The following is a 112,630-nucleotide window of genomic DNA, read 5'->3' as shown; positions in this document are numbered from 1 at the left end:
TAACTCACCACATCTATCACAGGTATCCTCTAGATTAAACCCCTTTTTCTTCAAAAATTCCCTAGAGGGGATTCTACCCCTTAAAAGAAGGAGAAATTTTTCAGTTTAGGGGGGCAGCATAGATTCCAAACTTTCTAATTAAATGAATCACTGATGTTTCTATTTTCTATAATTTTGGATATGTAAGCTGACTGGATGGAAAAATTACCTTTTGGTTCCAATCTCCAAATAAGTTCATCATCCCTATTCAACGAGGGAATAAAGATGGATCTAATTTTATGCTAGGAAGAAGTAGAAACCATTTCTCTAACTTTTTCCTCTCTCTACACTTTCCTTTGTTCATCAATACATTCACTAACCATTAACTCCAGATTTTCAATGATTCCACTATTATTTTCTTCTGGAAGGGATGAATTTCCCATCCAATTTTCGTTCCAGAAATGTATTGATGTATCATTCCCCAACTTCCATCCTATTCCCTTTTTCATTTACCCATTGAAGTTTTTTCAGCCCCATACTACCCCATCTTTTTAGGGAGCAAACATTTTCCCATCTCATAAGGTGCAACGGCTTTTTCCCATTGGACTTACTCCATAAAAACTTTTTTTTTTGGATTTTGTTTATATCTTCAATAACATTCACTGGGACTTTGGGACTTTGAAATTTCTCATTATGAATTGGGGCATCATGGAAATCACAGAGTCAATAAGAACAACCCTACCGGCCATAGAGACAAAATTGCTCTTCCAACCTGCTAACTTTGAATTTATTTTCTCCCTAATGTAGTCGAAAGTATTTTTTGTGACTCTTCCCTGTATCATCGGAGCTCCTAAACAAAATTTTGATCACTTATCTATGGGGACTTTTAATACCTTTGCTAGGGTTTTTTGGAATTTATGGGGAATATTTCTAGGGAAACTAACTGCTGATTTGGAGAAATTTGGGCATTGGCCAGAGGCCTTGGCAAACTTATCAATATCTCTTTCATCTTCAAACAAGTCGGGAAAGTAGCCCTTGCAAAGATGAGACGCTCATCTGCAAATTAAAGAATAGGGATTTTGGGCCCATTTTTTGAGGCCCTACCACCACTTGGGTTTTCATGACCATGTGATTATTTTTCAAAATTTTTTGCAAGGGCTTCCGCACACAAAACAAAAATGTAAGGAGAGAGAGGGTCACCCTGTCTTAAACCTCTAGAAGGTATAATAACTCTGCTGGGAGAGCTGTTTAACAGGATATGATATGAGACAAACCTAATACACTCCACACCCACCCAATCCATTTCTCATGGAAACCAAACTTTTTTAAACCTTCTCAATGAAGTTCCATTCCAACCTATCATAGGCCTTTTCCATGTCAACTTTGCAGGCCAACATTCCTACTTCTCTTTTTTTCCTCATGGTATGCATTATTTTGTGAGCAATAAGAATATTGTCAATGATTTGCCTGTTAGGAATAAAAGCACTCTAGAAATGGGACATGATACTATCAAGAAACGACTTGATTCTATTAACCATAACTTTTGAGATAATTTTGTAGATTACATTACACAAGTTGATTGGTCTAAAACTATTAACAAATTCAAGGTTCTTACTTTTTGGGATAAGGGCAATAAAAGTTTTATTTAAAACCCTAGGCATTTTCCCAAAGTGGAAGAAAGCTCTTACAAACAAACATCTTCTTTTATAATTTCTCAATATTTTTAAAAAATAAGGCATTTAAACCATCCAGGTCAGGGGCTTTTAGGTCCTTTATGGACATGAATGCTTCCCAAATTTCTTGGTATGACACCTCCTGCTGATAATTTCATTATGTTCCATAGAAATTTGGTTATTTAAAACATAATAAATTCATTGATTCCTTTAGTTTCTTCATATTTGAATCACTGATCAAAGGATTTATAAAAAAAATATTGAATGGAATTAGGGTCATCAACCCAAATACCCCCTTCATTTTTTATTCCAAAAACTATGTTTTTTTATCTTTTCCTTGTGCCCATAATGTGAAAAATTTTTGAATTTCTATCACCCAATTTTAGCCAATCAATCTGGGCTTTTTGGGCCTAGTAGGTTTTCTCGTATTCCATAATTTTTTCAAGTTGAGTTTGCAAGGCCCTCTCGAGATTTGTTAGGCTTTTATTCTCTGGATCATCAGCCAATTGTACATGTGCTTTGGGTCTAACCCTAGCAGCTGAGACAAACTGCCCCAACTTCTTTGGCAGCACATTAGTATCAGCCTTGACAGGATAAACTTTCCAAGTCTATCCAACGACTGAGAACATTCTAAACTAACAATTATGTACTTTTATTCATTTACAATAAATGTATCTGTACATCAATCAGATTGGAACTAAGGGCATATACTGCCTAACAACTCTCACTTGCACTTAGGTCCAATCTAGTACAAGCTTTAGTCTCATACTATCCACGTGTTTCTCAAACACTTTCTGTGTTAGTGGCCTAGTCAATTGGTCTGCCACATTCTCCTCTAATGCTACCTTATGAATCTGGATGTCCAACAATCTCCCATAGTATGTGATACTTCCTCTCGATGTGCTTGGACTTCAAGTGGGCTCTTGGTTTCTTAGCTTGAGCAATGGCTCCAGTGTTGTCACACAACAGTAGAATGGGTGATGTGCTGGATGGAACAAGTCCTAATTCATGGATGAACTTCTTTACCCAAACTACTTCCTTCGCAGCTTCACTTGCGGAAATGTACTCAACCTTGGTCCTGGAATCTGCTATGGACCCTTGTTTGTTGCTTTTCCAATTAACTGCACAGGATCTCATTGTGAAGATGTAACCAAATGTAGACTTTCTATCATATGGGTCAAATTGGAATTCGGCATCAATATATTCAACCATTTGTAGTAAACTACAATTGAAGACAAGACAATATTCTTTAGTCCTCTACAGGTATTTGAGTATGTTTTTCACAGCGGTCCAATGCTCCTATCCTGGGTTTGACTGCTTTCTACTTACCACACTCATAGTTTGGGCAATGTCTGGCCGAGTGCATAACATGGCATACATAATGCTCCCTACGGCTGAGTCATAGGGAACCTCTTTTATGCCCTCAATCTCCTCAGAGGTCTTAGGTGACATACCCTTAAAGAGAGTGACTCAATGCCTAAAATGAACGAATCCCTTCTTGGAGTTCCCCATGTTGTACCTGTTGACGGTCTTGTCAATGTAAGTAGATTAGGATAATCCTATTATCATTTTCGGTTTATCTCTATAGAGTCAAAGTCCCAGGATATAGGAAGTTTCTTCAAGATCTTTCATGGAGAATTGTTATGACAGTCATGCCTTCACCGTAGTCAGCATTCCTACATCATTCCCAATAAGTAGAATGTCGTCTACAAACAGAATTAAGAACATAACATTTTCTCCCGTTATTTTTTTGTAAACACAGTGTTCATCTAGATTATGCTCAAAGTCAAACTATTTGACCATAGAGTCAAATTGGATGTTCAACTTCTAGAAGCTTTCTTCAACCCATAAATGGACATGTTCAGTTTACATACCATATGCTCCTCACCATATGCAACAAAGCCTTATGGCTGGTGCATATAGATATCTTCAGAAAGATCTCCATTCAGAAGTGCAGTTTGGCCATAGGCAAAAAAATTTCCTCATAATCGACTCCTTTTTTAGTGTACTCTTTCACCACAAGATGACATTTATAGGTTTCAACCTTTTCATTAGTAGGGGTGAGCATTTGGTTAAAAACTGAACCAAATAAACCGAAACTTTTAAAACCGAAATTAAAAATGAATACTGAATTAAAATAAAATCAAAATAACCGAACCAAAATTTTTGGTTCGATTTTTGGATTTTTTTGTTAAAACCAAATTTAATTAATATATACATAATATTATATATTATAACATATAATATGTAATATTATAATATATATTATGAAATTTAATTTCATTATAATACATTATATATAATATATTAATATATAAATATATAACATATTATATATTGTATAATAAAGTTTAGTTAATTTGGCTTTTTTGGTTAACCGAATTTCTAAATTTGAAAATCGAAACCGAAAACCGAATTACCCAAAAACCGAATTAACTAAACCAAATTAACCAAAAACCAAAAAAACCAAAATTTTTGGTTCAATAATCCGGTTTTAATCGAATAATGTTCACCCCTATCCATCAAGGCCCTTCTTCCTCTTGTATATCCATTTGCAACTAATTGCTTTCTCCCCAAGGGGTGGGTCTACTCCATTGGTTTTCATTGAGTCCATCTCGACTTTCATGGCATCTACCCACTTCAAAGAATCTATGTCCAAGCTTTCTTCATTAAGAACAATTTCCTAACGATGATCGTTCAAATTGTACTCTTCTTCCAAAAAGTAGGCATTATGACTAACAAACACCTTTTGTTTTCTTAGGTCAGAAAAAAGCTACCCTACAGAGCCCTTGGGGTAGCTTACAAATAGGCAATGGCTGGTTTTATATTCTAATTTGTCTGCACTTATTCTTTTAACATGTGCTGAACAACCCCAAATCTTCAAGTGCCTCACAACTGGTTTCTTTCCGATTCATAGCTCATAAGGAATCTTAGGAACCGATTTAATTGGAACCCGATTCAGCACGTATATTGTAGTCTCAAATACATGTTCCCAAAAGGATATAGGTAGTTCTAAATGGAAAATGAGTGATCAAACCATATATAATAGAGTCTGGTTTCTTCTCTCTAACACACCATTTAACTATAGTGTGGCAGGAGGAGACAATTGTGATATAATCTCATTGTCCTTTAAGTAGTCCCTGAATTTGTTGGAGAGATATTCACCTCATCGATCTGATAGAAGAGCTTTGATGTATCTCTCCAATTGTTTCTCGATTTCTTGTCTAAACTCTTTGAACTTTTCAAAGGATTCAAACTTATGTCTCATTAGGTACACAACCATACCGAGAATAATCATCGGTGGAAGTCATGAAATAACACATGTCCTAACATTCATGGGATTACAAACATCAGTATGTATCAGGTCAAGTGTGCTTGTAGATCTTTTAGGCTTACCTGTAAATGGTCATTTTGTCATCTTACCTTGGAGGCAAGGCTCACAAGTTGGTAGATCTTCTACAGTTAGAAAATCTATAGAACCATCCTTTACTAATCTTGTGATATTCTCTATATTGATATGGCAAAGTCGGTAATGCCACAAGCACGTGGGATTAATTGTATCATGTGTTCTTTTCTTAGGGATATGTTCCGACGTTGTTTCAATTATATTTGTTTCCAAAAAAGAATAGAGTATATAGAGACCATTCTCAAGTTCTCCATAAAGAATTTGTTATTCAATTTAATTGTAATCTTATCAGTGAATAAAATAGAATAACTATCCTTACACAACAACTATTGCAAAAGTCCCCAGGTAAAGCAATTTGACCCATATAGCAGTCCATGCTGAAATGGGTTGATTTTGCTTTAACCTAACACAAATGGGTTTTTCAAGTGAGGGTCGAATTGGTCCATGTAATGGGCCATCAAACCCCAGGCCCAAAACCAATATTTACCATAAAAAATGTGACCAAAGGGGTTGTGACCAGACCCCATTGAACCATAGGTTCGGTCCATTAGTTTGGACCAAACTAGGTCAAATCGGCCTAGGATTTGGTGTCCAAAACATGCAACAATTCACAAGAATATGATCTGAAAATTTCAGTCAAGATTCACAATCAAGATAGTAGATAATAAGAAAATAACAAGCTAGGGCTGAAAGTGTGATGGTTTGAATCTGATCCGGATGAACTGCAACCCTACAAAAAAACTATAAATTGCATATTGCATTCTTTCTACAAAATCTCTCTTCTCTACATGATCCAGCAATTCTTCTGAGGTAGAAAAATAGAAAAAAAAATCTAATTTCCATTACTTACATCAGAAAAATCCTAATATAATTTTTCTAAAAAGAAAAAATTATTACAGACCAAATAATCAAATAATAATTTTTCCGAGTACACAGATCTTGGCACCACAAAGAATTCGATCTCCATCACACAATCAGCCCAAGAACAAAAGAAATCATAGTAGAAAAATTCTAAATTATATCAAAATATAATCATAAAATTTTCATATCAATTCACCCAAAAACTAAGAATCGATTTCTTAGAAAATTGCAAACTGCTCAAATCAACTAGACTAGTTCTGGCCAATTTGAGTCTTGGTTCAAATCTGATCTTTTTCAGTTCAAGATTGAACCTTTGGCTCTGATACCAATGAAGGAAGGTGCAATCCATCATATGGATGGCCGAACCATGCTAGATGGTTGGGTGAAATTTCAAAAATTTTCTTTCAAACTTTCGGGAATCGTATTCCCAATTTTAGAAAAACTACATTTTTCTAGGATCGATCTTGCACTAAAATTGGATTGAATTTGAAACTAAACAAGAGGGAGATGTATACCTAATGCGGAATCCACAAATGTAGCTCCCAAATTGGTAGTTCATGCCCAAATCAAATTTGAAAATCAGTTTCCATTAAAGATGGCATAGCTTCGAGTGAAGCCGATTCAGCAACGCAGTTTTCAGCAAAACTGCAATCCAACTCTTTGGATCGAACAAAGGAGGTGAGCATGGCTTTTCTCCATATTTTTCTTGCAAAAAATTAGAGATATAACCGATTAGGGATGTCAATTTCATAGGAATTTCCGAGTATCCAACCTGCCCCAACCCTAATAGGACCCATTTATCAAAACCTTATAGGGTTTGGAACAGGTTTGGGATTTTAGATTAAAACCCTATAAGTTTGGGATGGGTTTGGGTTTTGACTTTGAGTATCCGATACCTGATACCTGGGATGCATAAATATGAACCTATTATATTATATATCATGCACAAATTTATAAGTTTTAAGTACTAAGATAATTATTCTATTATTAATCTTTTATTTGTATAAATTTCTTGGGATTAAAATCATCATTTAATGTAAATTTGGATTTGATAGATTGTTTATTTCATTTAGTTATAAAATGCTAATTTTAAATATTATTTCTTTTAATTTTTAGTTGGAATTGTTAATCATATACATGAATTGATTGTTTTGATGAACACAAAAGTTAATAAAATCTATTTTATTTCACTAAATAACACAAAAGGCAAGATGGCTTAGTGGTTTAAAGTAGTGTTAAGAGATTTGGCGCTATCATTAATTGATTCGAGTTCTAGTCACACTATAAGCATTAAGAAACAGTTTTTAGTAGAAAACGTTTGGTTAAGGGGTTTAACGGGTGGGACAGGTCGGGACGGGTTTAACGGGTTTGGGAAATTTGGGACGGGTTTGGAATTAAAGATTCCCTACCCGTTGCCATTCCTAGAACTGATCAAGATCAGTCCCCAAAATCAAAGATTCGACCTCTCCTTCTCTTAATCCTCAAGCAACACCACTCCTAATTGAATTAGGAGGTTCGATCCAAATCTTTATTTGGATTTTGACTTTATTAGTAGATAGGTCTTATCCTCTTGTGAGAATGGGTGCTCCAAACCCATATTCTACCATGTCACATGGCAGCTTAAGAAGTCATGTGACATCTTGACTAATCATATTAATCATGGGCTTTAGGCCCATTAACTAATTGGATCATGTCCCAAGAGTGTTGCTAGCCCATTTATGTTTAATTTGTATGGCGTGGGACCCCAACAATGACCTCACATAAGCCCACGTGGGTTCGGCCCAGCCTCTATGAAAAGGCCTGGCCGAATTCATTGCCAAATGCAATGAAACCTTAAGCTAATCACTATGGGCTCAAAATGGGCCCAACATTTACAGTTAAATGATCCCTGAGTTTAGCCGTCCTATGAAGGCCCAAGGATAATGGACTTAAGTAAGATATAACCCATCAGGTAATCAGCCCTTAATGGTCTCTTACACTTAACATCTCAGCCAACAATGATCAAACACTACCCAATAGAGAAGGACCTCTCCCCAAACTGCAAGATGTTGTGTCACACTCTCTACTCGGATGGGTCCTATGAATTAAAACCTTTTTGCAAACACTTTTTTTAAACATAATATATATATATATATATATATATATATATATATATATATATATAGATTAAAATCCATTGCTAGCAATTTTGGTTTCCATCAGAGAGAGTGTAGTCCCGATGATTCACTTTGTCTGACAAAGGGGTCGATTCTATCACTATGATCACCCACTAAAGTGAATTCTCAGATTGGCCCAATATAACCAGGTTTTGACCCCCAAAGGATCTTACTAATTGGCATATCAAAGATAGTTCGATCCGACACCAAGGCATAATTGGAAAATGGTATGAGTTCAGTGCTTCAAACAAACACACACTACATATGCTTTGGGTCTAACCCTAACAGCTGAGACAAGTTGCCCCAACTTCTTTGGCAGCACAATAGTTTCAGCCTTGGCAGGATAAACTCCCCAAGTATATCCAGCGACTGAGAACATTCTAAACTAACATAAGTTTCATAAGTGTCCAGTTTAAGGGCATACACTGTCTAACAACTCTCACTTGCACTTAGGTCCAATTTAGTACAAGCCCCACTCTCATACTGTCCACGTGTTTCTCAAACACTTTCTGTGTCAATGGTTTAGTCAATTGGTCTGCCACATTCTCCTCTAATGCTAACTTATGAATCTAGATGTCCCCTCTACCAACAATTTCTCGTAGTATGTAATACTTCCTCTCGATGTGTTTGGATTTCGAGCGGGCTCTTGATTCTTTCGCTTGAGCAATGGCACAAGTGTTGTCACATAACAGTGAAATGGGTGATGTGCTGGATGGAACGAGTCCTAATTCATGGATGAACTTCTTTATCCAAACTACTTCTTTGGCAGTTTCACTTGCGACAATGTAATCAGCCTTGGTCGTGGAATCTGCTATGGACCCTTGTTTGTTGCTTTTCCAGTTAACTGCACAGGACCCCATCATGAAGATGTAACCAGATGTAGACTTTCTATCATCTGTGTCAGATTGGAAGTCGGCATCAGTATACTCGACCATCTGTAGTGAACTACTTGAAGACAAGACAATATTCTTTAGTCCTTTGTAGGTATTTGAGTATATTTTTTATAGCGGTCCAATGCTCCTGTCTTGGGTTTGACTGGTATCTACTTACCACACTCACAACCTGGGCAATGTCTGCCGAATGCACAACATGGCATGCATGATGCTCCCTACGGCTGAGGCATAGGGAACTTCTCTCATGCCCTCAATTTCCTCAGGGGTCTTAGGTGACATGCCTTTGCAGAAAGTGACTCCATGTCTAAAAGGAACAAATCCATTCTTGGAATCCCCCATGTGGTACCTAGTGACGATCTTGTCAATGTAAGTAGATTGGGGTGTAGTCAATGTTGGATCAGTTCAATGTCGGGTCCTAGAGGAATAGGATGGTGTCAATGTTGTCAAGCTTGACTCCATTAAAGAACCATTTTGATAACTGCATCATGGGTTGGACAGTCAAACCGTCCGATTAAGATAACCATTCAACTTATTTTAATTAAAAAAAAAAAGTGAAAATAAAAAAATTGGAAAAGCAATAACACTGAGAAACTTTTCAGAAATATGGCTTTGTTGGGTTGTGAATTTTCCTCTGGCACCATATCACAACCACAACCTGGGCTCGTGAATTTTCCTCCGTGAGCAGAAATTTGGAGACGCTAAATCATGAAAAAGGAGCAATTGGGTTCCCGATCTGGAAATTTGCTGAACTGTGGCGCTCATTTTTCTAATGTATTAAGCAGATATGGAAAAAGAGCGAGTGTGTTCCCGATCAAGAAGTTCTCTGAACTGACGCTCATTTTCTTCTAATGTATTAAGCAGAAGGTCTTTGAGCTTCAACGACAACAATGCACAGATCTTAATGAATGCAGGGGAAGATCAACAGCGATGGAGGCATAAGTCTTGGGAAGATCACGTTCATCTCTAAGGAAGCCAAAGATGTCTCTGAATAGAGCCTTAGAAACAGTACCTCGAGAGGTGTTCACTGAAACAATCGTTTGTAGTTCAAGAAGAAGAGAGGTTTCGCTCTTTATGTCTCTGAAACAGAGCCTTGGAAATAGTGCCTTGAGAGATGTCCTCTTAAACAACCGCTTGTCATTCAAGAAGAAGAGAGGTTTCGCTCTTCATCATTATCTATATTTTTTCCTTTAATTTTCAACCTCATCAACTATTACAAAGAGATTATTTTGTCAGTAGTTCTTTCTGTTAATTTTACGTTTTTAACATTGTAAGCTTGGGTTGCACCGGCTTCTTCGTCCGATCTTGAATAATTACAACTTTCTAGCTTTGCATTTTGTTTGTTTAATACATTAGAAAAAAAAAATGAACGCCACAAACCAGAGAACTTTCAAATCGGGAACGCAATCATAATTGGGAACTTTCAGATGAGATGGAGATGGAGTCGGAGTTGGAGATGGACACAGAATCAGAGACAGTGATAGGGTCGGAGTTGGAGATGGACACAGAATCAGAATCAGAGACAGTGATAGGGTCGGAGTTGGAGTCGAGTAGGAAATGGAGATGGACAAGGAGTCAAAGTCAAAGATGGAGACAGTGACAGGTATGGAATAGAAGCGGGTTTTGAGTGTTACATTTTTATTGTCAGAAAACTTAGGGATATAAGACAAAATGTAAACAATAAGGGTATAGTAGGAATAATTTAAGAAAATTGTCTTTATTATTATTATCTTATTATTAATTTAATATTATGATTTAGGGGACTTTTTGTCATGAATTCTTTACTTGTTGATAGACTCTGGTGTGGGAATCCTTTTCCCTAGGGGAGGGCCGGAAATGGCTATTCCCTATACCGGGGATTCCCCCAATAATGAAAATCGGAATCCCATTTCTGTCAAATAAATGATAAGAATTGGAGTGGACCATTCTGATTCTAATTTTAGGCATGTATTCCTAAAATACAAATGGATTGAATGTTTTGATCCAGGGGTGATTCAAATTCAATATGAAATACAAATGGATTGAATGTTTTGATCTTGATTTGATTTAATAAAACCAGTAAGTATGATTCAAACTAAGATAAAATTGAATTGCATTCAAATTCGAACCGAATCAAAATTTGATCCATTTGCACCATTGGTGAAGTATAAGTGGTTGGTCATGCGCCCACTTTAAATGTATTTGCGCTAGTGATCTGATCAGCTCAGCCATGTGTATCATCTAATGGTCTTGATTCTACACATGGCACCTGGCCTCCGAACAACGTGCCTCCACCAGGATGCTTATGTGTCACCTCAATTAATCGAATAGACACATGTTGTGAACCTCACACCAACCTTACAGCCCTATCCCACCGTATATTGAAAACATATCCCTATGAACAACAATACAAAGTATAAAGTATAGGAGATGTTCCCAATATGAGGCTGGGAGGCATTGTGAGGTTGGTATAAGGAGCAGCGGCGGAGCTAAGGGTGGCAGAGGGGAGCCATGGCCCCCCTATGCCTTCATAATTCCCATAAAATCTAGGAAAATGACCGTTCAGCCCAGTGTTAGAATCATAGGCCTAAAGTGCAGTTGAAATAGGTGCCAGATCGGAATTGATGTCAATTCACAGGCAAGTATGAATGCATAGAATGGATTTTGACCTTTTGAATATTTATAGATTTGCAGGGAAATTCAGAAATCTACATTAGGCCTATCCATACTTTTCCATAAAATTTATTTAACATCACTTCTCTTCCATCAATAGGACTATAGGAGCACTTCAATCTCGATATAGCATTGAATTGAGAAGGAACACTTCTAAAGTAAAGAAACAAACATCATACTGCGCCTTTGAATGTTAACTTGAACCCAGTCCTAGCACCCAAAGAGGAAGCTAAGAAACTGTTTACTCAGGCTCAATGCTTTTGAAAATTAACATTTCAGCATTCAGAAGCAATCTCAAATCTCGCGTACCGGACAACTAGCGATTTATTCATCATAAAGTGATCACGCCGACCACTATCGAAACCATATACCAAGTGTGGTTTGTTTTAAGTGACCAATAACTTTCACAAACAAATGAACAACTATATCCTGAATTTTGGAGTAGTGTCAAGTTAGTATCCGAACTTTCAAATGTCACTGAAGTACCTAAATTTTTAAAAAGTGTCAACCTGGTTTCTATCATTAATTGATCTCAGTTATTTATTGAAAATGTCAAAATTACCTTTCAAAAGAAGACACCGTTCATTGTCTTCTACCTTAGACTAAACCAATTATATTATCTTTAAAAAAAAGAAGAAAAAACATGAAATATGATTAAAAAAAAAACAATAACAAAGTAAAGAATTAATTAAACAAGAATGTGTTTCAGATCTAAAGGTAGAAGACAATGACTTCAGGGCCACTTAAGTCTTTTTTAAAAGATTTTTTAAAAACTCTAACAATCAAAAGACGATGTAAGCTTTTGCATTAAAATCTTAATGTTTTAAAGACGATTTGGGTAAGGCACATCTTTCAATGCAAACAGAAAAACCAAAATGCAAGCTATCGAACTTCTAAAAAACGACAGTCCACACAAAAAGATGCTGCATCAAACAAGGCCTTCATTAGTGTAGAATCTCAAACACCTCAACCAGTTCAATCTCAAGGTAGAGGACAATGAACAATGTTTCCTTTTGAAAAGTAGTTTTAACTCAACAAATAACTAACGGTCAGTTAACGGCAAGAACCAATTTGATACTTTTTGAAAGTTTAGGTACTACAATGACACATTTGAAAATTCGCATACTAACTTGATAATGTTCAGGATAATAAAGTGAAGTGTTCCCTTATTATAATACTTGCTGATAAACCAAAGGGTTTTGCACTCCATGGCACAACTTACATTTCATCCTTAAAATGTCCGAATGATCTTGCTTTCTTTCATTACCAGGTTTTTACAACTCTTTAATTAGATAGCCGATAGGGTAGAAAGCACTAGACCACCTTTCACTGTGCTTCCACATTATATTATTTTCTGTTCATTACAAATTACATCGGTTTTGCACCAGGTAAAAAACATCTAAAATAATATTCCCACTATAGCCATCTTTTAGTAGCCATTCTCCAACATTGTCTTTCTACCATTCTACACTTCCAGACAGGCAAACATCATATAAATCATTGTCAACAAATTAGAATTGTGACCGAAACAAACATACACTCAACATTGTCATGGAACCTAAATCCCTGACTATAAAAGGAGGTAATCTAATTTGTTTAAAAGAAAAAAGGGAACTGATCAAAAATATATAAAAAAAAAAAAAAGAAAGGAAAAAAGGAACTTGGTGGGGTGGGGTGGGGTGGGGGGGGGAAAATCTCTAGAAAGAGAAAAACAAGACTCATGAGATCATCTCAACAACATACCCTTATAGAGAAGGGTAAGAAGTGGCAAATTGGCTCATCACTTGAAACATTTAGCATCCAGCAGAGCTTCTCCCTCAAAAGGCTCTGCATCTTCAATCATTTGATTAACACGCTCCTTCTGGGCTTCGTCATTGATGTCCACCTTTCTCCAGTCATAGAGCTCCATGTCATAGCACTCATTAAGTATAAATTGAGGAATCTCTTGCCCACGGAAGAGCCACAATCCCTTGACCTTGTATGGTGGCTCTGAACCAATAACTAAGATCTTGCCAAAAGCATACTTACGAGCCAGATCCATCCGTTGCAGGAAACCACTGACCTTGTTTAACGTGACAAATGAAACAGTATTCTCATCGTTGTATTTGTAATCACAAAACCAGAGAGAATATCCATCAGGATCATACATGTCCCAAAATCCTACAACCAAAAGTAAAATGCTGAATAAATTGTTGTATCTGAAAACTCTGAAGGCAAAAGGAATGCATATTCCTAGAATACCCATATAACAATAATTCGACATACAGGAAATAAAACACAGGCTATAGAAGAAAATAACAAGACCACAATAGCATTTACCATTTAAAATATCAAAACATTACTTGCATAAATGAAACCTCAAAGTTAAAATGAGAGTTTCTAAGCAAAAAAGATGACGCATCTCTGCTTTCTAGGAATTAGATCATAGTGGGAAATGAAATTTCAAACCAAACCATTTAATTATTTTATCCACTAAAAGACAAACCAAAAAGATCTAAAAACAATGGTAGAGCTATTGAAAAACCTGCTGAAGGGTGCTGCAACTCGGGTTGGCCTGAGTTAGCATTTTACTTGCTACCCACAGCCCTACCACCCACAGGATATTACAGCTGCGCATTGGAAATATCTCCCTTGTCTTTCACGGGGAGATGTTCACAATACACGGTGGTGGTATTATGCAGGCAGGGATGTGGGAATTGTTTGTGGGTAGCAGATCTGGAGTGAACCCAAGTTGCACCATAGTTGACCCTTAGCCGAGAGATGAAGCACCTCCCTGATCAAGGGCTTCAAGTTACTGAAAACAGGCCCAAAGACCGAAGTGATGGTATGATTCAGATAATTGTGTTTCTTCTTTTGTTTATTTGGGGAAATAGAAAAATGCAGTTTAAACAGATAAAAAAGCTACCACATATAATGTTGTAAAAACTAAAAAAGATAATAGCAGTGTAAGATACTGCTACAATTACAATTGTGACAAGAAGCATGCAACAATAATTTGCAATCAAAAATGAACCTAGAAGTTTGAGAGCTAGTAAGTCACCACAGCAGTTTGTCAGTTCGTCACAAGGTTCGAAGTATCGATACACCTCTGCTTATCGGTACTTAAAACCTTGCGCTTTTTATGTTTTCTTTAGTTTTTTTTCAAAATTTAGTTTTTTATATATATTTTTCATTAAAAAAAAATGGGATCCCAAAGACACCTGTAAACAGGTGTTTCGAGAACCAAAAGATAAGATACAATACACCCTATATGGAGCTTATCGTATCAATACTTGGAACCTTGGTTTGGTCATTACATCTGAAGGCCCAACTTGTATCGTCCAAACACTACTCATTTTCTAAAGCTGAATGCAATGAAAAAAACAACAAACTCATTAAAGTGCCATATATATGCAAGTGCAGAATGAAAAAACTATAACAGTCCAGGCTGACCCAACCGTAGAATGATTTTCCACAGTTTTCAAGCTTCTGGCCAGCCCACACGGTACACTTGCCAAAACTAATCAGTCTGCATCAATTATTTATATTCGATGACGTTGGTATTTATAAATGTACCACATATTTGAAATATCTAAACAAGAGAATAGTATTTGAAAACAAGGAATAAAGCAGACATGAAAAGATGAATCCCTGTTGCAGTATTACCAGTACATGCAAAGCATGTAGTATCCTAACACCATAGGTAGCACAAGAACATGAACATATAACAATCAAGAATATTTAAGTATTAAATCATAATAATATAACACTGAGAATAATAACATTCAATGAAAATAGAAAAAATAAATTAAATAACAAATGGCAAGAAAACCATAGAAACCATTCTAGATTACATTAGCCTATCAACAGAGCAAGCTTATCAGTGACATTAACAATTTATGACTTTCAACAATAAGGTTTATAGAAAGAAAGACAAGTGGACAAAATGAAATATCCTCGACCAAAACTCCAACCAACAAATAAAACCCGACTCACAAAACCTTTGCAGTGCTTAAGGGAGGTCATAGAGTTATCCAATGAACCACGTCCTTGAAAAAATGATGCCTCAGATGCCTTTGTGATAGGCATCGAAGTTCTGGAGAGGGAGGGAGACTCCCTGTCCCTGAGAGTAGAAGTGCTGGCAGTAGTGGAAGGCATTCAAAGGGCAAAGCTAATGAACATTCACAAGCTATTTGTGGAGGGAGACCATAAATTGGTGATTAGCTAGTTACAAGACGGGGGGATGAAAATGTGACTCTTTTAATAATGAGAGGAAGAAAATAGGGTCGCTAACCAGAGAAATGGATATAAATGTTGAGTACGTTAAGAGAAGTGCTAATTATGTCACAGATGCTTTAGACAAACAGGGGTGGGGAGAGATTCTCTGTTCTGGACACAAATTGTAAGGGAATTGGATTTGTTGGAGGAGAGATGAGAGATTTTATCTCTCACAATCTTTATCTGTATTTAATGTGTTGTACATTTTCTTCCTACTTTAATTAGTAAAATGCTTGAGTTATTGATAAAAAATAGATTACAAAGTCGTCGTCATCTACCTTCATTATAGTTTATAAATATAATGGGGAAACTAACTCCAGTAGGTCTTGTCTTGCTTAGATTATTAGAAGAAAAGAAGGTACCTTTAATGGCAACCTCGCGGAAGTTGGATTTTGTATTTGAGTAGAGCCTCTTCCACTCATCCAATATCATCTTACTTGGGGGAAAAAGATCAAGAGGATTTTTCAGCTTGGGTTTGGGTGCCTCCTCCTCTTCAGCAGACTCTTCTACTTTAGGCTTTGCAGGTTCTTTCTTGGTTTCCTTTTTCGGTTCATCCTTTGCCTTATGCTTTGCAGGTTCTTTAGACTGAGAAGGCTTCTTTGCTGACTGAACAGGTGGAACAGATTCTACCTGCTTTACTTCCCCCAATATCTTCTTGAAGTTTGGTTGATTAACCATGGTCCAAAAGTATCTCTCAACATGAGGAAACTCCGAAGTAAAGCTTTTGCTCATGACACGACTGAATCCCAAAGACAAGTTACATGTCATTACAATGTCAGCAAGAGTAAGAGAGTGTCCAACAAGGAAAGTGTTTGAAGCAAGGTGTTTATTCAGGGCATCCAGGGCTCTCTTCAATGCAGAAATGGCAGCTTCCTCAGCCTTTATGCAACCAAAAACATGGCAGCAGGTCACATTAGAGATAAACAAGTACTACATTGAACTGATGCACTTAAGTGCCTGCATTGCGGATATATCCTAAATGCATCAAATGAAAGAATTTGAATTTTAAAAAAAGCAATGATGAATTGATGTGTAACTAACCGGAGGAAGGTACACTGCAAACCCAGCTCGGGGAATGAACCACTTCAAAATATTAGCGTCAATCTCCAATGAAGCAAAGTCAATCCACTGCTCAATACGAGCCTGGAAAAAGAAAATACCCAAATCAATAAAAAGAAAAAAAACGCCCCCCCCCCAACATCCGGTTGAAAGAAGATCATGATAAGCTTGAAACCCATCCCGTAGAAGGAAACACAATAATGTTTACTAAAGAAATATGCCAATAAGAAATCATATCTTACAAATTCAATCAGGGAAGAGCCATAAAGAGGAGTGTCGCCCTTCAAACGTGCAACTGCATTTAGTAACATCAATTAGAAAACCAAGTCTCAGTCCAGCCTTCAGGGATTAAAACATATAAAATGAAATATTGACTCACCATAGCGTGCAATAGCATTGCTCTCAAATATGGGGCCATCAGGCGTCTCCAATACAGGAACCTGCACAAACAGAAACCATTTTCAAGACATAAAAGTAAAGCTCTGTCAAAACAATTAACCACCCAAGAAAGCTTCTTGGGCGATAACAGCTTACCTTTCCAATTGGGTTCATCTTAAGAAATTGGGGAGTTTTATTCGTGACACCCATCTCAAAATTCGGGACCAATTTGACTGTAACCCCATTGTACTCTGCAGCAATTAGTGCCTTAAAGGCATTCTTGTTAGTGTTCCCCGCATGCAAGACCTGTAAAACATATCAAATATATAAATCACTTCAGATCAATAACAACGTTGTTTTAACGTTAAATCCCATGCGCCTAGATCTGTTAGGCATGGAACGGAGAAAACAATAACTAATGGCTATCGCTCTAAGTTTTGCAGATCAGCAGATCTTCAAGACTGTAACCAACAGAATTGGCACCACAGCACTCTGAAACTAATGAAGTTTATTTAAATTAAAATATCAAACAAACAGGAATATATATGAAAAACTGACCAGAGCCATGGCTTGAAGCAAGACGATTTCTTCGATATCTGATCTGATTAAGAAAAGAGAATATGAATGTTACTCAGCTAGAAGCCTTCACAAAACCACAATCAAGCTAAGGGAAGTAAAGGGGGGTGACAATAAATCAAAAGTTCCACTAAAGAAGCTTGCCTGCACTGCACTGGGGGAGTCCTGGTCCCAGGTTTGCTGATTGATGGGAGAGAAAGGCCTTTTATTGGAAAGAAGTTGAAGTGTTAAACCCTCTAGGGTTTCTGGAGCTCCAGTAAAAATTAGGGTTTGTTTCAAAAGTGGAAAACTCGGTTGTCGCCCAGTCATCCGACTCTGAACGTGGCTGAGGTCGAAACCAATTTATCATCGAAGAAAAGGAATATTCACTAATACTGTTTTTTTGTTAGGCTGCGTTTGTTTATGGTGTAAAATCCGGCTTCGTATCGGTCAGTTTTGTATGCGTTTAGATGGGATGTAAAACAAGAATGATTATCGATGTAAATGAATATTTAAAGATACTTTTATATCGAAAGATGTAAAAATTACATAAAAAAATTAATGTAAAAGTAGTGTCCCTCTTCCTCCATTGGTGTAAAAGTAATGCTTTTCTTCCTCCTCCAGTAAACTACTTCGTCGCCATCGAGATTTCAATCTTCGTCGTGCCCTCCTATTTTTATCATGGTTTCAAACTCCATGTGATCTTCTTCTTCTTCTTTTTTTTCTTTTGATAAATTCTTCTTCTTCTTTTTCTTTTGATAAATTCTTCTTCTTATTCTTCTCTTATACTCTTTCTCTCTCTGGTCTCCTTGTACCAAGTTCGAACGGGGGAAGATGGATAGAAGTACAGGCGAACAAATTTTCGGCTAGAGATTAGAGCAACAACATTGTTAGGCAACACCACAGTTGATCACTCTTTAATGGGAAAAATGGGAAGATTTCACTAAAACCCACTCTTGAATGGGAAAACCCACAGAGATAAGGTGGGAATGGGGAAAATTCACTAAAACCTGCTCTTTGATCAAGTGGAAATGGGAAAAACCTGCTCTAAACAAAGAAAGATCCCACTCAATGGTTTTTAAAAAATCAATAGATCAAAAGAGAAGAAGATTTCACTGAAACCCACTTGGTTTTACACTGTTTTGCCAAACGAACAAGAGTGTAAAACATGCATTTGATCAGTTCGCTTTTTACACTGATGCATCTTATGGTTCTTTATTTCCATCAATGGATTTTTGTATTATATTGGTTCCAAACACAGCCTTAGAGTTGTTTAATTGTGTAAAAATCAACTTTTCCCTATTAGTATCATGTACTTTGAGTCTAGTGCAACTTTAGTCTCCAAACTTTAAAATGTGACACTTCAATATCCGAAATTTTAAAACGTGTCGACTTAGTACCTTTCATTAACCAGTCGTCAATTATGTGTATTATGTGACATCATGTATAACTTAAAACTTTTCAAAATATCAAAATTACCCTTAAAAATAAAACATTATTCATCATCTTCTTCCTCGAGAAGATGAAACGAATGTATAGTCCCATCTAATTTCCTGCCCAAATTTTTTCTCGAACGCATCTCAAATCCTCAAACATGTTCTTGGTTGTTTAGTTCAACAGATTTCAACTATGTTGGTTTGAACGACTCTATTTCCAGGCGACCATGCTACCTCACCATCTAAAAGTGTCCGATTATGTTGCCCGAAATACATGATACCTGAAAAAAACTTACAACCACTTCATTCATAGAATCTCCCTCGATGCAAATATCCAAAAACAATGACTACAATTAAGAACTTAGAAACAACTACTTTCCTTGCTATCTTTTGCTTCACCACTAAATCCCAATGAAGATGCTTCTGCTGCTAACATTCACCAACACCCTAGAATGAAATTTAAATGGGCTTCATTTCTGAGGTAGTTTTGGCCGTACAGAATCAAGTAACAAAGATCATTCACTAATTTGTTTTGTGGTTGTGGTCTCACAATCTGCCCATGACTTTGATCTCTTATCATTTTTGGCCTCCCCATTGCCTTCTACAAGCTAAAAGCTTTTCGAAATTCTCCCAACACCCAACCTAACTCATTTAATTGTATAAGTAAATCATTGATTAAATCACTTTTCTTTCTATGGTTTATGGTAAACATAATTAATATTAACAATATGATGCCCCTAACCTTCCTAGACGCAAGCAAGATCCTCCACCAAAAGGGTTTTTTCTAAACAATAACTTTAAGAGATCATGGATTAGTTTTTTTTCCTTTTTTTTACTCAAATAACTCATAATGCATGGAAAAATAATTACACCAATTGTTCGAATACTAGTTATTATTCTAAAAAATAATTACTTTAATAAGTAAATTATTTAAAGCTTTTTGTAATATTATTTAAATAATTACTAGTACAATTATTAGTGTAGTTTGAATTTTCTTTAATATTATTAAATAATTATTAGTGTAAATGTGTAATTAGGTCAAGCTAAATCAAATCCACCCCAATTTTTTTTTTTTTTGGATACAGGAGGGAAAAGGATCTAACATAAGCAAAGGGTAAGCAACCCCAATGATCAAGGGCAAAGCTAGGGAAACTTAGGGGAACCCTAGTCCCCACTTATACTACCCTTCTTCCCCCACCCACACCCAACGATTAGCCCCCAAAACCTCATCCATGTTTATTCTCTCATTCCTATCCATTTAATTAGGTTTTGGCCATTGTAGAAAAAATTTTGGCTCCTCCCCTACCAAAGATCATGAGCTTAGCTATGCTGAAAATTCTCTATGGATGAGTGAAGTGTTCTTTGTGAACGAGTGGTTATCGAAGGTGAAACCCAAAATCTTCTCCCCGTTACTCTTGTAGGAGGTTACCAACCATAATACTCTAGAAGCAAGAAAGATGGCTGATCAAGAGGATCAAAATGGAAAAGTGAAAATGAATGAGAAGCGCAGGAGTTTGTTTAGTAAGGTAATTTCAGATAGAACTCTAAAATGCACAAGGTATCTTGGAGCTAGTGCAAAATATGTGGGCACGGAGTTTGGAGTTTAAGATACGAAGTTGAGTGGTTGTATGGAGATATTCTGTAGATTGTTTTCAGAAAGGAGGTAGACCTAGAGTGGGTTTTGGAAAAGGAATTGCAAATAGTGAGAGACTACCCTATCTTATTCAAACTATGGGGACCCAATGTCATCCCACACAACTTATCCTTCAAGTTCCTAAACATATGGGTGAGGATCCTAGATGTTCTAGTGAAGAAAATGATAAAAGCTTGGGTAAGAAAGTTGGCTGTGAATGCAGACGAATTATTGGAAAAAGAGGTGGACCAGGATGCTGATGAGGACAACCCATGCTAGGGACGATTTCTGAGAGTTAGAGTTCAAGTGGATACTTCTAAACCTCTGGCCCTACGCATTTAGGACAAAGAAAGGAATGGGTCTTGGTGGTTTCCCTACCAATAAGAATGCCTCTTTTGTTCTATAGATGTAGCTATATTGGACATGATGAAAGACTTTGCAACTTAGTCTCTGAAGAGGCTAACATGATTATCCTTGTAGAAAGGTTTGCCATCCAGGAGTTCAAGGGAGAAAATCAAAATCCAACTTATGGTCTATGGATGAGAACTGCAATGGAATCAAGAGAGTTTAAAGTTATTAATAGAGAAGGTAATAAAAGAGGTAAAGGGACACTCACACCTTCACTCTAGCTCTGATGAAAATAAAATCTCCAATAAGAAATGTGGATTCTCCTTTCAATGTGAAAAAAAAAAAAGAATGGGCATGATGATAGATGTAAGTGGTGTGTAAGGTTGAGTATGGTGGTCTCCTTGAAGAACGAAGAAAGGCTAGAGGTATCGGGTACATAGCAGAGGTAGGTAGGGATCTTTAATTAATGGAATCGTATGTTTGTTACGGTTTACACCCCTTTTTATAAGGGCAAATCCCAAGGCCCTGAAGGGAAGGAGCCAAAAGGGGGTTTGATTCCTATTTGGAAAGGGATCTTCAATTTGATGTCAGTTGTCAAGAGGACATTGCTAGGGGTTCCCCACTTGTCACGCAAAATCTTTCCATGATGAAGTTTCCTTTCATCCAAGGATTCTCATAGTGCACGTGCACTACTTCCCTTTGTGGGTCTCCTAAATCGACGTCATGTGGGTGACATTGGAGCTAGTCTGACGTGTTCGCTTAGTCTGCTAAGTGTCCTGCTATGAGTGACTTTGGCTCATTGTAGTCGTGCGATGGTCCTTTTGTCCATCATAAGTTCACGATTGCTTCAAGCTCATTGCGAGTGTATGACGAGTTATGGGTTGATTGCAAGTTTGTGATGGCCTCCGTGATGGCTGCGGGTCCATCGTAGGGCTAGTTTGATGCCTTTATTGTGGTCACCATTGTAGGGAAACATATGTACTTACTATTAGCCCCTTGCTTATTGGTAAGAGTATTCATATCAATAAGCATTTCTATGATTAGTGTGATTTCTTTGCTCTCTTTATCATATGTTGCTTCTTTCATCGCACATTTTGGTATTTGTTAGATTATTATGGTTGGCATGTGGGGGAAGTTGACTTTGAGCTCATTTTCATCTGATCATTGGTTATCTCTTGGATTTGGTATTTCATGCGTGCTTCTGGTAACTATATTTGTTGAGGGGATCGTAAAATTTTAAACATGTCTTAGAAAATGATGTTATTGTTGGGTGCATGATTCAGAGTTTTCCGTTGTTAGGATTGATTGATTTTTGTATGGTTATTATTACCCCCCCCCCCCCTTTATTTCTCAATAGGAAGCATTTTGTCAAGAGACAACTTTGGTTACATTTGGATTTTCAACCCCCCCTGTATCTTGACAAAGTGCTTTCTATCGGGAAACACCTTGAGTTTCTATGTGTCTAGGGGTGGTAATTTCAACTCCCCTATACCTTGGTGAGGTGTATTCTACTTCCAATGACTCATGTGTGTATTCTTTGTCTTGGGGAGGTCTGTTGAAGGGTGATTCTCTTCCCCGCTTTTTGTCATACAATATTTTATTGAAGAGGTGTTAGGTCTAGTTCTAGATACCCCGTTGTCAACACCCAGTTTTTGCTTGGTCCACCGCCTAAACCCCAAACTCACCCCAAATGCTTAGTCAGACCTTTCCAATCTCTTTTAAACACCCAAAATTCCAAAAAGCCCAAATTTCACCCCGAAAGCCTTTAGATTCACCGTTAAGCTTATCCGATACCAATCTGATGGCCCCGATCAACACCCATTTACACCTCAACCATTAGATAAAACACAACCATCAGATCCAAGACCACCCAAAACACCTACCCATAAAAATTCAACTCAAGATTCCCTCGTTTACCCCCTCATCAAATGAAGATTCCATTTCAACCTCTCATTACCCTAAAACACTCAAAACCTAGATTACCTTGCTCTTGACACATCCGAACCGATCTAACCACACCTTTAGACTACAAACATACCATAACACTTGCTCATAAAATTTCACCCCCAGATTTTCTCAACTTGCCCTTCTACCAAACCAAATACCTAAATTCTCATGATTTGACCCCCCCCCCAGGCTCATCATCAGATCCCAGACACCCCCAAATACCCATCTGTGAAATATCAGCCCAAAATTCCTTCATTTACCCTTCCATCATACAAGATTCCATTTTGATGTCCAAATTGACAGGATTATAAATCTTCCCGATCTGGGCCCATTTGGCTCAGTCTATACCAATCACCTCAAACTCCTAAAAATCCTACCCTGTGAAATTTCATCAAAAACAGACCTTGTTTGCCCCTCGATCACACAAAGATTTTGTTTTAAGTCTATAGATTAACCGAATCAAGCCCCTTCCAGATCTGCCCAATTCAGGCCTAGTTGGGCCAATCGGATCCCACCAATCAACTCGGAATGTCTAAAAATCCACCTATGAAATTTTAGCCATGAATACCTTTATTTACCCTTTCATCTAAAAAGATTCTGTTTCGGCCAATCTTGCTAGCCTACTTACACAAAACCCTTCTCATCACTCAAACCCATCTCAACCTTCCACTTTTTGACCTGAAACCACCCATCATTGAACCAAGACTCCAATTTGATCCTTTTCCCCAAAATTAGCAAAATGCCCCTGGATTTCCCCAAAATTAGGAAACTATCCTTATCCCTACCTATAAATAAATGCCTAAATCTTTCATTCAGGGGAATTCACTATTTACCCTCTTCCCCCTCTCGACCGAACAGAGCAGCAGCAAGAAAGAGAAGAGGTAGATCTGAACCCATCTCTGACTTCTACTAACTCTCACTCTTTCTCTCTCTTGGTTTTCTTCTCATCCTTCTCTCTTCTTCTTCTATTGAATCCATTCTCAGAAACTGACTGCACTGTTCATCTCCTTCTTCATCCGAACCCAAAAGTACAATGGCAGTAGTAAGGAAAACCTCCCCTACCACCAAATCTTCCTTCTCCCTCTTCCTTCATTTATATTTGTGTCGAGAATACTATCCATCATCGTAGTCCATTGTCTTTTGGCGAACAGCAACGGTGAACGAACCCCCCTCCAATTGCCCCTTCTCACTCTATAAAACTATCTCTCCCCTCTCCTCTACTATCTCATTTTTCCTTCTCAGAGCCCCCAATCGAACATAGATAATTTGCATTCTCTCATCCCTTCACCACCATCATCAATCAAATAGAGCTAGTTTACAACTTAGCATCTCATCAGCAAATCTGCAAACAATCAAGACCTACCCTAGCATCGAAATCAAATTTGTAGCTCGGCTTATCATCTCCGCCCATTTCTCAACTCTAAAGTGGCTTACGCCTCGAACATTCGATCGTGTTTCCTAATCCATGAGAATCATCTCCATCCCAGTTAACTGATTCCTATTACAGCAGACTCTAGTCTCCCTTGTTCCAACAAGCAAACTAATGTCAAAATCCTGACTCAGCACCGGCAGAGTTCATGCCAAAATCCCATATTAGAGTTCGATTCTTCAGCCTTCATCGTCGAGGACGATTAATCTGAAGTCAAAGCTCATTTGAAATTCCTTGTGCGACACTGATTGAACCAAGGCAGAAGTCCTAGCCTAAAATTTTCATCTGTTCGTACACATACAGAAGCATCGTGCCACCAGCGAGGACAACTCAGGTAATTTGAACCGGACCTTTTACTAGGCTTGCTTTGACAAGGAGGATTTAAGGTTAGGGAGTAGATCGATGGAGTAAGTTCCATCGGATTCACTTTGATAGATCTTATCCCCAACCCAATCCAATCTTTGTTTTAGTCTTAGTTGTTAACAGTTAGATTTTAATATGAACCTAAACCTGCTAGTCTCAAGGAATCATCTCTCTTTTACTTATTTTCCTCTAACAATATTGCCTATGAATATTGCCAGATGCTCATCATAGTGATACATGTTTGCATCAAGGGTCATTTGGGTAGTCTATAAATGGGAAATGGGTAGACAATTGCTTTATTAGTTGCTTTTTTTTCATGATGTTACTTGTTTAGAATTCTAATGTGGGTCCCACCTATTGAACCCGAGAGAGGGGTGCCTAATCCCATCCCTCTCCCATCTGAGTCTTACCCAAATTGGTTGGACTAGTGCCTTAGTTTTTGGAGTCACTATTAAAACAAAGCATTTTGAAAATCACTCTCGAATGTCCCATCACCTCCATTTCCTAATCTGATGGGTGGCGATTCCATTCCCAGCCCAAGTGGCAAGTGAGCCATTTTCCCAACGCTCACAGATTGGTGACTCTACTGAGTTCTTGGACCATAGGTGGGGCCTATATGGGGCCCATTTGGCTTGATAGCCTTTTCTTGTATATATGCATGCTTCTATGTTGTTTTTCTTTTATTAGAATAATATCTGCTTATTCCTTATTGATTATTAGATAGTTGCTATTGCTTTATTTCTTTTATTCCTCATCTACTCACTCACTACACACACCATTTGCATTAGTTCTTGCATCCTATGTCCCATTAGGAAAGGGGTTAGTAGGTAGTCAAGACACAGTGGACCTCGCTCCCCGTAGTCGCACCCAAAGCCCCCAGACCAGCCACCAATCAGAGAAGCCCGTTTGTCCGACGAGTGAAGGTTTGAAGGCTAGCTACCTTATTAGAGCCTTGAGTCTAGGTGTCAAACCTTCCCCTCATGCATCACATTTCACATAGTACACATGTGTCAGCCTAGTCAGTTAGGATGTTAGCCACCTAGCTTGTTTTGCTTGCGTACCCCTTATGGGGCCCACATCAAATAAAAAGAATATAAAAATATAAAAATAAAACAAAAAATAGATAAAATTTTCAAGAGTCCAATAAAACTAAAATAGAAATAGAACAATAGGACAAAATTTATGTAGATAAAAAACTGAAAAAATAATAAAATCAAAAATTAAAAAAAGAAAAATAAATCATAAAAAGAAAAATAAAAAAGGGTAGGAAGTTTAGGCACGAATACACTTAGAAGAATATCAAAGAAAATAAAAAATTAAAATAATTACAAATAATCCAAAAATAATAATTAATTAAAATAAAATGAAAAGTCAAAAAATAATATATAATCATAAATAAAAAACAAAAAAAAAAGAAGGAAAAGATAAAAGAGAGATAAAAAAGAAAAGAATTTTGAGAAAAAGAGAGAGAGAGAGAAGGCTTGATTTAAATGCATGGGTCCTGAAAATAAACAAGGCTGCTTCTTATTATTAGCTCATGTTTTGCCTAGGCCAAGTTGAGTTATGAGATGTTCTCCCCTCAGTCTTCAAAAGTGCAGGGTACCAAAGGTTACAAGATTTGATTGTTTTCGACGATTTCATTCCTGGAAATTCATAGAGTTTGGATGAGTTAAATCTCCAGATTTGGGTAGTAACAACTTGCTTGGAGTTATACCATCTCCAACTTGGAAATGCTCAGAGGATTTGTGTTTGATGACTGTAGCTTTTCTGGGAGTTTACCCTCTATCATTGGTGACTAAGAGATTTGACTGAGCTGTGATCATTCATAGAACTTCTTTTTGTGGTTTTCCCCCAACAGAACTTAGAAAATATTAAGAGCTTGGAATCATTGCACTTGGGAGATTAGGAATCAATCCTACATGTGAGGGGCTAGAATTAGTTTACTCAAGCCCATTTGCTTCAAGCTATTCGTTATGATGAATTTCTGACTGAAACATAACGATTTCAGTAACATTAAGTGAGATGCTCTAGAATAAGACTTCGCCGTAATCAAGACTTCAATCCTTGCCAGTGTACTATGTGTTGCCAACCATACCTTCAACAGAAACCCTTACATGAAGCAATCAATGACATTTCCTTGATGACACTGTTGCTGTATGAGAATGAGTTCATTGACACTTTGCTAGTATTGAGAACACCTTCAAGGGGTATGCTTGGAGAAAGGGGTTAGTTTATGAAGTTGTTGATGGTTATAACTTCTTCCCTCATTTCTAGAATTCTTACTCCTCTCCCTTTAGATGTTGTCGCAAAAGTAGAGAAGTTGTCATTGTCAAATGGGCAATTTAGTGATAATTTGTTGAGTTGAGAGATTTTGGGTTTTAAAGTCACTTATGCCTGCAGGTGTGTTGCTTCTCTATTGATGCTCTGGCTATTGTTCATTTTTCAGTTAATAGTCATGGTAATTCTTTCTTACATGAATTTTTCTTACCACAAGTAGTCCAAAGAGGGTTATTCTTTGCACCTTGACCTCAAGCCAAAATGATGCACCTTACCTGCCTAACCTGTCTGAGATGAGAAGCAATTTTTCAGGTATTCCAGAATCTTCAGATGATGGACAACTTTTGAGTGACCATCAGGAATATCCCTATTTAATTCTAATTCTATGCAACATATTGACACGAGTTATGGTGGAAAATCTGATTTTCTTGACGGGTTGAGCCATATTCAGTGGATGGGAAATGTGTTGCTGGTGTCAGACTTACACAAACAACATTGCCACTAAATTCTAGTAAGTTGGGGGAGCATTTTTTAGCTATGTTTGGTAGTTCTTTATTCTATGCCTCACTTGGGAGGATCAAATGGATGGGTAATGTGTTCACTCACAGGGAGCAACTGTAGAAATCTATGCAGACATCTAGGCTGTTAAGGAGTTGAGAATTGACCAAGTTAATTCATTTATTAATAGCATTGGATTGTTGTCAAGTGCAGTTGAAAAGTCTGATTATATCCAAAGAAAGAGTTGATGACTAGCATTGTAGATAGGATTTTCCTGTCCCAAATTTCTAATGACCCATAATATGCGTTGAAATTCAGTGGCTTGCATAAGTTTCCAACTGCAGAAGAAATTGTAGTCTCTTCCACAGCTCCATCCCCTTACACAAATCTACTATTTCCATTTCTCCTTCGCTTCCTCCTCTTGCAGTCTTGTTCTATTTTATTTCTTGCCCACTTTTAAAAGAATACTCATGCAAGTAATTTGAAGGTTACAGACAACCAGGAAAATGGTGTAGGTCTGTTGTATTGGAGCTGAATATGTCGGTGGATCTACCATGGTTGTAATAGCACGCAAGTACCCTTCAATTGAAGCAGTTGTTGTGGACGTCCCTGTACCTTGTACCAATGCCTGAAACAGTGACCAACTCCCCATCAACGAGCTATGTCTAAAAGGTGTGGTGAAGCAGTTTAAAGAAGACAATATTTGCTTCAGCATTGATGCAGAAAAAAATGCAACCAAAGCAAATTTCATTTTTGGTTTCAGTCAGCACTCCAACCAAGACAAGATTGTGGTTGAAAGGTCAACAGCTCCCATCAAAACTGAAGAGGCAATCAGAAAGATTCTGACTCACTACAGTAAGAGCATCAACTTCTAATTCTCTCATACCCAGAGTTCCTTGCCGAGTGTCTATAGGAGGTATGGAAGCCCCATAAGGGCAAAAAGCAATTCAGGTGTTGAAGGATGTCTATGCCACCCCTAATGGGGGCTGAAGATCGACTCATATCAACCAGCCCGCGGCCTGTTGAACTTTCCAAGCTTGCTTCCACTGCCTTTCTGGCCCAAAGGATCTCATCTGTCAATGCCATGTCAGCACTCTATGTGGCAATTGGTGCTGATGTTTCCCAAGTGTCCCATGCTATTGGTAAGGAGTAAGGACTCTAGGATTGGGTCCAAGTTCCTTAATGCCAATGTTGACTTTGGTGGGTCCAACTTTCTTGACATATTCAACCAGATCTACGTCTATGAATGCAATGGCTTCCTTATGGTAGAAAACTATTGGAAACAGGTCATCAAGGATCGTTGGCCAAAAACCATTTTTGTCAACTGAGTTGTCTTTTCCATTTTCATCAGTCTCATGAAAGAAGATTATTGTTCTCGGTTTGCCTTCAAGAAAGATACAGGTTACACAGGGGAGACCAGTCATCAATGTGTGCAAAATCATTTACAACCAGGTTATTAAGGATCATGTCTAGAGGGACCTTCTAGTGGACAAGTTCGACCAGAATTACCCACGACCCCCATCTCTGCGAAGAAAGTGTACGTTGTTGGGATGCATACAACACAACAAAGGATGCCCATAGCATTCGAACTTTGACAGAGTGGGATGGATCCAGGACACTTGTTTATCAGAGGATATATAATAGCATACAGAAACCTACATTTGTGTTAGATGGGCAGAGTATAGTGAATGGGCACAGGCTTGGGGAGATGGGTTTTATCAGTTATTTGATTGGCAAACCCCTTGATAAATGGCTCAAGGACATAGTTTGCTATGATGCAAGAGAAACATAAACAAGGGTATCATTTGAGTGCTGCGGCATTTAGTATTGGAATTTGGGAGAAGCTATTTGATTCTTCAAAACTCAAGGTAGAGAACTAAAAAAAGAAAAAAAAAAGGTGTTTTGTCTTTTGGTTACATCCAATCGGTGGATTCCTATGCTTCATTCTTCAGCCAAATAAAGTCGATTATCATGTCATCATAGTTGGGTGTAGTCAGCTTTGTAAAAAATAAGAAAATAAATAACAAATAAAAAAAAAGTCAATTAAATCAATCAAGGATCATAAATCCAAAATCCAAAAAACAAAATATATGTATATATAAAAACAAAGAACAAAAAACAAATAAAAAAAATCAAAGAAATAAAACAAAGATCAAAAGAAAAAAAAATCAGATCAAGTCAATCAAGAATTAAAAATAAAAAAAGAGATAATAAATAGTAAAAAATCATAAATAAAAAATCCAAAAATAATAAAAAATACAAAATAAATGAAGGAAAACAAAGAGAAACAAGAAGAAGAAGAAGAAGAAGAAGAAGAAGAAGAAGAAGAAGAAGAAGAAGAGAGGGGAAATATAAAGGAATAAAAATTAAAATTAAAAAAAATTAAAAATTTCAAAAAATAAAAATAAAAAATTCAAAGAGAAGGAATGAGTTATAGCAAAATAAAGAAAGAAGCAGTTGCTAACTAGGTTATGTGGAAAGGAGAACACCATTGGGAATCTTAAATCTCCAACTCATCATGTAGTAACCCGATTGGTTTCCCAAGCCATGGCAAAAGACTTTGTCAAGAATGATCCTACAACCACCTCATCATCTATAGGTTTGTCCGTTTCAGTTGACCCAAACATACTGGCCTTGGTTTCATACACCAAATACCTCAAACTTCGGGAGCAGCTAGAGCATGTAATAGCCCAGTTCATGACCTTTCACGAAGAACATGTCAGATCAGAACCATCTCTTCCTTCCTCAACAAATAAAAGCACTCGTTCATTAGCATCGGGAACCTTTCCTGCCTTCACACCTCTGAATACATCAACAACTTTCCCACCTTTCACATCATCTCCATTCCCAACATCCGCCACACACAATACTACCTTTACACCACCCCTTTTGTGTTCACTGTTTCGTCACACCAGCCTCCACCCCAACTAGCCTCTACATTTGCAAAATAGTCCTACTGCCAGCCTCCACCCCAATCAACCTTTACCTTTGCTAAATAATCCGACTGTCAACCCCCACATTAGCCAACCTTCAGCTTTCTAAGGCAATCCTATACTCGGCCCTCTCCACCCCTTTCCAAAGAAGATAATCCCAAGTTCACTATACCACCTCCCCTATTTCAAAGCCCCATAAATGATGATGTGGAGAGATTGAAAGAAGAGATGAGGCAAGTGAAGGGAGTGCATAATTTGGGAATCACGGATTTTAAGGAGTTATGCGTATACTTGTAGGCCAAGCTGCCTGAGAAGTTCAAGATGCCTGATTTTGAGAAATACAATGGAAAAGGTTGTCCGTAGACTCACTTAAAAGTCTTTTGTGGGGATATGTTTCAATATGGTTCTAATGAGAAGCTCTTGATCCAAATGTTTCAGAAGAGCCTAACTAGGAGTGCTAAGATGTGGTTTACCAATTTTGAAAAAGAGAAAAAGAAATCATGGAAACGAGTATCTAAAGTGTTCTTATACCACTTTTCCTACAACATGGAACTAGTGCCAGATCGAGCAAATCTTGAGTCCATGACTCAGAATCCTAGAGAATCTTTCCTAGATTATGCTTATAGGTGGCGTGAAATGGCATCCAAACTGTGTCACCCCATGCCCAAGGAAGAAATGGTTAGGCTTTTTGTCAAGACTTTGAAAGATCCATACCATACTTTGTTGGATTCACAACCGCTCAAGGACTTCAACAAAGTGCTAAAAAGGAGCTGTCAGGATTGAAGAATCTCTTAGGCATGGGCGGATTAACCCACTAATGATTGGAGTAGGGGCAACCACCTCTAAGCCAAAGACGTCTGGAACCAAGTATCAAGGAGAGAATGAAGTACAATTCATATATGGCCATCCATCTAGCCTTGCAGCCACAAATCCATCTAATCTTTCTTTCAAGATGCCTACTCCAGTGCGCCCACAATCACGTCAATAGCAGCATTGAAGGAATGTGTAATCCATCACATGAATGGCCGAACCATGCTGGATGGTTGGGCGAATTTTCAAAAAATTTCTTTCACCTTCCGGGATTTGAATTCCTAGTTTTAGAAAAAACTAAAATTTTCAAGGATTGTTCTTGCACCGAAATTATATCAGATTTGAAACCAAAAGAAGGGAGAAGAATATCTAATACAGAATCCATAGATGTAGTTCCCAAGCTGGTAGTTCACGCCCAAATTCAATCCCAAAACCAGCCTCCATTAAAGATGGCGCAACTTGGAGTGAAGCCAGTTCAGCAACATAGTTTTTAACAAAATTGCAATCCAACTACATGGATTGAACAAGGGAGTTGAACACAAAATTTCTCTGATTTTTCTTGCAAATTTCAGAGGTGAAACTTATCAAGATCAGTCCAAGAAACTGGATATCAAACTAGGGTTTCTAGGCGACAAGAGCAGAGAGAGAGAGAGAACTGAAAGCATAGAATGATCTGGAGTAGTTCACCTCCTCCCCTTTTATAAGCCTTAAGGAGCACCACTCCTAATCGAATTAGGAGGTTTGTAATCCAAATCTTTATTTGGATCTAGACTCTATCAATAGATAAGTTTTATCATCTTACGAGAACGGGTGCTCCAAACCCATATTCACCCATGTCACATGACTGTTTAAGCTGTCATAATCAATTAATCCAACACCTAATGCAGTACCATAATCAATCCAACACCTTGGTGAATAACTAACTGTTGATCCTGCCTCATCCTAAGCTGTGTCATATTCAGTGGAATGAGGATTTGGTACACTTTTTGGGCGTGAACACCTACGTTTGGAGGAGCATTCTTGCATGGATTCCGTATCAGGTATATCCCTCCCTTGATTTGGTTTCATATTTGATTTGGTTTGGTTACAAGAACGAACCTTGAAAATATAGTTTTCTAAATTAGGAATAGGATTCTCAAATGGGAGTAAAGAAATTTTTGAAATTTTGCCCAACATTCCCGTAGGGTTTAGGACATATATGAATCTGTGCAAATGGGTAGAAAGCATTCTACCCGATTTGCACAATTAGCATTTTTTCTTGGATTTGGTTCCCAGATTATGAGAAAATGGTCTAGAAAATAAATCTTTATTATTCTCTGAAATTTATAGAATTATTCTGTGAATTTTCTTGAATTTTTGGGTTGCACATGTGATGGAGATTGAATCTTTATGGTGCCAAGATTGGCACACCCTTCAATGGTATCAGAGCCATCCATATGATGGATCTTCCACCCCTTCAGTGGTATCAGAGCCAGATTCAAGTCTTGAACCAAATTAGGACAGATCTGAATCTACACAAATGGGCAGAAAGTGTTCTACCCCATTGGCGCAATTAGTGTTTTTTCTTGGATTTGGTTCCCAGATTATGGGCAGATGATCTGGAAAATAAATCTTTATTCTCTGAAATTTATAGAATTTTTCTATGAATTTTTCTTGAATTTTTGGGCTACACATGTGATGGAGATTGAATCTTTATGGTGCCAAGATTGGCACACCCTGCGATTTCTATCTATTCAATTCTGGTCTGTAAATAATTTTTTTTGACAAATTTATAGGAATTTGATGTGATGTAATAATAGAAAAATTAGGTTTTTCTATTTTATTTCCATCTGGAGATCGCTGGAGCGCACAACTGAGGACAAGAAATTTTCGCAAAAACAAGTTCTGTGATTTGCGATTTTGCAGATATCGATTCCGCAATCTACGATTAATTGTTCTTTGCAGGTTTGCAGGATATCCAAGAAAATCACAGTGCATACCTCTGATATTAATATCTTGATAATTTGATTATCTTGAATTAATTTATTTTCATATCATTATTCTTGAATTAAATCTTGAACTGGACGCCAAAACTTGGGCCAATTTAGACCAGATTTGGTCCAAAGTGGTTGGACCGAATTGTTGCTTCGATGGGGTTGGTTTTTCTAACCCTAATTCAATTTAGGACAAAGAGTTGATGACCCACTTCAATCTTTAATTCGACCAATCTCTGTAAAACCTAATTTTAATATGATAATAACTGAATCAACCCTAAATTAGCTGCATGTGCCGAACTGCTTTTTGCAGTACAACCAATGTACCTAGATAATGTTATATGATAACATTATAGGATCTGTTGGGTTGATACTTATTTAATCTAATTAATGAAAGTTTCTATAGATATTCTAATCGATTAGATCAATTTATTCCATGCATGTGATGTATGAATGTGTGATATGCTACGTACATGGACCATAAGTACTTGGCCCATGATTATTTTGATAGTGGCTCTTACGCACACTATGGCTGAATGCACATCATTGCCATGGTGTTCATAAGATCATTTGATGATCTCCCCATTTGGTGGGCCCCACATCAGCTTCCTTCCTAAAGAAGAACCGTGCGGAATCCTAACCGTTTAGGACCCATTTAAATCTGGCTTTGAGAAATTCAGTGGGAGCCACTTTGATTTGACATAAATAAAACTAGGGCATAATATTTCGTTCCCTCCACTGAAATATGAGTGCATGTGATAGAGAGATTCATATGATGAACTCTCTAAAGACCTTCCATCATTAACATGAAGATGGGTCCTTCAGTAATGAGGAAATGCACCATAAAATTGGGCTATCCATTTGCCGTTGGATCTGTTGGATTATTTCATAAGATGATAGGGGTGTCATAGATCGATGTAGGAGGGGCCTATCCTAAAATGGAAGACTCTCTCACAGTACCTTGGCATTCACAAATATGATGGATAAGCACTCACCGGACAGAAAGGTTTAACCTAAAATGGCAATAAACCTTGTCTGACAGTAGCCAAAGGGAAAGCTCATGAGATGAGTGGATGTGATCCTTCATCGAAGGTGGTGGGGTTATGCAGTTGAAACAATTGGCTCCATGCACCCTATGTAGTTTCCCACATTTTCAGAGACATAGTTTGTAGTCTCCGTCACTAAGATAGGAGGGAAATCTTAGAGACTAACAAATAAAAATGTAACATAAATTAAAAACCATATCTATGTAGATAACATGAATCAAATCAGTTTGTGGAGTAATATTTGTTTTGCCTTTTATCAGAAATGGTAAACGGACAATTCTCCAAACTGTTGGACGACAATAAGCTTAAGGGCCCAAATTACGTTGGCTGGTATCATAACCTTATGTTGGTCCTAATGTCCAAGAAATTGGATAAGGTTACTAAGAACCCTGCTTTGGATCATCTGGGTGATAGGGCTTCTGAGGCCCACAGGAGGGAATATCAAGAATGGAAAGAGAAAAACTCTCTTGCCCGGTGTTATATCATAGCCTCCTTAGACAATCAGATACAATGACAATTCAATCAGATCTAAGTGTCCAAAGATATCTTGGATAGTATAAGGACAATGTATGAGGATTAGAATCGTTCTACTCATCAGAAAGTCCTAAAATAGTTTATGACCACACAGATGTCTAAGAACCAACAAGTTCATGACCATTGTCTTAAGATGATGGGATACATCAATGAACTGGAAGCTCTTGAATTCGGGCTAGATCATATCACCAAAGTTAATGCCATTTTGAACTCTTTGCCTCATTCCTTCAATCAATTCATAATGAATTACAATATGAACAAACTAAATGTTAGCCTCCAAGAACTCAACAATATGTTGCTGAGGGCCGAGAAACTAATAAAGAATGATAAGCCCATTTTCATGCTTGTTGAAGGTGGCAAATCGGGCAAGAAGAAGAGGAAGGCAAAGAAGAAACCTCAGAAGAAAACTAGCAAACCTAAAAAGCAGAGGAAGGACAAGGCATCAGATACTTGTCTTTTCTGCAAACAGATTGGCCATTGGAAGATGAACTGTCCTCAGTACCTAGAGACTAAGAAACAAAGTAATTTCGAATCCTTTGTCATAAAAACCAATATGTTGGTGACTTCTACTTTTTGGTGTATTGACTCTGGGGCTTCTACTCATGCATGTAACACATTGTAAGGGTTCAGAAAGCAAAAGATTGAGTGACGGTGAAGTAATTCTTTACTTGGGGACTTCTACAAGTGTGCAACTACAGCCATAGGAACTGTAGAAATGTATTTCAGAGAATGAACAATTACATTAAAAGATTCTCTTTATGTACCCAATTTGAGAAAAATTTTGATTTCTGTTTCAAAACTATATGCAGATGGATATTCTGTTCTCTTTAGTAATGTGATTATTATCAAAATAAATAACAAATTCCTTGCATATAGAGAACCTTAGAATGGTCTCTATGTTCTCCATCATTCTCTAGAAACAAATATAACCAAAATACATTGGATAATAACCCCAATAAAAGAACTCGTGATACAGTTAATTCCACGTGCATATAGCATTACCGATTTGGCCACACTAACATAGATCGTGTCACAAGGTTGGTAAATGATGGTCATTTGATTTTCTAATTGTAGAAGATATTCCAACCTGTGAACCTTGCTTTGAGGGTAAGATGACGAAATGACCATTTAACGGTAAGCCTGAAAGATCAGCAGGTACACTTGACCTTATACATACTGATGTATGTGGACCCCTGAATGTTAGGACATGTAACCAGCACATTTATTTTATAACATTCACCGAAGATCACTCTCGGTATGGTTACGTGTACTTAATGAAACACAAGTCTGAATCTTTTGAAAAGTTCAAAGAGTTCAGGCAAGAGGTCGAGAAACAGTTGGGGAGATACATTAAGGCCCTTCGATTAGATCGAGAGGCAAATATCTCTCTGACGATTCTATGGACTACTAAAAGGAAAATGGGATAGTATCACAACTAGCTCCTCCTACTACACCACAATTAAATGGTATGTCAAAAAGGAGGAACCGAACTTTATTGGATATGGTCTAATCACTTCTCGTACACTCGGAATTACCCACATCCTTTTGGGGTTACGCATTAGAGACTGCAATATACGTGTTGAACCAGGTTCCAACTAAATATGTTCCGACGATTCCCTATGAGCTTTGGACTAGTAAGAAACCAAGTGTTAGACACTTGAAGATTTGAGGTTGTCCGGCACATGTTAAAAGAACAAGTGCTGACAAATTGGAATCTAAGACCAGTCGTTGCCTATTTATAGGTTACCTAAAAGGCTCTATAGAGTATTTATTCTATGATCCAAGAGAACAAAAGGTGTTTTGTAGTCGAAATGCCCATTTCTTGGAGGAAGATTCATCTTGAACAATCATCGTCAAGAAGTTGTTCTTAATGAGGAGAGCTCAGGGATAGTGGGAGATGTCCCATAAGCTCCAGTTAATAACCAACCTAGGAGATCTACCCGGGCATCCAAGCCTCCAGTTCACTACAGTCATGACCAAGAAAGTTACTTAGTGGAAGCCACGACCAGTGAGGAGGATCCCGTGACTTATACAGAAGGTATGTTGGACATAGATTCCTTGAAGTGGGTAGATGCCATGAGAGATGCGATGTACTCAATGAAGATCAATGGAGTCTGGACTCTAGTAGATCTGCCCCTTGGGGTAAAAGCAATTGGTAGCAAATGGATCTATAAGAGGAAGAAGGGCCCCAATGGTAAGGTTGAGACCTATAAGGCTCATCTTGTGGCGAAAGGGTACACTAAAAAAGAATGAATCAATTATGAGGAAACCTTTTCGCCCATGGCCATGCTTAAATTCATTAGGATCCTGTTAGCTATAGTAGCATACCATGACTACGAGATTTGGCAAATGGATGTGAAAATTGCGTTCCTGAATGGTGATCTTATTGAAGATATCTATATGCAGCAACCGCAAGGTTTTATAGCTGTAGGTCAGGAAGACATGGTATTTAAACCTAATCAATCCATATATGGACTTAAGCAAACTTCTATGAGCTTGAACATCCGGTTTGACTCTACTGTCAAATAGTTTAACTTTGAACAGAATTCGGATGAGCCCTGTGTTTATAGGAATACCAATGGGGATAAGGTTACATTCTTGGTTCTGTATGTAAATGACATTCTACTCATTGAAAATGATGTAAAAATGTTGACTACGGTGAAAGTATGGCTTTCACAGTAATTCTCCATGAAAAATCTTAGAGAAGCCTCTTATAGCTTGTGACTTCGATTCTATAGAGTTAGATCGAAGAAGATAATAGGATTATCCCAATCTACTTGCATTGACAAGATAGTCAAAATTTACAGTAGGCATAGAGTCACTCTCTCTAAGGGTATGTCTCCCAAGACACTTGAGGAGATTGAGGGCATGAAGAAAATTCCCTATGCCTCTATCGTAGGGAGCATCATTTATGCCATTCTGTGCACTTAGCCAAACATTGCTCAAGTCGTGAGTGTGGTAAGCAGATACCAATCTAACGTAGGACAAGATCATTGGACCACTGTGAAAAACATACTGAAATATCTTCGAATGACAAAAGAGTTTTGTCTACTATTCAGTGGTAGTTCATTACAGATCCATGGGTATACCGATACCAATTTCTAGTCAGACCTAGATGATAGAAGTCTACATCTAGATACATCTTTACGGTGGGGTCCTATGTGGTTAGCTGGAAAAATAACAAACATGGGTCTACTACAAATTTCACAACCGAAACCGAGTACATTGCCGCAAATGAAGCTGCCAAAGATGTCGTATGAATGAAAAAGTTCATTCAAGAGTTAAGAGTAGTTCCATCCAACACATCACCCATTCCATTGTTGGGTGACAACATTGGAGTCATTGCTCAAGCTAAGGAGCCACGAACTCACTTGAAGTCAAAACACATCGAGAGGAAGTACCATGTACTACGGGAGATAGTTGGAAGAGGGGACATTCTGATTCAGAAGGTAGCATCAAAGGAAAATGTAGCAGACCCATTGACTAAGCCGCTGATATAGAAAGTGTTTGAAAAACACGTAGAAAGTATGGAACTATGGCTTATACCTTATTGGATCTAAGTGCAAGTGGGAGCTTTTAGACAGTGTATGCCCTTAGCTCCAATCAGCATGATGTACATTATGAGGAGCTACATGTTGATTCTGCCTCATCTTAAGCTGTGTCATTTTCAGTGGAGGGAGGATTTGGTACACTTTTTGGGCGTGAACACCTACATTGGGAGGAGCATTGTTGCATGGATTCCGTATCAAGTATATCCCTCCCTTGATTTGGTTTCATATTTGGTCCGATTTGGTTACAAGAACGAACCTTGAAAATACAGTTTTCTAAATTGGGAATAGGATTCCCAGATGGGAATAAAGAAATTTTTGAAATTTCGCCCAACCATCCTACAGGGTTCATTCATCCATATGATGGATCTCCCATCCCTTCAAACATATCAATATCTACATGAAACAGTAATGTATTTTTATTCATTTACAATAAATGTATTTGTACATTAATCTGATTAGAGCTAAGGGCATATATTGTCTAATAGGTCTCACTTGCACTTAGATCCAATCGGGTACAAGCCCAGTCCTATACTGTCCATGTGAATCTCAAACACTTTCAATGTTAGTGGCTCAACCAATGGGTCTACCACATTCTCCGCTAGTTTTACATTCTAATTTAGATTTCTCCTCTACTAACAATCCCCTGTAGATCCGGTGTTGTCAGACAATAGTGGAATGGGTGATATGGTAGGATTCCAAATTCCAAGATGAATTTCTTCATCCATACTATTTATTAAGTAGCCTCACTTACAACAATGTGCTTGGCCTTGGTCGTGGACTGATTTTCTTACTACATAAAGTCCCAAAATATCCAGATATAGAATTTCTATCATTTGGGTCAGGCTGGAAGTCGACATCAGTGTAACCGATCATCTGTAGTGAACCACCACTGAAGATAAGACAATAGTCTTTAGTCCTCCGTAGGTATTTTAGTATGTTTTTCACAGCAGTCTAATGCTCTTGTCCTTGGTATGATTTGAATCTATTTACAACACTAATAATTTGGGCAATGTCTAGCCGAGTACACAACATAGCATACATGATGCTTCTTACGGCTAAGGCATAGGGAACCTCTCTCATGTCCTCAATCTCCTCAGGAGTCTTAGGTAACATTCCTTTGGAGAGAGTGATTCCATGCTTGAAAGAAACGAATTCTTTTGCAACATATTATTGCAATTTTCTTAATTAGTTCTTCAGCTCCTTGCAACATATTGTTGAGCTCTTGCAATCTAACTTTTAACTTGTTCATGTTGTAGTACATGACAAATTGATTAAAGGATGAGGGTAAAGAGTTTAGGATGATATCAGTCTTGTTGTCATCGTCAAGTTGGGAGCCAAGAGCCTTCAATTCATTTATATAATCTATCATATGCAAGATGTGATCATGAACTAGTTAGCTCTCGATCATCCTCGTGATATCAATAGTTTGTGGACCTTTTGTCTTGTAGAACGATTTTATTCCTCATACATGATTTTAAACTATCCAGGATATCTTTGCAAATATCAATTTTGTCAAACTGTCTCTAGATAGTATTATCCAAGGAGACTATGACATAACACCAAGCAAGATAATTTTTCTCTTCCCGCTCTTGATATTCCTTCCTTCTTGCCTGAGAAACCCTATCATCCAAATGTTTCGGTGCCAAGTTTTAGGCAACCTTGTCCAATTTCTCGGATGTGAACACCAGGTTTAGGTTACGAAACCAGTTTGCATAGTTGGGTCCTTTAAACTTATTGTCATCTAACAATTTAGCAAACTATCTATGTGCCATTTCTGGTAAAATGTACAATTAATTAGTCCACAAACTTAATATTATTTCATGTTCTCTTTAATATAATAGAACTTTATCTATGTTCCACCTCCATTTTTTCATTTCTAAGATTTTCCTCCTATCTTAGTGACGAGAACATAGTTCATGTCCTTGAAAATGTGGGAAATCACATAAGTACATGGAGCCAACTGTTTTATTTGCATAACCGCACCACTTTCAGTGAAAATCACATATCCATCTATCCAATGAGCTTTCCCTTTGGCCTCCATCAAACAATGTTCACTGTCATTTTAGGTTAAATCTTTTAATTGTTAAGTGCAGCCCCATCATATCGGGAGCCCCAAGGTATCGTAGAAGAGTCTTCCATTTTAGGATAGGCCCCTCCCTCTAGACTATGATGCCCCTATCATCTCATGAAGCAATCCCACTAACTATCTCAGTGAAATGGATAATCCAGTTTTATGGTGCATCTCCACCCACCAATTCAGCCCATTTTTATGCTAAGGATGAAAGACATTTAGAGATATCATCTTATGATATTTCTTATCTCATTGCACTTATATTAATCATGAGGGAACACGTATATCAGTTCATAGGTCAGATTTAGGTCATACCATAGGATTCCCATGAGGTTCCTCTTAAAGAGGAAGCTATTGAGGGGCACATTAGAAAAGATCATGCAATGATCGATGGGCATCATGGAAATGATGTGCATTCAACCTTGATGTTTGTGGAGACCCACATATGTGAATACATGGGCCAAGCACTTATGGCCCATGGATGAATCACATCCATTCAACACATCTCATTGTTAGACAGTGTATGCTCTTAGCTCCAATCAAATTGATGTACTTTTGACATTTATTGTAAATGAATAATAGTACCTAATTGACTCATGTTATATATGGTGTGTTTTTGTGTAATACCCTTAAACTGGACACTTATGAGACTCGTGTTAGCTTAGAATCTTCACAATCGTTGGATAGACATGGAGATGTTTATCTTGCCAAGGCTGACACTAATATGCTGCCAAATCGTTGGGGTGGCTTGTCTCAGTTGCTAGGGTGAGACCTGAAACACATGTAGTGTGGGTTTGTTTGAAACTCTGAAATGGACCATTTTCCAGTTATGCCCGGGACCTTGGAGATAGATGGGAAAAACTGAAAAATTACACCTAACCCCTAGACTCGATTATGGTATTACACTAGGCGTTGAATTGGGCTGTCTTTGATATGCCAATCAGTGAGATCCTTAGCAAGGGTCAAAACCTGGGTATGCTGGGGTAGTATAAGAATTCACCTAAGTGGGTGATCGTAGTGATAGAATAAGCCCCTTTGTCGAACAAAGTGAATGATCAGGGAATGCACTCTCTCTGATAGAAACTTAAACTACCAATAGCTGATTTCAAACTTGTTGGAATTTGTTTTGCATAATATATTTATATAGAGATATACATATTTATTATGGTTCCACAAAATGTTTGCAAAAGGTTGTAGTTCCCGAGATCCATGTGAGCAGAGAGTGCAACATTGTACCTTGCAGCGGAGGGAGAGATCATCTCTTGTCGGACAGTGTTTGATCATTATGGATTGAGAGGTTAAGTGTAAGACCATTTAGGGCTTTTACCTAATGAGCTAATCTCACTAAAGTCCATAGTCCTTGGGCCTTCATAAGATGGCTGGACCCAATGAACCATTTTCTGATAGGATTATGAAGCTGACCTAGAGAGGTTATAAATAGAGGGTGAAATCCTTCTATTAAACACTTTTTGCAAATCCCAAATCTTCTCTTTGTTCTTGCTTCCCTACCCAATTCGATCTCAATTGTCTTGGACTGATTAAGAATAGTTCTTGATTCAGATTCTTATTGGAAGAATCATATATGAAGTTGTGCTCACATCCCCTACGTGATCCTTGTTGAAGGATTGCAATTCTTACTGAAAAATTGTTTTGCTAATCCTACCTCATCCTAAGCTATGTCATCTTCAGTGGATGTGGGATTTGGTGACTTCTTTGGGTGTGAACACCTACGTTAAAGGCTACTTGCATGGATTCCATATCAGGTATATCCCTCCCTTAATCTTGGTTTCAAATTTGGTTTGGTTTGTTTCAAGAACAAACATTGAAAAATACAGTTTTTCTAAATTAGGAAATATGATTCCTATAAGGGAGAACAATTTTTTTTGAAATTTCGCCCAGCCGCCCTGCATGGTTTGGCCATCCATATGATGGATATCCCTTCCCTTCACTCTTACACACACATAATTGATCCATATCAATTCAACACTTGTAAAACCCATATCCATTTCGATTAACACAGGATTCAGCCCATCAATGGACCAAATTATCCAATAATTTTATCTTGCCATATGGGCTAAACTGAAAAAAAAAAAGTTCGGCCCATATAGCAGTCCATACTGAAATGGGCTAGTCTTGCTTTAATCTAACATAAAAAGGGTTTTTCAAGTATGGGCCATATTGGTCCATGTAATGGGCCATCAAATCCCTGGCCTAAAATTGATTTTGGGTCACTTAAACAATGATCCAAGGGTCTGTGAATAGACCACAAAGAACCATAGGTTTGGCTCAATAAGATTGGATCAAAACTAGGTCAAATCAGCCAGGGGTTTAGTGTTCAAAACATGCATCAATTCACATAGGTAATGATATGAAATTTCAGTTATGATTCACAATCAAATCAAAAAATAAATAGAAGATAATCATAATAAATGGTTAGGGTTGATAGTGTGATGGTTTGAATCCAATCTGGACAAAAACTGCATCCCTGCGAAACTATAATCTACAGATCGATCTCCATCTACGATGTTTGTCTTCTCAACATGGTTCGGCAATTTCTCCAATGTATAAAAATAGAAAGACCCTAATTTCTATTGCTTACATTAGAAAAACATAATACATTATTTCTAGAAAAGAAAAATAATTAATTATAGACAAAATACTCAAATTAATAAGTCTAGTGTGTACAGATCTTGTCACCATCAAGATTTCGATCACCATCACACTTTCAGCCCAAGAATTCAAGAATTCATGATAAAAAATTATATAATATAATAGACCTGAGAACCAAATTCTTAGAGATTTTTGTTAACTACTTAAATCGGCTAGACTAGTTCTTACCGATTTGAGTTTTGTCTTAAATCTAGTTTAGTTCAATCCAAGGGCTGAAACCTAGTGCTTTGATACCACTATTGGAAGGGTTATGATCCATCGTATGGATGGCCAAACCATGCTATATGGTTGGGCGAATTTTCAAAAAATTTCTTAATCTTTATAGGAATCAAATTTCCTATGTTTTGAAAAACTGCAATTTTCAAGATTAGTCTTGCACTAAATTGGACTAAATTTGAAACCAAACAAAGAATGAGAGTTATACTTGATACAATTACCACAAACATAGATCCCAAGGTGGAAGTTCACGCCCAAATCAGTCCTAAAACTAGCCTCCATTAAAGATGACATAGTGTATATGTGAAGCTAATTCAGTAACACAATTTTTAGCAAAACTACAAACCAATTGCTTGGATCGAACTGGGAAAGGTGAGCCTGAAATTCCTCTAAATTTTACTTGCAAAAATTAGAAGAAAACTGATCTCTATGAGTCTTTGAAAGCCTAGATCGTGATAGGGTTTCTTGAAAGTCAAAAGAAAAGAAAAGAGAATAAGAGAGAGTCGTCTTCTAGTTTGGTTCGCCCTTTTCTTCTTTTATCTCCTTATGAATCACTCTCATGATCAAATTAGAAGATTATCCAAACTAATTTGGATCTTGACTCTCTTAAGAGATAAGCCTTATACTCTTAAGAGAATGAATGTTCCATACTCATTTCCAAACCCATATTTGACCTAGAGCACATGACAATTAAGTTGTCATGTGACAAGTTACTTAATCTTATTAATTATGGGCCTTTGGCCCATTTCTTTCAAAGGCTCACGACCCAAGATGTTGCATGGCCAACTTAGGCCTAATTTGTATGGCGTGGAACCCACAATGACCTCGCATAAGTCCACATGGATTCAACCCAGTCTCTATGAAAAGGCTTAGCTGAATTTATTGATAAATGCAATGAACCCCTGAGCGCATCACTATGGGCTCAATATGGGCCCAACACTTACACCTAAATTATCATTGAATTCAACCATTCTATGAAGACCCAAGGATAATGGACTTAAGTAAGATAAAGTCCACTAGGTAATCAACCCTGTAATGGTCTCTTACACTTAATCTCTAGGCCCACAATGATTCCAACACTACCTAACAAGGAAAGATCTCTCCCCTGGCTGCAAGGTATAGTGTCACACTCTTTGCTCGGTTGGATCCCGTGAATTAAAATGCAAACATTTTTCATAAAACATTAATATAAATATCGTATAAATATGTTTTGCAAAACCAAAATCTCAAACACGGTTGAAATCCATTACTGGCAGTTTAGGGTTCCATTAGAGAGTATAAGTCCTATCATTCACTTTATCTGACAAAGGGATCAATCCTATCATTATGATCACCCACTCAGATGAATTTTTAGATTGCCCCAACATACCCAGGTTTTGACCCTTGATGGATCTCACTGATTGGCATATCAAAGACAACCCAACCCATCAATTTCTAAGGTCCAAGGCATAACTAGAAAATGGTTGGGTTCGGTGTTTCATCTAAACATACATTGCATGTGCTTTGGGTCTCACCCTAACATTAAAGGCAATTTGCCCCAACTTCTTTGGCAGCACATCAATGTTAGCCTTGGTAGGATAAACTCCCCAAGTTTATCCAATGGCTGAGAACATTTTAAGCTAACACGAATTTCATAAGTGTCTAATTTAAGAGGTAATTACACAAAAACATACCAATATCAACATGCAACTATAATGTACTTTTATTCATTTACAATAAATGTATTTGTATATATCTATCTAATTGAAGCTAAGGGCATACACTATCTAACAATGTCTACTGTTATGAGTGAACGTCACTTTATATATTGTTGGTTATTCTAACCTCTTCTGTTGCTCTAGGTTTCTTTTGCTTATACTCCCTCCAATGTTGTTGTATTGCCTATCATCAAGCAATTGGTAGAGGAGTTGGATGCTCTGTACCTTGCAACTATAGAGGAGAAACTGCCATCATCCGAAACTAGTGCTACTGGTGCTTCTAATGACATGGTTTCTTCTATAGGAGACCACCTGGGAGGTGATGGTGCCTTTGGAGGGAGTGCAACTGTTGAAGATCTTGTGTTCTAGAAGACCTTGTTATCGGGAGCGACCAAGTAGAGTCGTCTGCCTCACTAACTTAAGGCAAGAGCAGGCATCAATTTGTTGGGGAACATTCAGTAGTTAATGGTGGCAGCGAGGAGCCAAGGGTCATTGCAGACATTTAGTCGATAGTGATGGACATAAAGGGTGATTCTATTGGTGATGTAGAGCTTTCGACAGAGCTTGCAGTGGTGTAGCACAAATTGATAAAGCACTATGCGAGGGAGGAGATGGTGCTGCTCGAGTTTGTAGTGTCAGACCCTATTGTTGTACAAGGTATTCATAGGCGGAAGCAATTCATAGTTTCCCAAAGTGTTGCAAACACAGTATCATTGATTATTTAGAAGGGATGGTTGCTAGTTGTCGAGTTTCCTCCCATGGTCATGAGCGCTTCGTTGAACACTATGCCAAGCTGATGAACTCTATCATGTCATAGTCTATGGAATCACTCTCATGGTCTCTTTTTGCCCGATGGTTAAAGACTTGTGCTTCCTTCGTTGTAATGGGTTTCAATATGAATCATATCCAAGAGTGAATAATCCGCATGGCCCATGTTTTTTGGAAGGCCGATTATAGAGATTGTAATCCGATGTCTTCCAGAGACCGAGATAATCTTCAAAAGTGGTTGAAGTTTATAGATGCTTGCATTGAGAAGAGTGAGGATGCGATAGCAATCCTTCTTGAGGAAGTTGCTTGTAAGTAGAAAAGGTTGTCACAGCTACGGGAGGAGCATGAGGAAATTGTTGAGGCCTAGGAGCAGATGGTGAAGCTGGAAGTGATCTCTAGGATGAGTGACGAGTGGTTCAGGCTCAATTGAATAGATGTTCTGTTTCGATTTCTTGTATTGTTTTGGCTTGTAAATGTAAATCTTATTCATTTTGCTTAATGAAAAACTTTGGTTTCCTATGTGGGCCATTTTCTTCATGCCTGTTACTTTGTATTTTGGTATTCCCCTTGGTCTGGAAAGGCATGTATCTTATTATTGTTAGGATCATAATGAAACTCCATAGTAATGACAATGTGAAGGGGGCCCTTGCCGTTGAGAATGGAATGGTCATAACTGAGTGAGACAATGAGCAATGTTTAATGAGTTAAAAGTGGCTAAGGCACCTACGTAGCGTCATGGTAGTAGATTATTAGAGTGATGCAAAGTGTGTGTGCTTGTGATGAGCATGAAATATTGTCTAATTCCCGTGATGGGTGTTTAGTGATATCTCAAGTCCATGATGGACCTTGTGTGTTATTGGTTTGTTGTAGTGGTTTCCTATCTATTTTGAGTATTTGTTGTTTCTTGAGGTAGTCAAGTCATGATCTTGTGGTGTGGTTTGATCCCCCCTGGTCGAGTTATAATCTGTTACCACTCTTTTGATTGGGTGAGACCTCACGGGCTCCGTGCTTGTATTTGTTTGTGATGATTGTCTTGGCATAATAGAATTTTTTGCTTATTGTATCATGCATATGATTTGTATTTATTGCCTAGATGTCTGATGTCGTAGGAGGTAGATGGCCACTTGCAGTCACTGTGCCTCATGTGAACTTCAAGACTAGGGTTACCAGAGCCTTCCTGGTGTTTCCAAGGGATGTAACCTTGGTCCTAGGGTTGTTGGGGGATGTGACTTTGCGCTAGGGGGTTTCCAGAGCCTTCCTAGGGTTGCCAGAGGATGCAAACTTGCGCCTAAGGTTGCCAAGGCCTTCCTAAGGTTGCTAAGGGATGTGAACTTGCATCAGGGGTTGTCAGAGCCTTCCTAGGGTTGTCAAGGAATATGAGATCGCACCTGGGGTTGCTAGGGAATATGAAATTGCACCTAGGGTTGCTAGTGCCTTCCTGGGGTTACCAAGGGATATGAAATCACGCCCAGGGTTGCCAAGGAATATGAGATCATGCCTTGGGGTTGCTAGGGAATGTGAGATTGTGCCTGGGATTGTCAGGGAATTGACATTGTGTCTGGGGTTGCTAGGGCCTTCCAGGGGTTGCTAGGGAATATGAGATGTTCGTCGATTCAAGCATATTAAATAGTTAGTGAGAAAAGAGAATTATTATGAATCTTGTAATGTTCCAATTAACATAGATTTGTAGCAAGCAAATGATGATGTGATATACACCTAAAGGAAGTAAAATTTCATTAATAGTCCTATAATGATTCGATACACAGATTTGAGAAAGGGAAATTTTCATTAACAGGTGTATAATGATTCAGTATACATAGATCAGGACATATGGAAGGAGCAACACTATTCATTATACAATTTGAGCCAATGGTCATTCATCATTTCATCCTATTCGTTTGTGTGGGGGTCCCATAGTACATAGTACCTAGTTAGGTGTGCTTTCTTGATAATGTATGGTCAGACCCAATTAGGTGCGAACTTTCCAGATGACTTGCTTTGTTGCACATGTAGGACTGCACTTTGTCCCTTAAACTTTCGGGGTTTGGCCAACTTGTTGAAATTTGATCCCATGAGTTGTTTGTATTTAATTTGTCTTTGGAGAGACTTTTCTTTATCCTCATTTACGAATTCTAATATATCAAAGAGTGTTTGGTTCATATCTTAAAATCCTATTTGATTATTCCCAATCGCCAAAATTAGTTAGGGTTTTTAGTTATTCCATTTTGATTTTGAGTTTTCTCATTTCTGTGATTCGTTTTAAGTTGTAACAATAAAAAAAATTGCAACTCCAATGAAAAATTTGAAAAATTGATACAAGAGATGAAAGATCAAACACTAATCTTATATAAAAATATGAGATACACCAATGAATCAAATGATTTGGGATTTGAGAGAGATGTAAGAAGAGGGCAATTAGTGTTGTAGTGACGGTTGAACCGCTGACTTGAAAACCGGAAGCCAAAGTGGTTTTGTTTTTTGGTCGGTTTTTAAAATATTGATTTTAGTCAAAAGAAAGTTTCACAATCTTATTTATATTTTTAATAGTAGTGTAAATATAGAATTGTAGATGTGTTCAGTTTTTCTATAAAAAATAATTATGATATGTCACACTTACTATTTGTTTAATATGATAATTAATTAATATTATACATGTGCCTAAATGTTTTTTTTTTGCAGCATTTATGCATTTTTTAAAATTTTAAATTTTTATATTTTATTTATGACATTAAGTGTTAATACATTTGACCCAAAAGTTGAACTATTGATCATTGCTAAATAGTAAAATAATTTCATTTTTGGTCGGTTCTAAGGTATATATTTCATTTTCATTTTCAATAAAATAATTATTTTTATTACACTTATTTTTTTTTAATTTGATTAATAGAAGTATCATAAATGTGTGTAATTTTTTCTATATTTTGTAATTTTCTATATTTATTTCTATTTAAAATTTTTTATTACCTAACTATGACTTCATAGGTTTATCAATTTGTTTCGAATGGTTGAATTGCTTAGCCATCACATGGATAAATAATGTTTTATTTTTAGCCAATTTTAAAATATATGGGTTTATATTGTTAAAAATAGTGACATAGATCTAATTAATATCATTTATTGGTGAAGAATAACTTAAATATAGGATTTAATAAGAGAATATGTGAATTAATACCTAATGGTCCCGTTTGCTTTTTGGTAAGTTACTTAGGTAAATGCACTTACCCAGGTAAGTGTTTCCTATGCATTTACCCATGTAAATAAGACAATGACCATTTTAGCCATAAAAATCTATTATTGAAAGAGACATTTTTGTCCCATTCAAGTATTGGCAACTTTTCCCCCAGGTGGAAAAGTTATTTACCCACATAGGAGATGAATACCACTTACCTGGGTAAGTAATACGCAGGAAAATAAATTTTCCATGGTCTCCACATAAATCTGAAAAAAAGAATATAAGATTCTTGGTAACTTCCCCCCTCTCAAAATCTTGAAAAAGAACGCCCCCTTAAGTATAAGACTTAATGAAAAGTGATTAAATGAGGTGGAAAGTAAGAATTGAAATTACATTTTCAACTCTTATAATTAGAGATGGTTAAATACACAAATAGGATCATTATGGTAGTCATTAAAACTGACATTAAAATTATTATCAAATGGCTTTTATACCCTTTATCAAATAAAAAAATAAGTGATAATGTTATTTAAAAAATTTTTTACACTACATTCACACTTATATATAGTAGTAAGTATAAAAGGGCAAAATAAGATTAAAAAAATAAATGAATTCATATGTGAAGTTTCAATTATGGGACGGTATGTTTAAGTAGAGTCAACCCACAAGCTATACAAGTCTATTTCAAATACTCAAATACAATTAAGTCAATTTCTGAAAACTAAAGGATATAGTTGTCTTTTTGGAAACAAAGGGCAGGGAAGACCCAACGGGCAACTTGAATGGTCAAAGTGTTTGGGGCAGGGCTACCCCAAGTCCCCAACGGAAGCCCTCCTCCATGTCTTCTTACCAAACGCCTCCGTAACGTTGACAGCCACGCTGACCCTTCCCGATTCAACAACAATATTCCAATCTTACGGATGAGTAGAAGTATTGATGAGTCCACTGAGAGTGGGAGAGTGCCTACCAGTCCAACACGGATCACGAATCCAATGCGTAATAAACCAATCACGGCCTGCCACGTTATAAATCTTTAACTCTCTGGTAGACGTGCTGTCCATCTGAAACAAACTAGAGGTCAGATGATGAGTCGTGAAGTCATGAAATCGGCACGACACGAGACGAAAAAGACGTCTTCTATCTTCTTTTCTGATCTTCTCCTTTTCCTAAATATATGAATAGGTAGGAGATCGTTCATCTTTGGGAGGCAGCTCAGTTCTGAAGCAAGGCTCTCCCTTTTCTTCCAACAAAATTCCCACCTGTCAACAACCAAACCCTAAAAGGGAAAGGAAAAAAAGACTCTAAGAAGAATTTTCTGAAGCTTTTGTTTCAGTAAAAGTTTTCAATCATGAGTAACGAATAGTAAGATTTCGCTTCCCTCCTCCTTTGTATTCCTCCATTTTTTTTTTTATAATTTTGTCTTATTTTTCTTGGTTTTCTGTTTCTTTTACAGTGATTATCTGTTTAAGCTTCTGTTGATTGGGGACTCCTCCGTTGGAAAATCATGTCTTCTTCTCAGATTTGCAGTAAGTAGTTGGTTTTCTGAATTGTTTTAGTAGTGCTTGTGTCAGAATGGTTTTCAGTTAGGTTTCTCATCAGATCTCGCAGAAGGATTGAGTGAGACAGTGAATGCCTTATTAGGAGGGAAAATTTCAAGTTAATTTTTTTTTGTTTTTAATTTTTTAGGATGATTCGTATGTGGATAGCTACATCAGTACCATTGGAGTCGATTTCGTGAGTCTTTGTTACCTTTATATTCCATTTCGCTTTGTTGTTTCTTTGTTTAGTTGATGATATTTATTTGTGTAAATTTCCGTTTTGCTTCTCAGAAAATTAGGACTGTGGAGCTGGATGGAAAGACAATCAAGCTGCAAATTGTGAGTTATCTGATGAGATTCTTTGAGTTTCAAACAGCGTTTGTTGGAGTAACAGAGTATACGTCTTGCAAGGTGCCAACAAGCTGGTTGGTAAGGTCTCTGCTGGTCGTAGCGGAGACTTGGGATCGAATCCCTCCTGCACCTAGGTTGGGGGGGTTATGGGTTGGGGAATGGGCTACCCTCTGTTGTGTAGCCCTTAAAAAAAATAAAAAACAGAGCATACGTCTTTGTTACGATACTTGGATTATTGGATTTGCGTGTATGTTGTTAAGCTTTCCCTCTGTTATAATTTATAATCGGTGGGGTTCATTTGGTAATTTTAGATGCTGAATCAAATTTTAGTAAATATTATTTTGGTAAGTAAGATGGTTCAGGTGGATCCTACATGACATTTGATGAACAAGATTTACGGTTGGTATATTAGCAACTGCTATTAAGCAGGCGTGAAAAAGCTTTCACTTTGGCTTGGAGTTCATGAAGAATTTGAACTCTTTCTGGATAAGGTTTGGTCTTTTAGAGATCCTTTGAGTCCGTATGAACATGAAACCTCTCAAGTGCCATGGTTTGAGGCTAGGGATTGCCTGATGCAGCATATAGATTCTACGTGATAATAATTTCCCCCTGATATTTGCCTTGGATGCCATTGGATGATGATGATTTGCCTTGGAATGCCATGGTCATCCTGGAGGGCATCCCTCACGACCCCAGAGGGGGAAAAACAACACTCCAATTAACAACAGGTGCCATCATTGTTAAGGTGAAACCCAGTTCATTGGGTGGAGTTAAAAAGTGCCAGATAAGAGCTTCCTAATTCAGATTACTTAAATTTTAAATGCAAACTGTTGCTAGAATATATTTTCTTCTTGGATGGAGATGCTAACATAAGTATGAGAAGTACCCATTTTTCACACTTAGAGAATTTGACTTAACCTTGTTTTAATTGGTAAACATTCTGTTGTCAAAACAAAAGGTATTAATATATATATATATATATATAAATAAATATATATATATATATAGCTTCTTTGTCCTTAATGTGGTTAACGAACTAGGTCATTCAGAAGAGATATTAAAAAAAAAATAAAAAAACTCTTGTTCTTAGTGGTAAGTGGTGGTCCTAATTTTTATCAGTAATTCATGTGGTTCATTTGGATATATAAATCTCAGTATTATGTATATAGGATAATCACTTTTATGATTGTAATTTGACAAGAAAAGGGTAGTATCCAGAATATTGTTATGTAAGTCATCTGCTAACAATAAAATCGTTCCTTATTTTAAGATTCTAGTCAAGCTTATTTAACCTTTGCTGCTGCTTATTGTTTGTTTGTTTAGTGGGATACTGCAGGACAGGAGCGGTTTAGGACTATAACCAGCAGTTATTACCGAGGAGCACATGGAATCATTGTATGAAAGTCTTCCTGATCACTTTCGTCTGTCAGCCATTTCTCTTCTTTTATCTAATTGATCTTAGTGTCTTGTTGAACTTGTTTATTTTTTATAGTTTTATCAAAGTACTGTCTAGTTGATGTCTTGATGACTAGTTGATTAACCGTATCAACTGCATCATCAACAAGTGCATTGATAACCATATATGGTTGTCTAGGATGTCTAAGCATCAAATAGGCCAACCTTCTCAACTAGGTCAAATATACTTTACATTTTCCTAAAAAAGGACCATTTTCCCTAGTTGACCTAGTTAACCTAGAAGTTGATTTTATTTGTTCATGTTGATCTTCAACTGTTTAAAATAATATTGGATATCCTCTATTTTATTTATTTGTTATTATCTTTAACAAAATAATGTTACATATGCCTTTATTTTGTGATATTCTTGCTAATTGCTTTAAAATTTTAGAATTATATAATATATGGTTGGGTTAGGGTATATAAAACCATGGTTTAAATGCTTGCTTTGAGGTTGAGCCAACATAGCATCACACTAATGGCCTTAACCGATTTGGAAGAGGCTTGGGCTTCAAATTGTATGTCACTTAAGCCTTTTTTTTTATCAGTAAGCTTTAGATTCAATTAAGATCCTAAACAATAGGATTTGGATCGAATCCACCTAGGTTTAAGTTTAATTTTATTCATATTGTGGTTGCACTATAATTGGATTCAGATATAAGTTTAAATTTCCTTTTTAATTATAATAAAAAAAAGGATTTAGGTATTGCATTTCCTTTTTAATTCTATTCATATTGTGTTTACAATTAAGATTGTAAACAAATATTGCATTTTATTAATTAAGTAAACTAAAAATGGATTAGATATTATATGTTACTAATAAAATTAATTAAAAATAACTTTCATGTGACTTGAACCTATAGCTCATTAGTAAAATTTAAACCTTGTTAAACATAAGTTTATTTTATGTAGATATATAAGCAAAGTTACAATATTAAATTGGGGATGCTTGCCTACAAGATGGTTATAGAAGTTGCTACCATTCTAACATGAGATATTGATGGATCAATACCTGTTGAGCAGGTTGAACTTTATAACTTGCACCGTTTTGTGTCATTTCAATTATGCCTGCACAATAGTTTACAAGGGTCCTGATGCCATGTGTTACATATTGTGATGATAGAAAATCCTACAACTACCTCCAGTTGTAGCCTTGTAGGCTTAGCATTTTCCTATTGCATTAGGGACCAATGTTTTTTATGGTGTTTCAGGAATATGCCTTAGATGCATGGTGCATGCATCTCAAGCACCTTACGCATGAGGCGTATGCCTCTGGTATGCCTCATGCACCTCATGGAGGAGGAGAAGGCTGATGGGTTTTTTTAGTATAATTTTGCAGAGATGTCTAGAATGTTATTGTCTTGGGCAATTTAATTTGAAGGCAACATAGGAAACTTTTTCACAGATGAGCAAAAAAATTCCTTTGGAAAAGAACTGCCAAATTTCTGAAATAGGATTTAGATGGAGTTTTGGGTTGAAATCTGATAGGATGAAGGGTGATGAAAACTTATGGAAGAAACTTGATATTGATAGCATTTGGAAATGAGTTTTAATGTAAACTAAAAACATACTTGGATCAATTTCAATCCTTTAGAGATGTTGAATGAATTGCTTTGTTTATGAATTTTTATGCTATTGATGGCTGTGATGGCTGCTTGTAGCATTAGAGAGAAGATAGAGGAAGAAAGAAAACTTAATGTCACTTACCAAAGGTTGGGGAAGTAATAGTGTTGTCTTCAAAGACTTGAGTTTCTTTCCCTCCAAATGGTCCATGTTACAGTTGTGGTGGGGATTATGTGCCAGACCAGCTTCTCTCTTTTGACAAGCCGAATAATATACCAATGCCTAAGAGCTTCCCTTAAGGGACCTTGCAATACACCAGTTAATTTTCAGCAATTGATGAAAGAAGGACCAGATCCTGTACCCCGCCCTACAATGCATCAAAAGATGATCATCTGTCTCAGTTATACACTGCCATGTGGAACACTCAGAGGATTGGATAGTCATCCCTCATGAAATTAACTTAACCCTTGTCAGACATTTATCCAGAATTGCTGTCCAGAGCATGAAGTTAAACTTCGATGATACAATGGATTCCAAATGCATTTCTCTTGCCACCTCCAAACCTGTACAACAGCTAAAATTTCAGCTCTCATTATTTATCAAAAAGAAAATTTCAGCTCTCATTGAGTTCTCATAACCGATAGGTCTTGGATACGTTGCTATTATAGAGTATAAACTCTATAGTCTATACTGAGTTCCATTCCTCACTGATACCCTGCCAAGAAAATTGTGATAACTATCCCATTTTACATAGGATATGCAACATCTTAGTTTCATTAGGTAAGTGCTAACTCAGAAAGCTCTCCAAAGACAATAAAACAAAGCAAAATAGGTGAGTTTGATATTTTAAAAACGACTCTTTAGAGTTGCATAATTTCAAGTTAAGGTTCAAGAAAATTTTATGTATCCTACAGGGCACTTATCAACTCAAGCTAAATCTTCTAGCCATCCTAAAACACCTTTGCAGGCTTGCTGATACCTACTAAAAAATTAAAATTCAAAATTCTCTTCAAATTTAGAAGCTACAAGTTATAAAAACATCCCCCTTTTAAACTACTTTTTTTTTATAAGTCAAAGGCATTTTCTTCAAATTTAGAAACCATAGAACCATCCCTCCATGCCCAAAAATGTAGGAAATTAGATACCTTTTAAACGACCAATTCTTCTTCTTTTTCATACACAACATAATCAATAAAATTCAGCAAAATTAGCAAGGCATTTAAAATCATGAATTCATATAGTAAAAACCCCAACAAAATGACAAATAAGTGAAGAAACAAGTCAATAGCATAGTTATTCCAAACAAATGAGTATTAGAATAAACTGAGTCCATGAAATGGAGTATTGTATTGTAGCAAAAATCCTAGTAAATTAAGCAATGAACTATACATTATGCTATTATATCTTATATGATCTTATTATCATATAGCATAAACAAATTGCAACATTTTATACAACATATAATAAGGCGCCTGTCTTGCCCTTTTTGTTGTCTAAGAGGGTGTCTAAATGCATGCAAATATAATGTGCTACAGAAGTGTCCCCAGAAAATGCCTCATTGCCTAGACACCCTCCTATGCATTATCCTGGTAATTGTATCTTCATAGGGACAATAATTGTGCTAATGTGTTCTGAAAGGGGCTATATACCCCATATGTGACACATTTGTGTATTAAATTTATGATTGACATTTCTTACTTCAGTTATTTGATTTGACAACACATGTGCCAATTCTTACTGATGTAATTCACTGCCAACAGATTGTTTATGATGTGACTGAGATGGAAAGCTTCAACAATGTCAAGCAGTGGTTGAATGAGATTGATAGATATGCTAATGATAGTGTATGCAAGCTTCTTGTAGGAAATAAATGTGACTTGGTTGAGAACAGGGTTGTGGACACACAAACTGCAAAGGTAATTTTCACCTGGCATCACTAGAGGGAGACCAATCTGTTACCTTCTTGTGTGAGAGTGTGAGAATTAAACTTTTTTTTTGATAAATGGTGAGAATTAAATTAAATTGCCTGTCTGAATTATTTATTTCCGCCTTTCTGTTTAGGAAGGATAAAGATCTTTTAAGAATTCCTTTGTTGGGCATACACCTCTGCATGGAACTTATAAAAAATATGCCTCTGCATGGAAACTGCTAACTGATTTTTCAGAGACAAATTTTAGATTATCGGTTTTATTTCATTTTTCATGAAAATTAAAAGTATACATGTGCCATATTTGAATGGTGGGTGCCCTTAGGAGAATATGTTTACTAGGATAAATGTACACTTGTCTGGATTCTGTTTGTAAGATTTGGGAGAAAAAAGTAAAACATGGCCTCCAAATTGGAGAAAATGAAGACAGCTTATCCTTTGCCATATTGAGTCTCAATATACATGGTCTTTAAGTATATGCTAAATTGATAATCTTTATTCCAGAAGTAATTCACTGTTGATAGTTGCCTTTTTATACAATATAACTTCATATAGTCACCCTCTACTACAATATTTTGCAAAATCAACCTTTTGCATATCTTTAAACCTTTTAGGACATCATGCAGTTTGGCCTGTGTGGAGTGTCCTTTGCCTATTGGACCTGAATAGAGAGTATTAAAATAACCTGAACTATTCCTTATGACTACCCTTGTGTCCAATGGTCCTAGATTACTGCAGCTGCCAAAATTGAGTTTCACTTCGTTCAATGTGGATGGGATACTAGAAAAGAAAAGAAATAAGAAAGACTTAAGAAAGAAAAGAAAAAGGGGTTTCTTGAGAGTAGAAGAAGAGAAGAAGATGGGAGAAGAGAAAGAGAAGGCCAAAAACTAATTAGGCCGCTCCTCCTACTATTTTTATATTAAAAGAATAAAAAGTGTACAATCACCAATATTGCCCTTAATAGGGAAACTATTTAGACAACAAAGGAACTCAACTTAAAAAAGAAACATTAAAAGAATCTCCATGCTACCTTTGATTTTTGTTTTCAATGAAAGATAAGTTGTGGCATTTCATGTTAGAATGCAGAGGAGAAATTGCCAGAATCTTTGTGGACCACTTTAAATCCTTTTACAGGAGACCTCTGGAGGATAGATTGAGTTTAGAAGGATTGGAGTGGCCTTTACTAGAGGAGAAGGCAGCAAATTGGCTGGAAAGAGATTTTGAGGAAGAAGAAATTAGAAAGGCAATGTTCTCCACGAATAGGTCTAAAGCACTAGGCTCAGATGGGTTCACAAGGGCTTTCTATTAGGATTGTTGGGAAGTGTTGAAAGACAATTTATTTGAAGTCTTTAAGGAATTTTCAAATACACATTGTTAGCCCTGAAGTTAATGCAACTTTCTTGGCCTTGATTCCAAAAAAAGGTGATGCTAGCCATCCAAAAGATTTCTGACCCATTAGTCTAGTGACCAGTGTCTACAAGATAGTTGCTAAAGTCCTATCGTTGAGGATCAAAGTAATTCTCCCCTCTCTCATCAGTCAATATCAAGGAGTTTTTGTTCAAGGGAGACAAATAGTTGATCAAATTCTGATAGTCAATGAATGTGTAGAGGAAATGAAGAGATCTAGGAAGGAAGGTTTTATGTGTAATTTTTTTTTGAGAGAGAAGTAAAGTATCGTTGTATTAATTTGGACTTTATCTTGCTGTAAGGTTTTGTGTGCAAATTGGACTTAGAAAATGCTTATGACATGGTGGATTGGGGATTTTTGAAAGAAGTTTTGTAACAATGGGGTTTGGGGAGAGATGGTGCAATTGGATGCTTGGGTGTGTATGATCATGTCATTTTTCTATCCTTGTTAATGGAGTGGTAAAAGACTTCTTCCTAGCTTGAAGAGGGTTAAGGCTAGGTGATCCCCTCTCACCCTTCCTTTTTACTTTAATGGCGGATCTCTTTAGTAGACTCCTCTCTGAGGTAGACAGGGAAGATGATTTTAGGAGTTGGAGAGTGGGTATGGATAACGTTCCAATTACTCATCTCCAATTTGTAGACGATATCAATATTTTTTGTGAAGGGGGAGATATCAGGAGAGTTAGGAGATTGAAAGATCTAATCAAAAAGTTTGAAAAAGTGTCAAATCTGAAAATCAATTTGGACAAGAGTTGCATAACAAGGATTAACATGGAGGGGAATGTCCTACGTAGGATAGTGGAATGCTTAGAATGTCATATCACCACTTGGCCTTTGACCTACCTAGGGCTTCCTCTATGTGCAAACCCTAAGTAAAGCAATTTTTTGAACCTAGTTATAGAAAGACGTAAAAAGAGATTGGCTGCTTGAAAGAGAAGCTATATCTCTTTGGGAGGTAGGATCACTATGATAAAATCAACTTTGACTAACCTACCTATCATAGCTAGGCGACGCCTAGGCGATGGAATCTATAAATATATTAATTTATGGATTTCTATACTTCCTAAAGGACCTAAACTATTTTATAAGATATATTTGCTAACTAGCTACACATTACACTAAGCATAATCAATAAAATCTTTCATATAAGTATAATTTTCATGTGAAAATATAAAAATTAAACTAGTAAAGTTTGAGAAAAAGTCTACTAACATGGCAAGTTCCAAGCTGGCAATACTAAAAAAGTAAACTAGTAGATATAATTAATTAATCAATCAATAAGAAATCAACCTTATCAATCTATCATTAACAAATGGAAGAAGCACTACAACAAAAATAAAAATATTCATAAGAATTTAATACATACCTTGGTTGATGATTGGTACTTTAAGAAATAATATGTTTAAACTATGAAACTTGGAAGTCATGAAACCATTAAAAAATAAAAAGCATAATAGCATATAATGAATAAGTATAAAACTAAACTATAAGTCATCATTCATCTCCAGTTCCCCACAAGTCCATAAAGAAAATGCTCTATTCCTAATTAATTAGAGTGTCTAATAAGTAAGAACCACTAACACCTCCATTGAATGCACCAACATCATTAGCACCATAATCAACATCTTCATGCTCATCATCACTAATATCTTCTTGATCTTCATTATCTTCCTATCATTGTCCCATATTTGCTCTTCTTCTTCTTCTTGAACAACTATTTTGCCTTTATCTTGTCTTCCAAACTCACCTTTCCCACGACCACCTCTACCTCTATCTCTACCTTTGCCTTTACTTGGACCTCTACTTGCATTTCCACGCCCATGTCCACTTCTCCTTGGCCTATTTGACCCTTCAAGGATTTCAGATGCCCCTGATGCTTCATCAACTTGAGTCCATGTAAGATCACACCCTTCATGGACCAAGTCATTTGAGGGGTCTTTCCCAGTCAACCACTCACTGGTTTCATCTACATCATCAAAGCAAATAGGGTCAAATTGCTTTGCATTTGCATGCCTTGTTGTAAATCTCTCTCGAAGGCGTTGGTTGTATTGAACAAATACAAGATCATTTAGCCTCTTTTGATCAAGCCTATTCCTCTTTTTTTGTATGAATCTACATTCACAACAAAATAAGAAAAATTATAAAAATAAGCATCTTAAATTCTTAACTTTCATAAATAATTTTATCACAAAACCAAACATTAGGTCCATTACTTAGAACTTACATGCTTCATGGACCAAGTAAGATCACACCCTTCATGGACCAAGTCATTTGAGGGGTCTTTCCCAGTCAACCACTCACTGGTTTCATCTACATCATCAAAGCAAATAGGGTCAAATTGCTTTGCATTTGCATGCCTTGTTGTAAATCTCTCTCGAAGGCGTTGGTTGTATTGAACAAATACAAGATCATTTAGCCTCTTTTGATCTAGCCTATTCCTCTTTTTTGTATGAATCTACATTCACAACAAAATAAGAAAAATTATAAAAATAAGCATCTTAAATTCTTAACTTTCATAAATAATTTTATCACAAAACCAAACATTAGGTCCATTACTTAGAACTTACATGCTCAAAAGTGCTCCAATTGCGCTTACAAGCAAAAGAAGTGCATGTAAGACCTAATATGCGTAATGCAATACGCCTAAGGTCTGGGGTGCAATGTCCATAGCTATGCCACTGATTAGCTACAAAATAGAAAAAATGAATTAAAACAATATAAATTTAAAATAACGGGAATAAAATATAAATATAAGTTTCAAGAAAAGAGAGCTTATATTACTTGGTTGCTTCGTTTCACGTTGCCTAATTGCCAATTCTTTAGAGAAAGCACCACGAGCGTGCTTATACTCTTCTAACTGATGAGAGATCTTGTCTTGAATTTCAATATCACCGACTATTCTCTCAATGCAATCTAGATGAGAGATCTTGTCTTGAATTTCAATATCACTGACTATTCTCTCAATGCAATCTAGAAGGCCCATTTCAAACTTTCCAACCGATGCTTCATCTTGTGCTTTAGCCTTGTAATAAAGGGTTGGATTAAGAAAGAAACCAATAAGGTGCAACGGATGTTGCATCATATTAGTCCAACGCCTATAAAAAATGTCTAAAATGGGCTTATACTCCCTTTCTTTCCCACTAAAGTTTTCTTTTATTTTTTCTCTTGCTTGCTCCATTGCATAGTAAAAATAACCATTGCGGGTTTCTCATCACCATCAACCAATTGTAAAACCTTCACAATCAGTTGAGCAGCCAAAAGAGCAACTCTTACATTTTTCCAAGACCCAACAGAAAGCATAATATCACCGACTATTCTCTCAATGCAATCTAGAAGGCCCATTTCAAACTTTCCAACCGATGCTTCATCTTGTGCTTTAGCCTTGTAATAAAGGGCTGGATTAAGAAAGAAACCAATAAGGTGCAACGGATGTTGCATCATATTAGTCCAACGCCTATAAAAAATGTCTAAAGTGGGCTTATACTCCCTTTCTTTCCCACTAAAGTTTTCTTTTATTTTTTCTCTTGCTTGCTCCATTGCATAGTAAAAATAACCATTGCGGGTTTCTCATCACCATCAACCAATTGTAAAACCTTCACAATCAGTTGAGCAGCCAAAAGAGCAACTCTTACATTTTTCCAAGACCCAACAGAAAGCATAGTGCTTAATGCTCTTAGTCCATCTGATTTGTTAGCCCATTTACTGTTGTTCCACACATCACCAACAAATAAAGCACGCAAGGGCTCCTTGAAAGTATACAAACTTTGTAAAGTTAGAAAAGAGGTAGCAAACTTTGGAGTTCTCCATGCTGTATCTTTTGACTATCTTGTCAATATAAGCAGATTGAGATAATCCTATTATCCTCTTCGATCTATCTCTATAGAGTCGAAGACCTAGTATATAGGAGGCTTCTTCAAGATCTTTCATGGAGAATTGCTGTGAAAGCCACACTTACACCGTAGTCAACATTCCTACATCATTCCCAATGAGTAGAATGTCGTCTACATACAGAACCAGAAACGTAATCTTATCACCACTGGATTTTCTGTAAACGCAGGGCTCATCCGGGTTCTTCTCAAAGTCAAACTTTTTGATAGTAGAGTCAAACTGGATGTTCCAACTCCTAAAAGCTTGCTTAAGTCCATATATGGATCTATTTAATTTACATACCATGTGTTTCTGACCCGCAACTATGAAACCTTGCGGTTGCTGCATATAGATATCTTTAGTGAAATCTCCATTCAGGAACGCAATTTTGACATCCATTTGCCAAATCTCGTAATCATGGTATGCTGCTACAGCTAGCAGGATCCTAATGGATTTAAGCATGGCCACCAACGAAAAGGTTTCCTCATAATCGATACCCTCTTTCTGAGTATATCCTTTCGCCACTAGACAAGCCTTATAAGTTTCAACCTTGCCATTGGGGCCCTTCTTCCTCTTATAGATTCATTTGCAACCAATTGCTTTTACCCCAGGTGGCGGATCTACTAGATTTCAGACTCCGTTGGTCTCCATCGAATCCATCTCAGCTCTCATGACATCTACCCACTTCAAGGAATCTATGTCCAACATAGCTTTCGTACAAGTCACAGGATCCTTCTCACTAGTCGTAGCTTCCACCAGGTAACTATCCTGGTCATAGCCGAGATGAACCGGAGGCTTGGAAACTTGGGTAGATCTACTAGGTTGGTCATTACCTAGAACTTGTGGGATACCTCCCACTGACCCTGGGCTCTCCTCATCAAGAACAACTTCCTGACGATGATTGTTTAGGATATACTCATCTTCCAAGAATGGGCATTTCGACTACGATGATTGTCCGCACTCGTTCTTTTAACATGTGCCGGACAACCCCAAATCTTCAAGTGTCTCACACTTGGTTTCTTTCTGGTCCAAAGCTCATAGGGAGTCTTCGGAACTGATTTGGTTGGAACCCGGTTCAGCATGTATATCACAGTCTCTAATGCGAAACCCCAAAAGGATGTGGGCAACTCTGAGTGTACAGAAGTGACCAGACCATATCTAATAAGGTCCTATTCATCCTCTCTAAAACATCGTTTACTGTGGTGTAGCAGAAGCTAACTGTGATACTATCCCGTTGATCTTCAAGTAGTCCCTGATTTTGTCAGAGAGATACTCGCCACCTCGTTCCGATCGAAGGGTCTTAATTTCTCTCCCTAACTGTTTCTCGACCTCATGTCTGAACTCTTTGAACTTTTCAAATGATTCAGACATGTGTCTCATTAGGTACACGTAACCATATCGAGAATAATCATTGGTGAATGTAATAAAATACATGTGTTGGTTACGAGTCCTAACACTCATGGGACCACATACATCAGTATGTATAAGGTCAAGCGTGCCTGTACATCTTTTAGGCTTACCGTTAAATGGTCGTTTCGTCAACTTACCCTGAAGGCAAGGTTCACAAATCGGAAGAATGGAGAACATAGAGACCATTCTCAAGTTCTCCGTATGCGATGAATTTGTTATTTCTTTTAATAGTAATCGTATTACCAAAAAAGAATAGAATATCCATCCGCACACAATTTTGAAACAGAAATCAAAATTTTTCTCAAATTCTGTACATAAAGACAATCTTTTAGTACAATAGATCATTCTCTGAAAATAACTCTACGGTTCTTATGGCCATAGCTGCAACACTTGCAGAAGTCTCCAAGTAAAGAGTTACTTCTCCGTCACTCAGTCTTCTGGTTATCCTGAACCCTTACAGTGAGTTACACGCATGAGTCGAAACCCCAAAGTCAATACACTAGGAAGCAGAAGTTACCACAACAAATTGGTTTCTATGACACAAGATTCAAAATTACCTTGTTTTTTGGATTCCAGGTACTGAGGACAGTTCCTCTTCCAGTGGCCGGTCTGCTTGCAGAAGTGACAAGCATCTGATGCTCTATCATTCTTCTGCCTCTTAGACTTGGCAGCCTTCTTCTAGGGCTTTCTCTTAGCCTTCCTCTTCTTTTTACCCGATTTGCCAGCTTCAACAAGCATGGCTATGGGCTCATCCTTCTTAATCAGTTCTTCAACCCTCTACAACATATTGCTGAATTCTTGGATGCTGGCATTCAGCTTGTTCATGTTATAGTTCATGATGAACTGATTGAAGGAGGCGGAGAATTCAGGATGGCGTCTACCTTCGTGACATGGTCAAGCCCGGATCCAAGAGCCTCAAGTTCATTAATGTAACCCATCATCCGAAGACAATGGTCATGAACCTGTTGGTTCTTGGACATCTGCGCGGTCATGAACTGTTTCTGGACCTTCTGACGAGTAGAACGATTCTACTCTTCATTCATCGTCCTTAGACTATCTAATATGTCCTTGGACAATTCGATTTGATCGAACCGTCTCTGTATCGGATTATCCAAGGAGGCAATGATGTAGCAACGGGCTAGGGAATTCTTCTCTTCCCATTCCTGGTAATTTCTCCTTCGGGCCTCAGAAGCCCCATCACTCGGACGCTTCGGGGCAGAATTCTTAGCTACTTTGTCTAATTTTTCAGACGTTAGGACCATCATAAGATTACGGTACTAGTCAGCATAGTTAGGTCCCTTAAGTTTGTTGTCGTCCAACAACTTAGCAAATTGTCCATTTACCATTTCTGATAAAAATCAAACATTAGTCCACAACCTAATTTTATTCATGTTATCTACATAGATATGATTTTTAATCTATGTTTCATTCCCATTTGTTCATCTCTGAGATTTCCCTCCTATCTCAATGACGGAGACTACGAATTATGCCTCTAGAAATGTGAGAAATCACATAGGGTGCATGGAGCCAACTGTTTCAGCTGCATAACCCCACCACCTTTCTGTGAAGGATCATATCCACTCATCGTATGAGCTTTCCCTTTGGCCTCTGTCTGACAAAGTTCATTGCCATTTTAGGTTAAACCTTTCTGTCCAATGAGTGCTCACCCATCATATTCGTGAACGCCAAGGTACCGTGAGAGAGTCTTCCATTTTAGGATAGGCCCTTCCCACATCGGTTTATGACGCCTCTATCATCTTATGACACATTCCAACAGATCCAACAACAAATGGATAACCCAATTTTATGGTGCGTTTCCTCATTACTGAATGACCCATTTTCATGCTAATGATGGAAGGCCTTTGGAGAGTTCATCATATGAATCTCCCTATCACATGCACCCATATTTCAGGAGGGAACAAAAGTTACGCCCTAGTTTAATTTAGGTCAAACCAAAGTGACTCCCACTGACTTTCATAAAGCCAGATTTCTGTGGGCCTTAAATGACTAAGGTTCCGCACGGTTCCTCTTTAGGGGAGGTGTGGGGCCCACCACGAAGGGGGGATCATCCAATGATCTTAAGGACACCATGGCAATGATGTGCATTTAGCCATGGTGTGCGCAGATGTGCGAACAGCCCTAGTACTGATTCTTGATTGTCTTTAATCAATAATTTAATTTCAGATCAATTCTTAAATTAATTCTTGGATTAAAGATCAAACCCTAGACCCATTTGAACCAGATTGGACCAAACTGGTTGGACTGAATCTGTGGTTCGATGGGGGTTGTTCTCAGCCCTAATTTCCCACTCTTGGGTCAAGAGAGGGAATATAAGCCACATAACCCTATATTACATTGTATTTATATATTTTATATTATTATAATATATTATATTTATAGTAATCAAATTCTAATATTGATCGAATCGAATTAGTGTAGATTTGAATTCGACTTAATATATCAATCGGTATTAAAATTTAATTCAAATTTGACCATTAAATTAATTGAATTATCCGAATTTGATTCATTTATGTTGGATATTGAATTCGAAAGCGGATACTAGGATATTGTTTACACCCCTAGGTGGCTCATTGGGTGAAAACCCTCAATTTCTTCAAGAAATATATAGTGGATAATATTATTGGGGGTTTGGTCCGTGGTGGCATTTTCTTCCACTTGGAGGTCCACTGTACTTGAGTGGACTCCTCCAGGGCTCAACAGACTTAAACTGAACTTTGATGATAGTTCTAGTTGCAAGCCACTTCTCTCTGGAACTGGTGGAGCATAAGGCAGATTGGTAGCTTTGCTCTTAGGACCAATTGGTCATGGATACTCTTTACAACTCCCTGTTAGTTGTAAATAAGATGTGCATGGACAGCTTAAGTGTGTGGAGTTCAGATTAGCTATGAGAGAAGTGAGGTTCCTAGCAAGGGATTTGGGTGTCAGCTTTAGATGGATTAGAAGATCGGCAAATAGACTGGATGATACCCTCACTAAACAGGGGATAGGTAGGGTTGAATTGTTTTGAGCTTCCTTGTGATGCTCCTTAGTCACTAAGAGCTGTCTTAATATTGTTTTGAGCTGATAAAATTTTTTTACTTACCAAAAAAAGTGGAAATTGTTATTCCACTAGGATTGGAGATCAATCAATATGACCTCTTTCGACTCTCATTAACTTGTTTCAGAATCCACAACAAGAGAGAGATTAAGGAGGAAGATGCCCATAGAATTAGAGTGGGATGGGTAAAATGAGAGGTGCATCAAGAATTCTATGATATGAGATGGTTTTAAGGCCATTAATGTTGCAGGGATCAGAGTGTTAGGCAGTGCAGAAACATATCCAAAAATGAGTATAGCAGAAATGTGAATGCTGATGCAAATGAGTGGGAAACCATAGGGCTGTGTTTGGCTGCAATTTGCACTAGTACAAATGCATGGGAGTGCAAATGTAAAAAATGCAAATTCTTGTTTAATTTTGTTTTGGATCTCACTTTATTCTGTTTCATGTCTTAATTTGCTTCATTTGTACTGCAATCAAACAAAATAAGCTAAGATTTGAAACAAAAATAGGTCAAAATTTACACTCAAATCATTTGCATTGCCATGGTTTTGCATCAGTGCAAATTTATTTGCATTGCAACCAAACACAGCCTAAAGGATAGGGTTACAACATATTCGTGGGAACCTAGGGGTAGCCCCAATAGGTGACAAGATGAGGGAAAATAGACTAAAGATGATTTGGTCGTGTGCAGAGAAGACCATTTACATGATTACATCCTTCTGAAAAGTAACAAGTTGGAGGCTCTATAAGAGCCAGAGGTAGGCCAAAAGAACATGGTAATGAAAAATGGTTTGAAGGCTCCTAATTAAACAATGAATATGGCAGTGAACAGTGTGGAATAGCAGAACAAGACCCATATAGGACAAGCTTTGATGGGTTAATGACCATAGTCAAGGTGCCTGGGCAATTCTGGGTGACAGTGCGGTGCTTAGTCCTATGCAGGTGAAATTCTCTCTCAAAACATGACAATAGTATTTCAATTATATCGATTTCATACTTCAAAAAGTGACTAATATAATTATTTAATAGAGCAATTTCATATCACATTAGCAACTAAAGATGGTTATAATTTTATGACAAAATTTAAGACAGTAAATAAAAGAGAAAAAGAACATGGGTGGATCTTCTGTTTTATTTAGCAACTATTATTTTTTCTTTTTCTCTTCTTGAAACCTTTGGATCTTTTATACTTCAATAGTAGAACTTTAAAACAAAGCATAAATTATAATTATAAAAAAACAAAGCACAAATTATGTATATAGTATATAATAGAATGTATTAACATATATGTTAGTAAGCAATATGGATGATACTATAATAAGCCGCACACCTTGTCATTTTAGTTGCCTAGATGGGCACCTAGTATATACAAGGCGTTGAGGTGAGGTACCCAACCAAAGGTTCCTAGTCATCTAGAGGCCTTGTAGGCCTCGACAACTAAGGATGATGCTGAGCCAAGTCCTTGAGGAAAGAGGAAAAAGTCATACTAATTATTATAAACAAGTAGCAAGAATGAGAACATACATAAACTGGAAAGGGGAGAAAGTCATCAATTATTATAAACAAGTAGCAAGAATGAGAACACACATAAACTGGGAAGAGGAAAAGTATGTGGTCAGTTTTGTTACAAATTATTTAGTAGGTGGCCTTTTCCATTTCAAAATACTTTGGCTTCTGCCAATCTTTTGGAAGTGGCTTCACTCCAACTAAACCAAATGAATTGCAGGCATTTGCAGATGAGCTGGGGATCCCTTTCCTTGAGACAAGTGCTAAAGATTCGATTAATGTAGAGCAAGCTTTTTTGACAATGGCTGGTGAGATCAAGAAAAGGTAAATATGTTACTCTTGGTGTTCTAATTAGAAAATTCCTGATCATTCACATTTTTCTTTGACTGTATATCAGGTGCAATCTTTTATAATTTCTTTTGAGCTTTGTGTGCCCATATTTCAGGATCCTACTAATTTTAGAAGGCATTGTCTTTTTCCAAGGAAAACTGCTATCAGTAGTTTATCTGCAATGGCCTTTAAAATCCATTTTCCTGAATATGGACAATAGACCGCTTATTTGAGTTTCAAAACTTAAAATTGGAATTGTGCAACTTCAGCACTATTTGTATCCTACATGCAGAATCTCTTAGATGTAACCTTTGAGTGGATCAAAATTCATTTCATTCTGTTAACCGTTTTGCCTCGAATTATTATGCAAATTTACTGCCAAAAAAGAAGGGAGACGGCATTTATTTATCTTGTTTCTTTTTTCTCATTATTCTGCAGAATTGGAACCCAACCCAATGCAAACAAGAAACCAGCGAATACAGTTCAAATGAAAGGGCAACCAATTCAGCAGAAAAGCAACTGTTGTGGCTAGCTGTTTTTTATGTACTTTACATTAATGTTTAATATCAAGTTCATTTAAGCTAGTTGGTAAATATGTGATCATTTGTGGCCAACCTGTTTGAATCTTTCCCAACTTAAACTTGAATCTTGTTCACATAAGCTCTTCTTCTGTGGATCACCTAGTTGTTAAAAAATACTATGGTAGTAAAATCTCTAGTTACTCAACAGTTTATCTAGTCAAACATCATTAGATATGACAATGGGGCCCATTTTCTGTTTTCCTTTTCTAGCTGACTTCTCAGTTTGATCCATGTTGGATGCCTGTAATTAGAAGTTGAAGGGGGATAATGAATTATTTGGCTGTACACATTAGTTCTGACTTCTGATCCGTTGGTCTTAATAACGCTTGACATTGATTTAACAGTTGGTTCAAGGATGGAAAATTTTTTACCCAATTCATTTTTTTCTTTAATTTTTAAAGAAAGTTTTTAGTGTTCAAAATCAATTTTTGTAAAATATGAAGCAGTCTGGTTAAGGCCTAGGGTTGATCCTCTTGATGGTGAGGAATGCCATGACGTTAAGGTGATGGATTCTACTTCATAACGAGTCCAGATCTGCTGCGTCTTTTAAGCTGTGGACAGGTGCCCCGCAATCAGATACTCGCACTTGTTCAGCTTTCCCATGTGCAATTAAGTGTGGCTATGGATTAATGCGTCATAAAGAATGGTGTTATTTTATGCTGTGGCACATTTTGGGCTGAGTTACAATGTGTTCTAGAACATATTGCGATGTTCTTATCAGACAAATCTTGTGTTCTACAACTCATCACACCGTGGAACATACCACATGACTACGAGCATTTGGTAATTCATGATTTTTTATGATTTATTCTAAAATACACCATTTCAAATTGACCATGGTGGGGTCATAGTGGTTACGTACAACGTTTTCCTTTTTACCCCTTTAGCCCCTAAACATTTGACTTTTATTTCATTTTTGTTATTACCGAAAATTAATCCCCCATCACCTTCGTTTTCCGCAGAACTTGTGTCGTTTCTTATGGTTGGCGAGCCAATCAATCATATCTAACGGTCCATGACCACTTATAAATACCCATACACATCATCGCATTTCTCAGTCATGGTTCATTATCCCTACTTTCTCCCCTATGGCTATGAGTAGTGCGAGCCACTAGTCTATAGTTCGAGGAGACTCCAAGTCCAACCGTACCATCTGGATGAGTCCGGGTTCGGGTTAAGGCCCACCCCAATTGCATCTCTATCCGGTCTAAGTGAGATCAAAGAATAATTTCACGGAGATACATCATCAATTCATTATTTATCACCCTTATTTAAAAAATAAATTATTTGTCACCCTGATTTACCCTTCTACTCTGACCTTGTTTTAGATATTTCAAGACTCAGTTGATGTGTAAATCAGGCCGTGCTGGGCTGGCATGACATGGCCCGCATGTGGCCTATGCAAAGAAAGGGCTGTGTTTTGTCTATGGGTTGAGTTGGGTTGTACTTCCCTCCCTTGTGATAATTTGGGGATCAGCCCAGCATGGTTCATGGCCCGATCCCATGTGATGCTGTGCCATGTCGTGCTGCTGATCTGGGTTGGGCAGGCTGTAAGCTGTGCTGAGCAGAGCTATAGGTTGGACCTTGTGCCTGGGCTGAACCGGGTCAGAAAAACCTAGAATGTTTTTTTTTTGTTGTTTTTTTGACATTTTGATTTTTTTAATTATTTTTGCTAAGTAAAATAAAATACTTAACTTTCCTTTGGGAATACATTGAAAAATAAAAATAAAAATCTAACAAAGAAATAAAAAATACTTACCACAATACAAAATGGACAACAAATTGGAAAAAAAATAGGACTTTTATTTCATTTAAAATATAAAAAATTACAAATTAAAAAAATTACATTGTTGTAAAAATAACAAATAATTTAAATAAAATTGAAAAAATTACTCCATATCCTTGACTTTAATCATCTGGTTCATCAGGTGTAGTAGTGTCATGCACTCCTTTGTCTTGTAATTTATTTTCATCATCCAGCAAATTGGGCTAGTGAACTTAATGTAGGGGAATTGGTTTTAGGAGGAAGAATCAACCATTTTTTTAATTCAGTAAAGTAAAAATTAATTTAATTGCACTTACCCAGATGATTGGGTTACTGATTCAGAATCACAACTTGACTTCAATGGTTAAAGCCTCAAAGACTACTCCTAAATTGCTAAGTGTATGACAATATGTGACTATATGAGATGAAAGACTAAGAGAGTATGAGAAATGAGAAGAGAATTGTTGAATTAGTGCAATGAGAATGGTGGATGATATGACTACTTATAAGAACTGAAAATAATTTAATTGCCTAAAATACCTTAAAAACTAGCCATGGAGTTGTTGGGAGGGTATTTTAATAATTTTAAAGTCATTTATCACTTTACCCAAATGTCCCAAAAGTCCTAAACTAGCTATTATATAGGATATAGCTATTGGAGGGACATTGTTATCTTTTTCTTCTCCCAAAGTCAAAATACATAAATACCCCCCCTATATAGTTGTTTATAGGCTTATAACTATTGATTGAGGGGGGACTTTTGTAAAAACTCCCTAAAAAAAGTTGAAACTAGTCATTGGTGGGGGGGGGGGGTGTCCCCCAAGGACCCCAATTGCTAGTACTTTCTCGAACGGGCTGCACTCAGCCCATTGCAGGCCCGCGTGTCATGCTAGCACGTGGACCTGAAACCCCCAGCCCTGCATAGCCTACATGATCATGCCATGCACCCATGCCTGGCATAGCCTGCATGTCATCATGCCGGGCTGTGGGCATCACAACCCGTTTTACACCTCTACTCAAGACTTATCATATCTAAAAGTTCATTTTGCCCAAATAAATTCACAAAAGAATACAATCAAACACTGCATCATCTATATGCTTTTTCCTTGCTTGTTCCACCCCCATTCGGTTCAATCCAACTTTTCCAAATAAAAGGTAGAAAAAAATAAAAAAAAATGGCATTTTACAACAAAATAATCATAAAACAATAAAATATTAATACATGTAATTGAAGTATGTTTCTCTGGGCTGGAATTTCCTGCCCATAGTTCACAGCCTTATGCCACGTCAAAACTATTGAGGGTGGCTCTGTCTTCGTTAATTTAATTTTTGTTTTTCTTAAACCAAATTTTAGGGGAAATCATCTGTCGTCTCTCTTTCATCGTCTCTTGCGTCTTCCCTCACCGACTGGCGACCTATTTCCTTACTCATTATTCCATTGGTTTTAGTTTGAGATAATATATGTTTTTTCCATTGGTTTCAGTTTGAGATAATATATGTTTTCCTTTAAAAATCCAAGGAAATCATGATATATCATTGGTGGTTCTTTTAACGCATTGGATTTTGAATTCCTGCGTATAATACATTGAATCCTAATTTTTCAACAACATATTTTAAATGGTTGCATATACGATTACAGTAGCAGATGTATTGGCCATATGTCAGCTTTCAATTAATCAAAAGCTTCTTTCAATGTATCTTTCAACAGATCGTCTATGAATGAAACTCTTAGCCCTCAAAAATTTGTTCAATCATTAGCGGAGTTAATGCATTGGATTTAGAATAATCATAATTGCAATTGTTTAGAATAATAATGTTCTCTTACCAATCCATCATGTTCAATTACATTTCATCTTGCTCATACGGTAATGATCCCTTACCTAAAGTACTTTGCATCTATTTTTGAATAATTGTATCTTATCCTAAAAAAATCATAATAACTACTACTGATAATTATGAATGGCAAACAACAAACGAAATCGGAAAAACAACACGGAAAATGACTATCCACACCTACCCACATGACATTACAGTTATACATTGGGAACATCTTCCGGTAAATGATTACATATAAATAGGGAAGATGCTCTCAATGTACAGCTATAGTGTCCTGTGGGTAGATGTGGGTAGGAGATCCAAGCTCGGGTGCATGGTGAGTAGATGTGGCATAAAGTTGTGCATTCTGGGCACGAATTCCTACCAACGTTCTCGTCAAGAGATATCTCATGTTCTTTTTACTTTGCAAAGTATGAAAGTATCAACACACATCATAAAGTACCAAACATATCAATTTTTAGGGCCATGTACTAATACCGTAACTTAAGTTGAGGGATTTTAATCGTTTCAATTTTCAAATGTCAATAATTGATGTAGGATGGCAATTTCTACCCTACTTGGTGAGTACCCACCCTGATGGGTTGGTTTTTTCTTTTTTTATTTTTTGTTTGAAGGACAGTTTTGGGGTGGGGACAGGTTTTGTAATTCTATAACCTGTACGGATATGGTATTAAGCTAAACCCTATCCTCCTCGATCTGCATATAGACTTTATATATTAGGTTTTGAATTTAATAATTTTTAAATTTTACGTGAATGATAATTGATAGTTGTATTTTTTTTACATGTTTTAATCAAATAATTGAAAATTTTGTTGTTTTTTTGTGTTATTTCACTTATTTATTGCTTATATAGAACAAGAAATAATAGGAAATAAGATGCAGTTTTGAAATCCAAGTATCCAATCCACCATACCCTTGAATGTAGGGAGGGTAGGGTCAGAGAGGGTTTTGCATTTTTATGTTTAGGGGTTTGGATTCTAAAAATATAGCCTGCTACAGTTTTTGAGAGGGCATGGGTTAAGAGGTTTAGGAAGACGGGTAGGGTCTAGAATTTACAAAACCCTCCCCGAACTTTCCCCATTGTCATCCCTAAATTGATGTGGCATGCCCATCATCAAATTACCAAATCTAAAATGTTTAAAAAGAGCTCCAACAAATTGATATACAAATTTTATATATCAAGAATATTGATACTTCAAACGTTGCTCCATGAAGGTTCTTGAACTATATAATACAAATATTTGCCTTAGTTTCTATATAGGACATTAAAGTTAAAAGGAAATTTAGAGTTCAATCCATCTGTTTTTGCGTTTAATTTACCAACAACTCCACCTATAATCTACCCCCCTTGAATTTTGATTCGGTTGCCCATCTGTTAGTATTCCAACCGTAGGTGGACTGAACAATAAAAACCCTAAAGCTAACCCTTAATATCTTTATATAACACTGGGCATATGACCTTAGTCTTACACTAGTAAAATAAATGATACTGATGGCAAATAGGTACAATTGTGATTAATTTTGGCATGCTATCAAGGTTTTTAAAACTGGAGCGGACAGTGAACTGGGGACCGGTTCCTGGGTCAAACAATCTGACCGTCTGGTCCAAAAGGATGGTTCATTCTGACAAAATTTAAAAATAATAAAAAATAAAATTGACCAAAAACCACTGTCCAGGTTGACGGTTCAACTGCCCGAGTCATCAATTCACCGACTAAATCAACGTTTTTGGCCAAAAGCAGTTTTGGGGTGAAATGAAATCAATCAGGTGACCAGTTCCTGGTTTTCCAAGTCCAACCATCCGGTCCAGTCCAGTCCAGTTTTGAAAACATTGCATGTTATTAAAAGTTTCAAAACTAGTAAAACGTTATACTTCAACCCAAGGTTCAAAATATCAGTATACCCGATACACCGGTATGGACATCGGACGAATCAATACTCCTTTCGGTGGTTTTTTTTTTTTCTGCCAACTAGTTCAGGAGAGCCGGTTTAAATCTTCGCTACACCCTGAACCAGTCAGACCACCAATACACCCACTGTGGGGTGCATCAGTGGGGTGCCAGAACGATAATATCGGCCGATACGGGCCGATGCGTGTATACCTTGAACCTTGCTTCAACCCAGTTAAACTTGTAAATCATTATACTTCAACCTAGTTTATAGGATCTTTTGCGTTGTTTTAAATTCTGTGCTTTTAAGGGAGTGTTTACCAATATGTATATGATTTTGCTTTAAATCTTCATGCATCTCAAATCAATATGAGCCGCCTTATGTGCTGGACAACTAAAAATATCCGCAAGTTGTCCTGCCACGTCTGCAACAAACATGTAATATATTACCAACGAAAAAAACAGCAAATAACTTGTTAAGCTGTTATTATGGAAGGAATATGGAAGGAGACAAGCCCTATACATCCTAACCCATAAAATCCTATAGATAAAAAGAGTCATTCACAACGTAAATGAGTCAAAAATTAATCAAGGAAATCAATAAAACTAGCCCAAATAAACAACATGAAGATGAAATGATTGATTAGTAATACACACTTGGGAGCTGCTGCTTCAAAGAGGGGTTAGAACTTAGAACAAAGGGAAAACACACTACAGATGGTACATCAATCAAGGATGAGAAGCATCAACAACAATAGCCACTAGGTACACCAAAAAATTTTCGGAGAATCTGGAGAGATGTCACGTGGACTTGGTTATAAAATACAAATGCCAGAGCAAGCTTGGCTCCCATATACCTATGTTTCATTCTCTGCATTCCCAGGTCTCTGACATCGGTCTAAACAGCCTTATATTTTCTCTCATTTGGCCAATGTCTATACTCAAGTTGCAGTGTCCTTGGATGGTAGGGTAGAATCCAGCTGATCTGTCAATGCGTGGACGGAGTCTACCTTACCTTCTGTTGGTGGGGAAGAATTTGTATGATCAACAGCGTTTGTGTGATCTACAAAAGTTTCAATGCTTTCGTATTCAGATAGGAGGTCCATGAACTCGTTAAGTAATCGTTGCACCTTTCTATTTGATGCCATGGCTGGAAGTATATCTTCTCTTAGGAGTTTATGTTTTTTCATACCCTGCAGAGAACAAATTGTTGATTTATAACATGAACTTGGTAACTCGAAACCTTGAAATTGACAAGATAAAGACATATTGGTATTAAAAAAGAAAATACATGAAAATGGTTGACACTTCAATTAGCTAACGGTATTAAAAAAGAAGATACATGAAAATGGTTGACACTTCAATTAGTTAACACATATTGGTCTCCAGATATAAAGACCAATATGTTGGTCACACCTAATCTTTTGGAATTTTCTTTACACAAAGTGACTGCTCTCAGACTCTGAACCTTCATTCTCAATTTCTCATGCTTTTCAGCCCGAGATTTTCCATTATTCCAATCAGAAGCCCCTAGATGGTGGTGATAATATTCCAACAACAAAAGTTTGGAATTCCCAATAGAAATAGAAAGAGGACACATCTGGAGGTAGCAGTGTTTTAAAAGAGCAACACCTTCTAGTGCCTGAGGCTAAAGGTCCAAGGTGAGATGTGCACATTTTCAAAGCAAGGTGTAAATTTTTAAGGAAAATTCAAGAAATAAAAATAACAGTAACACATAAAAAATGAGAAACTGTATTCTGATAGAAATTAAAAGTTCTCAAAAACCTATTGGCTCAAATTAAAATACACAAGCATAATACATAAAACATATTCTAAGTGAAAAAGTGAACGTGAAAATAAACATGTGGATCATACCCAACTGCTTCAATCAACAATTCAAGCATGTGAAACTTTTAATGTGTTAATTTATCTCCTAGTTGCACTACTTCAAGTAGCTAGTGTGATGTTAGATGTCTTACATTCATAACATTAGGAAGGTTGGGGCCTTTACATTGTTATCTCTTCAAGGCCACACACACACACAAGCATTTGATTTATGATTTTAATCACAGAATCACAGTTCATTTTATTTTAGGCTAAGGTAGGGATTTAGTTGTTGCCAACTTGCCATAGTTGTCAAGGCGATGCCTAGGCAACAAGGCATCCATGGATGGCCACCTCACTTAATCACCTTACCGATTTTGTACATTCAGCTATAAAAAATTTTTATATTCTTAGTTCTTTGATAATTATAATAATAATAATTAAAAAGATATTAAGCTAAACCAGTCATTTTGTGGGTTTATATACTACATTCATTTTATTATTTTCTTATTAGGTTCAATCAACACACGTGCTGGCATATGCTGTCTTGAACCCTCAAAGACTTCAAAACCTGAACCAATAAGCAAATAAGAATTTAAAATTCTGTCCAATCAACACATTCTTTATCATCACCATCTTCTTCTTCTTCTTCTCCTTGCACCACCTTTTTTCTTCTTTTTCCTAGACAAAAATAGGTGCTCAGCCCCTATATTTTTCTGAATTTTCTTTCTTTATTTTTTTCTTCTCATAAATATGTTATTTTCTATGTTTTAATATGAAGCTTATAACTTTTCTGAAGTTTATAGATAATTACAAATGAAAGATAGTAGCTGGTTTCTATGTAACATAAGGAATTATCCTAGGATTCATGGTTTCTATGTAAAAGATTCCATCACCTAGGCGATTTCTAGGTGCCCCCCTACCACCTAGCTTCTTCACTTAGCAACTTGAAAACTATGGCTATTGCTTCTTTATTGGAAAATTTACTATTTGAGATCCTATTTGCAAGAACTAAGGCTTCAAGTATTTAACTTAAAAGGTTTTTGTTTTGTTTATTTTAAATGTTAATAGTCCATTACTAGTCTACAAGTACAAAAAGCAATAGCATGTAATTTAAAAATTGATAGACCAATCAATACAAAAAGCAATAGCATGTAATTTAAAAATTGATAGACCAATCAATACAAAAGTGTAAAACAAATACCAAAGAACTAAAATAAAGAACGACACAAGTAGAAAAGACATGCTCTCAGGCTAAGGCGCAAGTGCACCAGGTGTGTCTCTTTTGAAAAGGATTGCGCCTGAGTTAAAGCAAGGCACCTGCCTTTAAATGCGCCCTACTTGTACACTTAGGCACAGCTTTTAAAACATCAGAGGGTACAGTTTCAAATGATCTAAATTTCAGAATCGATTTTTTTCTACAGCACAAAAACTATGTGATAATCAAGAAAAATACTATATCTGTTTTAGGATGCATTAAGACATTAGAAAAGAGATTTCAAAGCCTCACAAGCACACAAGGATCCCAGGCTGGATTCTTGAGATCTGATGATGTTGATTCAGCCATTCCTGTTGGGGGCCCAAGAAAGCTCTCACAGACTTCTCGTAGACGGGACTCATCTGCCTCTCTGCAAGAAAATAATAGAAAGATTATTTATTTTGTTGACTACAACAGCCAAATGGAGTCACGTTAAAATAACACTCACTTTTCACTTGAGGATCAATCAAAGACTAAATTAAGGAACAGACAAGAACCAGCAGTACTTGTGCATTCAGATCTTATCATGCCATGACTTAGCTATTTACTTTTTTTTAGGAAAGGTAAAGTAATTTAGTTCCCAACAGGGTTGCTAATGTATCAAGGGAACACATCTTGGACCTTGTGCTAAGGCTGTTGTCTAGGCTTTTAAATTTTGGCAGCACTGAAAAGAACAGAATAGCAAAACAGGATTCATGTAGCCGATCCCATATAGTTGGGACAAGCTTAGATGATGATAAACTTTTGGGACAATTATTTGCTTAAGCAGAACAAATATTTATTTATATAGTTCCTATCTAGGGTTTTAAATAATTATAAATCTTATCATGTTATGACGTGTTTCATGTAGGGTTAGTGCATTCAGTTGATACTTTTGGACCTTGTGTTAAGCTAATTATCCAGGCCAAGGATTAACTTTCTTAGGACAAATTACTTGTTGATCAGTTGATCTGTGTTAAATGTAACTGGATAGATAACACCTTATATTACTTGGAACAGTATTTCCCAGCCTGGCTTGATCAAATATTCACAGGTTAAAATTGCCGAACATCATAAAAGCAACAAAAAATTATTAAAAGCAACATTGTATTGTCCAGCCTCTGCTTCTTTCTCGAGCCTAGATATCCTAACAATTTAAGCAAACTGCAAACCATGAACACCCAGAAGATTGGACCAACTTCCCGCTGTACCAATGGACCCAATTGTTAAGCAAAACTGACTTCCAAATCGAATGCTTAGGATCCCGCGCAAGGCTCTTATTTAAGAAGGTACCAAACAATCTTTCTCTTGCCTGAGCAGCACCTTTAACAGCCAGATTAATGACATGGTTGAGAATCACATTTCAGGAGTACATGAGATTGAAAGGTACCAAACAATCAAAGGCCTCACTTTTAGTGATTAGAAATATATAGGAACTAGTATATAAACAAATGTAATGTAAAATAGGCAGCAACATCAACAATGAGAAAAGGAAGTGATATTCATCTGTCATTACTCATAGTAAGATGAACTACATAGTACATAAAACTTATGAATTACCTATTCCTTGATTTTGTAATTTTATTTTCTTGTGAATAAATGCCAATAATATGACTTGAGAACAAGAAACAACAAACCAATATAGATATGAGAGCCATGCTGTAAATATAAGGTGGATATATCAACAAATTGCATTATATCATCATCATCATCATCATCATCATCATCCATGTCTTATCCCAACTATATGGGGTTGGCTACATGAATCCTCTTTTGTCAATCCATTCTATTAAAGCTATATCCACTGTTATTAGTGCTAAATCATTTCTTACTACTTCTATGGTTCTACCCATCTCTGTTCTTTTTGGTCTACCCCTGGCACTTCTAGCCCCTTCAACTTATAACAAATCATTTCTTCTAACCGGGGCTGTTGGTGGTCATCTATGGACAATACCAAACCATCTTAGTCTACTCACTCATTTTAGCACCTATTGGAGTTACTCCTAGGTTCCTGCGGATGACTTCCTTCCTGATCCTATATAGTTCTTCCATTCATTTTCAAATTGCATGATATACAATGGAAAACTATTCCTAAAACTTCAATCCAGTGATCCAGAATGGTATGCCCTCCTTCCTTTATATTTACTCTAGGCTCTAGCGCATTCATAAGGTCCAATGGACTATCTTATTGATTAAAGTGATAAATAAAGCATAGCTCAATTTGATACAATGGCACTAGAAGCAAGAATCAATATCCTTCAAAAGTCTCAAGCACATGAAACAGCTCACCCCTTTTACCCCTCCTCTTGTATCTTTTTCTCTTAATATCTCTTAATGAAAGTTTCTGTTAATTATCAAAAAAAATATATACCCTAAAGTTTCAAAACCTAATATATACCTTGCTGACCTTCCTCTCTTCACCACAGCTGCAAACACCACCAAGAGAATACAGTGGTGTCTCAGGGCTGTAATGGACGTTTCTTTCCCTTCCTTTCTTCTCTGCTGTTGCAAACACCACTCAATCAAAGTGCTCTTTGTTTGCCCTGTTTGGCCCTTGTAAAAATTCCTACGTTTTTTCTGTTATCTAGTTTTGGTGTGCCCCTTGCAAAAATTAATCAAAATTGATCCCCATTTCGTTTTCACGAACAAACAGTCAAACTAGCTGGGAGCAAAAGAGGAAAAGATGAGAGGAAAAAGGAGGGAGAGAGAGAGAGAGAGAGGAGAAACTAGTGGGTGGGGAAGAAAGGAAGAAGGATATATATATATACACAGAGAGAGAGAGAGAGAGAGAGAATAGCAAAGTAGAAGATATAACATATATATATATATACACACACACACACAGAGAATAGCAAAGTAGAATACTTTGTTGAGCGTGGATGTCCAACCCTGTTTTGGAAAGCTGTTAATTCAGCCAAAAGGTTGAGAGCATTTGTTAGACTTGATGAAGGAGATGTAAGTTTTGGTTTTTTGAGGATAAGATTGAGTGATTTGGGGGGAGAAGTAAGACAGGGAAGGGGAGGAAGTTCAGGATTCTCAGTTGGAACAGTAGCAGTCTCTGAGGGTCGAGGGCTGAGGAAGGTGGAATGGACGAGGGCAGGTTCAGAGTAGTAGGAAGGTGGAGGTCCGAAGTGTCGATCAAAGCCAAGACTTTCAAGTTCGAAGAGGAAAGGTTCAAAGGTGAGGATGTTGTGAAAATCAGAGAGAATAACAGGGCGACTGTGTTGGTGTCAAAGGAGGTCTTAGTCTGGTTGAAAGGTTTCATAGATGGGGCTATCAACTCTGGTAAGGTGATTGGATGGACAAATTCTTTGGCTGTACCAGGTAAGAAATATGTAACAGAATTGAAAAGAAACAGAAAGGGTTGGTTTATCTCTGTGGTGGAGTTTTTTGGAACAAGTGGAAAGCAACTACTGTGTGTGCCAGAAGGGAGGCTACAGAAAGGGTGGATGGATTTTGTGAAGGTGCTACAGTCTTTTCTTGTAGCCTTGGAAGTGAAGAGAGCAGAGGGGGTGAAGAGAACTGGTCAAATTTCCAAAGACCAAGGTAAAAAAGCTCAGGAAGGGGCAGTTTCGTTTAGTTCCTCTGGGAGCATAGAAGTGCAAGGCACTCCGACTGAAGTGGTGGTTGCTTGCACGTCTAGTCCTTGAAGATTATTGGTAGGAGCAGGGAAGGATGAGTGGAAGAAAAGAAGGGTTTTAGTGGCCGATAGAGGAGTGACAGACTGGAGAAGGGTTCTGTGTACAGTGGCAGGGGAGTTAGGATCTGGGAGTGAAGCTTTGTTGTTCCCTTTTGCAGAGACGAAAGCTGTGCTTGATGTAGGCGACCAGGAGCTAAGTTTTAAAGCAGTAGTGGTGGATGGAGTTCTGATACAGGTTCAGAACTGGAATCCATTTTGCAATGAAGTCGAAGTCCAAGATGGTTGTGTCCGGCTGAAGCTTGTAGGCCTTCCTTTTCACCTCTGGCAGAACTCTGTTCTTGAACACATTGTGCATTGTCTGGGAGGCATCTTGATGAAAGCTGATAAACAATTTCTGGGTGCCGTGGAGTTACAGGTTGCTGGTGTAAGGCATGAGAACTTGTCGAGGGTCATTGAAATATGCTCGGATGATGCCTGGTACAAGGTGTGGGTGGCCTCTGAAGTTGAATGGTCGTGGTGGGGAGGTGTTCCTAAGGTAGAAGATGATGAGCTGGCGGGGTGGTGGACACGTGGAGGGCGTTTGTTGGAAGTCAAAAAGGTGGAGCAGACGCAAGGTTTTTTTGGGGTTACTGAGCCGTTGGGGAAAACCAAATGACAAGAAATCCCATTAAGGAAAATTTTTCAAATAGGTTTGAATTAAGCAACTTAATGGCGGGATTCTCTTCCTCTGCTGACGTGGCGAAAGGGCAGGGTGGGTTGGGGAATCGAAAGGGTTGGTCTGAGACGTTGAAGGTGGCAGGTGGGCCGGGTAGGGTGAAGGTTGAGCCAGGACAGAATTGGAAGGGCCCATGTGACAACTTAAAAGGTCACGCGGCCGGGTCGGGTGGGCGTAACACCGAAAGGGGGATCCGGTTGAAGGACCCACGTGATAACTTAAGTCGTCACGTGGGTCGGAGCAAAGGGGCTTCTCTTGGGGCGCTGATAGACAGTGCTAATGGTCTATCATCGTCCCAAATCGTGACAAAAGGGGAGGGTGGCTTGTGCGCAGCGGCGGAAGCTGGAGAAGAAACCGGTGCTACAGTGGGTTTCCCGGCGATGTTTGGAGGAGCATAGCCAATTGCGACGCTGCTCAGAAAGGCCGAATCCAAGATTCGATAGGGGAAAGAACTGGAGAGAGGGAAGAGAAGGATGAAGGATGGGCGTAGTGCAGTGAAGGAGATGAAGAAGCAGAGGACCTTTTTGCTGATAGTACTAGCATGGGCAGTGTAAACGACAAAGGTAGTTGTGCTGGTGGTGACGTGGATGGGTGGAATATTGCTAGCTTATTTCAGGGTGTAGGTTACAAAAGTGGGATCAGGGGAGAGGAAGAACGGGCAGATGGGCAGTGATGGAGGGGTTTCTGTAGGAAGGGTAGGGGTGGAGGACTCGGTGAGAGAAGACTTGCTAGCTGAATTTATAGAGAAATTGGGCTGTAGGTTGGAAGATTTGAATGTGTTGAAAGAAAGATTATAGAAAAGGAAGAAGGAGATCAAAACAAAGAAGAGGAGATTGAGTGAAGTAGAGAGATTGAAGAGAGATATAGGAGACAACAATCTTGGGGTAAAAGGAGATAGGAGGAAAGGGGGAAAGTAGTGGAAGGTGGCAAGGGGTTTAAATAAGAAGTGGAATGAAGATCCTTAGTTGGAATGTGAGGGGAATTGGGAGTGCAAGGAAGAGAGCAACAATAAAAGAGGTAATAAAACGGTTTGACCCAGACATTGTGCTGTTGCAAGAGTCTAAGAGAATGGAGTTTAATAACAATTAGGCACAGAGTGTTTGGAAAGCCAGGGGAGTCAGTTGGGTGGCTGCTCCCTCTTGGGGTGCATCCGAGGGGATTGTAACAACGTGGAAGAGGGATGTGGCTGAAGGCCTAGGGGAGTTGATCGGAAAGTTCTCGGTTTCTGTGAAGTTTAAGCAGCTTGAGGGTGATTTTATGTGGGTTCTCACAAATGTTTACGGACCGAATGACTACAGAAAGAGAAAGGAGTTGTGGGAGGAATTGGCGGATGTTAGAGGGTTGTGGGATGGGCCCTGGTGCATGGGTGGGGACTTCAATGTGATTAGATTCTCGGAGGAATCCAATAAGGTTAACCAGAGAGTGACAAAAAGCATGAGGAAGTTTAACAGCTTTGTGGATGACTTTGAGCTTAAAGAGATCCCCCTAGCTCATAAGACATTTACTTGGTCAAATCTCTAATCTAGACCCATTTGCTCGAAATTGGATAGATTCCTGCTCTCTCTGGATTGGGAAGTCCATTGGGGAACCTTGGCTTCTAGAGCTCTTCCAAGGGTGACCTCCGATCATTGGCCCATAGTGTTATGTAAGGAGGAAAGAAGGCTTGGAGGTCCTACTCCCTTTAGATTTGAAAATATGTGGTTACTCCACCCAGGGTTTAACAACAAAGTGAGGGAGTGGTGGTTTGAGTGTAACCCATTGGTGGAATGGGAGGGGATGAAATTCCATAAGAAACTTCAATTTTTGAAAGCAAAAATGAAGGAGTGGAATTTGGTGGAGTTTGAGAGGATAGAAAAAAGAAAGGGAGATTTGTTGGATAAGATTGAAAGCTTTGACTCTAAAGAAGAAAAGGGAGAACTTGGAGAGGAAGACATTGAGTTCGGGAGAGATTTAAGAAGACAGTTAGAGGATTGCCTGCACAAGGAGGAAATTAGCTGGAGGAAAAAATCTCGGTGTAAATGGGTGCAAGAGGGGGACAGAAACACTAGGTTTTTCCACTCTCTAACAAAAGGCTGGAGAAGGAAGAACCTGATCTCCAAATTGGTAGTAGATGGAGTTGAGCTAGTGCATCAAGAGGAGATTGTCGGGGCTTGTGTTGAGCACTTCAAATCTATCCTAAGAAGGCTCATGTGTAGAAGGGTGTGGGTAGAAAGTTTGGATTGGCCAGATGTAGGGGTGGAGAACAGGAGAAGGTTGGAGAGAAGCTTTAGTTTAGAAGAGATCAAGGAGGTTGTATTTTCTATGGATATAACAAAAGCCCCAGGGCCGGATGGGTTCACAATGGGTTTTTATCAGGACTATTGGGACATTTTGAAAGATGATCTTTTGTAGGTATTTGAGGAGTTTTACAGGAGAGGAATTGTCAATCCGGGTGTGAATTCCACATTTATAGCCTTAATTCCAAAAAAGAAAGATGCTTCCCACCCGAAGGATTTTAGGCCAATTAGCTTGGTTAATAGCTTGTATAAGATCATTGCAAAAGTGTTGTCTTTGAGGCTGAAGAAGGTTTTGCCAGATATCATTGCACACTACCAATGAGCTTTTGTGAATGAAAGACAAATTACTGATCAGATTTTAATTGCTAATGAGAGTGTGGAGAACTTTAAGAGGGATAAGAAGAAGGGAGTGGTTTGTAAGTTGGACTTGGAAAAGGCTTATGACTTGGTGGACTGGGAATTTTTTAGGAAAGTTTTGACTAAATTTGGGTTCAGGGCTAGATGGTGTAGGTGGATCATGGGTTGTGTTTGGAATTGTCATTACTCAATGCTAGTGAATGGGACAGTGGTAGACTTCTTTCCAGCCAGTAGGGGTATAAGACAAGGATTCACAGAGCAGATTCTAGGGGGCTCATTAGAGGCTGGAGAGTTGGGAGGGCGGAAACCCCTCTTGCTCACTTGCAGTTTGCTGACGACACGATTTTGTTTTGTGAAGGCGGTAATGTGAGCTTTATTAAGAATTTGAAGTCGGTGATACAACTGTTTGAGCAAATATCCAACTTGAAAGTTAACTTTGGGAAAAATTGTGTTGTGGGGGTGAATGTGGAGGAGGGAGAGTGCTGGAGTATTGGGGTGTGAAGTCTCGGGTTGGCCTTTGAACTACTTAGGGTTGCCTTTAGGGGATAATCCCATGAGAGAGAGCTTTTGGAACCCGGTGGTGGAAAGGTTCGAAAAAAGACTAGTGTCATGGAAAAAGAACTACCTCTCTCTTGGTGGGAGAATTACTCTTATTAAGGCCACACTTGCTAATTTACCTATCTTTTTCCTGTCAGTGTTTAAAATCCCAGTGAAGGTTGCTAATAGATTGGAGAAGTTAATGAGATTTCCTGTGGGAACCGGGAGAGGAAAAGAGGGATCATAGAGTGAGCTGGGAGATAAATTGTAGGAGTAAGACGTGGTGGCTTGGGGCTTGGGAATGTAAGGAGAAGGAATATGACTCTGTTGGGAAAGTGGTTGTGGAGATTCCCCTTTGAGAAGGAGAAGCTTTGGGCTAGAATAGTGGCAAGTATTCATGGACTGGAGCATAACGGATGGGACACTGGAATCAGAGCTAGGACCACAAGCAATTCTCCTTGGAAAGCCATTCATGACCTACTACCAGTTTTCTCCCCTAATATCAGGTATGATTTGAATTCCGGTAACTCCATAAAATTTTGGGAACAAACCTGGGTGGGGAGTGCCCCTCTAAAGGATCAATTTCCTTCTTTGTTTGCTCTTTATGATTTGAAAAATGAGCCAATCTCGTCTTTTACCACCCCGTCCTCTTCCATTTCTGGGATTGGGTGGAACTTGGGTCTAAGAAGGGATTTGAGGGACTCAGACTTTGACATTATTTTGAGCCTTATTGCAATTCTTGATGACGTTGTCTTAGACCCCACTAGGGCGGACTCTAAAATTTGGACACATTCTCCCAATGGCATTTTTACTTGTGCTTCTTTCTTCAAATTCTTAAGTCAGTCCACCAATCCTACCTTCCCTCCTTTTCCTGTTGATGAGGTTTGGTGCAGAGCAATACCTCCTAGGGTTGGTAGTTTTTGTTGGGAAGCCTATCTGGAAAGAATCAACACTGGTGATTTACTCCAAAAGAAGAGACCCAATACTTGTTTGTCACCTCAGTGGTGTGTTCTTTGTAAAGCAGATGGGGAGACTAGTTTTCACCTACTGGTGTCTTGCCCTTTTGCGAGGTCAATTTGGGAATGGGCTTTGTCCCTATTTGGTTGTTGTTGGAACCCCCCCCCTCCCATCAAACTTGCAAGGCCTTTTTTCCCCTTCTTTTTTCAGGTGGCGGATAAAAAGGGGAAGGACAATGTGGAGAGGACTAAGGGCTGCAGTATGTTGGACACTTTGGGAAGAAAGAAACTCCAGAATATTCTCAGAAGCTCAGAGAGGAGCAGCAGATCTGAGGGCTATCATTCATATTAGGGCGGTACAGTGGCTGAAATTTTTGGAGCTTTTCACAGATTACACCGTGGATGACATGTTGAGGAAGTGGGGTGAAATTGCAAGTTGCACACAAACTAAGTCAGTAATGAGTGTGGCTTGGACCCCTCCACCTAGTGGATTCGTGAAACTAAACTTTGATGGGTGTAGCAGGGGAAATCCGGGACAATCGGGGATTGGGGGTGTTTTTAGGGATGAAAATGGGGTCATTTCTGCCATGTTCTCAGGCCCAATTGGAGTGGGTGACTCCCTTAGAGCTGAGATCTTTGCAGTTATGGAAGGAGTCCAAAAAGCTAAGGAGTTGAACATCAGGAAACTCTTAATTGAAGGGGATTCAAAGGTGGTGATAGGGGCTAAGGAGTTGAACATCAGGAAACTCTTAATTGAAGGGGATTCAAAGGTGGTGATAGGGTGGCTGCTTAAAGATCACAATGGCTTATGGAAGTACAATAATGAGAGGAGGAAATTCAAGTGGCTGGTGCGGGAGATGGAAGTTAAGATACGTTGGGTTAAAAGATCGGCTAATTCCCTAGTTGACGGTTTAGCTAAACAAGGGGGGCAGAAAGGGATTCACTTTTTTGGGCCAAGCTGTAACTTTAGTGTGTTTTCTTTCTTTTTTCCTTTTCTTGAGGTTCTGTGTTGCTCGTGGAAGATAAGCGTGTTTGTCTTCCTTTTGTAAATCTTCTATTGATGAATTAATGAAAGTGTTGTTGATCAAAATATATATATATATACACAGAGAGAGAGAGCCGACAAGGAAGAATATGGAACAGGAAAAAAAAACAGAGAGGAAGAGAGAAGAATATGAGAGTAAAATGGGATTATAAAAAAAATAATAAGCATATGCAATGGTCCTAAATGTTCTTCTAACAAATGGTCTATTTGTGTCATGTGGGACCATCTTACAAGGTAAACACATAAGTAGGTTTTGAAACTACAGGGTATATACAACTATTTATCCCAAAAAGTATTCATATAACTCAATCAAATCATTTCACCCTTCTAAGCAGTTACATTTCAGCTACTCATAAAGAAATACTATTGCCGCCTCCAAGACTAAAATAAGTTGATTGAACTGATAAGGACAAATAGATTCAGCTGCCTGGTGCCAGAAGGCATATCACAACTTAGTGGCACCAAAAAAATATGAAGATTATCACAGCATAAAGGAGTGCCAGAAGAGAGATACAGATTTAGCATAAGGTACTAAAACTAGAAAAAAAAAGGAACCCCACTAAATGGAATCAAGTCAACCAACAAAAAGAAGAAAAATTCACTAGCTAAAATACTCAACAAGAAAACTTGAAATGCACAAACCTTGCTAAAAAACGTATGTATGACAGAAGGCACTGGCGGTACTCATTAGGGGACTTTAATGCCAGTGAAGATGCCAACTGAGCCTCCAAATGTGCACGTGTCTGCACCCCATCATCAGTCACCCTGTACCAACACACAAGTTCAAGTTAAATTGCAGTTACAGATACATTGTCAGTAGTGCATGCAACATATTAAACATCAAAACTAGAAAAGTTATCCTTCTCTACCTGCTCCAACTTGGCTTTCTTGCTAAAAACTTCCCAATGTCCACCTGCAAAGCAGCTAGTTCACCACTCTGAGTTGAACTAAGATTCCAGGAAGTTGCAAAGTTGGATGCAGGGAAGCAATCATCTGCAATCCTCAGCCAACACATCATGCTCATATCAAAAAGGAAGGCATGTCGGGTGGCCAAAATGACAAGAGGTGAACCAGATTTCGAGAACCTTGCAGATATAACTTTAATTATACCTGCAAATACAGTAACAGTAAACATCACAACCATCTAATTTAAAGGTTCAAGATGTTAGGTAACCACAACTACATTCAAAATCCGCAAAGACAAGAAGCAATAAACTAATAGCCAACAAAATAAAGAAAATATGGCCTAATTATCCAAATGAAATTTGATCTTCAAAATGACACCTGCATCTTTGCCAGATGAATTTGGACTAGAAGTAATCAAAGAAGCTAGTGAATCATGCAGCAGACAGGTCCTGTTAAACAAATCCCACACATATAGTGATCCCTTCCTTGTGACTAACAACAATTTCCAGCACTCATCACAATCTATGAATATCGCTGAAGACCCCATCATCATGGTTGGCATGGCTCTTCTTCCACACTTTGTGTAAACCTTCTCAAGAACAAAAAAGTAAAACAATAAGATCTTGCTTTATATCCCTAAACTGATAAGAGGAGCACGTCTATGCAATACACACATAAACATGTTACTTTTATGATCTTAATAGGAACTCTGAGCACCAATTTTAGATACTTGAGTATAAAATACCCAAACGTAGACATAAATTTAATAGCCATTAATGATGTATTATGTTTCTACATATGTATGCATGTATGTCTTTGTGCATATCTACATTCTTAAGATCTCAAGGTCAATTAAGAGAAGCACAGGAAGATCTTTTTTTTTTTTTTGATAGTTGAAAATGAGTTCATTAATCAGTCAGAATAAAACTTTACAAGCATCCCTGGGGAGGCATGAGATGCAGCCTCCACTAATCATTATAAGTGCTCAAAGAAAAAAGATTACAAAGCTGCCCAAAATAACTGGTATCCAATAGACCCTTGTTTTGCAAGATAATCAGCCAAGGTATTTGCCTCCGTACCCACCCACTGGTATCTACACAAAATGTGCCTCGTTAAAACTTTTTTGATGTGATCCTTATAACTCCAAGCAACTGAGTCAGGATTTCACAGCCAACTCACAATCACCTTAGAGTTTCCTTCAATTAATAGGTTCTCCACTCCTAGTTGATTAGCAATCTGAATTCCTTGTACTGCAGCCAACAACTCAGCTCTTGTGGAATCTCCTATTCCTACCAGGCTAGAGAATAAAGATATATTATTGCCATTCTCATTCCTCAAGACTCCTCCTATTCCAGATGGTCTTGGGTTACCTTGACTGCTTCCATCAAAATTTAGTTTAATAATCCCTTCTTGAGGAGTTACCCAAACTGTTGCAGCCCTAGTTTTCCTAACCAGAGTGTGTGACTACAGCCCAATTCCTCCAAATGTCATCAAAGGAGAAAGAGTTGAACAAAGCCAAGGATTTCAGCTAGTGAATAGCTCTGGTTAAAACACATTCCTTAACTCCTGTAAAGGATCTCTCCTTATCTTGGAAGATTCTAGCGTTTCTTTCTTCCTAAACTGTCCATAGGGTGGCCTCTCTGAAACATCTCCACATATTGCTACCTCTTTTTTTTGGGCAAGCAAAGGTAGACGGAGAAAACAAGAACTTTACCTCTGTTGGCTGATTCCCCATATATCCAAACCAAACAGATATCCAATCCCAGACAGCTGCAGCAAAAGAACAAGAAATCGGTAAGTGGTAACAGTCCTCACTATGAGATTTGCACAAAGCACACCAGTTTGGGGATAAACACAGAAAAGGCTTTTTCTTTTGTAAATTCTCTAAAGTATTGATCTTACCAAGGTACACCTCCCAGCAATAAACAGCAATTTTGGGAGGAACAGGCTTAGACCAAACTTCTTTTACAGGGAAAGGCTCAAGGGAGGTACACAGAGGGATTTGAAGGATGCACAAGTGAAGGAACCTTTTGGAATAGGGGTCCACACTCTTCTATTAGGAGAAGGGGGTCCACACAAACACCGTCTAAGATGGAAAGAAGTTCAGTAACACAAACAAACTCAGCCTCCCTTAATCCCCTACAAAAAACAAAGTCCCAGTTCAAGGATAAAGGTAATACCGGAGAGGGGAGAAAGACAAAACTAACCTCCTTTTTATAAAGGGAAAGAGAATAAAGGGAAGGAAAAAGATCTTTTAGGGGTTGATTGCCCACCCAAGTGTCTTCCCAAAAAAGAATTAAACTCCCAGAGCAAGTGTCATACCTCACAAGTTGAAGGAATTTGGGAAGAATGCCATGTACTACCTTCCAAGGTGTTGTTTGGGTAGCCCGATGAGATACTCCGACATCCCAACCAGAGGCAGTACAGCCATGAATACTAACCACCATCCTGTGCCACAAACTTTCTCTTTCCAGAGGCCATTTCCACAGCCACTTCCCCAATAAAGCTTCATCTTTAAGGAACAAATTCCCTAATCCCAAAACCACCTGCCCCTCTTTACTCCGGCACATTGTCTCCCAATCAACTAAGTGATCCTTTTTCTCTTCCCTTGGTACCCAAAGAAAATCTCTCATCAATTTTTCTAATTTCCTAGCTTCCCTACGGGGGATCCTAAACACTGAAAGGAAGTAGACTGGTAGATTGGCAAGCATAGGAAGATCATTGAAAACATTTCCTATCCACGTTTAGTTCATTCCCCAAATCCTCCTAGTCTATAGCTATCAAAACATTTTTTGGTAATAAAATAAAAAAATATTATTAAAAAAGAAGAAAGAGATACAAGGATGGTGAGCGATAAGAAGCTCCTACCAAACACCCACCGAACAGCATAAACAACAGACCCCAAATACTCTACTTTTTATTAGAAAGAAAAAGAACCTGAAAGCACCCTAACCACAACAGACCCACTCGGAACCCAACCCACCTTAGATTGCAACTCCAAGCTAGCTGAACAGAAAGGAACAGAAAAAACCAGCCCAAGAGAAAAAACCAAAATTACAAGATGAGAGAGAATAAACCAATACAATGGATTTCTACCTCTTTTTCAAGACTTTCTTTGATTTCATCATCTTCTTGTTTGGCCCAATCCAAAAAGACCCCCTTTTAATCTAGCAACACTTTGGAGACCAAAATGTTTCTATCTTTTCTCTGGTTTCTAAATCTTCTTTTGTTTTGAAAATGAAAAAAAAAATCATTAAAAGAAAAAAAGAGAATACAAAAGGATACAGCACACTCAAATCGTCTAAAACAAAGAACCGAAAAAAGAAAAATCCCCATCACAAACTCCCTAGTCCATCCACTCAAAACAAAGAACAGAAAAAAGAAAGAAAACAACGCACTTCAAATCATCCAAGCAAAACCACCAAATCCAACAAGCCACTCCTCCTACCCATCTAAAACAAAGTTTAAAAAAAAAAACTCCATATCCTCTATCTCATTACCACAGCCTTTTACTCCCTTTCTTTTGTCTAATCTTTTGTACTTGTTGGTAGGACGACTCCTACAAGACCATCTTTAAGATGTGAGAACACCTTTGTAACATAGACAAGTTGAGATTTATTCGTGCTATTTGACTTCTTCAAAGGCACAACCAGTGTATTAAAAGCACAAGGCACAAAAAAAAAAAAAAAAGCTTAAGGGGCAATTTGCACCCGAGGCACAAGGCGCAAGGCACGCCTTTTGAAGCAAGGGGCATAAATACAAAAAATGCCAAAAAAAATAAAAAATAAAATAAAAGCAATTAAAAAATACTAATCATAACATAAATAAAAATATAAACTTTAATTTCAAAATAAATATTTTAAAAAACCTATTATCTAAAATCAAAATACATAAACATAACATGTAAAGCGTATTCAAATGAAAATTTAAAAATAAAATCAAACATATAAAACATTTTCTTTTTTTTTCTGATAGATAACATATAAAACATTTTCAAGCATGTAAAACCTACAACGTTTTTTCCTCAATTGCATCACTTTAAATAGCTAATGTGATGTAAAACATCTTGCATTCTTGATTTATGAGCCGCCTTTGTACCAAGCCCCTTGAGGCAAGCCCAAACAAATCAATGTTAGGATCTTAAATTCTTAATCCTAGTTGTAATGTGTAGAGACCTAGAAGGGACATTTCTATCTTTTCCCATTGTATTTGTTATAAGTTGTCGCCCTAAATATATAAGGCGCCGCCAGCCAATGATTTGAATAGATTTTCCTTTCTCCTCTCTCTTTCTCCTTTCTTCCTTCTCTTCCTTCTCTCTTCTTGTTCTATCAAACTACATGGTATTAGAGCACTGATCTAGGCACAACCTTCTCAGATCGTGTTTTCTTTCCTTTTTCGAAAATCTTCCTTTTGATTGAAGACACCATCGTGTTCTTCATCTGGGCGCAACCTTCAGCCCTCATTTTTCCCTTCTTCTCTCTTGGTCGTTGTACCAAGAAGAAAGGTGTGGTGGCAGTAGAATGCAATAAAGGTTCTCTCTAGATTTGTGGTGGAAACCAAATACAGTAAGGTGTTTTTTCTGGGTTTGTGGCGACAATCGAATGCATTAAGGCTTTGTTTTCTGAGGTTTCTCTATGTACTGTAGGTCGTGGAAGCCAGGTATGTACTGTTACATTCATACATAAATATTTGACCACTATGAATGTCACAGTTTTGAGGTTGTAGGGGCTGGTTGTCTCCTCTTATAAACTGAAGTGTTTCGGCTAAGAGTTATTGACCTACAGTCCTGTTGAACCTATTTCTGGAGCCTTCTTATTTTTTAGAAGAAAAAACCCTCTATCTTAGATTGGTTTTTTGAAAAAAAAAAAAAAAAAAAAAACAGCAATAAATTTTTTGTGGAAATGGCTACTGAGGATTCAACAACCTCTTGTATTACTTCCTAGCAAGGAAACCTAAATGGGGGAATGGACAGCATGAATTTCTCTATGTACATTGCCCCCTTTGATGGCTTGAATTATCTGGAATGGTCCAAAGGCATCAAACTTTATATCACAGCTAGGGGAAAGGCTGGTTATATAAGTGGAAAAATAAAAGAACCAAAGTCTGGTACTGCTGAACATGATCAATGGGATCAAGAAAACAGCATGGTTATGTCATGGATGTTAGGCTCCATGTTGCCTCATGTAAAGAAAAATTTCATATGGGCTGACACAGCTTGTGAAATTTGGGAACAAGCCAAAGCAACCTATTCTGAACAAAGGCACTTTGCCAAGATTTATCAGCTTCAAGTAGAACCATCTACTTGTAAGCAAGGGACCGTAGCCTATCTACATATTATTCAGCCCTTACATCTGTCTGGAAGGAACTGGACTATTATCAAACTATTGACTAGAAGAATGATGACTATGCACAAGCTTACACAAAACTTGTCTCCCAACAGTGGGTTCTTGCTTTCTTGCATGGTCTGAATCCAGCTTATGAGCCTCTTCGGGTGCAAATTTTGGGAAATAGGGAACTTCCTTCAATTCAGGAAGTATATGCCCTAGTCCAATTTGAAGAGAGCAGGAAAAATCTCATGAATGTTTATGAGGGGGAGCAACCTATTGCCCTGGCTACAAGAGGGGGTAACATAGGAATGAAAAAGGGAGAATCAAGGAAAGGTGAAGACAAGGACAAACTGTGGTGTACTCACTGCCAGAAGCCTAGACACACTCGAGAAACCTGTTGGGAGTAAGTGAGAAAGCCCAAGTGAGCAACCGAAAATCAAGACACTTCAAAGAAGCCTCCTCAAAAGAAATTTACTTCTGCACATCTGGCCACACAAGATTATCAGCAAAATAATCTTCTCAAGAGCATCCTAGTGGTTCTGATCCCAAGGAAGACATCATCAACTCCTTTAGAAATCATTTGGAATTGTATGGTAGGACACTTGGGCAGATGGATAGGTTGGTTCCTACCCCTTATACCTCATTCACTTCTATATCAGGTAAAGGTGTTGTACATTTCATGTGTGTACCTCTGCTCCTGAGTCACCTCGGATCATTGACTCAAGGGCATCGAACCATATGATTGGTAAGTCAAATCTCTTTCAAACCTACAATCCTCTTTGGAAGGGATAAAGTGAGACTTGCTGATGGGTCTTTATCCACCATTGCTTGCCAGGGATTTGTATCCCTTCCTGATGGCCTTGTCTTATCCCATACCCTTCATGTTCCCAAACTTCCTATTAATTTGTTATCTATAAGCAGTATTACTCAGTCCTTAAACTGTTGTGTAACCTTTTTTTCCTCATTCTTGCGTTTTCTAGGATTTAACCTCAGGAAGGATGATTGCTAAAGGAAATATGGTTGATGGCCACTACATCTTGGAGAATAAAGCTAGTCCTACAACATTGGCCTCTGTGAGTCTTATGAGTCAGCCTATGAGTCAGTCTACAAACAGTCAACTGTGGTTGTGGCATAACTGTCTTGGTCATTTGTCCTTTGAGTCTTTGAAAGTTATGTTCCTTGAATTGTTCAATTCAGTGTCTATTACTAGTTTACATTGTCAAAGGTTCCACTTAGACTTTCCATGTTGTCTTTTATGATGTTTGGGGCCTTATAAACATACTTACTGAGGGTGGGTACAGGTACTTTATCAGCTTTACTGATGACTATTCGAGATACACTTGGCTATATCCTATGCTTTTGAGAGAAGTACCCAAGATTGTGCAAGATTTCCACCGCATGGTTTTCACTCAATTTCATGTTAAAGTCCAATTTTCCAATCGGATAATGCGAAGAAGTATTTCCATCATGACTTAGTTGAGTTTTTCTCCTCTCATGTATCTCTTCATAGAAGCTCATATGCTAGAACACCACAACAGAATGGCATTGTTGAAAGGAAGAACCGACATATCCTTGAAGTTGCCCGTAGTATGATGCTTCACATGCATGTGAAGCCTTACCTATACCTGAATAGACATTGCTCCCTCATTTTGTGCCTTTTTTACTGCCATTGATTGTGTCTCCATTCCCAAAAGTGTTGCAGAAGCCTTACCTATACCTGAAAGGACAAAGGCAACGAAGGAAGAAATTAGTGCTCTTCACAAAAACAACACCTGGGAGTTGATGAATCTTCCTGAAGGCAAAGAGCCAATGGGGTGCAAGTGGGTATTCATAGTAAAGCATACAGTAGATGGGTCAATTGAAAGGTATAAAGCCAAGTTAGTTGCAAAAGGGTATACTCAGGTGTATGGGGTTGATTATGCAGAAACTTTTGCCCCAATTGCTAAAATGAACACTATTCGCACTATACTATCCTTGGCTATTAACTTTGATTGGAAGCTCCACCAACTGGACATAAAAAATGCATTCTTAAATGGGGATCTAGAAGAAGTTTACATGATTCAGCCTCGTGGGTTTGTAGCACAAGGGTGTGAAGGGAAAGTTTGTAAACTAAAAAAAATCTTTAGATGGTTTAAAACAATCCCCAAGGGCCTGGTTCAACAGATTTCACTTGGCTCTTTAGCAAATTGGGTTCAAGCAGTGCCAATCTGACCATACTCTATTTGTCAAAAGAAACCAGAAGAATGTTGTGGTATTAATTGTCTACATCAATGACATTGTGATTATGGGGAATTGGGACTCTGTGATTCAAAAGGTCAAAAAATCCCTTGCTATGCAGCTTGAGGTGAAAGATCTGGGACAGCTACGTTATTTCCTTGGTATTGAGGTTGCCCGCTCAAACAAGGGCATTCATTTCCCAAAGGAAGTATGTCCTAGATCTCTTGCAAGACACGAGAAAGTTAGGAGCAAAGCCTGTAGATTCTCCTATTGAGGAAAACCATCGACTTGGTGATTGTATTGGAGAACCAGTGATAGATGTCAAGAAGTTTCAAAGATTGGTATGGAGACTTCTCTACCTATCAATGACTCGGCCAGATATAGATTATGTTGTTGGTGTCCTTAGTTAGTTTATGCATGCACCAACATCCTCCCATTTAGAGGCAACTGAGAGGGTACTCAAATATCTGAAGAAGTATCCAGAAGCTGGGTTACTTTTCAAGAAACATGGTGATATGAAAGTGGAAGTACACAGATGCAAATTGGGTTGGAGCAGTTGATGATAGGAAGTTAACTAGTGGATATTGTACCTTTGTTGGTGGAAACCTGGTCACTTGGAGAAGCAAAAAACAAAGTGTAATGGTCAGACCTAGCATTGAGGCCGAGTACAAGGCTATGGCACATGGAGTTGCTGAAATACTATGGGTAAAGAATTTGTTTGGAGAGTTGGGCCTCTCTGTTGATGGCCCAATGTCTCTCTACTGTGACAACAAGGCAGCCATTAATATTGTAGCCAATCCAGTTCTTCATGACAGGACCAAGCATATTGAAGTTGACAAGCATTTCATAAGAGAGAAACTTGAAAAGGGGGAAGTTTGTACTCCTTACATCAGTTCCAAGGAACAACTAGCTGGCGTTCTTACAAAGGGTATTCACTATTTGCGACATAATGAACTGTGTGACAAGTTGGGCATGATTGACATATATGCTCCAACTTGAGGGGGAGTGTTGTAATGTGTAGCGACCTAGTAGGGGCATTTCTGCCTTTTCTCATTGTATTTGTTATAAGTTGTCGCCCTAAGTATAAATACTAACTTAGGCGCCACTAGCCACTGATTTGAATAGATTTTCTTTTCTCCTCTCTCTTTTTCCTTTCTTCCTTCTCTCTTCTTGTTTTATCAAACTACAATCCTTACACAAAAATAAATGTTTTTATAATGTTAATTGTCTTTTAAGAAGGCATAATTAGGGGTTTGGAGGTGGAGCCCTCGCCCCAACCGTTAGGTTTAAAGAACAAAAGGCGCACGGCTGAACTGAAGCGCAAGGCACACCAGGCAGATGCCTAGGCACACTAGCCGCACGCCTTTTGAAATTGTTGCGCCTAGGACCTAGGCAAGGCATATACCTTAAAATGTGCCTTGCCTGAGCGCATCAAGCATGCCTTTTAAATCACTGGGCACAACATCTTCAACATCAACCACCAAAGACTCTACCCTTCTACAACCAAGTAAAAAGCCAATCCTTCCAACTACCACTTAAGAAAACAACTCAAAAGAAATTTTGCACTCAGCCTCCACTAGGACTTCCCAAACCCAAATTCCAATATTATAGCAACAAAACTAATCTCACTTATGGGCACCTCAGCATCACCAAGAACAAATGGAACACTTGACACCACCTTTGATGCAAGCACCTTAGTTGAACTCAAAGGGTTGGGTCCAAGCCTAATTTCACTAGGTTCCTATTGATGAATCTTTACACCATACACCTCTTCCTTACTCCCAAATTTCTATCTCAACTCAAAATGGGGCTTGAAGCTTTTCAAAAACCAAAAAGCTTTTCCACATCCTAATTTCACTAGTTGAACTCAAAGCTTTTCCACAGCCTTCGAACCACTCTTCCTTTTCCATGTCTTGACATACATAGTGACCATCCAAACCCATTCGTGTTTCTCCCCTTTGATCCTTGCCTGCTCCCCTTATTTGGCTTGAAACCCTCAAACTTTTAGTCCTTTTTTGAACTCTTAAATTTGCAACCCCTCCCTCTAATGACCCTTAACTTACTTCATTGGATATCAAAGATTGAAAATTTCAACTTTATCTTTATGTGGTCCCCACCCAAACCTCCTCATAAAAACCTCGAACGACTTTTCAATTACTCTTTGAGAGCTCCCCATGTTCTTTAAAGAAATTAGGCCTTATCTTTAAATTATCTTCCACTTGGTCCCTCTTTATAATCCAAGAAACTTGTACCAAACATGTGTTGAGCAAATAGCTCACCCTCATTTTTCAAAATTAACAAATAACATCCACGAGACCCTTGAACTGAAGACACTTTAGCTTCACCCTTACTTAAACCAGCTGTTCCCAAACCCTCAAGAACCTCATCCTTTGAAGATAAATCACTCCCAACTATCCCAACTTAAACCCTCTTACAAAATTAACAAACCCTAAATCGTCTTCAACCTCCAACTAAAGACCTTTTGTCTTCTCCATCTTCTCTAAATTAGACCTCAGCACTCTGCCACTTTGCTTCTCACTCCCCTTGCTGAAAATTTCTTTCTCCCCTTCCTACTATCTCCCACAGTAAAGCTGTAGCATCTTCCCCTTCAACAAAGACTGAGATCATGCAGTTCACCTACATAAAAAAGTTTCGATGTCAAAGGTATATCCTCCAACCTACTAACCTTCACCCAAATTTTGTTCCTATCATCACAATTTAAAAATGTTCTGCATGTGTTCCCAATCTCCACAAACTTGCCTGAACTCCAGGTATGCAATGGAATCCCCAAAACTCCAATCCACACTGCTCTCCTCCCTAAACCACAAAAAAGCGTGCCAACATCAGGGAACCATCTACTTAACCTAATGTCATACTTCTTGGATTCTGACTTTTGTACTTCAACACCCAATCTGCCGCTTCTCTGTGCAGAACATTAGCAGAAGTAAACCTCCATTTAGACATCTCACCCCTAACAACCTGTCCTTCCCCCATTCAAGAGATGCCCACACTTCATTTTCTTCACATCTTTGTCAAGACGAACAAATCTACTTCCTTGGATACTGACTTTCGTGCATCAACACCCAATCTGTGGCTTGTCTGTTGCAGAACATTAGCAGAAGTGAACCTCCATTCAGACATCTCACCCCTAACAACCTGTCCTCCCCCCATTCAAGAGATGGCCATGCTTCACCTTCTTCACATCTTCGCCAAGACAAACAAATATACCAACCAAACATCCAAGAATTTCAGCCTCTCCTGGAATTTACTGACATTCCTCACTACTACCATCATCACCATCTCTGGACAATCCATGACAAATGCAGATCTTATGACCATGGACTAGCAAAGCCTTCCTGACGCTCCACAAATCTAGAAGTGTCTTATTAATCCTCTCAAGCTCCAACACCATGTTCTTCTCAAAAATCTGACCTGCCAACTCCTTCCCACTATCTCCTAAACCACCCCCATCGGCTTCAGCCAAAACCAGATAATTAGGATTACCATCATCCTCTAAGCAATTTCTTTCAGCTTCTTTACCTGTTCCCTTCTTAGGCATTTCCTAAAAGCTTTCCTTGCGAATTCCTCACCCCCTACAAATTGAATGCCCAAAATCTTGATCACCTCCACCTCTTTGTTCACCGCGGACTCCAAATCAATTGAGCTATACCAACCTCATGAGCTTCATCAATAACAGCTTCAATCCCACTTGATTCTATTCCTTCATCATTGTCACTTTCAGCCTCCTTACCTTGATCCAATGGTTTCATTCAACATCAAGAAATCTTTTCAACCATACTGTGCTTTTCTTCTCTAATATTACAGTACATTTGCCTTGTTGTCTCACTTTCAACATCAATCTTCAACCTCTCCTCCATCAGAAACTGCTTAGCTTCCACTCTCATCCTGTGTCTCCATTTGGTCAGTAGCCCTCATAAATTCTCCTCTCACCATTCTCTTTATCTAACTCAGTCTTCAGAATTATCCCACTTGCATCATGCCAACTTTGCGAAATTTAACTGCTTGGCAAATTTAATCCATGTAGACAGGCTATGATTCTTGCTGTGAAGGATGTTTTTGAGGATAAATAAAGAAGAAAATTTTATTATTACTAAAAAGAGAAAGTACATCAACCATAGGTGAGAAGGAGTCACCTCCAATAAACCGAAAACCAAGAAAAGTTGTAAGTTCACTATCCCAGCATGCAAGAAACATAACCCAAAATACAAGAAGCCTAATCAAGCATTTAAAGTGCTCCTAAAGTCAGATCCAAAGTCTCCTTTCCTGAGGCCTTCAAACTCTGGAAGAACCAGTACCCAGTCAACTACTTCAAACTGATTGCTACCCCAACTTCTTTCAAGCTTTTCATCTCCCCCTCAAAGATTCTTTTGTTTCTCTCCTTCCAAACCTCCCAGCAAACAGCAAAGAGAATGCAGCTACAAATGATTTTAGATTAGGACTTCCATGGACTCTTGGACACCAACCAAAGATCTCAAAAGTATTAGTTGGCACCCATCCGGCCACCTTGAAGAGCTTGAGAAAGTAGGCCCAAATACCTTTCACAAATTTACATTGGACCAACAAGCATAACATGTTCTCCTCTTCAGCCAAACACATAACACAAAACACCTCTTTCTTCAGCATATCTTGAGCAAGGATACTGCCCATTGAAACCAGCCATGCAAACGCTTCCACTCTTGGAGGAACTGGTTTCCCCCAAACACCTCTAATTGATGCACCCTCCACCTGATTCTTCATCAAAGCATTGTGCATTGACTAGACTGTGAATCTTCCATCTTTACATTCTTTCCACCATTTGACATCTGAAGCCGAAGGGTCAATTACCATCACTGCAGCTTTGCCAACAGCCCTAGGCATTCCTCCACCTCCCAATCAAATAAAGGTCTCCTCAGGTTAGGGCACCAAACCACTGAGTCATTGCTGATAATGTAGCAATAGGCAATAGACACTCCTTTCTTGCTCAAGGTTTATAATCTTGGGCAAAGATCATAAAGACTTCCAACTCCAATCCAATCATCTTCCCAAAATCTTCTACTATTCCACCCAAAGTTTACCACTCCATACTTACATGCTACCACCCTCCTCCATAGAGCTTCCCTCTCCCTCTCAAACTTCCATACCCACTAAACAAAGCTTTAATAAAGACTGCCACCCTTCTCACTCCCAATCCCCTATCTTTTGTAACTCTACACACCAAGTCCCACTTAACCAAATGGAATTTCTTTTTTTTTTTTTCACCTTAATGTTCCATAGGAAATCCCTTTGTAGCCTCTCAATCTCTTCCACCACCAAGGCTAGAGCCATTAACAGTGATAGATAGTAGATTGGCAAATTTGAGAGGACACCTTTTATTAATGTTATTTTTTTATCAATAACAGAAATTCTCATTAAGAAATAAGGGAAGTACAAAGGTGACTAGGGGCGGGGTAAACTCTTGTAACCCTCCCCTAGAAAACAAAATACAATCCAAATTACAAAATAGCCCAAAACAATTGTTCTCTTCCCACCCCTTGTTTAGCAAGGGTATCTGCAAATGAATTAGCACTTTTTACCCATTGTAACTGAATCTCCAACACCTTGTGTTAGCCTGTTGAACATTCATTTTTCATTAGCAAACTTCCATAGACCAATCTTCTCTTTTTGCAGCCACCCTATAACCAGTTTTGAATCCCCTTCAACAATGAGATTACGGCAGCCCAGCTCCTTTGCCTTCTTCATTCCTTCCAGCACAGCCAAAACTTCAGCTCAAAGTGAATTGCATACACCAATAGGACCAGAAAATAGGGCAATGACTTTCCCATCCTCATCTATGAAAGTTCCTCCAATTCTAGAAGACCCCGGATTATCTTAATTACTCCCATTATAGTTCAGTTTGATAAAACTAGAGGCTGGAGGAGACCAAAGGGGACTAATCTTCTCAATTAGCTACTTCCAATTTCTTCTCATCATATCTGTGGAGATATCCTCAAACATTTCCAGAGATTTCAATGCACCACTCTAATAATAACTGTTTCAATAATGGTCTCCCAATTCCTCTCCTTTTCATTAAAAATCCTTGAATTACTTTCCTCCCAAATTGTCCAGCATATGGCAGCTCTGATACATCTCCAAATAATTCTACCCATCTTTGGCCACCTAAAAAAGGAGGCAAACAAACTTTGTACATCTGGCCGGAGCATCCATCTGCAACCAAACAAAGAGAAAAACCATTCCCAAATATAGAAGGGGAATCTAAGGTGGTGGTAGGGTGGTTGCAGAACCCTGAGGAAACTACATGATGCTACAGAAATGAAGTCATATAATTTAAGTGGCTGATAAGGAATAAATTTGTTAGTACACATTGGGTGGGGAGATCAGCAAATGCTTTGGCTGATGGCTTAGCTAAGCAAGGGGCAAATAGGGAAGTCTTGTTTTGGCTCAGCTGTAATGCTTGCCTTTTCCTTTTAAGTTTCTTTATAATCAGTTGAGAGAGGTTGTAGCTCGCACCTCTCACCATTTGCCTTGCAAAGGATACACCAGTGCACCAATTAAGTCTTTTTCTCTTGAGCAAGTCACTAGTGTTACATCTTCCCAAAAAGGCTTCCCAACAAAAAACACCAATCATAGGAGGAATCGGTTTAGCCCAAACTTCCAAAACTGGAAAATCTAAACCCAAACTATCAAAGGGTTGTGTTAAGGCCTTAACAAAAGGAAGAACAAGAAAACTCACCAAATGAGGTCAGCGTCCAAATCTGGCTTTCCCTCCTCTCTGAGTCCAAAACCACCCCTCCCAAGATTTGAATTAAGGCAGAGACATCCCTAAGACCCCTTCTAAGACCCAAATCCCAACCAAACCCAAGAATTGATTCTGGGGGTACCAAAAAGGTAGACACAGGCTCGTTTTTTTTTTTTTCTGGATCAATATCATAGGCTCATTTTTAAACAAAGAAAGGGAATACAAATAAGGAAATTGTTCTTTCAAGCTCACATCCCCCACCCAAATATGTTACCAAAATTTCACCCAACTCTTGGAACATAGATCATACCTGATGAATGGCATGAAAGAAGGAAGAATGGCATGTATAGATTTCTAAGGAGAAGCTTGTGTAGCCCTAGCCAGAGTTCCAGCATCCTAACAATCTTCCATTTTCCCATGAATACTTATAAATCACCTTAGCCCATAAATTATCATTTTCCATTGGCAACATCCACAACCATTTTCCAAGTAAAGCCCCATTCTTCCTTTGAATACTTCCTATACCCAATCCACCCACTTCCTTGCTTCTAGTGACTACCTCCCACCCAACTATATGATCTCTTTCTCTTCCCCAAGTCCCCACAAGGAATCTCCCATCAATTTTTCCAACACTTTGCTCACTCCTTCCAGGTTCCTTAAGACAGATAAGAAATAAACTGGCAAGTTGGTCTAGGTAGACTTAATCAATGTAATCCTACCACCCAAAGACAAGTAATTCCTCTTCCATGAAGCTAGCCTCTTAGTAAACCTATCCTCCATTGGGTTCCAAAACTATTATTTTTCGAATTATCCCCTAAAGGCAGACCCAAATAGTTGAGAGGCCACTTAGAGGTCCTACATCCTAGAATTTTCGCCCTGTCTACCAATTCTCTCTCATCCATACTGATCCCCACCACACAACATTTGTCAAAATTCACTTAGATTTGACATTTTTTTCAAAAAGTTGTACCACCAATTTCAACCCTTACGGAACAATATAATATCACCAGCAAATTGTAAATGATGAGTGATTGGTACCCTATCTCTACCTACCCTCCATCCTCTCACTAGGTGTCTAGAATCAGCCCTACTTATTAGTCTGCCCAAAACTTCAACAATTGATGTGAATAAAAATGGGGAAAGGGGGTCCCCTTGTCTAAGGCCTCTAATTGCAAGGAAATGGTCTACAACCGCTCTATTCACCAGAATAGAGTAGTGGCAATCTTCTATACAACCATGAATCCACTTGCACCATTTCACCCCAAAACCAAAGTTCTCCAAGACTCGCAATAAGAAGGACCAATCCACCAAGTCATAGGCCTTCTCTAGATCCAACTTGCACACAACTCCTTTTCTCCCACTTCTTTTCATGTCCTCCACACTCTCATTAACAATTAAAATCTGATCTGTTATTTGCCAACTACTAACAAAGGCACCTTGGTTTTGGGAAATGAGGTGAGGCAGCACAACCCTAATTCTCCTTAAGAGCACCTTAGCAATAATTTTATATAAGTTGTTTACCAAATTGATAGGTCTGAACTCCTTTGGGTGAATAGCACCACTGTTCTTTAGAACCAAAGCTATAAAAGTAGAATCTGACCCTTGATTTATCACACCTCTCTAAAAAAAAAATCATTGAAGACCCTCTAAATGTCATGTTTTAAAATGTCCCAACAATCTTGGTAAAAAGCCATTGTAAATCCATTTGGATCTGGTGCTTTAGTTCTATCCACAGAAAAAACAACTTCCTTTATTTCCTCCAAATCAAATCTCCTTTCAAGTCTAACCTTAAGATCCTTAGGTATCTTAAACCAATCCAACTCTTTACCCATAGAGGTAAAATTTTTCAATGAGAATGTCATGGTGTTTAGAATGATGGATTGTGAGGGGCAATTTTATTTTAAGGCATCCTACACAAGTTTCCCACAAAAAGGCTTACTCCATAAAACAAACCAACATAACTTTGATAACTAGCATTTAGGCAAAGGTAGAGTTGAGAGATAAAATTTAGAAGGATCAAGTTTTAAAATGAGTGTCAAAAATCCAATATCTAAACATTGGAAACATAATGCAAAATTAGGTGCTTAGAATGATAAAACTAAAGAAAGATTAAATGCAAAATTAGGTTTGTGGACAAATACATTAGAAAGAAGAGGTTTTAAAATAAATACGACTAGCACAGAAATGAAGTCGTATTAAGGAAGTAGTATATGGGAAAGTTAACACTCTGAATTTCTTACAAAGAAGAGACCTTGTATTTGTATTTCTCCAAATTGGTGCACTCTTTGTAAATCTGATAGTGAATCTTGTTACCACTTACTAATTTCCTGTTCCTTCACTGCAGATATCTGGGATTGGTTTTTCTCTTTGTTTGGGTGTAGGTGGAATGTGCCAATGGAGATTAAGATGTTTGATTCATCAGCTTTTGCTTGGCCAAAGAGAAGGGAAAGATTAATGTGGAGATGCTCTAGGGCAGCAGTGGTTTGGACCTTGTGGGAAGAAAGAAATGCTAGGATCCTCCAGGAAGAGAGAAGCAAGCAACAAGTTATCAACTGTGTAATGACTAGAGTTATACATTGGCTACTAACTTCGGATTTGTTTAAATAGTACTCCTTTGATGATATTTGGAGGAACTGGTACTCGATGGTTTCAGGCTCAGTGCAGAAGGTTAAAACAAGGTTGGCTTGGGTAGCTCCATTTGAAGATTTTCTGAAACTAAATTTCGATGGAAGTAGCCAAGGAAACCCAAGTCCTTTTGAAATAGGAGGGGCCATAAGAGATAAGGAAGGGATTTTAGTAGCACTCTATTCAGAACCAGTGGGGAATGGAGGCTCATTGAAAGCTGAATTGGACGCAGTCTTACAAGGTGTTCAGATGATAGTTGTCAAGGCACCTAGGCCACCACAGGGCACTCAGTTGCCTAGGCGCCTAGACGGGGAATTTGAAAGTAGAAAATAAATATCTCTACCCCTCTTAAGCTACTTGATTAGTTTTTTATACTAACCTACATGGATGCTAGCGATTAGCAATAAAATCATTCAAATAAAACATAAAATGCCATCATATATACATCATACCTGTTTCGGGCCAACAAAAATGAGGGAGTGCAACTAAGAAAAGAAAAATTAAGGGGGCGGAGCCCCTGTTTCATTCCCAAAATAAGTTGTCCAAGAGGAAGACTTGGACTATGTTTAAGGGGGTGGAGACCTTGTTTCAGGCTAAAAAAATGGAGAATGTAACGAAAAAGGAGAGAGAAAAATAAAGGGATAGAGCCCCTGTTTCGTTCAAAAAAAAACACATTATTAAAAAATAGTGCAAAAAATATAGGAAAGTTTTAGAAAGTTGGGGCACAGCCCTTGTTTAAGAAGAAGAAGAAGAAGAAGGGGGCAGTACCCCTGTTTCATTCCCAAAAGTGTTTTTTTTTTTTTAAAGGTAAGAAAGTACAATAAAGGAGTACCAGTGTGATTTTAGGAAGAAGGAGGAGCCCATGTTTCATCCCAAAAATATTTCTTAAAGAGAAACTTACCTAGAGGTCTTGGATGACTTGGACTGGAAAATGGAAACTTCACAGTCCTCGGTTTTTCTACTCTTCTCTCGGTTCAGAACTCAAAGTCTCAAACACAAAGAAACTTTTGTAGTTTTAATATAAAAGAGAATTACTTTAATAAAAATGGTAACATACAACATGGTGTATTCTAATAAAATAAAACCAACCAATAAAATCATATAATACATATGTGCATTCAAAAAAATAATATAATATATATGGGTGAGCGCCTAATATGAAAAACACCTTGGCATAGGGCGACGCGACCTCTAAAAATCGCCTCGCCTTGACAACCTTGGTTGAGATAGCAAAAGAGATGAATTTGGAGAACCTGGTGATAGAAGGGGACTCCGAGGTGGTGGTGGACTGGATAAAGAATCCAGATTCAGTGATATGGTGCTATAGAGATGAAATGAAGAAATTCAAATGACTAACACAACATATGAATCTGATTCAATGGGTGGGGAGGGAAGATAATATTTTGGCTGATTCTTTAGCCAAGCAAGGGGTAATAAGGAATCAGTTGTTTTGGGCATTATTTGTAAATCTCTTGCTGTTTTTTCTTTTAAGAGAGGCTGCATCTTGCACCTCCCTTTGGGATGCTTGTAACAGTTATCCTTTCTGATACCAATGAAATTGTAACTTTTTCTTATCGAGAAAAAGGAACCTAGGAGTAGCTCTAATAGGTGATAAAATGAGAGAAAAGCATATTGAAGTGGTCTGGTCACATGCACAGAAATACCATCCACAGAACCTGTTAGAAGTGATACGTTACAAATTGAACAGGCTAGAAGAGCTAGGGACAGACCAAAAAGGACTTGGGTGGAAGTAATGAAGAAGTAATTGCACCCATAATTTGACAATGGATATGGTACTGAACAGAATGGAATGGCAAAACAGGATTCATGTACCATATAGTTGGGACAAGGCTTAGATGATGATGGCAAGAAGGAAACATGTTGGAACTATCAGAAATATCGTATGGAAATTTTAAAGAAATTATACAAATGGTGGAAACATTACGAAATTTACAGAATTAAACAATGATAAAGAAGCATAAGTACACCCTTTCAGATTATTATCTTTTCCCAAACCATCAAATACAAGAAGCTAATGTTTGCAGACAAAATAATACATTGTGAAGTTGCCCTGTAGAATTTAAAAGCTAAAACTAAACAATAGAATAAGTTCAAGGAAAACCTAAACTCACAAAAAGAGCACATAATTATAATAGATCAACCAAATAATCTATTAGGTAAACAAAAGCTAAAATTTAATGCTACGTCCAAAAGTAATCTTGAGCTGGCTCAAAGTGATCATGTCCATTAGGAAAGCAATAATACTACTTCTACTCTAAAAATCTACATATAGTTGCCAACTGACCATTTTATGATACCATCTCCACATAACTCTAGTAGTTCTTATTGGAGAATATATTGATTCTAGTAATATTTGTCAGTACTCAGTATCCATGGAAATGGAAATATGCCGTGAAAATATTAGGGAATATGTTGACATTTTAACAATGGGAAGGATAGATTGTGATAAATACTGGTAGAGGGCAACTCAATACGAGGGCATTTTTTATAATTAACTCGATACAAAGCCATGGTTTGGCACAAAATGAGGATATCTGCTTAAAATGGAAATTTTCAAGTTTTAATGAAATTTGAAGTAAATGCACAGATTAGCTTCTCTCCTTTAGGGGTGTTGATTGAACTTTCTTGATGAAGAATTAGTAGATTATTGATGGCTATAATGGCAACTGTAGAATCGAGAGAAGATGGAGAGAATGAAGTGAAAGAAAACTTGGAATCAATTAATGGGAGGGGGCCAAGAATTATTACTAGGCTTATGCGGTTAGGAACAGAAATCACTCATCAAGCAACAATAAGAAAGTTTCACTCAAAATATGATTATATAGATATTTTACTTAGTAGACAAATATATAGACCCTCTAAGGGTGGCCAGTTCTACAAGAACAAAGAGAAAATTAGAGAATGGCCACTATCAGGTTTTGACTCAAAAAAAAAAAAAAGCAACTCCTAAAACACTTATATGATGTTATGAAACTTCAATTAAAATAGTTATGGCCAAACTAATCAGAAAAGTCCAATTTTGACTTCTTTGCTCTTGCATTATTTGAGTAGGCGATGATCACATATTGCACCATTTTCTCCCCTCATTTCTTCTACTGTCTATTAAGAGCCTTGGGTATCCCTCAAGACCTAGGGTTGCTAATATAACCCCACTCAGAACTAAGAAACTGACTAAAAAGTCTCTAAACATCTCCACCTATAGTTAGTAAATAACCCTGGCATAAACAAGATCAAAAACCTCATGAGAGTATTCTATGTTGTAGAAATATGCCATAATTCTTAGCCATCCCTTAGATAACTCATTCCACATGTACGCCCACAAGATTTTTCCCCTAAAACTGAAACAGGCACTGAGGCCAACTCCAATATAACAAAGATAGAAAAGTAAACCAAAAAAAAGTAACAAAGACAGGAAAGAAAGATTGATAACAAAGAAAAGTAAACAAAAAAAAAAAAACAAAACCGAAAAAAAAAAAGTAAGCCAAAAATCAAGAAGGTAAATGTACAATGGACAAATAAGTGGCTGAGCAACTTCTTTCTTCCAGAAATGAGGAAAGCATGAGACAAAAAAAAATGCACCCAAGTCCCTCCCAGTGTCCTCTAAAACAAGTCACAGGTATGCACTTTCTTGTGAGGGATTTTCCGATAGAAGGCTCTAATCTTGGAGAAATAGGATCTTCTGCACCACCTCAGATGGAAAGAATGGGGACAGATGCACTCTACACGAAGGGTATCAAAAAGATTTTGGAGAATGCCAGTCTCAGGGATCAACTCCTGAATAACTTTAAAGCTGAACATTTTGGTTCTGAGCTTCTCAGACTTGTTAGATTTGATAGAATGCAAGGGACATGTTAATTTTAATTCAAAACCTTCAAAAAATGAGTTAAGGGAGGACTTTCCCAGAAGTTGGGACATTTTACGCCAAAAGACTACTAGAAGTCAAAAAGGTTCTTAAAAAGAGGTAGGAGGAAGACCCTGCTGGTTTGAATCCAACTCCTACTGTCAGTGCCCTCAGGATAGATGATATCCTCACCTAGAAAATTCATTCAATTTGTTTGGAGCTACATGTTTTGGCTTTGAATGTCTCACTTTTTTTTTATGATAAATGAATATGAATGTCTTAGATTTATAAGGCAAATAACTTGCAAGTTTTAATTCAAGACCGCCAAAGGATAAGTTAATAGAAGAGCTAGAAGCTTTAAGGTACTTGACATAAAATGACCACTAGAAAGGGTGAAGAAATTTAAAATTGGAAAAAATTCTACCCTTCATAATGTAGTTTGTAGTCATGACTTGTTAACATGGGAGTTGGGAGATACATTTGATGGTAAATTTATGTTAAAATGACATCTTTTCAAATTGAACATAGAATAAATCTTTCTTCAGGTCAGATTCTTGAAGTGTTACCTGCAAGCATCCATCTTCACAGCCAACAGCCCAAAAATTGGCATTTCCAGCCAAGACTGTTGCTTTTCCAGACAACCGATCAGACCAAAGAGTTTGAGACCCTCTTCTGCATGTAACTTCTGTTTCTTTACTTGTAAATGCATTTTCCACCCCAACCACATCATTGACAGCACGCTCAACAGGACAAGCTTCCAAACAGACTGGACTGCAATCTTCTCCTTCTTTTTTACCAAAGACCCTAATTGAAAGAGCTGTACTACAAGCAATATGAGAACCAGAAGGCTTGACAGTCCCCGACTGTTCTACATTTAATTGTCTATCAGCTGCAGAGAAAGGAACCTTCTCAATAACCAGGTTCTCACTAATGGATGTCCTAGCAGTGATTCCTGACCGCTCTTTAGCCCCGCAATGGTCTGTTTCAAAGCTTCCACTAAATGATCTCTTCAGAGAACCATCCCGAATTCCACCATCAGCAGGAACCACCCCATTATCATCCCTTCTCTTATCTGAGTCAGTGCGATGAAACTCAAGTGCTTGAGCATTGGGCCCACCAGAGATGCTTTCCTGATGAGCAGGCACCCCTACTGCCTCAGGAATAATTCTTTTTCTGCCATCAGGCCGTCTATATTCCCTTTGCTTCACAGGACTAGAAATCCGGGTGGAAGTTACAGCTTTGTTTAACCCATCTCCACCAGCTGTTCCATTTTTCTTTCCATCGTCAACTTGGGACTCAGAAGCCTTTAAAAGTGTCTGAGTCATATCAGGAACACCCAAATCACTGGACAACTTTCCAGGAGTTTGGTTCTGCAAACCACCAATGTTTGCCTTTTTACTTGTGGTTTGCCTAGCCGAGGCTGCCTCTAGCAATAACTGTGCTGGGCTTTCAGCTAAGTTTGCTTGCCTTCCTCTGACATCACCATAGCGGTTTCTTTTTAACTCATCAAGCTCAGAGTCACTAATTCGGTGGCCAATCTCTTTTACCTCAAAATGGAATGTTGCCACAGTCCCATCTAAGGAACAGGCAAAAAGTGAATATCCATCAGGACTCCTGTTTGAGAAAAGGAAAAAGAAGTAAGCACAGGAAAATATTGTTCTTTTAGGGGGCATGGTTAAAACCAGAAATGAAAGGGAACTTCAGATTAAAATCATTAAAATAAGAAGGTTCTTTAAGTGTCTTGGGAAAAATGAAGTGGCCATTAAACAGCTTCTGTTCATTACCAGGATAAATCTACAACACTTTGAGTAAAGAAATGCTTGGCAACAAAGAGAGGACGAGCACTTGCAGTAGTCCATACAGTAATAGTGCGATCCTGGCTCCCAATTGCAATGACATTGTATGGTTGTGATTCCTTTGCTGCAGTCTTCGAGGCTCCATTAGTCCATCCAGATGGTGCAGCTTTTACTTCCTGACCATTGGAAAAATTCCTCCGGAACATTGAGTGGTTAAATTTCACCACAATAACAGGAGCATTGTGTCCTAAGAAATCAAAGGTGGCAGACCATTCCCCTCTTTCTAATACAGGTGCAGAATGCCTTGGCTTCTGAAAACCATGAGTGGTGGTGATGAAATGGCCACAAGGTGACCACCCAAGCCGCCTAAAAAATGTTGATCCAAGCTGAAAAGACATTTTCCAAATTAGAATTGCAGAAAGAAAAATAAAAGGTTAAGAGAAGAATGTTAGATAAGGAGCACAATCATACAGATTTTGCCCAGTGTCCATCCGTCCTATGAGCAAGACTCCAGTCACTAGTTCGCCAAATAATAACAGTCTTATCATCTGACTGGCTAGCTATGAAAGAGCCAATGGGATCCCATGCAACACCTTTAACTAGACTGGAATGGCCCCTTAGAACAGCAGTACAAATACCATTACTCATGTTCCAAATGTGTACTGTGTTATCCAAACTCCCACTAGCTAATATTGAGTCATCTGGAGACCAATTAAGATCTACCTAATTCAATCATGAAAAGAACTCACCGGTTAGATAGATGCTGATAACAACACTATTTATCAAATCATAAAACAAGTGAAAGCATTTCAATTACCACATCCGCAGTGTGTCCTCTCAAAGTCATGGTAACTTTCCAATTCTCGACATCAGGGGGCTCTCCACTCCCGAACTCAGTAGTGCCTGACCCAGGTTTCCTTTCGTGAATGAGAATGACCTGATCATCAGACCCCGATGCTAAATAGCGCCCATGCTTTGCCCACCTAACACAATTAACTGATCCAAAGTGATCACGGAGGGTTGCCAGTAGTTTCTGAGTTGATTGGTCATTTTCTGAGTCCCTATCCACACATTTCATATTCCATATCCTCACCTACATAACATTATACAAAAATTAGATTCTCATATATTTATGTCAAACAAAATAGTACGCAATTAAATAGTTATTAATCAAATTCATGAAAAATAGATAAAATTATTTATGTCAAAGTTACAATTGATAAGTTTGCCTACATGTTAATTGACAAGTTTGCGTACATGTGAATCTGGCATAAAGTTTTCTCATTAAAATGGTTCTTCAGGGCATTTCATAAAATAAGACAGAAATAGAAGGCATAATCAATTTGTTTTTCTTATTTGGTATTGGAAAGATTAAAAGTTGGATTAAAAATTGCAACCATAAACGCCCAGTTACAATGACCTGTAGCATTATAAAGTTCAATAAGAACCTGAAGGAGGGAAGCTAGCTAAAAACGTCTTCAAGGAAGTAATTAAAAAAAGTCATTACCTTTGGATCAGTAGTAAAATCCACCAACTAAAAGTAGAAATTCAGCATTAACAGAAGTAGGAAGACTAATATGGTCAGCAATAAACTCCTCCTAAAGTTCTAATACTCTGACTGAACTTCAAGTACAGACAGGCGTTAAGTGATGAGATATAGAAACATGACCACATAAATACTATTCGTCAACCTTAAAATCAGACATATATAGCCATGCATAGCTTATTGTTAACTAGCATCTACCACCAAAAAATAAGTTATTGTTAATTGGCAGGTATATTAGAAGCTTGACTCCTGACTAAAAGGTGAATTTTAAGCAGGTTATGAGCGCATGATTTTTTTTCTCCACTGTCGCTACATGGTACCACAAAGCTGCATTCTACGACTTAGATGTTTCATGGTTCTACCAAATGCATCTTACAGTGTAAAAATTGTTCCATAATAACCAAAGTACTTAACCTAATAAGAAAGCTAAAAATCAAAAACTGAAAGTGATCAAATATCAAAAGCTCGGTTCAGAGAGAGAACTCATAAAAAAAAAAAAAAAAAAAAAACCACCTGAGCCAAAAAATTTAACAAGAAAAAATATGGTGAAGTACAACGAAAATGGAGAGGACCCAACAAGATTTAACCGGGAAAAAAAAGGACTACCCAGATAAGAAAAACTCTACCTTGTGATCACCTCCACCAGTTGCAAACCTAAGCCCACCTGGTTGAATGTCGATAGAGAAAATTTGCATTCCCTCATGTCTAATCCAACTTGGCTTGTCGCATTTCATCTCTGGTCCTGCTTCTGAAGTCCAAAACACTTATTCCCCTTTCCCTTCAACATACAATAGAAGGGTCTGTAAATCCATGAGCCAAGTCCAAAACCCTAAACCAGTTCATAAACAAAACCCTAGATGAGTTCCTGAGCAAAACCCTTTGACGGAATTCAAAACCCAGAACCATGAAAGCAAAGCCTCTGTTTCCGAAGGTCAAGGTCAGACCCTGGGAATCCTTGGAGTGATTTGCATTGCAAGGAAACCACTGCAAAAGCAAAAAAAAATAAAAATAAAAAATAAAAAGGAAAGAGAAAGGAAAACGAGAGAATAAAACAGAAAGAAAGAGAGAGAGAAGGGGGCAGAGGATAATTAACTATTTGTGTGTTACTCGTAAATTATGTCATTATGTAATATTCTTTACCTAGACCCGCGAACTACTTGAGTAATGTTTGGGTGACTTTAAAACAAGCACTTTTATGCTTATTGCATATTAGAAAAATACCCAAAAATGCCTTTGGTGAACAGTAAATGGGCTTTTTTACTGAAAAAGGCCCATTAGAAAAACTGAAAAAGTAGTTGATGGAC

At 37.9% G+C, this 112,630-nt stretch overlaps 3 protein-coding genes and 1 pseudogene across 6 annotated transcripts; 2 read left to right on the top strand and 2 right to left on the bottom strand.

Moving 5' to 3' along the window:
• Positions 1–12,994: 12,994 nt before the first annotated feature.
• On the bottom strand, positions 12,995–19,034 carry LOC148874292 (elongation factor 1-gamma-like). 2 transcript variants are annotated; one of them, XM_088950385.1, is made up of 8 exons: positions 18,032–19,034; positions 17,870–17,912; positions 17,468–17,617; positions 17,313–17,373; positions 17,176–17,228; positions 16,916–17,017; positions 16,237–16,753; positions 12,995–13,777 (listed from the first exon to the last, which is right to left on the bottom strand). In XM_088950385.1, the coding sequence occupies exons 2-8, from the start codon at positions 17,876–17,878 to the stop codon at positions 13,398–13,400; spliced, it is 1,272 nt and encodes a 423-aa protein (XP_088806511.1). In that variant the 5' UTR covers positions 17,879–17,912; positions 18,032–19,034; the 3' UTR covers positions 12,995–13,397. The 2 variants fall into 2 exon arrangements, with proteins under 2 accessions (XP_088806511.1, XP_088806519.1); XM_088950393.1 differs by having other exon boundaries at positions 17,870–17,907; positions 18,032–18,350.
• Positions 19,035–28,303: 9,269 nt separating this feature from the next.
• LOC148874291 (UDP-glucose 6-dehydrogenase 5-like) lies at positions 28,304–29,589 on the top strand (annotated as a pseudogene).
• Positions 29,590–50,290: 20,701 nt separating this feature from the next.
• On the top strand, positions 50,291–68,379 carry ATFP8 (Ras-related small GTP-binding family protein). Its single transcript, XM_088960712.1, has 8 exons — positions 50,291–50,600; positions 50,692–50,764; positions 50,925–50,972; positions 51,068–51,115; positions 52,451–52,522; positions 55,906–56,061; positions 67,544–67,647; positions 68,092–68,379. Exons 1-8 carry the CDS (start codon positions 50,587–50,589, stop codon positions 68,183–68,185), a joined length of 609 nt encoding a protein of 202 aa, XP_088816838.1. The 5' UTR covers positions 50,291–50,586; the 3' UTR covers positions 68,186–68,379.
• A 5,865-nt stretch (positions 68,380–74,244) lies between these two features.
• On the bottom strand, positions 74,245–112,424 carry HIRA (histone chaperone HIRA-like protein). 3 transcript variants are annotated; one of them, XM_088964601.1, is made up of 11 exons: positions 112,203–112,424; positions 111,953–112,104; positions 110,598–110,873; positions 110,252–110,503; positions 109,769–110,166; positions 108,551–109,598; positions 87,596–87,806; positions 87,181–87,421; positions 86,954–87,076; positions 77,059–77,176; positions 74,245–74,917 (listed from the first exon to the last, which is right to left on the bottom strand). In XM_088964601.1, the coding sequence occupies exons 2-11, from the start codon at positions 112,058–112,060 to the stop codon at positions 74,666–74,668; spliced, it is 3,027 nt and encodes a 1,008-aa protein (XP_088820727.1). In that variant the 5' UTR covers positions 112,061–112,104; positions 112,203–112,424; the 3' UTR covers positions 74,245–74,665. The 3 variants fall into 3 exon arrangements, with proteins under 3 accessions (XP_088820727.1, XP_088820729.1, XP_088820728.1); XM_088964603.1 differs by having other exon boundaries at positions 110,252–110,499; XM_088964602.1 differs by having other exon boundaries at positions 110,252–110,499; positions 111,953–112,424.
• Positions 112,425–112,630: the final 206 nt, after the last annotated feature.

The sequence above is a fragment of the Nelumbo lutea genome, chromosome 1 (assembly GCF_056320005.1).
Source record: "Nelumbo lutea isolate HS-2025 chromosome 1, American lotus-T2T, whole genome shotgun sequence".
In the NCBI taxonomy this organism is placed as follows: Eukaryota; Viridiplantae; Streptophyta; class Magnoliopsida; order Proteales; family Nelumbonaceae; genus Nelumbo; species Nelumbo lutea.
Note: the sequence above shows the minus strand (reverse complement) of the source record. Positions and strands in the feature narration are given on the sequence as shown.

Excerpts from the sequence above, each read along its gene's own strand:
- LOC148874292 (XM_088950385.1), bottom strand. Across the intron at positions 17,374-17,467 it reads AGATGAACCCAATTGGAAAG|GTTCCTGTATTGGAGACGCC; the intron begins GTAAGCTGTTAT and ends CTGTTTGTGCAG. Across the intron at positions 17,018-17,175 it reads GCTCTTCCCTGATTGAATTT|GCTCGTATTGAGCAGTGGAT; the intron begins GTAAGATATGAT and ends TTCTTTTTCCAG.
- ATFP8 (XM_088960712.1), top strand. Across the intron at positions 56,062-67,543 it reads TGGACACACAAACTGCAAAG|GCATTTGCAGATGAGCTGGG; the intron begins GTAATTTTCACC and ends AATGAATTGCAG. Across the intron at positions 67,648-68,091 it reads GCTGGTGAGATCAAGAAAAG|AATTGGAACCCAACCCAATG; the intron begins GTAAATATGTTA and ends ATTATTCTGCAG.
- HIRA (XM_088964601.1), bottom strand. The coding sequence starts at position 112,060 with ATGAAATGCGACAAGCCAAGTTGGATTAGACATGAGGGAATGCAAATT. Across the intron at positions 110,167-110,251 it reads ATGGACACTGGGCAAAATCT|CTTGGATCAACATTTTTTAG; the intron begins GTATGATTGTGC and ends ATGTCTTTTCAG. Across the intron at positions 87,422-87,595 it reads TTCATCTGGCAAAGATGCAG|GTATAATTAAAGTTATATCT; the intron begins GTGTCATTTTGA and ends CTGTATTTGCAG.